A 131,626-nucleotide genomic window follows, 5' to 3' on the forward strand; every position below is an offset into this window, starting at 1 on the left:
TTCTAAAGTTGCTAGAAGAATATAAGGAGTTGATGGCTGAAGACTTGTCCAACCAGTTGCCGCCTCTGTCAACACCTGATACCGGGGGCAAGTTTGCCGAATCTTCCCCACGACAATACGAGTCATGTCTCCCTCCTAAACACGACGTTACCTCCTTCAAATAGACCTTTCTTTCCCTAAAATTTAGAGTCCTAACCAAATTAAAATTTTGTGAATGGAAACTAAAATAGACCCTGAAACAAACTAAGAAACGGAACAAAATAGGATGTTGTAACAAACAAAAACAACTACTATTCCAAAACAGAAATTATTCAGCCATCCTTTGACAGGATTCCTGGAAAGGATCTTTGGATCCTTCTGCTCGCTCGCACTGTACGTGTCTTCCCCTGCTTCTACATCACCTTCCTAACAGCTTCTGCATTAGAAGATCTAGGGTTCAAATTCTAAGTATTTCTTGAAAAGAAAAAAAAAGAGTCAAAGGTGCATATCAGACTCAGGCTGAAATTTGTGATCCAGTTTAGGGGGAAAAATATAATAACCTGGGTTTGGGTCTACAGTTAGCTATCAATACAAGGCATTAGATAAATTCTTTAAAAAAAAATAGAGCTGACACTTATGTTGATCAATGCCGCTCTTCTTTCACCGAATCACCATGCAGCAGTTTAAGAAAGAGGAAAAAAAAAACATTCACATATGATTTATCAATGGTGTTAATTTGCTCTTGGACAACCTATTATTAATTCCTTGTTTTTTTTTTTGAGCTGTTACCCGTTGATTTCATCACTCTCCTCATATTACTGTTGTATTTAGATCATTAGATAAGCTGTGACCAAGAAAGGAGAAAACTGCAGGTTAAACAATCCCTTAACTACATGTGAGTTACAGATAGCATGATATAGTGGTCTTCAAAATCTTCTCATGGCTGAAAGTGATCCTAATATTGTCTTTGTTAATAGTAGATCAAAATCTTCAAATCAACTTGCATTATGACTCTGGAAATTATTGTTGTGGACCGTGGATCATAAGTGATGATGAACTATTTGGTTTCCATAACTTTGGACACATGCTGAGAGTTACTGTGTCAGGATTCAAACAAGTTTGGCTTGTTATATTTTTTGTCTTCATTGCAGCCCATGCAGGTCCAGCTGTAAAACTAATAGGGGTTGAAGGGATTTGGTGAACCTTTTTCACCAAATGAAAAGGAATTCAGTGAGCTTCAAACTCTCCCTATTTGGTTTTGGAACAACATTTGCCATGACATGGAGTTATGGGTTTATTAAGTCTAGACCTGAAGTTTTGTAATCTCTCTCTCCCTCTCCCTCCTAACTCATTATTAATATACTGGATCTGTTGTGGGGGGCTGCCGAGTTTAGTTCCACATCGGCTAGTAGCGGAAAGGTTCTATGCCTTAATTGGGGGGCAAAGCCTTTTCCTCTCGAGGTGCCTTTTGAAAAGCAAAACCGTGAGGGGCAGAGGACCAAAAATGGCCCGTATCCTACGCGAGGCTCCGGCCAAAGCACCGTCCCGACCAATTAAAATACTAATCTATACTTGTTATTAACATAGCTGTAAGCTGTCAGCATTGCAATCATTAATATTTTGGGGCGCTGGTTATGTGCACATAAAAGGGTTATTTGTCTCACTTATGTGGGTATGGGGACTTTAGATGCATCAACTCCTTATACATTATGTTAATTTACAAAATTTACAACAGTCCCCCTTAGGCCATGTGGCATAAAAACTTACATCCACGTGTCTTATAGGAGATAACATCACATCTCATGTTATCTTTTCATGAATCCTTCTAGATTTGCTGACATGAGTGATCGTTATCCGAATGTGTAAGAACAAGATAATCTCTATCAAAAGTCTCCTAAGAAATTATTTTATAAAATTTTGTCAAAATATAAACGAGAAGCATACATGCCACCTTTTACAACAAGTGTAGTATAGCGAGACGATAATTATATAACTTTTAATCGGTTGATGAAAAAAATAAGTATTTGGCTGATATCATATATGCAATGATAGGATCAAGTTACTTGTATTAGTTTTAGTCCATTGGTAGCATGTCACATGAAAGGTTTTAATGAGGAATCACCAGACCTAACAACATAAACTATATTATTTGAATGGTGGAAGATATTATTACGTGGCTTCAAAGCCTAATATTTTTTGCACTGAAGTTAATTTTCTATGCACTTGATATATAAGAAAAGATCTTGGGACAAAAATTCCCTTCAATCAAGATAACTAAAACATCATGCTAAAAAAACGAAAAAAAAGAGAAAATTTTTGAAGAAAGAGATAACCATGCCTCAGTTTGAAAAGGTCAAAAAAAAAAAAAAGAGATAAACTTCAAGTGGGGCGGTCGAGCAAATGCACCTAACGGGGAACAAGTGTTGCATCCTGATTTTTATCCTTTTTTTTTATAAAAAAACCTCTTTTTCAAATAGATACAAAACCCCCAATCGTGGATTTAAAAGGCTAATAAATTACAAAAAGATCTTTTTTTTCTTTCCCCCTCTTATCTCTCTCTATCAGGCCGCTGCAAAGAACCCTAGAGGCAACTCTTTCCAAAGTATGTCCCCTCTCTCTGCTCCTTTTATCCCCTTCTTCTCCGCTCCTTCTTTTACCACTGAAAAATGATCGAAAACCCTTCCCAGTCGCCATTTTTTTTGCCTTTTTTCTGATTTTTCTGCTGCGTTTTCTCGCGATTTGTTGTCCTCCGACGCAAAGATCCCACGTTGAAACCCTAAAAGTCGCACTTGTTTACCTTTCATCCGAGAATGAGGACCTTTAGGGTTTCTTTCAGCGGGCATTGGATTCTTGTTCCGACCGTTTTCTCGTTTTTCTGATCGGTTTTTAGAATTAGGGTTTCTTCCAAGTTGGCTCCTTTTTGGGTTTTTTTTTTCATTTTTCATCGATTTTCTTCGTTTTCTCTGATCTTTGATCCGTTCTGCGTAATGGGTTTTCTAGTAACGGCGTGGAGAAGGCAATGTGGTAGATCGACTGATTGAAATCGGTAGAAAAATTTGATCTTTTTGGTGTTTTTTTATTGAATCTCCGGGTAGTTCTTTTGGCTCGGCCGGTATGGATGATGAAGGTGGGTTGGGCATTCGGAATTGGGGCTACTATGAGCAGCCCTCGAAGGGGAACCTAGGGCTGCAGCTCATGTCCTCGATGGTGGAGCGTGATACGACGAAGCCCTTGCTATCAAACGGGGGGTTCCTCCATCGGGAATGCAGCATGGTCGTCGAGCCGTCGGTCCCAATGGACTTCGTGAGGGATGGGTGGATCCACCACAATAGGGACAACAAGATCCTCCATGTGCTGCCGGCGAACCATCACCACCCCAATTATGGTATGCTCCCTGATCCCCCCGGCGCCCACACCTTCCATATGCTGCAGCCGCCTGAGCCACCCAAGGATGACAAGGTCCCAATGATGGAGGACCCTGGAAGCAGAAATGAGACTCCTTTGAAGAAGAGATCCCAGGGCCGCTCGCTCAAATCCCCGAAGCCTAAGAAACCAAAGAAAGTTGCTGCTCCGAGAGACGGAGCCACCAATGGTTCAGTTTCGCGTGGGAAGGCGGGGAAGAAGAGCACTGGGTTGGTTATTAATGGGATTGATCTGGACATCTCGGGAATTCCTACTCCAGTTTGCTCTTGCACAGGCAGACTGCAACAGTGCTATCGGTGGGGTGTGGGAGGGTGGCAGTCGGCATGCTGCACCACTAGCATCTCATGTCACCCCCTCCCAATGAGCACCAAAAGGCGGGGGGCACGCATTGCCGGCCGGAAGATGAGCCAGGGTGCGTTCAAGAAGGTGCTGGAGAAGCTTGCAGGAGAAGGGTATAATCTTTCTAATCCAATTGACTTGAGGACTTTCTGGGCCAAGCATGGGACCAATAAGTTTGTGACTATCAGGTAAAGATGTACACTGTCTGGCTTTGGTGAGGCTTCACCTCTGCATTTGGTCTGCTTCTCCTATGTATATATATCCGTGTCCTTTTGCAGAGGTACTCTGAATAGATTGTAGCCAGTTTTCTTTATCAGCCATATTTACATGCTTTTTGAGGTTCAGATGTTGGAGTTATATGGATATGTTGATGTCTTCCTTTCTATTTACAGCTTGTAGGTTTCAGAGAAACAGTGCTGTCTCATTTAGATGGCTTTTCAATTAATGGATAGAAATTTTTCTTCCCTTCTTTTCACTCCTTGCTTGAAGCTCTCACTCTTGATGAGAAGATTCTGATAAGGGGTTTATGGTCGGTATTTTAATTCTTTGTGGCTTCATGCTGGGAAGTGTTTTATTGTGTATATCTTAGTAAAGTTGCGATGATATGTTCATCTAGTTATGATGGTATAACCAGTTAGTTTCATGTTATTTTAGTGTTTATCTTATATTTTTGAATCTTGGATATGATTCTATCTTGAAATTTGTTTCCCTCCTCATATAGTCAGTGACAGATTGAGTAGTGTTTGTTGGTAGGATGTCGACTCCATTTCTGAACCATCATTGTTTTAAAACCCAATATGGTTTTGATAATTACCTGTTATGGGCACCATTTTCTGGTTTTGCCATTGATGTATGGTCAATCATGCTGATTACATCTGCTGCTTTTAATCAAGATCCAATGTCTTTTCATAGTATATGAATAATATAATTTAAAAAATTTCAATCATTCTTGAGTATTAACTGTCATCAAGAATATGAACTGCTGTACTCATCAGATTTAATTGACATTGTTGGTGGAAGTCTCTACAATCGTGTTGATGAGGTGAGTAGAAAAGTAGCTAAGTTTGAGAATACTATCCCTTTGTGATAGTCTTGCACTTAGTATCATATTTAGCTTCTGTTGTTTAATGAATACCCTTTCCTTATGAATAAGTCTATTCACTTTCCTCTTCCTTTTTTTCCTGATTTTGATGTTTTGCCTGAGTCACATCGGAGTCAAGAAGTTGTGGATGATGTCTTGATGGTATCTTAGAGCATCCCGTTAGGTAATAAAGGTCACTCAGGACTAGTACTTTATTGCAAGGTCTATCGGATCGGTACTAAGGTTCGTACTAGCTGGCGATCGGTTTGGTACGGTGCTGGCATATATCTTACCAAGTTAGGGTGTACTGGGAGAGAGGAGGAGAGGAAGGAAGAGAAAGAGAGGAGGAGGGAGGGAGACAGGGAGAGGGAGGTGTGTGTGTGTTGGGGGGGGGGAGGTAGAGGCTTACCTTGAGTGAGTGTCGGGTGGAGAGGGGAGAGGGGGGAGGTTTATCTCGAGTGAGTGTCCGGTGGGGAGAGAGAGAGAGAGAGAGAGAGAGAGAGAGAGAGAGGCTTACCTTGAGCAAGCGTCCGATGGAGAGAGAGTGAGTGAGAGAGCCCTTGAAGGCTCTTGAGCGCTCGATGGTTTGAACCTAGGGGGATTTATGACCAGAACCGATTTGCATTGCTGAACTGTCCCAACTTAGTGTTGGTTCGGTTTGGTAAGGGACGAATTGTTTGGTTCAGGTTGGTTCGATGATCATGGCTTTATTGTTTACTCAAATTAGACCAAGGTTGATATTTAATTCCAGCTTGTCTATTATGTAGTCAAAATGGTCTAAGTTGGATACGCTATGTGAGACTATAGTACAGTTGAGTCTCATCAAATTTGACTCAATATCGATGGATTATGATTATATATGTATTTATATATATAGATGGCCTATAGTTATGGGTTAAGTGATGAGGCCATTCTGTTAAAAAAAAAGGCAAAATTAGCAAAACCAAGAAGTGCACAAACTGTTTTGTTGCAATCTGTGATATGAGCTGGCAAGAAAATCTAAAGGATATGGAGATCTTGCTGGCCATCATGCTTGTTACCAAAACAACTGTTAGACATCTTGAGGAATATCACAGGATTTTATGATATGGATCCATAAGTGGAAGCCTTCGAGGATTTAATGATGGTTTATACTGGGAAATCATGCTGATTGAAATGAAATAATTCAAATAATTTTATATTTCAGAATTTTGATGCTTTTAGTGATATATATTTGTTTTCGATGTATCATGTTTAAGTGTTGCCTATGAGTATATATAGAAGTAATTTTTCCCCTCCCAATTGAGGCATCATTCTTCCTTCTTGGAACCAGCCCTTAGAGCATTGCTACGATTCAGTCATCTCACTGATTGATCATTTTTGAAGTTGTTTTGGACTTCAGCTTCAATCAGCCTAGAAAGCCTTTGTTCAGTTTCGTACAGGGAGTTCAGCTTTTGTGGCTGGTCGTTCATCGGGTGTTGAGATTCAATAAGTTTATTGAATGTTTCTGTTTTGGTTAGTTATTGGCCGAGAAATAGTCATGGTTTTATTAGGTCTCTCTAGGCTTTTCATGACCTTCTAGGCTATGTAATCATACACTTACTCCTTCATTCCTGTGCCTACCTGTATGTGTCCATGTGCTCATAATATTCTTCTCTTGCTTGTAAATATGATTAAGCCATCACAATCTGCATTCCGAAATTGCCCATATTTGAGTTCACTAACCCCTTTAAGATTCTACTTGAGTTCATAAGCCTTAAAGGAGAAGGTTTCCTGTTATATAGTGGCACGGATGAATGGTTCATTAATGGTTTGGGATGGTCATTCCAGTCAGGAGTATGAGAAAGTGAAACAATTGAGGCTGCTAACCTGGATGAAAATACAGCTTGTGTAGATTGGGCATTGAAAGAATGGAATTAAGATTCAGAGTAACAAGCCATTCAACCTGAAGCGCCACTCAACAGGCATATTAGTGGTATTCAACATGCTAGTGCTTTACCTGTTGCAGTCCTACTGTACCAATGCATGCCAAGCACTAGCATGGTCCATATCAAGTCATTGGTAGGCCAGCACGCTACTAGCATGCAATACTTCAATCCTTGATTGAAAATGGGAAGACTAATCATTCTTCAACAAAGAAGCTACCAAACACAAGAATTTCTTGTGAGGTAACCTTTTAAGTTTCTTAAACACAAGATTAAAATATTCTAGTTTCGTTTTTGGAGTTTTGGCTGAAACATAAATCATGTGATGGTTATCATTCTTCAAGTACTAGTGCAAACTAAGTTGAAATTCAAAGGTTGTTTTACTAGATGGAAAAGTATGACCAAATGCCAACTGTATAGCAACCCCTTTCTAAGTAGAAAGTATATCAAGCACCTACAATACCTGATTGATACGAAAGCCTTTATTCATGACTGCGAATATGACCTGCTCTATGGTGCCATAAATTATATACAGACAAAAAATGCAGCGGAAAACTAAAGAGGCACATTTAGATATCCTAGATGGTGAAGGTTGATGACCTTTAAATCTGTCCTAGTTATTTGAAATAACTAGGATTTTGATTGAGATAAGAGGAGGAGAATGAGATAGTGCGATAGCATAATCAGCTAGCTAACTTATATCAGATTGATATAAGAAACATATACAACATCCAGAATAATTAGCTAACCTTGTAAATTTGGTTTATTTAGTGATGTATCCAGATTTTGAGATGTTGAATGGAGACAGAGACCCATATGCAGTGTTGGATTCAAGAAATGCAGGGTTTGAAAGTGCATGTAATATACATTGAAGCATTGATGGATGCACTGAATGTCCCATAGTGTGTGGTCTAAAATGATTTTAAATCTATGATGATTGATCAGTATCAAGGGGTACAAATGTGTAATTTTTTCACCCCAAGTTGGCCCAAAATATAATCCTAGTTACTCATACATTATATGAACCTAAGTTGCTAGCAGTGTCAGAAATTTCATTTTAAAGATCTCTTCAAAAAATTGGTACTTGGTATTGATTTAGCAATTTTTCAATGGTTTAGAATGGATTTGCATGCTTGAAGTTGGACGATTTTCATTACCAATTAGCCATATACTGAGCCTTCTTCCTAAGTGTTATTTTAAAATGCTCTTCAGGTCTTATGTGTAGATAAGATGTAAAACTAAAATATCACCTTTTTGCCTTACAGATAGACTGGATATGTGCTTGTAGTTTAGAAGACTATAAAGAATACTAGTAAAAATAATATTGGTACCAGCATATCCTCGGGATTTTTTTTTTTTCCTTTTTCAATGGAAGCCAAGTTCCTTAGCATATATTATATGCATGTTTGGAGAATGTCCTTGCCATTTTGTATTTAGATGAATGAACCAAGTCTTTTTGCAAGTTTGTTTGATACTCTATGGGAATTGTGAGTTGCAGTATGTTTAAGGATGCCTATTGGCAGTTTGTCCTTAGGTTGAACCATTGGTTATTGATCATTGATGGAATATGATGTTTTTTCTCTCCAAAGAGTAGTCTTAATTTTATGAAAAATTTTATCAGGCCATTTCCTATAGTGAAGGTGATTCCGGGAACATTATTGGCATTAGTGGGTTGTAATATGCCCTGCATTGTCTCACAAGTTGATTGTATGAAGCTTACTAGTGTGGCGTAGTGCTAATAAAATGGTGGACCAACTTGCAGAAGATGGAGTTGAGAAGATGATGGATCTGTTACTTTTCTATTTATGCTCCTTTTCACTCCAAGTGAAATACAATCTTTATTTGTTCGAAATTGCTGAGAACTTGTCACATATAAGATTGATCTTATTTTACCAGTTTTCACAAGCGAACTGAGCAACAATCTATAGATATGTCTATCTCATTTCTTTATAGTGGGTTGAGCATTAATTCATATATTAATTTATTGATAGAGCAGTAATACCCTTGGAATTTAAATCCTGTTTTCCTTACTTCCTGCCATTCTAAGTAGTTGCTATCAATCACCATTCCTTCCGTTTTGTTGGGTCTGAGTCTTTCTGCTCAGCCTTTTGATACTAATCCCATGTGCCCCTATTAATATGATCTGCATATTCAACAAATTTAAATTATTGACCATCAGAGCGTTTCCTACGCTTCTGATGCCTAAACTCTGCTGCATTCTACTGACATTAGGCGATGTTGAAGTAGGATGGTAATTGCCCTGGTCTCCAATCTGTTTATACATGAGAGATTCATCTAGTGTATAAGGGAACTGGTTTATGTTGCCACCCCTGGTGAATACGGCAGGTGGAAGAACAGTGGATGGGGCACATGGGATAAGATCCGGTGGACCGCATGTATTGCACCATTCTGAATGCGATTCAGGGGAAGGTGCGATGCATGGAGGATAAGATCCCTTGTGCCCCATCACCATTCTCCCATCTATTGCAGTCGTCAGGTGTGGTGACCTAAACCTTTTCCGTATATTAAGCACCAAATGCTCACTTATGGGCCATTATGTCATGTTTTCTACTCGCTAGGATATCATGGTGAATTGATATTAGAAAGTTTACAGGTGTTATGTTTTAGGGGCAAGAATCGTCGATGGTAGTTCTAATTGATATAGTCGTTATTATATAACGTGAAATGTCATGATATGTTTCTGGGATAGGCTTGGTTATCATTATCTGAAGGGAAAAACAAATTTTATATTGGATAGCCACATGCGGAAAAGGAGTATAAATTTTTTAATTCAATTTGAAGAGAAGCAGTTTGCATTACCAATTAGCAACATTTGCATGATCAATTTCATGCTTAATTATGAGAGCATGTCTTGTCAACCTTACCAACAAAAACCAGGGATGGTTGATTGTTCATGTTTTGGGTTTAAACCAACAGTGAAAAAATGAGTACACTTGCAGATTGATGCAAGAGTCAACAAACCATTAGATCGCTTTTATGTACAACACTGTTATACATGTAAGCCATCTTCTAGTGATTAATGCAATATGTTGATATTGTAAAATCTGCATGATCTTTAGAAGAAAATGCAGGAACTGTGTTGTGATTTCAAAAACCAAAATAGAAAAAAGATTTCACATGTTCCAATGCTCATTATCCACATAAACATGGAGATATATTTGAAATGAGAAATGGAGTTCCAGATCTGTAAAATTTAAATGGAAGAGTGATAAAAACTCCTGGGATTTTTGTGATGCTTTCTGGTTTTCTTTGGAAGGTCAGGGTGATGCAAGTATAGAGAAGCAGGAGTGGATTTGTTAATCTGGTTTTATCAAGATACCAGGGAGATATATGAAAGTTATATTTCTTTAGATTCTATCAAGATAATGTGGAGCAAAAAAGATTAGAAAATTATTTGGCAATGATGTATAACTTTCTGTAATTTTGTGGAGATATATACCGATTGCTTGCTATGAACTAGATTGTTATTTTGAATGCAGAGTTTTTCTATTATGTATTGTTAAATATGCTGCATTATGTTGGTTTCACAGATTTCGCTTGCCATTTGAGGGAACTGTTTGATAAGCATGTTGAAGGATTTAAGAGTCTCACCAAATGAAATGGGGGTGATGCTGTAGGGGAAAGAACTATTAAATAAACTACGAGACAATGGTTGCTCTGAAAATACCAGCTGTCAGTCCTGCTTGTATGATGATAACTCTGTCCCTGTCACATCCATGTCTGGTTTTTGTGAAATATCCCTCGTCTATTCCTGCCCAAAATTTCCTGGCATTGAGCTTTGTTTTTTCAATCAGCCTGTCCCTACTTCAATTATTCACAAACTATAAGTCTATAACTTGCACACAAGTTGAAATTGAGGATTTTGGTAAATCCATCAGGTTACCCATTGATTATGGCTTACTTTGTGAATAATCCCCTGCTTGACAACACAGTCGATAAACTAAGAGATTCTGCTGTGAAAATTTTGCAGTACAGGATTCTAAGATATGATTGTTTTTGTCTATGATGATTGTGCTTGTATTTCAAGTCAATGCTAGTGTATGTATTGGAGACAGTTTGCAAGTCAATATTTTGATGATAGTTATGATGGATTATAAACAGATTTGTTAACTAGAATGATGGAGTGAGGTTCGAGTTTGGTTAATGATGTGGAGGGGTTTCCTTGGCATGTCTCTGCAAGTATCTGTACTGAAGCTTACAGTATAAAGTACTTTGTAGATACCTATATAACTGCATGTCATAAATTTTAGCAAAGCTTGAGTAGCCTGTTTCTGTGCTATTGTGCTTGATGTGTTTGCGCTTAGTTCAAACCCCCAACGTCCTTTTTTTTTTTCTTCCGGTTGACTGCAGCATCTGACCGTTAGTATGGATTACGAGTTCACGTAGCACAGCAAATTGGTTGCACGTTCTGGCCCTCTGCTTTGCAGTGTGTTTTTCGTTTCCACTCTCATGTGAAGCATCTGAGCGTTAAAACACTATTGAAAAGCCATTGAACTCTTCAATCATTAAATAACAAATGTTCCTTATAGTGATGCGTGATAACTAGAGTCTGATTCCCTCAACCAGTTGCCATCTCCAACCTATTGCCTTTTTGGCAGTGTGGTGTGTGCTTCCACCTACGTCAGAGTGGTCTTCTCAAGTTCTCTGAAGCCACCTCATAAGGAATCAAATCAAGCACGGAACCTTCACTTCAACCTGGAATTGATCTTTTCGAATATCTTGAACTCTTGGAAGCTGAAATTGTATGCATGGAGAGGCGGCAGTGCTGCTCTCTCATACCTCATGCCCATTCTATTGAGTTCTTGTTCTCCAATGGTGCAGCCCTCGGTTGGAACGGCAGCACCTCCCATGGGGAGAGGGTTCCCAAAGTACTCCTTCCCCACCCCTCCGTCATCCTCAAACACCTCCCATTTCTCTGTAACTATTGTCTCTGAACGCCCAAGCAAACCCCTCTTCTCTTCTTCTCTGACCCCTCCATTTCTTCTCCCACTCTTTGGAATGCTTCCCCTTGCCATCATTCCCATGGAATCCTCTCCACTGGCGGGAACTCGGTGGTATTCAAAATTCCCAACTCCCTGCACATCTCCAAGTATGCAGAGAGCAGGGAGCACAAGGAAACGAGCAATTCCACGGCAAATGCCACTGTAATCTTGTTTTGTTGTTGGGAAGGGAGATGGTTTCGAGGCTGCTGATGGTAGGGAGGGAAGGCCGGGTCAAGGTAGTTTTTCTTGGGCTCTCTAGCAGTACTTACCTCTTGTTTATAGTAAGGAAATGGAAGTCCAGTTAAACCATTTCTTTCTTCTTTTTTTTCCGGGTAAAGAGTTAAACCATTTATTCTAACCAAAAGTGAGTTAAGAGATACAATGCTGCTATAGCATTGCTAATTTATGTCTTGTACATTAATAACTAGGGTTCCGGGTTGTATCTTTCATGTGAAAGAACAATTGATCTTCTTTTGCGACGTTGACCGTTGAATCGCACCATGCATAGATGCACTTCGAGCTACTTCATCCATCCGCCTGCACAGCTCTAGAAGCTATCATTCCATAATCCAATGGTGGATTCACTAAAAGAAAGGTAAGTTCTTCTTTCGCTCAAAAGAAACAACTCTGTCCCTAATAACTAACAGTTTTCGTCTAGTCTTGTACATTATCAACTTAAGCAATATTGGTTTGTACATTATCAACTCAAATTTTGGTTGAAGTTTTGTTGATCCAGGCGAGCGCAATATGATCAAAAATCTACTTTGGCAAATCCAGACAGGCCAAATATCATACTAAAATCATGCTCTTGGTTCACAGCTCTGTGCCACAGGTGCCGAGCTATGACAATTATCACTAGCCATTCTTCACATCAAACTTCACATGACAGTACCTACTTTCGAGAAGAAAGCCAGACAAAACCTATAGAAATTTGATTGAGATCATGAAATATAGTGAAGGCGGGATTTGAACTCATGTCTCGTGTACGAACATTAGGAGATTTTATGTTATGTTTCATTCTCAAATCCTAAATTTTGGTATGTAAGGCATGAAAATAACCCCTATAACATCTGCTTGCCGCTGAAACAAAAACCTAGGTCCAATGATCAGAAACTAAGCAGGTTTTAAATGCTTTCAATCGATACAGGGGCAGCACCTGCTGCTGCCCCAAATGGTCGGAAAAAAAAAGGAGTATACATTGGTTCAAGGTTTCAAGCTCCAATTTGATAGCATTCATAAAGAACACCAACATTCCGGCATTTTAACCTTTTAATTTGAGTCCCAAGTCTCATATGAAATGTCTTGAATGACCTAGTAGATCTCTGACAATAGCTTGTTGGCAATTCAAACTATTGATCGTAGAAGTTAAAGATACTAGCGAGCTGGCCTGAACTAGGCCGTATGCAATTCTGGAGGCCCAAATGCAATTTGCAGGATATCATAAGCAGCTCTTCCAAGGAGAAACACACAACATGGATGCTGGTATCTAGCTTTGAACTTGGAACCTCTCCTACATGAACAGGGGTTGAACCATCTGAGTCAAGTCCTGTTGGCACCTTGTAGGTGAATTCGACTGCAAGAATGAATCCGACACGAAGTGGTTCGAGGTCTAGGATTTGAGCAAACTAGGCTGGTTGATGCAATGAAATTGGGTTCAGTTAGGTGTATATGTATTTGGTTAGGATCGAAAGTTTCACCTCTCTGATCGGGTTCGGGTTTGCTTAGGTCGGCTTGAGTCTAGTCTAAACCAACAAATTGCGACTGTAATATGCCTTCCAAGACCAGTTGGCAGAGAGGGCTGATGGAATGTGATCAAAGTAATAAGGTATGGACCCCAAGTCTAGCTAGCCATTGGATCTTGAATGGAGGTCCACATTAGCCTCTATTGTGGCTCTGTTTGGCTATATAATGTTCCCTCCATCCTCTTATATTGGATCTACTAATAGGTAAGACCTTGATTCTTGTACTCCAGTGACCTTCCCTTTCCCCAAGTGAGAAGCAAAAGCTCATATGGTTGCTGAATTTATAGAAGCTTGGTTGGTTTGCTTCAAATTTCAAATCAAAGGATATAGCACATAAAATAAGGGATGGAAATGGGTGAGGTGTACGTAGGCCAAGGATATCCAATTAATCTCCAACAAAATCTGCGTGCGCTTAGGTGCATGCGTATGTATGAGCAAAAAGGTGACAAGCCACCACAGGCTTCAATTTCATCAAGTAATTAAACAGGTAGTGAGTAGAAGATTCAGCCCAGAGACCAGCCTGTTGCATCCTCCTTAGAAAAAGTCAATACATCCCATCATTTTTTACAGGACTAGGAAGTAGGAATCATAGTCATTGTTCAGGTGAATAAATATCTAGCTATCCTACCGGGTAAGGCCAAGGCAGGAGGGACCAAAGATAACATAGACATCAAATATTAAGATTTTCAGCATGCTATTTGGGTGACCGATGCAGGTGGAGAGACCAAAATCCAAACATAATAATTAGGCATCCAAACACATCATTTCAGTTGAATATTTGGTTGACAAAACATTTATGCCATGAGCACTTATATATGTTGTGCCTCCAGGTATCACTTAGATGAAGCACGAATACCAAAAGATCATCACTATAGCAGCAGTATGCCTTCAACCCTCAAGGTAAGTCGCTGGTCCTTCATCATCATTTCAAGCGAGTTAGAAGTTAATGAGAGATTAGTGAGCTAACATGGGGCTCTTTTGAGAAGAAGAGGAGCTGATGCCAATGATTCCATTGCATTGACTTTTGCATATAATATGGAGGGCATCACATGGTGTGTTTGTGGTTCCTTTGTGCTCTCGCAAGGAACTTTGCCATAAAGCAGCAAAGCAGATCCCGTTTGCCATAAGCTTTATGCGGCCCAAATTGAAGGATCCCAACCTCCTTAATGATTTTGGCTTGGCTTTGCTAAAGGGAGAAAGGAGGGTGGGGGAGGGAAAGAGACCAGATAACTATGCAAACCAATGTACCACAAAAGCCTTCTTCTTTAGATCCTTCCCTTCTCTCCCTTTCTTTTTTCTCTCTTTCTCTATGGCACATTGCTTTGTCTTTGTCACGCTTGGACAAGCTTTTGTGTCGTTTGTGGAACCTTTCTTATCCAACTCCTTTCAAGTGTGCCATGCTGCCACTCCCTGCCTCCCTCAAATGCTTTTCACCATCACTTTTTGTTTCATTTTTTTTTGTCTTTCATGTGAAGTGATCCACCACCATGAGTGAGGGCGATGGGAGCACATGGAATGGGGGCCAATCTCGAAAGCCAAAAGAGGAGGGGAAGGCCAGTAAAGGAATGGCAAAGGGGGAAAGGAAGAGGAACCCTCCATCCACCAGCCTCAGCGAGCTGCTGTCTTTTATGATATGCATCCTTTTAGTGATGTCCACGTACGAGACATACACATGGCAGGGAATGAATCGAACTACGACCGGAATGTTTTAGTCTCAAGGTGGATGTCAACGGAACGGCGAGGAGGACAACGAGTTTTCCGTTGCATGGGACAAATATATTATATCAACTCCCTTGCTCATTTGCGTTCTCATGCAATTGGTACGTACTGCAAGTCCCACGGTGTGTACGTCTCCCGCTCGGCCCAGAGTTTTCTATTAGCATGTCAGCGAATTCCCAGTGGAGAGGAAATTGGCTGGAAATTTAAGGAATTGCTTCACGACAGGAGACGTTACGGAGAAGCTATTAAAAGTCCTGTTACATTTATTGCCATCACCTTTTACGTCCGTTTTCCATTGTGGGAGCTATGGTCCAATAATGATCGCGTGTTTGAATGGTGTACCATCAAGAGAGGCCGAAATGTATGCTATTATTAACTCAGATTCCTTTTATTCTTGCTCGTCGAAATAGAACTTAAATTCTTTATTTTTATTAAAAAATAGAGATACATTTTATTAAAACATTTTATCCACATGACTCCTGATTTGAAATATTCAAAACAGTGCTGTAACTTAGGTTGATTTCTTCTTGTTTAACTAAAATTTATCAAGACTTCTTGATCAACCAACACCGGGACTTGAATCCTAAAATCTGGCATGATTTAATTGATACCTTCTTATTCTAATATTTGCATTTTATAATGGAGTTTCTTACGGAAATTAAGCTATTACTTAAGAGAGCAACTAAATAGGAAAAAAAGAAGCAGTGAATATAATATTAGGGAGAGTTACATCTTACATGTAGGGATAGAGGACTAAAACAAGATGCTCTACTATCATCTTCACATGGAGAAAAAGGTTTCAGGAGGTATAGGGTTACCTTATATATCAGTTTAATACTAGGGAGGGGCAAAAGCTAAGAGACAAAGTACACTAGGATCATGAGGCGGAGGTTCATGGTGCTCCAATCTAAATTTGTTTTCCTTTGTTAAACAATGCTATCCAACTCGGTTCTTGGCTTTTATAATTGTCCCCAGCAAATGGGGCCCTTAGGAGAAGGCAACCTCAGAATATGTGTTTGGATATTTCCTACTTCAATTCCTTGTCAAACATCAAAGCATTATTCATGGTTTGCCTTCCATATGCTAATGCAGATCCCAACATAAACTAGCTGCATTATTTTTAAGAAGGAGAAGCTCTTGATTCATAAAATAAAATCTTCAATCCTGAAGTTTCACTGAAATCTTTTTATTACTATGTTTTTTTTTTTTGTTTTTAAGGAAGACATTTACTTATAATTATCTATCATTATACGAAATATGATAATTGTGGATTGGCCTAGACATTGTCTCCATCCTGCATGGAGGACACATCCATGTTAAATCTGGTTTTTGTCCGAATGTTTAGTGGTTGAAATATGGATCTGCGAGAAGAGATTGTGGTAGAGAACAAAGTGGCACATAAAATTAGATGCATGCTAATTAGTGGGATATATTGCAAGTATGTAAAGTGGCTTGCAGCACAAAGGTTAGGTTCAAGCACCCAAATGTTGCACCATTCTGAGCATCTCACGACCTTCAACTGTATCTCTCAATTGGTAATCGGTTCATGCTGGTTTCATTGGGTCAATCCGTTGGAAGCCATATTCTATCAAGGACATCTCTAGAATAGTGCACCATGAATTGTATACTAAATGCTTAGGACATAAGTATTGATATCAACTTTTAGTTCTCATCACAAACTAATTAAATGCTAATTAATTCTGCAACATATCTAATAAGGCTCTTTGTACTATATGTGTGAGTGAGTGTTTAGTCCCACATCAGTTATATGCCAGAAAGATCTTGGATATTTATACAGGATTAAGAAACCCAAAAAATATCTTCTGACTAGCCATTTTAGGTGAGGTTCTGAATTGTGACAATTAGTATTAGAGCAGACTTAGCTCATGGCCCATATGGACTAGAAGGCACTGCAGCATAGGCTCATTAAAACTGACCACGGACCGATTGTGATGATTGTAATTAGATTTGAATTAATTTGGACTCTTAGTTTGACGAGGACGTTAGAGCTTAAACAGGAGGAGTATGTGAGAATCCGTATGAGCATGTATTTAGTCCCACATTGGTTATTCGCCGGAGAGATCTTAGGTATTTATATAGAACTAAGAAACCAAAAAAATATTTTTCGACCAGCCATTTTGGATGAGGTCCTAGATTGTGACAACATATTTTGTTATTCATGATGGTGGGCAATCAACAATCAATCATTTTATAAAATTGATGTGATAATTATCTCGGTAGCACTTGGAGAAACACCCCTAAGGTTCAAAGCCATAGCCTCCTCCAAAGGAAAGAGGCATCGCAACCTAGGTGATATTTATCACCATGTGTATGTCAGTATGTGGTGACTAGTCGAAAGACTTGCCTTCTAGCTTTTGAATCTTTTTAAAATGATTTGAAGTTTACAATCTTTTTTTTCTGACAAAGGTTTTGTGCAAATATTGGGTTACAGTCTAATTTGTGAAGATGCATCTTTCCTAAAACAAATACATACTAGTAGGGGTGCAAATGGGTTGGGTCGGGTTGAGTTTTGAGTGACCCTAACCTAATTCGATTTTTTGTTTGGATCCTAATTTTGGATCCAGACCTGACCCAATTGAAGATTGGATCGGGTTGGGTTGGATCCACGACTATAATTTTTGATCCAACGGGTTATTCAGGTCGGGTTGGGTCCATATATAATCCGGACCCAATCCAAAATTTGGGTTCGGTTCAGGTCCAGGTCACTTGGTGATCATTGGGTTGGGTCACTTGGTGAAGCTATTCAGGATCATCTATGTGATGGAGACTTCTAAAAGAAGGGTAAAAACCTGGTACTTGGTGAGTTGGTGGCAAATGGCGCAAGTCTTTTTGGGGTAGAGATCGAGCGGTTGGTACTTCTTGTTCTTGTATGCCTCCCTCAGCACCTACTTCTGCTTCTGAGAGATCATCGTTAGCACCCACGTGATAGAGAGCCTCACCACCTTGCTGCCAAACTAGAAACAAACACCGTGAGCATCGTCCGATCGAGATCAAACACTTGGATGGAAAGAAATTGGAGACTTACATCTTGGAGAGCTTGTTGGGGGCGCCGCCGGTGACCTTGGCAATGTGGAGGAGGGCGAGCTCCACCTTGAGGTCCTTCAGCTGGTTCAACAACTCCGCCTTAGACTTCCCCCGGAGCTCGTGGACCTTAATCCTCGCTACCATGAGAAGAAGGAGGATGTGAGTGAGAAGGAGAGAGATGGGGTTGAAAGGAATCGGTAAAAGGGAATGGAGATCAAGTCCTTACCCATTGGAAGTGGCTAGAGATTTCTTCTTCTCTACTCTCGCTCGTCTTGGGTGAGACGAAATGGCCGCAGGGGGTCCAAAGCTAGAGAAGAGCTATTAAAAATCCTAGTCGTATAGAGGCAGTTGGGAAAACCCTAAATTGATGAGCTTTGGACATAACCCTAAATTGATGGATTTAACTTGATGGGCTTTGAGTTCCCCTGCTGCGGTTGCGGCTTATGGACCTGCGGGCCCAAATGGGTAATCCGAGTTCAAGTCGGGTTGGATCCGGTCATTGGATAAACCATCCAAAATTGACCCAAAAAACAACGGGTTAGGTCGGGTCCGGGATGGGTTAAGATTCAGTAAACCCAGATCCAACTTGAATAATGAAACGAGTCTAATTTTAGAATCCGACCTGGCGCATGGGTCTTCTAAAATGGGTTGGGTCGGGTCGGGTCACAGGTCAACCCGACCCATTTGCATCCATATATACTAGCACAAACACATAAATAGATATGCATAAATGTGTACCTTCTTGAAGGAAAAAAAGCATATTTTTGTTCAAGGCTAATTTTACAATAGTTAGTCCAACATGATGGACATGAAAGATTGAAAGGTATAAGTCAATGGTGGTAGTCACTTGATGCATGATTGATTACTCATCGAAGCTCGCTATGGTTTATGCAAATGTTACGATTCCATCTTTGGTGCATGCTAAGATTTTGTAACAGCATTTGTCAGTCATTGATTTTAGTAACGCACCTGTTAGATTTTTTATGACATGTCACGTTAGAGGCCAACCCAAACCAGATGATCCGAATTTATAGATATAGGAGAAAAATCTGTATTTCTTGTTTGCCCTTATCTATTATGGAAGACATGACCATGTGCTAATGGCCTAAGGACAAGCATAGAATCAGATACACCACCATACGGAAGCTTTTAGAGCGGTCCCAAACCCTAACCCTAAATAAAAACCTAATGTGTTGTTTGCACATGATTTCTAGAATATAATCCAATCAAAATTATATGGACACAAGCCACAATTATGTAGCCATTGGATGACTACGATCATCGGGCATGGTGGGCCATGATGCGGACAGTCATGATCAATTGATCGGATCCAGACACATCACAAGCATTCACGTGTAAAATGTAGAGGGTAGGGGCGGCAGAAGAGAAAGGGCTAAGGTTTGTGATGCTAGGAGATATCAAATGGGCCTAGGTGGTCCACAGAGTGGGACAGCCGTTGGAAGGAGAGGTCCCCAGGTCTAGGCCCAACTTAGATCAGGGACCACAAGGTGGGCCTAAAAGTAGGATCCAGAGACGGTGCGGGGCCCACGGCAGCATCCCACTAAGAAAAGCCGCCGACATTCGCCACGTGTCGTCAGGCATTTTTTGTTTGCACGCGGCCAGATAGGACAAACCCAGACGACGGCTGTGGAGTTGCAATCATTACATAGAAGGGAACGTTAGGGGGTTTTCAACAACGGCCTCATTATTTATAATTAGATGGTTGTAAATTTGCTATTATAGCGGCCGTTAGGTAAAGTGAAGCAATGGCATTAATTTGGCTTGCTAAACGACTTCGACTCCGACTGAAAAAACATTAGTTATAGAAAATAATCGTCATGCATCGATAAAGACTAACAACTTCAACAACTGACAGATCTAACAGTCCATAATCATAGTAGTTTCATATTGTACATCAGACCTGTACCACACTCTGCCTATACAGACAGATCCTCACACCACAGCCGTACTACTCGCCGCTGTCTGGCATTATTGTAGGTCACGTCGGCCTAAGTAACAAAAAGGTTGGCTCCCTTATATAAGGAAAACATCCTCAGAAGACTTGAGATACGCAATACGCTACCCTTCTCATAGAATCCTCACTCTGCTAAAATATTTTCTTTCCATGCTATTGTCTTATTGTTCTGGCTTAGGTATTGGAGGATCCTCAGCTGGAAATCCTCCGACAAGTGAACTTCTTGCAGGCCCAATGGAGGAGTTTAGTGCCCAATGCCTCAACCAGCCTGCCCATCTCATTTACAGCAGACCTCAGGGACGTCCGAGCTATGCTCCTACCTCGATTCGGATATGGCCACAATAGATTGGTACTAGAGGAAGAGCCCCAACCTCTGGCTACATCAACCTTAATTGAAGGGAGAGACGACCAGCATGAAGCCACAAGGAAGCCGTGGTGTATCATGTGTTTCGCAATGCCGCACTATGACTTCTTGTGGGTCGTTACGGAGTTTTGAACCTGCTTCACCGAAATAGGTGCCCCAACATGCTCCATTGGAGTAGCTCGTCAGGCTTGTGGACAAAGAGTAGTTCGACTTGATCACTCAACAGGTAGGGCATTGACCGCGGTTATTCATGGCCTACAGCAGGTAGTAGCACAGCCAGGGCTGGCTCTATCGGAATCCGGCCAGCCCAGCCCCCCACTCCAAATCACCAGCGTGCTACACGTGCCCGGTCAGCCTTTTCCCCCAAGATCGGGATTCTGAGCGGAAAAGTTGTGTAAACCATTTTACTATGTGCTAATGTAAGAAATTCATAAACTTTTTCTTCTTTTTTTTCTCTCTTCAACATATTGTTAAGAGTGAATTTTGCCTTTTAGCCTTGGCTTAAGACTGCAACAATTGGTGAATTACACCAAAAACCAGATTTATACTCTTTTTGAACTCTCTCGATTTGTGCATGTTATTCTTGCATAAGAGCTATACTAATTTTCTCTGCATCATTCCAATTTTATCGGATATCTCCTAATATATCGGTTTGCACTCTTTTTAGGGACGGTCAGCAATGGCGTCGTTGGACGGAGAGCAAGAGACTTGCGCGTCTTCGAGGGTCAAGTCCGTTGATGACTCAACGTTTTGTAACCGGCGGTTACGGCGATAATGATTCGTAACTCGGGCAGCATCGGTTGGAACGCTGCGAAGTGGAAGAAATCTACTTGACGGCGTCTGAGATGCCGTTTACAACCCGCACGTGTGAGGACAGGTGGCTCACATGTGTAGGCTAGTAGAATTTTTTTCTTTTTATTGTGCGCTGTGGGTGGGTGCCCACCCACTCACTAATGTCGGTCTCGGGCCGGCACGTGTGCCCAAGACTTCAGATGTGTTTGGTTTCTTTTCCCCCTTCCACTTTCCACTAACATAATTCATATTTCATTACTAGCCTTGTATTTCACAAGCATACAACTCTCATATTTTAAGTTTTTCATTTAACAAACACTAATAAAAAAGCAAACTGGAACTAAACATCACGTTCTAATACCTATTAATATCAATTTATCAAGCACAAAACAAGACACATGATGCAAACTTGTCATCTCGGTGTTCTACGAACATGAAGTTATTAGCTATTTTCAGACTTGCCTATTGAACAAACAATTAAATAAAATATTTTATGTACTATAATGTTCAACCTTGCTATCATACTAGCTCATTTGAGCTGCCTTTTCCTTTAGAATGGATGTAAATTAAGAAGCTATTTAATATTGATTTTGCTTTTTATTTTATTTTCAAAATTTTAAGAAAAGATCGAGCTGTCTCTTTCTTCTTTTTGATTGAGTCTCAACAAGAAATAATCTTAGAAAATGTGATCCATAGAATCGAGCTCCCTTATCCTTTTGCCAGGGATGGTACAATCCGAGCTAATGCTCGATAGTAAATCTATCTTTTATTAGTATTATTATTTTTTTGAGCTAGGTTATATATCTTCTTTTTTTGAAAGAAGCTTTACAGGAAAAAGAAAAAAAGAAAAGAAAAAACAAAGATGGGCCGAGGTATTTTTGGAAGTAAAGTAACTTTTTGTAAGGTAAGAGAAGTAAAGTAATTTCAAAGACACGTATCTTTTAATTAGTACATTTTTTTTCTAAAGGTTTCCTTGATAACTTCAAAATTTCTGCTTTCACTGCCTCAGGACGAGAGGGGCAGGCGGGGGTGAGTTGGTAAAGATGAAAAGTGAAAAGAAACAAAAAACACATACGCTTTCTTTTGTCTTCTGGCGGGGCGAAGACGAAGTCAAAACTGCGTCAAGGGGTGGTTTGACCTATACCCATACTTGAAGGAGTTGTATGTGATGATTAATGTGGGACTATACTTTAACCATTGCTCTTTTGCTTCTCCCCCCACCCTCTTTTAAGCAGCCTTTATATGTGTTACTGCACTTGTGCCTTTGTTAGTCTTCTCTCCTCTTTTTATATAAAGGCCAGGTCAAATAAAACCTGAGGTAAGCGACTGGAGTCCCATTGCCTTCAATCAAATGCTCAGGAGATGGGGCCAGTGCCAAAAGAAACTTAGCCCTGGCAGCAGAGCCTTTCGAAATCATGTTGCTTTTTTGGAGGAATGGGGATTGATCTTGCAAATATAGACAATACCTGAATAGAACTGACTTGACTCTTCTATGTCCAACCAAGATTTAGCTTGGAATGCTGGGCCTATCAAAATCAAATTCAAGGTGTCAGATTCTGTGTAGAGAAGCAGAGCTTGCATAGTTCAGCTGGTTGGCACCCCTCCATCAAAGAGTGGTTTAAATCTGAATGGTGGCAACCCTGTTGTTTCTCTTTGAGAAAAAAAAAGAGAGAAAAAAAAAGAAGTCAGTACAGAGACATCCTATTGAGTAAATGAATTGGATTTGAGCAAATTATAAACCCATCATAAATCTTGTCAGTTGAGGACTATGCTACATCAGGACAGACTGGAGCCACATTAACCCATAGGCCATTGTTTTCTCTCTCTCTCTCTCTCTCTTTTTACTTTCTTTATACCTCTTTCCACCCTGTGTCCTCAACTAAAGCAAAGGAAAAAAAAAATGGAAATATCACCTTAAATGAGTTTATTGTACCTTGAACTTTGTCATTATTATCAATAGGCCTTGGTTGGTACTGAGGCATGATGACACCACTGATGGGGCCAATGCTTCTTGAGATGGGCATATAGCATCTTCGTACCGTGAGATGATCTGCCCTCACCTTAATTTGGCACTAGCAGATTCCAGTTTTGATTCAAAAGGCAACAACCTTGCCCTATGAAAGCATATTGCTTTAGCAGCAAACTTTACTCCTCTCTATGCGACTCCATTCAGGACCAAGAGTATCAAGAAACATACCTACAGTGGCAAACTTTCTAATCTTTCTACATGCAGTGCAAATCTTCTTTGAAGAGCTTGAGCTAGCTGGTTGGTGGTCACTGGCCACTCACAAAAATAAGAACCAATTGCGTTCCCTTCTCTCTTTGATATATCTTCTACTCATGTATGTGTTTGTATAAATATTTGTGCAATGGTCCTCTTGGTTGCATGAGGAACCGAGGAAGCGAGATGTACTTGCTGTCGTAGGTCTTTGGAAACCAATGGCATCTCTCTAACCCCAATGTCTCCCTTCTACCTTTCCTTACCTCTTGCACTTTCCTATTTGCTTTCCTCTAATCTTTTCATTTGGGGACCCTCCGTGCCTCTCCTGGGAGGCAGAGACACCTGGAGAATGCTAAGCAACAGCGAAGGATGGTGTACGTGTCTCGGTGTCCCTGTGTGAAGAGAGGCACAAGTTAAAATGCTACCGCAACATATGCATTTGTTGAGGCAAAAGGGTAGTATATGGATGATTCCTCATTGTTTTTGCTTACCGTATACTGGCCTTGAGAATCACCAACATTACCTGTTAATTGCTCTCTATTTAAGGGAGAAAGCTTGTTGTATTCCAAGACATGGGATCATACGAATGTAGTTCCACCATGCATAGCTTCTTCACATGAACTACAAGAAATGTGTAGCTTAACAAGGAGAGATTCTCAGATATGAACAATACTTTAATTGCTATAGCCTGGACTATTTCATAAATTCTGCTATATCTAAAAATTAGCATCGAGATATCTCTCTCGATAAGTCTAAGCCACAACTTCTAATTACAAGGCTCTAGCTTCTTGCTTATAACTTAACTAGTGAGCTGATATATTAGGTTGCTGTTAACATGCATTGTGGAAGATGTGGGCCGATTCAAACGGCTTGAGAACCCCACTCAAAAGGCCAGTTGAGGCTGAAGTTCCAACTTGCCAATTCAAATTAAAGTCCTATCTTAATTATCCGAAAGTAAACATGCTTCAGTGCTACATATATAGATCATGCTCCAGCCCATGCTACTTAGGTTCAGCCACACATGCTGCTTACCAAGAAGAAAAATCACACACTACCACCCACTCTAAGACCAGAGCCATGGATTTTTTCCCTTGTTTGATTGCTTCCAATGTACTATTCCTTCAAGATGAATGATTTTGATAACTCAGAACTGACATGGAAGTAAGACTGCATGGAGATAGGCACAAAGTAAATGCATCTAGAAAGAAAAAACCGAATGCATCTCCTCTGTACTTTTCTCCTATACTCCAGTAGGACCCTCAATTACCAGTTGGGAGCTTCGGGCATGTTTAGCTACAAATAATTAAGTTAGGGGGTTTCATCCAAAACAAAAAAAGTCACTGGAATTGAGACTGTAGATTAATAGGATGGTGTAAAGAAAGGGGCACATGCAGAGGGAAATCTGTAGCCAATAGTTGCGAAAGAAATAAAAGGAAGATGGAGAAAGTTCTCGCTAGCTTCCTATCTAAAGCTGGCCCATCTTGCTGGTACTTTTGTCATCTGAAACTCTGTTTGCTTGAAAGCTTTGTGTTTTTCTAAGTTTAGTTCCACATATATACACCTCAATGCATATATGAAGATCACCAACCATTGCTGCTGGTAACTTTATGTAATTTGCAAGATAATTTAAACAGTCTGTCTGTGGTCCAGCTCTAAGCTCAAAATGCTTTATGTAACACTCCTGTTGGCCTCCACATTTTGAGCTTTCTCCACAGAAAGGCGTTGGCTATTTTTTAAGGCCATCAGGAGCTGTCGCATCTTCCTTACCAAAGTAACCAACATAAACTGCAGACTCAATATGAATCATTGCCGAGATTAATTAGATACATATCTATCTTAGTTTTTGCCATTGGTCGCACATACAGAGTTCCAAGTGAAGAGCCAAAAAGGAGAGAAAAAGGAACGAGAAATATATATGTGTGTGTGTGTGTGTGTATTGTGAAAAAGGAAGGAAGAAATATAATCTAGTGGGGTAGATAACAAATTAAATATCGAACTAAACTTAGTTTACTATATTATAATCAGAGTTAGGATTGAGGACACTTGGGATGGATGATTACCGGCGATTTTGTCTTTGTAGTCATGCATGTGTGAAGAATCTTCCTTCCATCATCCCACCATTTCTCTACTCCCCTAAAAAAGGAGAGCGCACACAAAAGGAGCAACTTTTCCTAGAATATTAAATCAAGGTAAATTAGGGTTTGCTTTTTTGAATTTTACTTGTTTAGGGGGACAAATAGCATGCCAAAGCTTAGCCTCCTAGCTAGGATCAGTGCACACAAACTAATGGAAAAATGTATACACTAATTATATATAAAGAACTTGCAAAATAATTAGTAGGTGTGGCACATGATTATCTATGTGAAAGCGAGTCTCATATATCTCAGGGGAAGGGAATATGGCTTAATGTTGGCTTGCAAACAAAGCTAAGGACAATGGTGTACCCTAAACTGAGGAAATTTCCTCTCTTTGGAGGTAAAGAGATTGTAGGTCCTTGAAAGAGCCCCCTACTTATCAGAACCCAAGATTTAAAATCAAGTTATGAAATCTTTTGAAGACCTCAAAAGCATTTTCCTTTCATATCGATAGTTACAAGAGAATCAATTATTTACTAGATTAATATATGTAATCCTAGCAATAAACATTTACCATAGATGTTTGGAGAGTTTGAACGCAAAAATTGTTACGTAAACTTTTTTAGCTATTAGTCTAACATCTTGTTAAATTCTGACGGTACACTTTTTTAGAAAATACATGTCTATCGCCTCCCAAATTCTGTCACATAGTTAATTTAGTTTCTCAGTGCTGTAGAAAGTTTATTCTGAAAATGTACGTTCATCAATATGAAAAATCTTTTTCTAGCAAATGACTATGTTCGACACCTCCATTAATCTAATTTTTCAAAGTACAAGCTCACAAGCTACAAGAGAAGATATAAATACTTATTTAGTTTTGATTGTTCCTACAACTAATCATGCCTTCATGGTCGACATGCACCACCGATTTCAACCACTGAGATCGAATTTTTAAGAACAATCGGTGCCGGCTAAAGGTTCCAATTTTGCTTATTATAATTATCTACGGAGCATGAGAGATTTTGCAGAAAGATATCTCCTTTTGGATTTAAGTTAATCGGCAAAAGTGGCATGGAAGTGGAGGAATCATGGCTTGAGCCTCCTCATGGGTCCAACCCACCCACCTTTTGAGTACACCAGCTACCACACACATTCCGGTTACGATCACCCCCGGTGATGGTGAGCCAACGGAATGCATCAATTCAACCCCATGTCATCAGTCAGCTAAAAGATGTGAGATTTAATGTACAAAACTTGACTTATACTCCATTGATTCAACTGGCCGACTTATTATATATATTATAGTGGCTCCGGCAATGGACATGGTTGACAAGGGTATATAAGTTGGCGAACGACCAGGAGATATTGGATACTACCTCCTTTGGAAGGTTACATCATCCATAAAGTAAACGTTCTTGTTCAATAATTAAACAGGGGATATGAGGGAGTACGTTAATCACTAGGCTTACGTATGGGTCTTTGCAAGGGCCGCTTTAGACTCAGTCCCTTGGAAGGACGAGCAACTTACACGTGTAAAGGGTTGGAAGAGTCCGTGAATACATACACATACGAGTATAAATGCTTCACACTTGAACATCAGCCATATGCCTGCCTCAGGACGCACGGCAAGCTTGCTACAGATATATATATATATATATATATATATATATATATATATATATATATATATATATATATATATATATATATATTTTGGAGCGAAAACCATCATGTAGATGCCACCTTTCAGTTGGGACAAAGAACTTATCAGAGGTGTGACAAGCAATTAATTCAATACTTGTTTGTTGGCTTACGAATTGGAAAGCGAGTTAAAGATTTAAATTGTGATGCATGTACCCTGTGCTTTGTAGAATAGTAATGGAATTTGAAAGAGAGAGTGAGATTAAAGAGAAGAGTAATATATACGAATATATGTATAAATGCAATGCGACACCACAGTGCAAGCGGCAGTAGTTCTGGAGATGGAAAAGAGAGTGAGAGAAAGAAAACAGTGCACCATGTGTAAATGTTCCATATTGTTGCATAGTACTAACCACGTAGCTGATGTTTGTATGTGGGAGTGTGTGTGTGACACTGAGACAGAGAGGAGGGCAACATTAATGCATGCAAAGTTACTGATGGGAGGAGTGATGATATTATGAGGGCTTTTGTTTCTCGGTGGGGATGTTCTTTCTCTAGCTAGCGCTACCCCAACCCCCGTTCTGTGGTGGGCTCAAGTTTCAAGTAATGTGATTGGGTCAGATCTCTCACCCTTTCTTGCAAGATTGGAGACGTTTTATTTATTAATAGAATTACAGGTTCATACATCCTTACAAAAGAGCACCCCCTCAACCCATCCTCCATCCATGAACACCCCAAGAAAGCTGTTAGACTTAAAGCTGTTAGAAAGCTGCCTTCCATTGAGTATGAGGCAGACTCACCTCCTCCTCCTCAAAAAAAAAAAAACAATAGTCCAATACAGTACAAGAGACAGTGAGACCTTTTCTTCTTCCTCCTCTAGCTCTATCTCCCCTATTTATCCAACCCCATCTCTTTCCAATCTCTTGACCTCCTGAACCATCTCCCTTACCCCATAACCCTCTCAAACCCTTCTATCTCGCACATATATAGCCTTTGTATCCTATGCTAAGAATATAAGCACCAAATTATAGCTTCAGAGATTAGCCACCACCAAATGTTGGGCTTCCCATCGCCGGCAGCCCCTGCCCTCCCCGGCAACAGTAACATCTGCTCCTCCTCCTCTTGCTTGGAGAATACCACCAACAGCAAGAGGAAGAGAAGGCCTGCAGGAACTCCAGGTACTACTGCTCCACATATCATCACATAACGAGAAAAAAAAAAAAAAGGCTTCATACGGCCAGTGACAACAGATGGAATCGCTTTGAATTGCTTGTTTGGGTGTGTTAACGATATCGATTCCAACGGCTAATTTCATTTTTGGCCAGACCCCGACGCGGAGGTGGTATCGCTGTCGCCGAGGACGCTGCTGGAGTCGGACCGGTACGTGTGCGAGATCTGCAACCAGGGGTTCCAGAGAGAGCAGAACCTGCAGATGCACCGGCGGCGCCACAAGGTGCCGTGGAAGCTGCTGAAGAGAGACGCGGCGGAGGTGCGGAAGCGGGTGTTCGTGTGCCCGGAGCCGAGCTGCCTGCACCACGACCCGTGCCACGCCCTGGGAGACCTCGTCGGCATCAAGAAGCACTTCCGGCGCAAGCACAGCAACCACAAGCAGTGGGTCTGCGCCCGCTGCTCCAAGGCCTACGCCGTCCAGTCCGACTACAAGGCCCACCTCAAGACCTGCGGCACCCGCGGCCACTCCTGCGACTGCGGCCGCGTCTTCTCCCGGTGAGTGCATCAGGTCTAGCTTCTCTGAGGTTTACTGGTTTAATTTCCTCCATAAAATTACAAAGATTTCGATTAACTTTTTTCCTCCCTTTTTTTCTCCCATGCTTTTTATGTACAAATTTGATTTCCAGACAAATCTTTGGAGCTAATTAAATAAGCAATATCCAAATCCCAAGAAGGATTTTGTGATTTCGCTTGCTAATTGTTGGTTGTGACCTGACATACTCAAGCTTGCTTTCATTTCTCTCTTTTGGTTTTCTTTTTTTCTCGGCGGTTAATTTGAAAGCACCAATGTAGATAAAATAAATACACAATTCCCAACACATACTAATTCCGTTGGTTTCATTATTTGCCAGTGTAAGCTCTCGCAAGCTTTTGCTGATTGCTGTTAATTCTATATATATATATATATATATATATAGAAAATTATATTGGGTTGGGGGATGAGGGGGGTGGGGGGTAAGGTTGTAGGTTCTCTTTATTGTTTACTTCTTGATGATTGTTCAGAGCTAAATATGAAAACGCAAAACCAAAGATTCGAGTTCGTTGAGGTGGTTTGCTAATTGCTAATAGTTATGATGAGTTGGAAATTAAAAAACTAGAACTTGGCAAAACCTCTCTACCTTGTGACTTGTGAGGTCTTTGATCAGGGCTGCAGGGCATCAATGTAGATCTTGAACCGATACAATAGGAGTGCTTATTTGTTGCTTTCTTCCTTGTTTTCAAGTCCGGAATCCAATTGAGTGCCTTTGCTCGGAAAAGAATTCCATTGAGCGCCTGTTTTTCACAGGTCAGGTCAAATTTTTAAAACCCTCCCTCCATGATCACCACCTTTTCTCCCCTTCTTTAGCCCTTCCTTCTTTTCTCAAAGACCTGCAGAGACCTTAATAGTATGTGATCATTAGCATCAAGCCAGAAACAGCTGGAGAAACTTGAACTCTGTTGTAATATTTTCACTATTTTGATCACTGCATGCAGGGTGGAGAGCTTCATAGAGCACCAAGATGCCTGCAATGCCGGCCGAGCTCGCGCCGACCAACAACAAACCCCAGCTCCCGCCTGCCTTTCCCGGACCGCGTCAAGCCCGAGCGCTTCCAGCGACACCAATTTCAGCAGTGGGGCGCCCACATGGCCCAGCCTGCGGACGCCGGCTTCCACCACCACCACCAATTTCCAACCTCCTCCACCATCCGATCACCGCCACCTCCACAACCTCGAGCTTCAACTCCTCCCCGCATCCAATGCCCACCCAACCACCACGACGACCGCCGCCATCTCCTCCACCCTCTCCCCCTACTCCGACGAGGCCCATGCCACCAAATTACGGCTGTCGATCGGACCTGCATCAAGGATCGGCGACGAGGCTCAGGAGCAGCTCAGGCTTGCAATGACCGAGAAGGCATCGGCCGATGAGGCAAGGCTGCAAGCCAAGAGGCAGGTGGAGTTGGCCGAGCAGGAATTCGCCAATGCTAAGAGGATTCGGCAGCAAGCATTGGCCGAGCTCGAGAATGCTTGCGTCGTGAGGGACCATGCCATGAAGCGAATCAACTCGATGCTTGTTCACATTACCTGCCATGCTTGCAGGCAGCATTTCCGGGCCAAATCCATTGTGCCCACCGACGAGAACTCACTCGCGGCGGTGAGCTTCGTGTCATCGGTTGTAACCGAGGGCGACGGGGATGGCAACGATAACCAGCGCCACGCCGTGAAGATCTTAGACACATAGCTCCCAATCCTCAATCTAGATTTCTTTTTATCCTTTTCTTGTTGTTTTCCATACTGAGAGCGACGTAATTAATTACCTTTTATGATGTTTCAAATGTTCAAAAGTTAAACATGAGAAGGGGAGGGGAGTCTTTAAGTAACGAGCAACCTTGCGCCTGTTTTGTTCCAATTTTTTTGTTAATTATTCGAAGAATATCTGAAGAAAGGGAGGAGGTGATGATAGTGATGATAATGTGTTTGATCTTTTCTTTGTTGGATATTGTGATGGGCCGTTCGGTTTTTAAGAAAAAAAATATTTAAAAGACGTCACATGCAAACCTCTCTCTTTCTGTCAAAAATTTTCCCCATGTTTGTGCATATCGAAATCGGCTTTTGTGTGCAAGTCTCCTAGTAGATGAGGCCATTCACGTCGTTATGAAATGATGATTATTTTTTACAGGGGAAGGACATTAAAATAATAAGGTTTACAGTTGGCTTATGTTCTCCATCCTCTTTATTAGAAGTCACCATCTTCCTACGTTCCGAAGTGTAGGATTTTCTCCTGGAGGCGCTCTCCCTTTTGAATGCTTCTCAATAGGACGGATGGGAGTGCAGGGATTCAGAGAACAGTGATATGAGCACTAAACCAAAAAAAATTGTGTTGCTACCCTAGTACAGTGATGGCATGATGGCACCAATGGTCCACACACAGACAGAGGGAGAAGAGGGGGGGGGGGGGGGGGGGTCAGAGCTCCTGTAGCTGTAGCTATAGAACTTTTCATTGCTGTAACTCCTTTCTCATCTATAAGGTAGGATGGATCTCCATCCATATGCAAGTGTATGAAATGCTCACAGATAACATGGACACTGCATCAAATGCCATGGTTTTCAGTGCTAACTTACATAAAAGACAAAGACATCTCTTTCCCACTCTCTCTCTCTGTTCCTGATGGACACTGATATGTATAAATCTGAGACATGAGCAGACAATGGTAAGGGTTGGGGGCAGTTTATTTGCCATACATAAACATGGGCGTCACCAGAGATTAAGCTGGGTTCTTTTTTCGTTTTTCGTTCTTGTTTTGGCTCTCTTTTTCCTCGGCTAGTGTGTTGTTGTCTTTTGGACGGCCTCCTGTTCTTTTTTTCACTGTAGTAAATGGGCTGCCTGTCTTTCTCTCGTGGAATGGCGTGAGTGCGTTTGGTTCAGAGGAACAGGACAAGTTTATGGCCACTTGGGTAGTGAACACAATAATTTCTACAGAGTTGTTAGCTTGCACCTTGGAGTCTTTTGGCCATCATCATCAGGAACTCCTTGGAGTCTTTTGGTGGCCATTTTGCCATGGATTGAAACATGAAATTTGATGTAGAAGGGGTTACGGATAACTGTTAGAAACAACTGGGTAGTAGTAGGTAGTACTATCACAGTGGATACGGCTCTAGAACTCTCAGACCATTTTTAATTCGTGAATTAACATGGAAGAAATCTGAACAAGTACTGTAGAGTAGAAATCTTCTCGTTATTTTTAGTTTCTGAATAAGATCGAACAATACCAAAGATGAAATTTCAAAACGGAGGTTGAACAATACCAACGATGAAATTTCAAAACTGCTTTTGTACTTTTATCTACTTAATGAAAGTGATGATTTTTTTGCCTTTCCTTTTTGTTAAATAAGTGCTATTCGTTCCTCCTAACTAAGATTAAGGTCATAAAATAATTCGACCAAAAATGACCAAATAAATTTCAAGAGACTGACCAGCCGGCCTCAATTATACTGCTTCAGGTGAGTTATTGGGCTAAGCCTAGTCAAAATCGTGCGTTTGTTCTTCCCCCATCTATATTACCAACATCTATAGCTTCAAAGCAAATGCTTCTACTACAAGAAAAAATGGCAGTTGGCGACCTTTACCTGCCGACACTACCAGAAAGCGCGAGCAAAGTTCAAAGTGTACAAAAAAAAAAATCATGATGCTTTTTGAAAATTCATTTTTGGGCCATGTTGACTTTTGGTTTGATGCATTCGGGGCATTTATCCCTTAGGGTTCGTTTGGTTCGCGGAAAAAGAAGGGGAGAAAGTATGGTCAATGAAAAAGTAATAAGATGCCTCTTGTTTGGTTGGAGTTTTCAAAGAAGAGAGATGGAAAAGTTGTATTTCAATGGAAATATGATTCCCATATTTCATGGAAAAGGAAACATGGGAAAATTACTTTCTCATGAAGTGGAAATTACTCCATTTTTATTTTTTTCCCAAAAAGACCTTTCAGCATTATAGAAGCATTAAAGATGTATTAAAGATCTAATTTTTATTAAGGGTATTATAGGAATTATATATAACTTTTTCAGGAAAGTGGATAGTCAACCAAACATAAGCACTTTGGAAATCTATCACTTTTTCATGGTCAACCAAATATGCCAAAAATACTTTCCTAGGTATTCTCTTCCTAGGAATCTACTTCCCGAGAATCATATTCCTAGGAGAGAAAATGCTTTAGGCGAATCAAACGAGCCCTTAGTTGTACTCAAGCCACACATTGTTATACTACAATTACTTTGATCCTTTTTCTTATATTAAAAAGGGGTGGAGGAGAGTTCTTTTTCTTTTTTCTTCGTGGGTCCACCAGATTTGCTAAGATAACAAATGTTAAAATGGTGTAGGGTTGACTCAAACCCAATTTACTATAACAAAATCAGCAATTGACCAACTGAACCAATTGCCACCCATCTTCAACTTATAAATTTTCCAGGTGAAGTCTTTACGTCAATAATTGGTTATCAAGGCCAGCTCCCTAAGTATAAGGCCGACGGGCATAAGGCAATGGCAATTAACCAAGAATAATATCTCATAGCGGTAGTAATTGTATTGCGAAAAACTAAAAAGCTGCATCACTATAGATTGAGAAATTGATCCGGATACTACTTCACCGAGGTTACTTTTTTTTTTTCTAGAAAAAAAAAGGGAGCTAAAAGCTTACATTAAAAGGCAAATAAGTACACTTCAGTTCAAACTGTCTTACAATCCCACAACCTATGGACTAGAGCCAACATATAGGTTGAACTAGAAGTACAAAACAGCTGCAACTTTACATATATAGTTAACACAGATGGAGAACCAGAGAGAGCATAGACACTTAAGTATGAAATATATGTAATAAGCACCCCATCATAATAAGTCACTGAGGTTTATTATGGATTAGATAAGAAATGATTTCCTCGCGAGAGCATGCATCGAAATGATAATCGTAGCTTCCATGCATATTGTAGCAATGAGAAGGAAGCCTGTAGAGAGATATACTAGGTCAAGGGACTTATCAATATCTTTTACATGTGGATCATCTTGCACACTATCATTTCTGGCTGATTTATCTATATAGCTCTTAAGATCGACTTTGATCCCGAATCCAGCTCCGACCCGTTGCAAATAGTAATGTCAACACCTGCTCATCCATTGCAGCAGCACTATGGGGGAAAAATCATGGTCATTTAGGTTTTTTCTGTATATGTAATTATTTCATCCAAAATCCTGATCCTAGGATGCATTTTAATATAGCCTTTCACATTAAGACGGGTCCATAAAGCTTAACCCGTTTGTAGTTTAAATATTATCTAATTTTAGCCCGGCCTGTCATGGGAAGTACAGCCTGGGTCCTCCACGGCCCATCTCTTCCTTTCTGGGCCTATTCGCCCGTCTTCAATCATAAAATTGGCTCGGCAAAAGTCGTATCTCATGACTTGTTTCCAACAAAAAAATGATCTTATTTAAGAAAACAATGCAACAGAGAGATATTTCTATTATTTCTCTCAAGTAATGGCCCGTCTTATTGCTGTCATTTAAATTTCCATTAAACTCTTTCCAGGGACATGGCGCGCTTGGCTCATATAACCAAAAACTGCTGCACGAATTGCATGGTATGGATAGCAAGAGTGCCATGGTGGGCTAGGCTGCCGCCAGGAAAGCTGTATAGATCTGTTGTCTCTTCATGTATGGCCTAGTTTTATCGTACCTCGACCTCCATGTCTTTGTAAATTGCGAGGGTCTATAGAGAGATGCATTTAGTCTCATATCGGTTATGTACCGTGTAGATTTTTAGAACTTACGCAACGATAAAAAACCTAAACAATATTTTCCAATTAGCTTTCTGAGTGAAATCTCAGAATTTTACAAATAGTTTCAAAGTTCCATACAGCCTATGCACTAGGTAGATCTTGGGTACTTAAGCTAAGACATTCCGTATAGGTTTTTAATGATTTTGCCTCTTTATTTGACAACCATTCAATCTTGTAAAGGTAGATTCTCATAGTTAAAATCCAATGTCAGAGGTCTTAAATTTTCTGGTAGAGGGCACGGATAAAAACTTGTAGTAATCATGGTAGAACTATTAATAATTAATGCAAGTCTGGAAGAAAATTTATCAAAAATATGTAAAGGTTGAATGATCGAAGGTAGGTTTTGACCAAATCAGCGAAGATGACTAACTGCGAAATCTGAGTGAGATTATTTCCCTTGCTGATGCTCAGAGCTGCAAACGGAATTTGCAGAAGTGTGCATGCATGCGCATCCAACCGCAGCCTAAGAAAGAAGATATGTGGAGTTCAGGCATATTGAGAAAAATTATAAAAAGAAGAAAACATAAGACCAAGCTAGAGTGTTATCATGTCTGAGAAGCTGTTCATCCATGGAGCTCAATAAAAACGGATCACCTAAAGCTAATCTTTTACTTCTCAACAATACGTAAGTAAAAGGCAATCGGGAACGTTACCTATAAGCATAAAAATTTTTGAAGGTAGATGTAGTCTTGCTGCCATCTTCGTGGGACAAGATCACCTTGTCAGTGGCAAGGACCATGAGGGAAGCAAAGAGCAAATGAACACAAAGAGCCTGTTGGTTAGCACTGTAATCGCTACAGCCATCTTCGAGGACGCCATTTTAGATAACTTGAGTACGATCGATCTCCATCTCGCTGTTGCTTTTATACTACGCCCATATAGGTGGATTGCTCAGAAAACTAATGACAGGCTGGTTATGAAAGTATTTTTAGTTTCTCAGGGCATCCAGCGGCGCATTCTCCAAAGTCCTATGAGCATGGGTCTTAACGTTATTTGATAATGTTTTTCTGCACGGTTACTTTGTTTTGGGCGTTTAGGTGGAATTTGGCATATCTTAACCGAAGTCTTTAGATTAACTTGTCATGCATTTCTATGGTTTGGAGAGGCATACTTAGTCTTATAGTTTAGGTGCTTTATCTGTCTTTGGCTTCATCGCTTGTGGTTTCATCTGATTCAAACACCAACTTAGTTCATCCGGCACTTCTCTCTCTCTCTCTCACGCTCTCTCTCTCTCTCTCTCTCTCGTTATATAAATAATAATAACAATAAAGAACAATAAAAAAGGAAAAAAAATAGTTGAAAACAAATAGATTTAGATGTTGGTGCAAGAGCTAGTAAAAAGGATTGGTAAAAGGAAGAGGTGAAGCTCCAGAAAGAGCCCGAGGTGCCGCGGTTTGTGGCTAAAATTTTCGGAGTGAATCAAAATTCAGATGAAAAGGAAATGGTAGACCTTATGCGTGCATGCGTTCCCCTTGAAAGATGCCAGTATTCCTGCAACTCCATAATTGCCTTACTCCACTGTCCTTTTGCGAAGGAGATGTTTTCGAACACTTCAAAAGGCGCAGCTTTAAAATCAAGGAACACCTGGCATGCTACTTTCTTTAGGGACAACATGGAGGGGAAAAAGAATTAAAGATACGTTAAAATATATAGATGAAATGTTCTAGTGTCAGCAGTTCGCTGGAGCCCTTGGAAGGAACGCAATCGCATGGGTGTTTGTGAGGAAATATTCTTCTTTCGATCTCGATGCTAAAGATGCATTGGACCTCTTCAAACATTGGTCAATTTTAAGCTACTCCAAGGCAAAGAGAAGCTTTGGGAGGACTTACAGAGTGCTGAAGGTGCGGAACCTTCTTTAGAACACCTGTCCTCTGTTTTGCTCTGCTTTCCTTTCTTGGTTTCCTCCCTTCTTCATCCTGACTATTGCTTTCTTTTTTGTTTCTTTTTTTTTCTTGTCTTCTTTTCTCCCCCCATAATTTTATTTGTATTCCTTGTTTTCTGAAGTTTAATAAATGAGCGGGATCATCCTCTCCTTCTATAAAATAATAATAAAAAAAGTCCAATGAGACTTTTTTTTTTTTTTTTTTTTGTCAAAACAGCATTTCATTTTCAATAAATCAAGATTGAGTACATCCTGCCAAGTCAAGAGAAAGTAAGGAATGCAACAAATGGGGAACGCCTGCTAAACTAGTCCAGATGACGTCCTCAGAATTACGAGCCACATATGAGGCTACCCAGTCTGCAGCTCTGTTCATCTCACGATACACATGACCAATCTGGACAGCTAACATCTCCTGAACCAGTCTGCGAGTATCCCGAATCAAAGGGTAGCTGTCACCGTATCTATCCACTCCCCGTATCCAGTCAATCACCATGGCAGAGTCTCCCTCAATGCACAATCTGTCGACCCCCAACATACATCTCGCATACCGGATGCCCTCACAGGCAGCTCGTAGCTCTGCCCCAATAACTGTCAATCCTGGTGTGCTCCAACCTCCAGCTGCAATCAATCTACCATGCTGGTCCCTAATAACAAAGTCCACTCCTCCAGAAGCTCTATGCATAGCCATACTACCATCAAAATTCATCTTAAGATAACCAGGAGGTGAGGGTACCCAAGAGAGAGAAGTATACCTAGGCGCTGCAACAGCAGAAGAGGTACCCTAGATATCCATAGCTAACACAGATGAAGCCGATGGAGTCACTGAAAAGACCTCCGCCGCCTGTGTCATGGCTTTGTCCATCACAAACCTTGGGGCCGACCCTCTCCCCTCAAATAGGCGTCCATTCCTATCCAACCATGTATGATAAGCCATATAGGCAACCACAACCCCCTGCCCAGCTGTGCTAGGCCTTCTGGGAGAGTCCCTCAAGAACTGTAACAAGTCCTCCACTGACTCCCACCTCGAAGGTAAAGGCACAGATAAACAACTCCAAATCTGTACAGCCTTAGGGCATAGAAGTAAGACATGAAATATGGTCTCCTCGAAATCCGGGCATACCTTACAGAACTGTGTCATCCTCAACCCATGCCTAACCAGCACACTCCTGGTTGGAAGGCAGCCCCAAGCTACCTTCCAAAGGAAGAGTGCTACACGAGGATGCAATCTCAACCTCCATATCCAACCCACATCAATCTGCCTATCTGGCATCCTGCTAATCCAAGCATGAAGATCCCTGGCACGAACTCCCGATCTGCCCGTCGGCTCCCAAATCAATCTGTCCAGCTGTGCTGTGCGGATACCTTAGACGGCCATGCAGATATATTTCACATGGTCTCCTGCGGACAACTGCATAAAATTTTTGTAGAAATGTAACTTTTTTTTTTTGATATAATAGCTGCTTATGCTACTCTGGCGTAAGTGCAGTCAATAGAATCAAAAGCAAGCAAACGACAAAGCATCGAAGTGGAACTCTCCGGAGTGCTGGGCCGCATAGGCGGTGATCTAGTCGGCAATCCTATTTGCTTTTCGGTACGCATGCATGGCCAAAAGATGCTGCAGTTCCTTACCATCTAGTGGAGATCGCGAAGCAGGTTTAGTCCCCCACCATCTTCTCGTTCTCCCACGTAGAAACTAGCAAAGCAGTCTGTACATTCGTCTACGGCGGGGTCGGGCGCATAGATCATCGATGCGGAATTAAATCCGCATAGAACCGTATATGCGGCGTCCGTAAAATCGTTATGCGCTGTTTCTTTTCCGCGGCGTTCTTCCTCCTCTTTCCTGCTCTCCTCCCCTACTCCTCTGCCTTCCCGACTCCCTCTGTTTCCCACTCGCTGCCTCGCCGGCGGCGGACGCCCCTACGGTCTTTCCAAGCTCGAGTCCAACGTCGAGCGCTCGCTCCATCGCCGTCCTCGACCGTGTCCAACGACTGATTGGATATAGGGGAAGGGAGCGAATGGGCGGAGCTATGAGAACTTGATGAGACAGATCCAGAAGCCTCCCTGGTGCTTGATTGAATGGTTAAAAGAAAGAAGGAAAGAAAGAGAGGAAGGGTTTTCTTGCTTTTTGAACTGAGGTCAGTCTTACAAATCCCTGCTTTTGCTTGCAACGTGAATCTTAAATGATGGGTCTTGAAGAGATTTCCTGAATCGGTATAGTCGCATAGAGATAGCCTTATCTTATCACCTGGTGGCAAATATTAAGCATCTATTTCTCTTTCAACACCCTCCGCATCCATAATCTTTCTGGGCTTCTTTAAAACCTCCTACCCTAAGTTGGACCTCTTTTGGAAATATTTGCCCAATAACGCAGAAAAGAACGCATGTCCTATCAAATCAAAAATATTGTTCCGCAATGGATGATTTTTTTTTTTTTTTGCTAAAGTGGATAATTAATATAGTACGGATACATCCAATAAGATCAAAAAATAACAAGTTACGGAGCGCTCTAGGTAACCCCCTCTTTCCAACCCACAGGATATCTCCAGAGTGACTGGCCATATATGAGGCCGCCTGGTCCATAGCCTTGTTAGTCTCTCTGAATATGTGCTTGGTTCGGAAAGCCACACTACCATTGATCATTAGAATGTTTCTTTTTAGCTAAAATCTTGCAGATAGCTTTTGGAAACTTGCAGAGAATGGCTTGTTTATGTTAAATTGAAAAATTGGCTCAACCAGAGTGCTGTATCGTGACTTGTTTGTGTCCTTCAACATATGTTGATTTTTCTTTTCATTTCTTCCGATATCCTCTTCTACCCATGAAGGTTCTTATCTGTTTTGATTTATATTCTGAAAACATTAAGGTTGCACGTCTTTGTTGTTTTGTTTATGTGTTTCTTGTCTCCTATAACTTAGTGAAATACCATATGGAGATTGATATTGAACGTAGTATTTGCATAAGCTTCTGCTATTCCTTATTTTTATTTTCATCGTGTTTTAGAAAGCAACAAATCTTTGCTTCCAAAAACTCTGGAGGTATTTTGCATGCAATTTTAGAGAATGAAAGGGTTTCAATATCATACATGTTGTTCAGCTTAGTTCAATTTTTTTTCTGATGTTTTTTAAAACAAAATATGAAAATAAATGCAGTACCAAATGGGTCCTCAGCTGATAACTCATAGTTTGTGGTTAGAGCTCTCAGTATGAAGGTGTTGCTGGAATTTGGACCCGGGGGCGGCCGCGAACCGAGGAGGAGGAGGAGCTCCGGCGAACACTGGCGGGCGGCGATCCGTCGGCGGGCGGTGTCCTCCGTGGGGGGAACCTGCAAAAAGCCGGTGGCCGGGCTTTCCGGCGCCGGCCCTCCGATGCCTAAGTCAGAGGGGGGCTTAATTTTGGAGAAGAGAGAGGGACTGTATTTCCAAGTCCGAAGCCTCCCTTGGGAGGAAGAAGCCTCCAGCCCCCCTTTTTAGAGGGAGAAGCTCCCCTTTTATAGGGAGAGTGGCAGGGTTACCTGTGATGTGACTGGGCGAATTAATGGGTTACCGTCACGATTGGACGTGGGCGTGGAAGTAATGAGTTGCCGTGGATGGCCCGTTCCCATCATGAGAGATGGCGTGCAGCCAGAGTTTGCTTGAGGCGCGCAGTGCAGTACATTGAGGCGTTGACAGTCGTAGCAGAGTATGGTTCCTAATTAATATGTCGTGGCGTGGCCGGCAAGTAAAACATGGTGCGGTAAGGCTGCTGCAGGGCATGGCCGCAACATATAGACGACAAGGTCGGCCTTCTGAGGTCAGCTCAGCCTTTTGGTCTCGGCCTGCTGTGCTCGGCCTTCTGTGCTCGGCCTGCTGTGCTCGGCCTTCTGAGCTCGGCAGCCTTCTGTGCTCGGCAGCCTTCTGGTTCGGCCTTCTGTGCTCGGCAACATGGATGAGCTCGGCAGCCTTCTGAGCTCGGCTTGCGTGAGCTCGGCAGCCTTCTGAGCTCGGCTTGCATGAGCTCGGCCTGCATGATGAGCTCAGGCTTGTTGTCAGATTTGGGTGCTTTAATTGTACATGTGGGGTGGTCTATTTTTCCCCCAACACTACCCCCCGACTTCCGAGTTCGAGCAGCTTTTTGGCTCGGGCGAAGGAAGTAGTCTAGTCGTCGATCATCCTGTAACATAGCCAAATATGTATAGAGATGTACGTGCCAAGTAGGGTGTACCTCTCATGCAGTTGGAGTTCAGTGCTCCAGGTTGACTCAGCGGCCTTCTTTGTGGCCTTGTCTGTTGGCGATCAAGCCGAAATCGAGCCGAGCTCGATAGTCGATGGAGATCGAGCCGAGCTCGATTAGTCGATGGAGATCGAGCCGAGCTCGATTGCCGATGGAGATCGAGCCGAGCTCGATAGCCGATGGAGATCGAGCCGAGCTCGATAGCCGTGGAGATCGAGCCGAGCTCGATAGCCGGTGGAGATCGAGCCGAGCTCGATTAGTCGATGGAGATCCTGAAAATAGATAAAATATTGAAATTATTTGAAGCCAAAGTGGCGTCCTGTACCTTTTGGAGATATTTTGATGGCTCCTGAGCTCCAAAGTCCCTCAGGACTTGGCTCAGCACCGGCCTTCTTTGGCTCGATTTTCTGGGAGGTGTTCTGCGCTCGGGCTTCTGAGCTCGCGCTTATGAGCTCAGCAGCCTTCTGGTCTCGGCCTTCTGAGCTCGGCCTGCATGAGCTCGGCCTGGATGAGACTGCTGCAGGTCGTGGCTGCAGCATGTGGATGACGAGCTCGGCCTTCTGAGCTCGGCTCGGCCTGCATGAGCTTGGCCTGGATGAGCTCGGCTTGCATGATGAGCTCGGCTCAGTCTTCTGAGCTCGGCTTGGCTCTCTGTGCACGGCCGGGGCTTCGGTGATGGCGACGCTCTGAAGGAGAGCAATGTCACGAGCGCCGTCATAAGGACTTACACCCATGAGGAGGGAGTACATAACTCTCCTTCTCTAGACCTCAGCTTTTATTTCTCTTTTCCTCCAACTCGTTGATGTGAGACTTGGGCTACTACTTCTCACTAGCTGCCCCCACGTACGTCGTTGTAGCGGGAGCCATGCCTGATTCGAGATGGCTCGGGAGAAAGTTTCTTCCTCTGCTTAACATGAACCCGTGGAGGCGGCACAGGAGGAGCCTCCACTTGTTGCAGGCTTTGGGCTGCAATGGCTAGCGCTTGGACTTGCTGCACTAGCGCGTCGAAGTGCTCGGTTTGGACTTGTGGAGCTTGATCTGCCGGAGGTCTTGGTGGTGGATTCTGGACTGAGCGCCCGGGGCTTGGAGCATGATGCCGGGAGGTATCAGAGACTCCTCTGCTCCTTAGTTTCATAGCCACAACTCGGGCCCTTCCTCTAGCGCCAACTGTTGCTGGAATTTGGACCCGGGCACCAGCCCGCACACCAGCCGAGCAGGGAAAGCATCCGCGTCCCTTCCAAAGGTATTGTCCGCTTTGGGGATCGGGGATCGTCGACCGCTCCCGGGGGTCCGCGCTGTTCCGGCGGCGCCCCGGGTGGAACCACCCTTCCCACCCCTCACGGTTTTATCCCACAAAAGGGCCCTCTGGAGGAAAGGTTTACACCTCCTCATTATAAGGCACAGACCTTTCCATTGATTAGAGCATGATGCCGGGAGGTATCAGAGACTCCTCTGCTCCTTAGTTTCATGGCCACAACTCGGGCCCTTCCTCTAGCGCCAACTGTTGCTGGAATTTGGACCCGGGGGCGGCCGCGAACCGAGGAGGAGGAGGAGCTCCGGCGAACACTGGCGGGCGGCGATCCGTCGGCGGGCGGCGTCCTCCGTGGGGGGAACCTGCAAAAATCCAGTGGCCGGGCTTTCCGGCGCCGGCCCTCCGATGCCTAAGTCAGAGGGGGGCTTAATTTTGGAGAAGAAAGAGGGACTGTATTTCCAAGTCCGAAGCCTCCCTTGGGAGGAAGAAGCCTCCAGCCCCCCTTTTTAGAGGGAGAAGCTCCCCTTTTATAGGGAGAGTGGCAGTGTTACCTGTGATGTGACTGGGCGAATTAATGGGTTACCATCACGATTGGACGTGGGCGTGGAAGTAATGAGTTGCCGTGGATGGCCCGTTCCCATCATGGGAGATGGCGTGCAGCCAGAGTTTGCTTGAGGCGCGCAGTGCAGTACATTGAGGCGTTGACAGTCGTAGCAGAGTATGGTTCCTAATTAATATGTCGTGGCGTGGCCGGCAAGTAAAACATGGTGCGGTAAGGCTGCTGCAGGGCATGGCCGCAACATATAGACGACAAGGTCGGCCTTCTGAGATCAGCTCAGCCTTTTGGTCTCGGCCTGCTGTGCTCGGCCTTCTGTGCTCGGCCTGCTGTGCTCGGCCTTCTGAGCTCGGCAGCCTTCTGTGCTCGGTAGCCTTCTGGTTCGGCCTTCTGTGCTTGGCAACATGGATGAGCTCGGCAGCCTTCTGAGCTCGGCTTGCGTGAGCTCGGCAGCCTTCTGAGCTCGGCTTGCATGAGCTCGGTCTGCATGATGAGCTCAGGCTTGTTGTCAGATTTGGGTGCTTTAATTGTACATGTGGGGTGGTCTATTTTTCCCCCAACAGAAGGTTTCAATAATGACATTATTTTGTAACAATAGGAACCCACCAAAACTGTTTTTGACTGTTATAACGGTTATAATAATTATTGTCTGAAGTGATTGGAAATTATTTGATATTAGAATTCTGCCTGTTGGCATGATGAACAATGGTTTTATTGTGGCAAATCATTATTTGCTTTTTTTTTTAAGAAAAAAAAAAGAGTGATACAAATGTTGAAAGAAACCTGCAAATAGTTGCATGTAAAAAAAAAAAGAAATACTGTTTTATTTATGGAAACAGTATGAACAGTAGTTATTTCCATCAATAATGGTCAAATAATGATTATTACTTAAATATTCTATTACTTATATGCATATGACAAATGCACTCCTCTAAAACCATTAAAATAACCGTTATAAAGTTAAAATAGTCATTATTTAAAACCATGCTAAGGATTAATTAAGCTATATAAGCTTGTATGGAGCAGAATTATGTATGAACAGCGTAGCATGGACGATGATAATGCCACATGCATGGATAAATCTTATGATGTTTCATTTTATGGACCATTACAATAACTTTTATAGAAAAAAACAAAATTTCGGATAAAATCTTCATCAGTAGTTGATTATGTGAAATCTGGGCATATATAAAATTTTGACCTAAGAATATGTTTGGGCCTGGGTGGTTTGATTCATTCTTGGGTCAGGTTGAGTTTCGGTTAGATACATTCGAGGCATTTATCCCTTAATGGTACTCAAGACACACATTGTTATACTACAATTGCTTCGATCCTTTTTCTTAAATTAGAAAGAGTGGAGGAGAGTTAATTTACTATATCAATATCAGCAATTTACCAACTGAACCAATTGACACCCATCTTCAGCTTATAGTTTTTCCAAGTGTAGCCTTTACATCAATAAAATGATTATCAAGTCCAGCTCCCTAAGAATAAGGTCAATGGGCAAAAAGCAATGGCAATATAGCAAGAAGAACATTGCATAATGGAAAAATCAATGGCTTCACTATAGATTGAGACATCGATCCAGATAATACTTCACCGATGTTTATTATGGATTAGATAAGAAAATAAGCCCCTTCATTTGAACATCATTTTCTTGCGAGAGCATGCATTGAAATCATAGTAATAACTATCATGCAAACGGTAGCCATGAGAGCGAAGCCCGTGGAGACATGTACTAGGTCAAAGAACTTATCCGTGGCTTTTACTTCGGGATCATCTTGCACACCAGAATCTCTGGCTGATTTATCGCTATAACTCTTAAGATCGACCGTGATCCCGAATCCGGCTCCGACTCCCGTAGCAAATAGTGATGTAAAAACCTGTTCATCATCCATGCAAAGATTTAATCAGTCACCCATTTTTAATAGAACCATCCACGCTGCAGTTCTATGGGGTGAAAATAATGGTTATTTAGTGTTTGTTGTATGTGTAATTTTTTCATCCAAAATCCTGATTCTAAGATGCATTTAAATATAGGCTTCCACATTAAGATGGGCCCATAAAGCTTAAGTTGGATGTTAAGATAGAAGGACGAATGCATTGGGCCAGGTTCTATTTTAAAAAAAAAGGGCAAGTGCCTCAATGACTGATTTTAGCAGGCCTGCCGTGGGAAGTAGAGACTGGGTCCACCACGGCCCATCTCTTCCTATCTGGGCCTGTTCAACTCGTCTTCAATTTAAAACTGACTCAGCCTATGTATCATGACTTGTTTGAGTCACTCTAACAAAGAAAATATCTTATTTAAGAAAACAATGCAAAAATACGAGATATTTTCTGAACCTAAATAACACTTTCTATCTAGCCTTTCACTGATCCTATCTTTTTGCTTAGCAACCAAAAATTTTGAGTTCAATCTTTTAAAGGTAGGTAGATTCTCATCGTTAAAATCCAATGTCAAAGGTCTTAAATTTTCTCATAGAGAGCATAGATAGAAACTTGTACTAATCATGGTAGAACTAATGATAATTAAGGCAAATCTGAAGAAAATTTATGGAAAATATGTAAAGACTAAATGAAGGTAGGTTATACCAGATCAGTGAAGATGACTAATGGATGGAGATTGTTATTTCCCTTGCTTACGCTCGAAGCTGCAAATGGAATTTGCACGAGTGTGTATGCGCATCCAATCGTAGCCACCGAAAGAAGATATCTGAAGTTTAGGATTGAGAAAAATTATAAAAAGAAGAGAACACAAGACCAAGGGTGTTATCATGGCTAAGAAGCTGTTCATCCATGGACCTCAATGAAAATGGATCACCTAAAAACAATCTCTTACTTGTCATCAATGAATTTATTTGCATTTCAAAATAATAGAGAAAATGGCAATCAGGCACATTACCTGTATGCGTAAAAATTTTTGAAGGTATATTTAGTTTTGCTGCCATCATCGTCCGACAAGGTCACCTTATTGGTGGCAAGGACGATGAGGGAAACAAAGAGAAAAATGAACACAAAGAGCCTGCTGATTAGCACTGAAATTGCTCCAGCGGTCTTTGAGGACGCCATTTTAGAAAACTTGGGTATGATCTCTTTCTCCCTGTTGCTTTTATACTACACCCATGCAGGTGGATTTCTCAGAAAACTAATGACAGGCTGGTTATGAAAGTATATTTAGTTTCTCGTGGCATATAGCATTTTCTAAAGTTCTATGAGCATGGGTCGTAACGCTATTTGATAATTTCTTTCTGCATGGTTACTTTGTCTTGGATGGTTGGAGGATATGTATGGTTAGGTTTCATTTATATACTTAATGAAATTTGGCATCTCTTAACCAAAATCTTTGTATGAGTTCGCCAAGCATTTGTATGGTCTAGAGAGGCTTGCCTTGCTTTATCTATTTTTGGTTTCATCGCTTGTTATTTTGTCACCTTAATTTGTCTAAAGCTTCTTGTTATCTACGATGATTTCATAGAGTTGAAAATTATTTCTCTCTCCCTCTCTCCCTCATTATATCAATAATAATAATAATAACAATAAAATTAAAACAATAGAAAAAGAAGTAATAGTTATAAGAAAAGAGATATAGATTATGCTGGAACGAGAGCTAGAAAACAAGATCGGTAAAGGATTAAAAATAAAAAGGTAGTTGAAAACAAAGAGAGGTGAACCTCGAGAAAGAGCTCCCGAGGTGCCGCGGTTTGTAGATAAAATTTTCCAAGCGAACCAAGATTCAGATGCAAAGGAAACGATGAACCTTATGCATGTGTTCCCCTTGAAAGATATCAGCACTTCTGCAACTCCATAATTGCCTTAGAAACTAAGCGAGCAAGGACTTGGGATGTAGACAAGTGACAGGTGCTAAGAGCAAGACAACTATAAGATCACTCAAATTGGCTTTGCTTGAGATATCAAAAGCTTTCAACGTATTTATTTGATTAGAAATTCTAAAGTAATTATTTCGTTATTATTGAATCCAACAGAATGATGAGACAATGAATGAAGGCTGGTGGATCATTCCACGTCTGCTCAAAAGAAAGAAAAAAAAAATGGATTTGACGAGTCATACGAATTGATTGTACGTTCTATTTTCCAAGACTTGTTGGACGATCATATGTAAAGTTTCAGTTAAATGATAAAGGCTGCATGATATATAATTTTTTTTTTTTCGGATTTAAACCATTTTTAAGCACCAAGCATCATAAAGAATTAGTTTTGTATGTATTAAAATAACTTTCTTGCCTAACTAGTCATTCTGCCATTTTTAATCCCTTCACAGAAGAAAAAAATGGAGCAAAAGGATCTCTCAATCAAATGAGATTTTTCGCAGAAGAAAGATTGGAATGTTAGTAGTGGTTGTGCGTTCTGTTCTTGACTGCATCTTGTATCTTCCTCTTCTTCCTTTTGTCAGGGAGATTTTGAACACTTTAAAAGTCATCTTTAAAATCAAGGGACGCACAGAATCTTGCTTTCTTTATGGATAAATTGGAGGGGAAAAAGAATCAGATACGTTAAAAATAGATGAAATGTTCTAGAGTTAGAAGTTTGCTGAGCCATTGGAATGAACAGAATGTATTTTTTGTTTCTTATTTTGCTCTATATAAGAATCTATGCGAGCATATATTTAGCCCCACATCGGTTATGCACTGGATAGATCTTGGATACATATATAGAATTAAGAAACTCAAGTAATACCTTATGCTAACTTTTTTAGATTAGGTACTATATCGTTACAATTAGAATTAAAGCAGATCCAGCTCATAGCCTATATGGACTAAGAGACACTATAGAATTCGATTGGAATAGATTTGAACTCTTAGCGTATTGAGGATGCTAGAATTTAAACTGAAAGATATTACTTGAATTTCTTGGCCCTGTATAAGTACTTAAAATCTACCCAATGCATAATCGAAATGAGACTAAACATAGATTTGCATGAGTCATGATATTTTGCTTTCATCTTGTCCGTATTACTTTCATTTTTTTCTTTTCTTCTTTTATCCTCCATAATTTTATTTGGATTTTGTGTTTTCTGAAGTTTAATAATCTATTAAAAAAAATCAATGAGATCTTTTCAAGCAAAAACACAAAGAAATGAGGTTTAGCTCAAAGTTACAAAGAAACGAAAGCTAAATTTTAAAACTAAATGCCAAGATGGGGTCAGGAGCTGCTAAAATAGTAGTATAAAAGAACGATGATAAAAGGAGATAGTTAAATCAAAAGTGAAGACTGAATCAAGTCGAGGACCAATTTGTGAGATCCATTTATATCAACACTCAGATTGCATGGTGGCCATATTGCAGAAGCATCATTTTGAATTTAAATTGAACGCATAGAATAATAATTAAATCGCATCATTTATGCATGTGGAAAATTCAGGGGTAATCCAACCAACTTACAGCCATAGCATAAATCCTCAAGTCTTTCTTTTAACTTCAATGAAGCCCAGCCAGCAGGAGAAACAGTCAGCTCTAGGCCCTAGATTTTCTCTCCTTTCTCCCTATTTTGCAGTTGAATCCATTGTAAGTGCAGCCTTGATTTTGTTACAAAAATTTGACATTTAATATATTTTTTTGGTACAACGGCAGCTCACGGATGTGAATACGGTCAACAAAATTCGAAAACAACAAAACAAATAAAGAATCCGATACTATGTCACGCTTTCTCCAAACAATATCTTTAGAACGGTGGGCCGCATAGGAAGCAACTCAGTCAATTATATAGTTTGCTTCTCTGTAGACGTGTGTGGCTTGATGGGTACTATACTTCTTCAGCAGTTCGTGGATGTCAAGTAACAGCAGCCTGTCCTCGCCTGCACGATCCCTCGGCTGCTTTGGATCCGATGACTTCCTCACACCTGAGCATGCTTGGACCAAACTAGTACTAGAATAGGCTCCGTCCTTCCCGGAGCTGGTTCTGTACGGAACATAATATATTATCAATGCCCTGACAAAGAAAAAATATGCGTACGTCCGTACTTGCGGTAGGCGTCCGTCCCTTCATTCTCTCTCGGGCGGCAACTAGCAGAGCCGTCTACGATCAAAAAATTGCAGATCAGTCCGTACATTTGCGTACAGTGGGGGCGGGCGCATAGATAGATTATGGATGCGGAAGTAAATCCAAATGTCATGTGTATCTGAGAATATTTTGTGGAATAATTGAGATCAAATGATCCAGTGGATACCATGTATTGCATGAGTAACATCTTGTTACCCTTCAACCAAATGATGATTCAGGTTGATTAACAACATGGTTAAATCCGATATCAAGTGCCTTAAAATTTTCTGAAATAAAGCAGAGGTAAGAACTTAAACTAATTGCGATAGAACTTGATAGTAATTAATAGAATCTGAAAAGATGCAAAGAAGTAAATGAAGGCCACACTGAGTCAGTGAAGATGACACTGCCCGGAAGATTATTTCCCTTGCATAAGTTATAAGCTGCAAATGCAATTTGCAGGATCGTGCATCACGACCGCCAAAGACATGCCCTCTGGCACGATGCCCTATGACACTACGATCTACGAACCGAAGTACGCAAAATTTTGTTCGACGTCCTTTTTCCCTGATGATTGGCCTCCTACATAATCAAATCAACATCAAAAATTATCCGAGGTATCCGACAACCCAAACCCCTCCTATCAGTCCACTAAAAGGTTCACCATCGTATAGTACTCTCCGACTACCCTCTAAGTCCCTTTAACCAAAAATTTCTCTAGATGAACTAGAGAGAGAAAATACTAAGAGAAAAAAATAGGAAAAGAAAGAAACTAGAGTATAAGATCTTGTTGGGCCTCTTTTTAGCCCCATATAAAATCAAGACTGACTATGAAAATAGGCTCATATAGGAAGATATATAAGACCAATTAGATGACAATGCCCAATTGTTTGAATCAATTAGTACAACGTAACTCAATTTATCTGATCACGAAACATAAATCCAATCAAGGTAATAGATCAGTGATTATTAATTATGGGTCCAATGGTCACTGACAACAGTCGGGTGCAGGACAGACAGAGTCGATAGGTAGTAACGTCCAACAATCCAGGTTAGTCTGCTCTAGCCAATCCAACCAGTCAAATCATGAAACAAAAATCAGATCACAGTACAAATAACACAATAGGGCTTTATGATGATAGAGTCAACGATACTCGGCGATGGTCGGGGTAAGATCGGCGCGATGGGTAGTCGCAGCAGCACTAGTCTAGGACCCTCTACTAGGGTCTATCCGAGTCTACAATGAGAACACTGGGACCCTCCTGCTGAGTCCATAGAACCAAACGAAGAGAGAGAAACAATGAAAGAGAAACCAAGATAGAGGGAGAGAAAGAAGAGAGAAGACTCTCTTCTTCTTCCTCCAAACAGCAGAGAGCCCAATCTCACCCTTTTTTTCTCGAATCAGGGGGGTGGCTGCCCAAGGTGATCGAGCTCCGACGATAGTGGCCTTCAGCCGCGGCACCACCGGCAACGATGATCGGCCAACACAAAGAAGGGAAGAAGCGGAAGAATATCATCAAATAACTGATCAAACTCGGCATAAATCATGGCTAACTCCCTAACTGGTAGCCACACGCTCTCATGGGTCATAGATGGCGGCGAAAACCGGCTGAATTCGGCGGCCAGTAGCGGCGGAACTCGGAAGAAAGTGTAGTCGAAACAGGGTACCATTGTTTTGGATGGATCTCGATGACTTGTCGGCTTAGTTCAACATGGCTATAACAACTTAAGACCTCACCCAAAATGGCTAACTAAAATGTATTATTTGGGTTCTTTGATCCTATATAAGTACTCATGATCTGCCCAGCGAATAACCGATGTGGGACTAAAGACACGCCCGTATAGGTCTTCACAATGGTAGCAGCTCTAAAACCAGAAAAAGAAGGAGAAGGGGGTAAAGAGCTCTCATCTCGGTCTGACGAAGATCCGACGAGGAATCAAGAAAGAGACTCGGAGAAAAAGACTTGGAATCGGCGGCCATTCTTGGGTTGTCATCGATGGAGCTAGGAGGAGGAGCCTTAAATAGAGAAAGTCTCTGAGGTTTTTGGCCGGTCTTTAGGTTGTTTTAGGACTCTCGGAGTCTACCGGAGTCGGGGGAGGAAGAAGACTGCCAATCGGAGTCTTCTCCTCCATCGCGTGCAATACGTACACTTTGGCTAATCAAGCCTGGCCTCTTCGCGCTGGCCCACAAGCCAACAAGTGAGGCTGGGTGCGCGAGATCGGGCTGGGCCTGGCCACTCGGGGCCGGCCCATGAGCCCTAGAAGTTTTTTTTTTTTTGGGTTGTTACACCTTCATACAAAATTGATTGGTTTGATGGCCACTACGTAATTGGTCAGCCATTCGGGATCCCAGCAGATATACAATCTGTCCAGGGTCTTGAAGATAATTTTTTCTTTAGCATAGTAAGCGAAGATGGCAGGCCCAGGCACCTCCCTGTTGCTTGATTGAATGCCTAAAATGCCAAAAAAGAAAGGATTTTCTTGCACTTCGAACCAAGATCAGTCTTAACGATCCCTGTTGCCTCTTTCTTTTTTATTTAATTATAGATTTGTAATGAAGAGTTATCCTTTCTCCAAATGCACCTGTCATTTTTTTTTTTCAAATTCTGGGATGTGTTTCCTCAAATATTCAACATGGGTGATCCTCCATGGACTTGCCAGACTATTGTAGAGGATTCTCTCCTTCCTCTTTTTCTTTTAGGGAAACAGGAGGTGTAACAAAACACCCTGGAGAGAGATTCTCTGCCTCTTCTTATCCGCAACAATGGCATTGAGCAAGAAATAAAGCTTATGATCGAAATTACACATTTCATAACACACCAACAGTCTTCATTTGAACATCATTTCTTGTGGAGGGTACATATTGACGTGATAGTAGTCATGGCTGCCATGCACACGTTAGTTATTAGAAGGAAGCCGGTGGAGACGTGTCCCAAATCAAAGGATTTATCAACATCCGATGCTATCGAGGTATCCTGTGATCTTTTTTTTTCCTCAGTTCTTTATCAAAGTCACTCTTATTATCGACTGTAAATCCAAATCCTGCCCCAACAGCAGTGGCAAATAGCAGAGAAAAGGCCTGCATAACTTACACTTGTTATGATAGAATTATCAAAAGATAGTACAAAAAATGCAAAGAAAATTTCATGAAGAGGAGTCAATAATTTATTGGAGGTTATACCAAATCATTATAGAGGAAGAACTGTGAAATATTATAGACGAAGAACTTGCAGGAGCGTGCACACGCATCCGATCACAGCGGCTGAAAGAACATATCTAAATTTCGAGGTAAAATAAAATAAAACAAGAGTGAGGCACAATGCTAAGATCATGTCATAACAAAGTGAATTTGTTAGATCCAATGACCATAATTTGATAGGGAAAAGATACATGCCAAAGCAATTTGTCTTTCAAGTTCCCATTAATGACTTCAATTATCTTTCGAAAGAAAAAAACGTAGAAAAGAAAAAAAAGGTGGTGGGACCAAGTGGATAACCTATAAGCATAGTAATTTTTGAACCGAATTTGGATCTTGTTCCTTGCGGCGTTTGGGGTGGATCGGGGATGGTCGTGCTGTCGGTGGCCAGGATAATGAGGGAAACTAGAAGGAAAATGAACACAAAGAGCCTCAGAATTAAGATTGTGATCGCTGCAGCCTTGTTAGACGCCATTTTCGATTGCCTGATGAATTATTTCCATCATTCTATAGGTTTTATGATGCATTGATGCAGCAATAGTATATTGTTTTGGAAGTTATTTTGGTTTTCTTGACTTGGTTTGGCTCAATATATTTGTTCAAGTCTATGTGGTCAGTGATTGCTTGAATTGGTTCGCACTGTTGATTAGCAAGGCTTGGTACAAGCGATGAATTCAAAGAGTTGACAACAATGTAAGGGATAACTTTTATGTTTTAGAAAAAATATATGTTTATATACACCATGGTATCTAACTTGTCTCTAAGATGATTCGATGGATTTTAGAGTTACTTGGGTCTTCTGAGAGAATTGTTTTTTTTCTTTTTTTTCCCTATAGTAAGCCAAAACAGTAACTATATCTCAGCTGCCACTGGCTTAGAAAATAATCTAAACACAACATTAGCAATGTTGATCGAAAAGCTGCTCTCTAAACAACCCATCCGCTACCTGATTTCTCTCCTATACAAATCAGAAGCAAAACAAGTTGAAGATGAAAGCATTTTGATAATGTCACCAAGTGAAATCTTTTTGGCTCGATATTGAGATTATTACTGCCTTTTTGATAGCCTCAACCACTAAAAACATGTCGCCTTCCAACTTATGCTGGTGGCCCGAAGCTTTTGCACACCTATTGTATTTGCTCAAGAAAAGTTCCAGAAGATGTTAATTGTAAAAAAGAAAATTATTTACGAAGAAAAACTAATACAATAGATGTTGAATGAATACCTTTAACCAGATGCAAGCAGTCTAACATTCAGCTCCATTGATGAGAAGATCACACCTACAAGTAATCTCTCCTAGCAAAAAAAAACCATGAAAATTAACCTTAACCATCAAGGCCTTTGAGAGAGCTCATTTGAAGAATTGGACTAAGCGAAAGACTTTAAATGCAGTAGTTGCATCTTCGGGCTAGCTTTTGCTCGAGGCATCAAAAGTTCTGTGTGAAACTCTAAGATGTCACCTATTTTACTCACGGTTGAATTCGGGTATCAGTCATGAAACTAAATTGCATGATGAGCTCGCTAAATCAAAATTCTCTTTTATTTCTCATAGTTTATATATCTTCACAGTCTACTACGGAAACTACTTAAACTTTTACAAATCATATTTAAAAAAATATTCTTTATGTTATTGAAAGATGCTCAATTTATGGAGAAATTATTAGGTGATGGTAGATCTAGAATGAAATCATCCTCACTTTAAGGTGTAATTGTTAGGTAGCTCTGAGCACATAAATATCCGAGTCGCATAAATATCCCTCAAAATAAATGAATTAAGTAAATATTAGCTCTGAGCAACTCCAGACCCTCTGGGACACGCCTCTGAAAAAGGAAGAAAAAGGACATTATGACAAGCAAGAAGAAGCAAGTCGACGACACAATAAGTACAAGTTAACAGGCTTCATAAAAAGACTCGAAACAAAAGCCGCTGAAGCTACAGCTAAACATTAAGAAATACTTCCATTCTTAAATCCAATGCCTCGAACGCGAAAAGAAAAAGAAAGATTAAAGATGAAAACTTTACTCAAATCAGAAGCCCCGAATCGAGAAATCAAGTTGTTTGGAGGGAGAAAACGGCGGCAACCTAAGCTTTGGCAAACCCTAAAATAAGAAGGTAGAGGAGGTATACGAGACTACGCTGTCGGTAGGAAAAAAAAAAAGAAGCTACGACTAAGCCCAAACACTGAAACGACGAGCTTTGTTTTGAGTTGATTTGAAGTTTTTTAACCAAACAGTGAAAGTGCACCACACATTCCATTAACGCGCGCGGGCACACACACTTGAAAGGAAACAAAATAAGCTACATCTCTAAAACCCCAGCCCCTACACAGCATTGCCAGATTTCCGCTTGTTATTTGTAACGAGACAATAAACCATGTCCTTGGATGGATGTTCGGCCCGACACCTATATCTACATACAAAGATCAATTTCCATTCATTGGATTGCGAAAAGATTGCAGTACCGGTAATTCACATCTACCCTCAATTTTCAAACCCTAATCAAGAAAAATTATAATGTACACTAGATACACTGCTAACATGAAAAATCCGTGATGAAATGAGGAAGGTGATAATTTGAGATGAGCCGCATGATAAATGGCAGAATAAGGCCCACAGAAATGAAAAATCTAATTGGCATGGTGCAATAGTGATGTGGTGCATCTTGTGTAGAATGTAATTTCTCACTAATTAGAGCTACATATTAGAACAACCTATAAATCATCAAGCATAGTTTTCCTAGGTTTCTAACTAAATTAAATATCCTCTCCCACAAAAAAAGAAGAGAGTATGACTTGTCCAAACCTAGCTTTGATCCCTGACAAGCCATCCCAAAACGGACCTCTCATTGCCACGAACCACTTGCCGTCAGTACCGGCTCGAGCCTTAGGCGACCGAGGCAGTCGCCTAAGGCCCCCGGCTCATGGAAGGCCCCCCGCCCGACTCGTGAAGAGTTTTTTTTTTTTTTTTGAGTCACATCCGAAAGCTGGCTGTAGGGTTGACGGGCGACGGCGGCCTGCTACAGTCCCCATCTTCCCGACGAAGCGACGGGCGCGGGCCGACGGCTATGCCTATGCTGCTGCCTCCTGAGAGCCTGAGACAGGCTACGAGCCTATGATCCGTTAGGGGCCTGAGACAGGCAGAGCGGGACGGGGCGCCGGGGCGTACGTCGTACCTTCCGTTCTCCTCTCAAAGCAGTCGGCAGAAGCCAGAAGCCGCAGAACCCTTCAAAGCAAAAAAAAAAACAGAGCGTACCTTCCGACTTCCGTTCTCCTCTCCGGCTCTCCCGATCTCCCCTCAGGCCTCAGTGCTTCTCCACTTCAGTTCTTCGGCAGTTCGGCCCTTCCCTAATCCCTAGTTTCCTTCTCTACCGGCAGCCGGGAGGCTCGACCGTCGACGGCTTGAGGCTCGACGCCTCGACCGCCCCTGCTTCGGACTCCGGAGTCCGGATCTCCTCTCCAGCTCTGCTCGCCGTCCTCGGCTCCTCCGGGCTCCGGGCTCCGGCTCCTCGGCTCCGGGCCTCCGGCCTCCGGCTCCTCGGCTCCATCCTCGACTCCGGCCTCCGGCTCCTCCGACCTCCGGCCCTCCGGGCTCCGCCGCTCTGCGGCTCCGGCCTCGTCGCCTCGTCGGCTCCTCCCGACTCCCGTCCTCCACTCGGAGTGGAGCATCATTCGGCAGCTCGGCTATTCCCATATCCCAAATCCCAAAGGGCAAAGGCAGCCAAAATCAAATCCCAGGCTTAGACTAAGGGTGAGTTTTAATATTTTATATTGACTAATCACTATTCACTATTCACTATTCACTAATTATTTCATGAAAGTATTTGTTGATTGTTGTTTTATTTTCTAATAGTTCTGTGAATCTGTGATTACCGAACAATTATATATAAATAGGGTTTCTTTCATATGTCATATTGTTGTTATTGGCTTATTGCGTTTAATGTTATACAATAATGAAAAAAGTCAAGAGAATATATGGCTAACTGATTAATTTTTGGATCCAATTAATTTTGATTTATTCAAGTTAGAGACACTACAATTATTTTTTTTTGTCTAATTGTAGGTTGGTTGTGATTTCGGCGGTTCAGCCTCTTCTCAGTTCTCTCCGTCAAGTTCGGCACTATTCGACCTCTTCTCTCCGTCAAGTTCGGCACTACTTGTCGGGACCTGAGTTTGTTTTTTTTGACACAATCAAATTTTATCATTTTCAACTTTTTTATATCTTAATTTGTTTGTGGTGTTTTTTTAATTGTTTTATTTGATAATATTCTTTTTAGATGAAAATATCTAATAAAAAATATGAATGTGGGTATGAAAAACTCAAAAAGAAAAGAAAAATTGATAAACTCATTCAATCTCAAAAAGGAGCTCTAGATAGATTTGTTGTCACAAACAAAGAAAAAACCACATCAAATTCAACTCAAGAATTAACAACAGAGCATGCACCCGAAATAGAGTTAGAAAATGACATACAAAGAACGAAACAAAATAAAATTGACAACCAAATTCATAGTAGTATTCAAACATCTACTGAAACAATATCTAGTGAAGAGCACAATGAAGAATCGGATGGAGATAGGATAAATAAAAAAAAAATTGTGAAACTAGTTCTATTCTTACAAATTTATATGATCCTGCTCAATGGAAAAATATTGATACAAAGTTGAGAGACTTAATAGTGGAAAAAGGTCCAATTAGAGATTATGATATTCATTTTCTTAAAGATGAAAACAATAGACACTTCTCTATAATACATTACATTCGTAAGTTATCTAATGGTGAAAAATATGATAGAAGGTGGTTAGTGTATTCGAAGGATTTGGATAGAGTATATTATTTTTGTTGTAAATTATTTTATTCAAAGCCTAGCACAAGTCAATTAGTCAATGAAGGAACTAAAGATTGGAAAAATTTAGGTATCAAGCTCAAAAGTCATGAAATAACTAATGAACATATTACTAGCATGAATATGTGGATTGATTTAGAAGTGAGATTGCTAAAAAATAAAACAATTGATAAAAGTCTCCAAGAACAAATAAACCAACAGAAAGATCATTGGAAAAAAGTTCTATTAAGAATTATTGCTGTCGTGAAAAATCTTTCAAAAAATAATTTAGCATTTCGAGGAAAGAACGAAAAGATCTATCAAAACAATAATGAAAATTTTTTAAGTCTTATTGAAATGATTGCAGAATTTGATCCAATAATGCAAGAACATGTTCGACGCATTCAACATAGTGAAATTCACAATCATTATTTAGGTCATAATATTCAAAATGAATTGATTCAAATATTAGCATCTGAAATTAAAGCTATAATAATTAAAAAAATTAAAGAAGTAAAATACTTTTCTGTAATACTTGATTGCACTCCTGATGCACTCCTTATTAAAAAATTTTCATTATTTAAAAAAAAGGCCTCTTTTTGTGAGTTCGCCTTAGGCCCCCAAATGTTTTGGGCCGCCCCTGCTTGCCGTGGAAGGAAGGTGCCAACCATTAGGCCAATGCCCTAACCTCACCCATTTGCAGCCATTTGGGGACAATTTGTCTCGCTTGCACATTGGTTAGTCTTTTACCATGCCCCTCATATGTTGTCCCCCTGGGTCTCCAGATCCCTACCCATGCCTTGATACCTTCACAGCGCTCCGCGGCGCCCTGCGACCATGGCCATGGACAGAAGGAATAGCAGAGCAACTTTAATGATCACGGAGGGACAGGGAAACAATCATAAAGATCTTTGGGATTGATGTGGGGGGGTTCCCGGTGCATGTGTAAGGGCATTATTTAGCTCCCTCTTGGCTTCTCTTTTGCTCCCCACTTTACGGTCGCACAAAGACCGAAGCCATATGCGATGACCCAAAAGATAATCCTGCCCTGGCTTCTAGGGATCTTACAAGAGGAACAACCTCGTCCATTTCTTTTCAATTTGGTAGCTTTTCCACCATACTACTATGGTTTGTTTGTGTATAACTACAAACATCAAATTTTCTCATAAAAAGATGCGTGCATTGCATGCGACGAATATGCTTCATCGCATATTTGGATGATATATGGCTGGTCATAGAGAGTATCTATTATCCACACATATAAATTTCAGTCCAATACATTGAAAAGTAGATCGAGGAGAGGTATTTTATATGAATGGCAAGAAGAAAGTTTAGTTGATATTAGTTATGTCTCTTCTTGTTCATCTATTTGCATATCGATATGGAATGGTAGATCATACGTTTGATTGTGGACAAAGGCAAACCAGTAGAGAGATGGAAGAGGTACATAGTGCATGCTTTTTACAATGAATATCTCTACATTAGGACTCTCTTATTGTCATGAAACCTTGATAATTCGGACATGCTAATTCCTACGCCCCCACAATAAATATACATACTTGTAACATTTTGTATCTTGCTACCTGAATGAAGAGGTCATTAGTTATTTTTTTTCTCTCTCTCTCTTTCTAGTGCCCCTCACTTAATCACTATGTGCACAGAGAGGCAGAGAGAGAGAGAGGGGTGGTGGGGGTTATTCATGACTAAACCCAATCATTGGACTCTAAAAATCCCACCAAGATTGGGCCGTTAATGTCGCGAGGAATAGTTGGCATGCTAACGAGGAGGACTTCACGTAGGGGTCCAGCCAGAGAGGGAGAAGTTGGTAGGCATGTGATGGTCATCCCCGTGCGGGTGCATGAAAAGTCACGCTCCATTACGTGGAATTATCATTACAAACACACCCCCGCATGTTCTCCTATGCACTTATTATATTTCAACAAGATAGCATAAGCTTTTTTGACCATCTTCTTCCCCCCGCCCCCGCCCTATGCAACCATCCATGCATGCATTCGAATTATAGCATGAAGAATGAATTGATTATAATTAAGCCTATAAGATTGCTGCAAAATAATTCTTCCTCTTCACCAATTTGTTTTCAATTCTGTATCTCATTTTAATTTTAGTGACGAGCTAATCTTCAATGTTCCTGCACATTGTACGAGTTTCTTATATTTGGGCTGTCCTATCTTGTTTCCTCTCATGCTAAAAAAAAAGCATATCCATCAAGGAAAACTGCAAAGTAGATAGTATTTTTTCTTAATATTTTTTAATTTTAGGTTTATCTTTTTTTTATAGAAAAAGAAGGAATATCCCATTGAAATTTCATTGCAAGAGTTGATGAAGTGAAATAAAACAACATGACAAATTTTAGCTTCATAAATTTGTTTTATAATAACATTCACAGGATGTCTAAGTTCATCAAGTGAATAGCAGAAACAACATCATCATTGCAAGCATCGCCACCTCTTGAGCATGACGTAAAAATCTGACTTGTCCCCAAGACAATAATTTACATCCTGAAAAGTTTCCAATATTTTATCAAAAGGTTATACTATGTTTTTATTGAAAATATAAGAAATGCCGTATGATTCTATAAGTGATGTAATGAAAAGTCATCACAGCACCAGTGGTCTAGTGGTAGAATAGTACCCTGCCACGGTACAGACCCGGGTTCGATTCCCGGCTGGTGCAAAGTTCAATCAATACCCCCACGATTTTGACCCTTTTTTTTTGTCACCTTCAACGAAGGTAGTGGAGTTTTGGTGCATTTCATTCTAAGAAAGCTGAGGCTTTGAATTCTGGTACCAAGTGGGAGGCATTCCTAAGACCTAGGATTCTACCAAAACACTTATGACACTTGATTCCTTGACCCCCCCCCATAGATCATCTGCCCTTGATAACTACTCCATATATGCATCACTCTTGATGGGAAGGGCCCAAGACCTTGAGAATGCCATAAGACCTCCCTCCCAACTCCTATGATTTAGATTTCACAGAAAAGATGTGTAATGGCCCTAGACTCAGATCATTTATTTGTTGCAATAAGAATTGCAATAGTCATCCTCGGAGTCGATAACGAACCATATTGTTATGATTATGTAACAATACAAATATATAGCATCGCTAAATATATAGTACATCATTAAGGAATGATATATTCATCATATTGCAGTCGAACATCATCCTTTTAGTTCTTATGAAATATTTCTTCAAATTTTAGCCTTCAAATTCCAAAAAATAGGAATCCTTATTTCCTCAGATAATGGTGATTTAAGTTTATTATTTATCAAAAAAATATTTTTGTTAAGATAATATTTCAATTTTTTAAGGACAAGATTCTTTTTTATTGTTCGGATAATTCATGAATTTTGAATTCCACTCGAAGCAATAATTCTATTCATGCTTTTAGGATTTTTATTCAATTCCTTTGAGTTGCCAATTCATAAAAGAATAGATTTCATTTCCAAAAGCCAAGCAAATTCTCAAAATAACAATAGTGATGCAATGCATCAAGAGCACATTTCTTCCCCAAGTTCTGTCAATGAAATGGAGAACCATCTTTCTTAAAAAAAGCAAAAAAGAGGGTTGGCATGCACAATATTATTAGCCTTCACATCCACGCCACAAATCTAAAGAAGATAGCCAACAGAAAGAAGTCCTCACCTTAATTATGATTTTGCAGACCCAGAATATTGCATCCATCAGATGAACCAAAACATATTAACAGCGGACTTTCTCGATGCCGGTCCCAAATCTTTCGAGAGGATTCATCATACATGACTGTCACCAATAAAGATCAGCAATTAAAATGAGAAGATCAATAGATTACTCTGTGATTAGCCTCTGAAGGACAAATCAAGCAACTGCAGAAACTAATGTAGTGAATGTTAAATCATAATTTACGTAAATATCAGTAAGATTTAGTGTAGCATAAGAAACACACTCCAGTCAAAATCGCAATAGAAGCTTGCTGCCCTTTCTATCCAAATAACTGGATTCCCTCTTTCTAGTGCTCTGTTATGTTGGCAGTCATTATGATGAAACGTGGACTCATTGTGATAATACTACTATAATGATCAATCCACTCATATCTAAGTGGGTTGTCACACCCACAACCAGTGCAAGGGATTCGAATCCCTTTAACGTCATTGCTCTATACATTACTAGCGAAAGTGCTGCCTTGTTGGTTAATTGTTGTGAGTGCAATAGGGGCCATTGTCAATTTGTGATGTAATAAAAATAGTTCTAAAAAGAAAGAATCTCTCTAAAAGAGTTGTTTCAGAGAAAGAAACTAATTTCACTTGATAGATTAACCTTAAGACATGCAAATTATAATATTATACGATCCACATGTTCTGTTCTTTCCTTCATAAGTGGAGGAGGATCTATTCCATGGATGCTGAAACTACTCGATGCGAATCTTCAGCATCACCAGTTTATTTTCGTTCTAAATTATAAAGCTCGATACTCAACTAGAACAAAAAAGTGAAAATCACATCATGGATATTTCTAAATTGTGCTCTATGAAGTTTTCCAAGTAAAGCAGGATAATGAAAATAATGTGTTTTAGCCTAAATTCTCTCATAGAAAACTTCAGTAGTTCAATATACTTTCATCACAAGTATTCTAGCAATGCTACTGAGGAGGTGGAGTGTTGCACCAGCCTATATGATGCATATATCACAGTATAACACAGAATACACCACTCAAGTTAAGAGTACCATTCTCTCACAAAGAAATATCAGAACAAGTACAACTAGAACGTAAATAACAACCTAAAAAGATAATACTGAATGCACAAAAAGGGGCATGGATAAATAAAAGTAGAGTGAAAAGCACAGAGGGGCTATCATCACCTCCAATGACCATAGGAGAGCAGTGAGAGAGGTCTTGATGTCTAATATTTGTGGTGGGTCGCCGATCTCTTTTTTCGAAGGACAGCATAAGGACCTTCGCTCGTGCTCCCGTGCTTTTGTATATTTAATGTGTATGAAAAGCAACCTAAATATATCTATAAGGTCCTTTACAATGTGTAACGATGGCCACTACTAGTTGATCCACCAACAAAGCACAAGACTTGGGTGATAAAGTTGGCAGACAAAAGTGGTGTAGGTCTTATTTATGGAGTTCTGCTACGAAAGCATGAGAGCTTGCTTTGCATTTATATGAATTATACTTTTTTAAAAGAAAAAAAACACTGGGTACATATGCAGGCATGGTATCATTACCTTAGGATTTTAGAGTCTAAAATGCCCATGAGAACCTAACAACAGATCCTTCAATAAGCTAAGATAAATCTTGTCAGATCCTGTTCTTTTGACCGAGGCCAAACATTCCCTACATCCTCTTTATTCGGCACTACATATACTAACCAACTCGCCAACCTCATAACCTCTGCGTCTCTAATTATTCTCATGTCCACCTTCTCTCAAACTGAGCATCTTTCTCTCTGTTCTGTAGCTTTTCTTCTCCACCAACTTTCTGAACCCCAAGACCAACATATTCCTCTTCTCCCTTCTCTCTCACTCCCTCCCTCTTTGCCATGACAATGAAGAATCCCCTGCAGCTTTTCTCTCCTGCCACTGTACTGTTGCTTCTATTTGTGTTTCCGCCTTCGTTGTCGTCGTCAACCTTTGATCGCAAACAGGATGTGTATCCAAGTACAAAGACCGATGGAGAAGCTCTGCTCCTTTTCAAGAACTCAATCCAGAAGGACCCAAATGGAGTCCTGTCAAGTTGGAAGCCCAATCGAAATCCATGCAGCTGGTATGGAGTCTCCTGCGATCTAGGAAGAGCTACTCAACTCAATCTGAGCGGCTGCAATCTCTCAGGGACTCTCTCATTCTACTCTCTCTCATCACTTGACATGTTATCAGTTCTCAATCTCTCTAACAATGTTTTTTATATAAATTCCAGTACTTCTTTGCTTCAACTCCCGCATGCATTGAAACAGCTTGATCTCTCTTCTGCTGGAGTTGTTGGTCTCATACCAGAAGATTTCCTCTCAGTTTATCCTAATCTCATGTATTTGAATCTTTCGCACAGCAATCTTACTGGTTCTCTGCCGGAGAATCTCTTATCCAAGTCAGAGAATTTGCAAGTTTTCGATCTCTCTTTTAACAACTTGTCGAGTAGCATTTCTGATCTTCAGTTTGGAAACTCCTGCAAGAGCCTGCTTTATATGGATCTCTCAGAAAACCATATTATAGATATCATTCCATCTTCCTTGTCCAATTGCACCAACCTGAAGACCCTAAATTTATCATTCAATGCACTTGTTGGAGAGATACCACAATCTTTCAGTGAACTGAGAAGCTTAGAGAAATTAGACCTCTCTAGTAACCACCTCACTGGTTCAATTCCGTATGGGTTAGCAAATGCTTGTGGATCCCTTCTGCAGCTAAAGCTCTCAAATAACAACATCTCCGGTCTAATCCCTGATTCCTTCTACTCATGCTATTCACTCCAATTGCTCGACTTGGCTAATAATAACATCTTGGGTCCTTTTCCAAATGATGTTCTCCAAAACCTCGTTTCCTTGGAAAGCCTTCTATTGAGCAATAACTTCATTTCTGGACCATTTCCAAGTTCCATCTCTGCATGCAAGCGACTAAGAATTGCAGACTTCAGTTCGAATAAGATTAGCAGTGTCATGCCTCCTGATATCTGCTCCGGGGAATCCTCACTTGAACAGCTACGAGTTCCTGATAATCTGATCAGGGGTCAGATTCCACCTCAACTGTCAAACTGTTCCCAGCTCAGGACAATTGATCTCAGCATCAACTACCTCCAAGGTATAATTCCACCAGAGTTTGGCCTGCTCAAAAACCTTGAGCATTTGATGCTCTGGTTCAATGGCTTGCATGGCCAAATCCCTGCTGAATTAGGCCAATGCTCGCAGCTAAGGAACCTCATCCTGAATAATAACTTCCTTGGTGGTGACATCCCAGTCGAGCTGTTCAACTGCAGCAATCTTGAATGGATCTCACTCACCAGCAATGGAATCACCGGAAGAATCTTACCAGAGTTTGGCTGGCTCTCCAGGCTGGCAGTCCTCCAGCTTGCAAACAATAGCCTCAGCGGAGAGATCCCAAAAGAGCTTGGGAACTGCAGGAGCTTGGTGTGGTTGGATTTGAACAGCAACCACCTGACAGGTGAGATCCCACCACGGCTTGGCCGACAACTCGGAGCAAAAGCTTTGAGTGGAATTCTATCAGGCAATACCTTGGCTTTTGTCCGAAACGTGGGGAATTCATGCAAAGGAGTGGGAGGGTTGCTGGAATTTGCTGGAATCCGGCCGGAGAGGCTACTGCAAGTGCCAACTCTGAAGACTTGCGACTTCACAAGATTGTACTCCGGCGCGGCTCTAAGCGATTGGACTCATTACCAAACACTGGAGTACCTCGATCTTTCATATAATAAGCTTCATGGCAATATCCCAGACGAATTCGGGGACATGGTGGTCCTACAAGTGCTGGACTTAGCCCACAACAAGTTGACAGGGGTGATCCCAGCATCCCTCGGCCGCCTTCGAAACCTTGGAGTCTTTGATGCCTCGCACAACAACTTGCAGGGTAGCATTCCAGAGTCCTTCTCTAATCTTTCCTTCTTGGTACAGATAGACCTATCAGAAAATAACTTGAGTGGACCGATCCCATCGAGGGGGCAGCTCAGCACACTTCCCGCAAGTCAGTATGCGAACAATCCTGGCCTCTGTGGTGTCCCCTTGCCTCCCTGCCAGGAGGCAAACGACCTTCCCACTGCAACTCCATCAGACTACGGGAGGGAAGGTGGAAGGAGCTCAGCTGCTGCTTGGGCCAACAGCATCGTGCTTGGAGTTCTCGTCTCGGTGGCCTCCATATGTGTTCTTATAGTGTGGGCAATCGCCATGCGAGCGAGGCGAAAGGAAGCGGAGGAAGCCAGGATGCTAAATAGCCTCCAAGCTACCCATGCAGCAACAACTTGGAAAATTGGGAAGGAGAAGGAGGCTCTGAGCATCAATGTCGCCACTTTCCAGAGGCAGCTCCGTAAGCTGACATTCTCACAGCTCATTGAGGCCACCAATGGCTTCTCTGCAGCAAGCCTCATCGGTTGTGGAGGCTTCGGGGAAGTGTTCAAGGCCACATTGAAGGATGGCTCGAGCGTCGCAATAAAGAAGCTAATACATTTAAGCTATCAGGGTGATCGGGAATTCATGGCGGAGATGGAGACCTTGGGCAAGATCAAGCATAAGAACCTCGTGCCTCTCCTGGGTTATTGCAAGATAGGCGAGGAGAGGCTTCTTGTCTATGAGTACATGAGGTTCGGGAGCCTGGAAGACATGCTGCATGGTAAAAGGGCCCGGGAAATGATGCTCGGCTGGGAGGAGAGGAAGAAGATTGCAAGGGGTGCAGCAAAGGGCTTATGCTTCCTCCACCACAACTGCATTCCTCACATCATACACCGAGACATGAAATCGAGCAACGTGTTGTTGGACAATGAGATGGAGGCAAGGGTGTCAGACTTTGGGATGGCAAGGCTTATAAGCGCGTTGGACACTCATCTTAGCGTAAGCACGCTCGCCGGGACTCCTGGCTACGTGCCACCGGAGTACTATCAGAGCTTCCGGTGCACCGCAAAAGGCGACGTGTACTCATTCGGGGTGGTGCTGCTTGAAATACTCACAGGGAAGAGGCCGACCGATAAAGAGGACTTCGGTGACTCCAACTTGGTGGGTTGGGTGAAGATGAAGGTAAGGGAAGGGAAAGGGAGGGAGGTGATTGACGGAGGACTCCTGCTCGCGAGCCAAGGTGACGAGGAGAAGGAGATGAAGAGGTTTATGGAGATCACACTGCAGTGTGTGGAGGACTTCCCGTCGAAGAGGCCCAACATGCTGCAGGTGGTGGCCATGATGAGGGAGCTAAAGACTGCTGCTGTGGATGGAAGCATTGCTTAATAGAAGTTTCTAGTTTGTTCTTTTGACTTGTTGTAGCATCAATGCGATGACATCGTGTTGTTATATTATCAGCGGATGATGCTTTGTTTTAGAGAATGCTACTATGTTTGCACTCAATAATTAATTGGAATGTCAAGTAAAAGTACAACTTGAACAAGTATTGAGCACTGGTTGGAGAGTAATGTTGATAGGTTTTGTTAAATTCTCTCTTTTTTTTTATTAAGGTAAATTAGGCCTGCTAACAAAGTGTTGATGCTTCCTTGCTTCCTAGAAAAGGGAGAATTCTGATAATTTTTGGTGAACTCGGCATGGAAGAGAAGTAATTTTCGATCGGAAGATATGAACTTTGAGGCAACATGCAGTGGATTTAAAGAGACTCTCAGGTGGTCCCAAGCATCGGTTCGGAAGGAATGTTAGGCCAAATATACCTACAGTAGTAGACAGTGATCAAGGAAAAAGAAACAGAGAAAATTTCTCGTAAACAAAAGCTAGTCATTCAATTGGCAATTAATCGAACATGTGATGCGCATTCTTATCAGGGGGCTGCTAAAGGGGACGCAGTCCAATTGTGCCGAGCATGCGGAAATGGAGCCACCAGCCCGCATCTATCGCTGATCAAATGTCTACTTCGACCGAGAAATAGATCTTGGGCTGATTCATGGGCAATCTTTGGAGCCATGCTATTCGTCTTTTTGAAGACAGACTAGCTAGATGAGTATTTTGCAAAAACACTCACCGCCTTTTTCATTTCTGCCATAACGGGCCCAAGTATTTTCGTTCGAATTCGCATACAAGACACTTGTATGCAATATTGACAGAATATACCGGGGTTCTTGTAATAATAATTTTCTAAAGTTTGGGCTAGTACCGGTAACCCGCTTGCCGAGTAGGTCGAGGCTTATGATACTTCTGTGTACTGCGGATAACATGAAAGGGGTTATGTGTAATACTTGTGTTAATTAGTCCACTCGAGACTTGGTCAAATTCCGAAAAATAAAAGGAAAGAGAGAGAAGAAAGCGACTTCTCGGATCTTTCCAAGTGCCGCTGGTGTAGCCGGCAGCCAAAATGGCCTCCTCCAATCTCAGAGTCTGGCCTTTTAATATTTTTTTATACATAATTTTTATTTGTATTTTGGTTGGCATCTCTTGCTTGTATAAGGATTCGTGCAAATGTGTGTTTAATCTTATATTGGTTATTTTATTTGGATTGATCATGAGCTGATTGTGGTGTTTGTAATTAAATTGGAATAAATTTGGACTCTTAATTTAGCATGGATACTAAAATTTAAATGAGAGAAGTATGTGAAGAACCCATGTAAACATATGTTTAGTCTTATATCAATTATTCACCAAAAATATATTAGGTACTTATACAGGACTAAGAAATCTCGATAATATCTTTAAGGTAGCCTTTTGAGGTTCTGGATTATTACCCAAAAAATAATTTATGGATGTTAGTTCGTTTTTAATTATTTTTCGATAAAAGATTGGGCCTTCAGTGCTTTTTACCTAAGATGCTGAGGGGTCGGCATACATCTGTGGTTCTTCTGTTCTAAGAAACTGCACTTAGTTTTATTTTGTTGTCATGAGATTTGCTCTGTCTTCCCCTACTTATCAAAGTGTTCTTTATCTATCATGACGCAATTATCTGTTTAAAAATTTAAAATTTAAGGTCATGAGTTACCGAAAATTTTGATGAATTGCCTATGTTTGAAATCAGGTAAGATTCAGCCTGTGCCCGATATCTGTCCTTACAATTCCAACAACAAAACAAAGGGAAAAAAATAAGTCTCATCCTAAAAAAAATCCAAGGGAATATCCTGGAGGTGTCCAAGCCTGGCGGCGCCGTCGGGCTACTTCCCTGCAGGTCAAGATGCCATGCCCCTGGGGAATCCAGTAGATAAAATCTCTCAAGTAGGCATTCAGGTCGCATATTGGGTAGCCCAGATAGTAATCATATATGGTAGAATGGAGTGAGCAAAGTCCTCAAGTCAACAAATTGGGCAAATTTGATATGATAGTTTATATTACTGAAATGTTGATAGATAAAGTTGACATAAACTTCCAGAATACAAAGGACTTTGCTTTTTTCAATTAGTAATACATGGAAAACAAGAGCATAAAAGTTGCTGACAACTCATCTCAACCCTTAGATCTCACCATCCCAAAGTTCTGTGAGGGATTTATAGGGCCCATCAACTGAAACAAACGCCATTCCTGAACATCCTTTGCACTGTGGAACCTGGCTGATCTTTAACCTCTCTTCTTCAGTCAACTCCCAATCCAGTATGTCCAGGTTCTCCTTCAACCTCTTCTCATCAAAGCTCTTGACCAGCACACAGTCTCCTTGCTCATATACCCACCTTAGGCAGATCTATGGAAATGGTAATGAATGTCATGAGTGCAGGTACAGTGGTGAAAATTAACAATGTTACAGCAAAATAGGTTGGTTATGCTTCCGAACTTACCTGAGCCAGAGTCTTCCCTTTAGCTTCAGCAATCTCTTTCAGAACATCACACTCCATAACCCGAGCTGTGCCCCACAGAGTTCCTTTTGCTCCTAAAGGTGAGTAAGCACACACTTGAATTCCCTTGGCTGCACAAAATTGTCTCAACTTCTTTTGCTGCCATAAAGGATTCACCTCAACCTAAACCAAAAGAATTTATCCAAATCCTCATAATCCATTTGTATTAAGTTCGAAAATGAGAGTCACCCCAGCCTCACTCACTTGATTGACAGCAGGAGGAATTCTCGCAGTAGAGAGTAATGTCTCCAGCTTCTTGCAGGAGAAATTGCTGACTCCAATGGACTTTGTCAGCCCATGTCTCTTGCACTCCTCCATCTCTTCCCACACTGATTTCATATCGAATGGCATAAGGTCCTCCTTTGGTGGTGGAAACTCGTACTTTCCTGGCTTCGTGCTCATGGGCCAATGTATGAGATAAAGATCAAGGTACTCCAATTGAAGATTCCTGAACAGCGAGCAATTCATTTCTGTAAGCCTTGTTCCATCAAAATTTGTTGAGTATATTTTGAGTTTACAAGTTCTAGAAGATCGAATCCACATCAGTTCTAGAAAGTTGATTTAGGATATCAATTCAAGTCCATATCAACTTAGGATATCAATTATATACTGATCTAAACTGCTTACTGTAGGAATACTAGTTCGATTCTAAATCAGGTTACTCTATTCTATGTCTCTTGTAACTTGAGTGTCCTAGAGATCGAATATATTAGGGGCTAGAGTTTGTGAGATAATTTTGTCCCATGTAATCTTTAATTTTTTTTTGTTTTATAATGAAGCTTTTGCATTGTCTCTGCCTGTTGTTGATATATATAGATCAGTAGTTCGAACCACATAAATATGATGCACTCCTGTTATTCTCTCTATCGCAACAAAATTGGGTAGGTTATAGACCATGGCTCCAGATTAAGTAGACTCAATGGAAGGATTAAGTATATTTCCGAGGCAAGCTATCCATCAAAGGGAAAACTAATTAGAAAGGAAGCACAAGAGATGGTGCATGCATGGCGTTGTGGTATTTTACCGAAGAGTTTTACGGAGTGCTGGGAGGACATGCCCACGGTGAGCATCACTGCACCATAGCTTGGAGGTGATGAAGAGCTCATCTCGGGATCTGATGAGGCCGGAGCTGAGTGCCTCAGCTATAGCCTCGCCCAGAGGCTGCTCAGATTGGTAAAGAGCGGCCGAGTCGAAGTGTCGATAGCCAAGCTCGATCGCCCGTAGAACGGCTGATCGCGTGGCATCAGATGGAGAAAAGGGGTAGACTGCAGTGCCCATGCCAATCAGAGGCATGGCTTTTGAGCCTGAGCTCAGGGCCACCTCTGGGATACCTCTCACGGCCATGCTTTCCATGGTGTTGTGAATTGTGATTGTTTTCTTAGCAGAGAATGTAATCTCCAAGCTTATATAGAGCGAGCTGCCGACATGACCTCCATGCAAGCAAATGTGTGTCACATGCAAGCTGTTCATGATCTGACCCTCGGACTGAAGGTTACTTTGAACATAAAATTTGTCAGAGATATACGCGGGGATTGTTTGTGGCCCTCTTTTATTTGAGGCAAGCTATGTCATTTGTAGAGATTATTTTTGTGGTAGGTGCTTTAGTAGTTAATTTCTCTTTATGGAGGTAGGGAAAGGAGACCACCCCATAAGGATTTTGTTCTTGTGATGGTTTTATATTCTCCTCTCTTTTGCCATGCAACTCACATGCCTTGCAGCTTTTTTATTTTTTTAAACGAAACAAACACCTAAATTACAGTTTTCTGATTTAATTAAGGAGTTAGAAAATAAGCTGTACACCTAAATTACAGTTTTCTGAGTTTGTAGAAAATAAGGATTTTGTTTAAAACGTTCCCTCGAAAGACATGCCTATAGGCTAACTTATTCAAATGCTTCTCCAAAGGTGGTTCACGTGCCTGCCGACCTTTTTATTGGGGCATGACTCCCATGCCAATCTTGCAAGAACAGCCAACGCGCAAACACAGCTAGATAAAAGATTCTACAAACTCGAGTGGGGCGCCGGGGGAGACAAAATAATAGTCTGGGAATAAGGACTTGACTAAAAAAACTGTAAATGTATTTTTCAGATAAGTGATTAGATGTGCTGAATTATTAAAATCCCGAGAAGAAAATAAAGTACAGTGGGTATTCTCCGCCGGCTATCATCAAGCTTCCTTCTCTCTCTTCTTTTCCTTCGAAAACACAGCACCCCGTCACCGTGCCCACCGAAAATCGAGGCCACAGTGCTCACTGGAGCCGATAAGAATTCGAATTCTTCTTCTCTTGCCTCTTTTTTCTTTATTGATTCATTGCCAGCCGGATTCTGCCAAGGAATCGATTGGAAATCACTATAAAATCTCTCCCCTGCTCCTCTTCTCTCTCTTTTTCCGGCAATACCCATCATCGGTGTTCATCGCCGAAGCCATCGGCCTCTTCCCTCCACTAGTCCCTGGCTAAAGCTGGACCCCCAACCACCAGCAAGCGGGCTAGGATCCGAGTACACTGAGCTAAGAAAATTTTTTTCTTGGCTCTATTTTTGGGCTGAATTAGGCTGGCTAGTTGCCGACTGCCACCTCGCCAGACCACCATATTAGCCGCCAGCACCCCCCTCCCCCCTTCCTTCCCTCGTTTACCAATAAGCAAAAAGAAAGAAAAGGAGGAGGAGAGAGAGAGCCATCCCTCTCTTCCTCTCTCTTGCTTTCTCCCTCTAGAAGACTTAGGAAACCTAGTATCGGGTCCTGCCGACTTGATTTATGAACCCGAGTTGACCCATAAAAAGAGGTTTACAATTGTCTTGGTGCCCAAGCCGCCTACTGGACCGATCACCCCGGTCCTATTGAATGTCCATGAAATCCCCATTGATGAAGCTTGTTGATTGATCTTAGTTTTGATTGAGTTCGATCCATTGAGCAAATCGTCTAGACTAACTTACCGGAAACCATCATATGCCCGATCAAGTCTTTTCGTATTATTTTATTACAATAATCAATTAGAGATTAATTTTGTTGTTAATATTTTAAATAGGTCTAGGAGGGTCGTCGAGCAAAATCTAACAATGTAAAACAAAAGAGGTAAGTAGATCTTATAGTCCTTATTTCTTAAATGATTATATTTTTCGTGCATAAAATTTGCTCGTAGAAATATCTTGCTTTTCTTAAATTATGGATCAGTATATATGTTATAAAATCATGTTTTATTATGAAAAATAGTTTCGTAAATATTTTTATGAAAATCGCTTTGTTTGTGAGATATGAATCTAGTCATGCCATTTAGTATTTTTCATTTATTTACGTGTATAATTTAAGAAAAAGATATAAGTTTTTCTAAAGGCTCTCAAATTGCTATGACTGCCCCTAGAAATGGGAGCCAATCGATATTCTAGAGCTAGCATCCAATAAAAGCGGCCCTCTGTCAATAGGTTAAAGCTGGTAACAAATACGAGCTATAATATCTTATCGGTTATAAAGATAGGCCTATCACGGGTTATAGTAACCATGGCACGAATATCTATAAGTAATATTTTGATCCATGATAAGATTAAATAACGTGAAGAATGATTTATGAATTTATTTGCAATATAAACTTAGAACTATGTTTATGAAAGATGGATGATTTGTTCATGCATGATTTACTTCATAACTTGTTTTAATATACTGTATTATGAAATGGTTATTTTGGAATATCAGATATTTTTCTTAAATGATGCATTAACATGGAAAAACTTATACTTGATCCAGTAAGGTAGTGAAATGTCTACTTACTGAGTTATGTAGCTCATATACCTCTATTTTTATTTTTCTCTCTCTAAATGAATAGGGTCGACAGAAACAAAGGATGGTACATACTTGAAGTTTGCACCAGTAAGCTCGGCGATTTTGTAGAAGAATTTTAGTATTTTAAATTGATTATGAATTTGTAGTCAATGATTTTCTAAATATTGAGGATATGGATTTTGTATTTATATTTGGATTTAGAGGTTCTGAACCAGTATTGGTTGCATTTAATAGATAATGAAATTGAATTCCTATTTATTCTATTATATTTGAGATGGATTTGAAAGCTAAATGTAATATTGGCTTCGTCTTATCGTGGGTTATACTCCTTGGTAGCACGGCCATATCATACTTTGGATCTGGAGTGTGACAAAGAGATTTGACCCAACCCAAGTCATTGCTCCCCTTAAATCTAGAACCGTTAAAGCAACTATTATATACAATTTATATGTGGCATGGTTCGTTCATTTATATCTAGTGAACATGCTCATGCCGTTAGGTCACCTGACTTCGGTTTTTCAAGCCTTGATAGGCACAAAGACCAAAATAATAATTAAAAAAAAGTAAAAAGGCATGCAAATATATAATTTTTAAATTATTTAATGGTATGCACCATGTGAAAACGCATTTATAATCAAAGTGCTTTTTTTCAATTATGTCCGCCGCGAGAATCCCATATTCTCAAGTCCGGCATGATAATAATTCTCTATACAATCGTCCCTTAAAAGATATCACGGATCACAATCGTAAGTACTCCAACCGAAGTTTTATACGACGATAAGAAAAGCATAGCTATGTAACACAAAATTAATGGCATAACTATGTATTTATGTATGTATTCATTCATTCATTCAAGACTAATATAGAGCACTTGAACGGGGCTTATATAAGCCTGAGGACCTCCATCCAATTAATGAGACTTTAAGGCCTGCTTAGACCATGAGATTGAGAGCTAGGTCTTTTCATCATAACTATGAATGTATATATGTATGTATTGCACAAGATTAATAGCACAACTATGCATGCATGCATGTATATATGTATGTATGTATTCAAGACTAATATAGAGCACTTGAACATAGCTTGAGCCTGAGGACCTCCATCCAATTCATGGGACTTTAATGCCTACTTAGACCATGAGCTTGAGAACTAGATATTTTTATCATAACTATGTATGTGTGCATGTATTTGGATCGCGGGGTAGGGAAGAAGAATCAACGAAGAATCCAGGAAAGAGCAGCGAAGGAACGTGACGAGCAAATTCTCGTCTCGAGATGTTAGAAGGTGCAAAATCAGTAGGTGTCGGAGCTACTACAATTACTTCAACTAGAGCTGCTGTCGTTATTGGAAACGTTCTCAGTTCTTCGATTCATTCCGTGGCACGAAATCCAGCTTTGATCATTCGCTTTCTCGGGTTCCTAGCCCAAAGGTTCTAGGGTCCGAGAGAGTTCCTACTTTTTTTGCATAGTTTGTTTTAAAATTCCTTTAGGTAACCAATTCTCTGTCTTCTGTTACTGCACCAGAATGGGTACTCTGGGGGGACACCTCACAGCGAGGGTTGTAACTTAGCAGTGTCCATGAGCAGACAAACCAGGCTTGGTTTCCAAAAAGATTGGCTGATCGCTCACATTCCTGCTGTTTTTATTTGCGGTATGGCTTCCCATGCCAATCTGGCTTCTGGCTCCCATAGCAGACAAATAATTAATGTACACATTGGTTGGTGTTCCATGGAAAGCATAAAGTTACTTTCCAAGAAACAATCTTTCAAGTACTTCGGCTTCCATTCAAGTCCATAGTGCACTAGATGACTTCAGCCTCTTTTATCTATATAAAAATCTAGAGCCAGTCGAGCAGATCCCCTCCGACCTGTAAGCGGTCGAGCAGACCTCCTCCGACCTGGAAAGCATCGAGCAGCTCTACCAACCCAAAGACGCCCGATTTGCGCGCTGTGGTCACATCCCCCGCAGCGCGACCGAAAAACTACGCTTTGCCTTCGTCAACATCAATGCGTATGACTCCTGCAGGCATCCGATTTACTCAACAATCAAAGCGCATGGCCCCTGCAGGCACTCAGCCTACTCAACAATTAAGGCGTATGGCTTCTGCTGTCTACGGACACCAAGCCCCTTACGGCAAACTTGCATGGCTACGAATGATGGCATGACTCCGCGATGACTTGAGAACTTCGGTCTAATCTCCTACAGTAACAGCATTGATTCACACGATCGAGCATTAAGTTCCACTACATGTCCAATCGTACGACAGACCGTTTGCTCCGTCACATCACAGGTAACCCAGCTCCCTCTATAAAAGGGGAACTTCTCCATTTTAAAGGGGGCTGGGAGATTGAAACTCTACAAATTGACTACTGCTGTTCATACACTTTCCCCCCTCTGACTTAAGCATCGGAGGGCCGGCGTCGGGAACCCCGGCCACCGGCTTCTTGTAGGTCTCCCGGAGGACGTCGCGCGTCCGTCGGACCGCCGCTCGCCGATTCCCACCGGAGCACCTCCTTCCTGGCCCAGTGGTCACCTCCGGGTCCAAATTCCAGCAACAGATGGCGCTAGAGGAAGGGCCCCGGCCATGCACAGACCTTCCCGCTTGGGGGGCTGTGTTGTGGGATGGGGTTCCGAACTTTAGTCCCATATCGGTTAATCAGCGGGAAATGTCTGTGCCTTAAATGGGGGGCTCAATAACCTCTTCTCACCGAGGCACCTTTTGGAGGCAAAACCGTGAGGGGTGGAAAGGGTGGTTCCACCCGGGCGCCACCAGAGGGTGGACCCCCGGGAGCGGTCAACGATCCCCGATCCCCAGAGCGGACAATACCTCGGTGAGGGTGCAGTCGCTTTCCCTGCTCGGCTGGTGTGCGGACTGTTGCCGGGGTGAAAACTCCGCAACAATAACTATCGAAGAAACAAGCACCTGTGTATATGTAGAATTTTTAAAATTATATGATCATATGCTCTTTTTTTCTTTTATACCTTTCTTGCTGATTTAAGTCTTGGAAATTGGATAGGATCTGTACAGTAAATTCCAGATTTTGAGGTCTATTATAGCTGCAAGTAACATGTATAAGTCTTTATTGTCATATTTTCTAAAGAAAGACGAAGATATCTGAATTGCAATTGTTAAGGTTCATACATTTAGAGACGTTTGGTGACAAAAGTCTCGAATTTTGAATCTCTAGTTGCTAGATAATAAGATTTGACTACTAAAATAACTTCTGATTCTTTTTTCTCAGCTTTTAAAGTAAAAGACAATTCTAGCCAATCCATTGCCACCCTTAAACTGCTTCAGTCCAGAGATTGCCTAAAGAAGATTAGGAGGAGGACAATGACTAGTTGGTTCAAGATTTGCAGCTGGGTACCGGTCGGGTATCCAAGTCCAAAAAGTCGAAAAAAAATAATTCGAGATATGTGAATTTATGAACAAAAATATTCTGCCTGGAGTCTGCACCATATGTAACGTAAACGTAATATAGTTTTTGTTTCTCTGTACAGCATGTTATGTCTCCTACGTCAATATACTTGCAGGTCACGAGGTAAATGTCCAGTTCAGAGCTGATAACCTTATCCTCGAACAATTATTCTTGAAAAGAGGGCATGGGTCAAGAACTGTATTTTACAGTCATCGAAATAGAACATAAATCAAATTTTTCGAATCCAAGGTTGAAAATGTTCGATCTGATGTGGTTCGAACCGATTTGAACAAGGCCCACGCTAGGACATCGACAAACATTGTTTTTACTTATGTGCTCTGATTTAGATTCTGTGTTTAAGAACAAGATCTTTACATCAGGATTTGAATAAAATTGTTATGGTTAGGGATAAATTCTTTTTCTTATCATAACGGAATAGGAGACAGTGCCCATATTGATAGGCGAGGCGTTGTTGAACTTTGGAACATTTATTTCAGTTTGTTTCTTATGAATGGGCTGATAAGTAAATAGAACAGTAAACATGCAGGTTGCCATCCCTTCATCCATTAAACCTCACCATCCCATAGCTCTGCAGGGGACTTATATGGTCCATCGATTGACACAAACTCCAGGCCTCGGAAATCCTTTTTGCTGTGGAATTTTGGCTAATCTTGTGCCTCTCTTCTTCATTGAACTCCCAATCCAGTGTCTAGGTTCTCTTTCATCCTCTTCTCATCAAGCTCTTCACCAGCAGCGCAGTCATCAAATCTCACATCGGTTATTTCATTTGGATTGATCATGAGCTGATTGTGGTATTTGTAATTGAATTTGAATAAATTTGGACTCTTAACTTAGCACAAAAACACATGCAGACACATGTTGAAGGGCAGATATATGGACCATATAAAACTCTTTTGAGAGTTGATTCTGTCCCTTTCCAGCATACCAAGTGGACCTTTAGGATACCATGTCCTATTGGTGTGCAAGTGGTCGTCCTCTCTAACTTTGCTGAGAAAGCTCTAGGCATATATCATTCTCCTCTTTTACCTTCAGCAAGGAGCATTAAAATCCATCCAATGCATCTAAAGTCCACATCAATGATACCCGCGCCATTGACGGGTCCGCACATGAAATGGGCCGCAAGCCCATGTGAGCAAGGGCTCACACGGCCCGTGCGTGGGAGAGGGAGAAGTCGGACTCCGAAGTCCGACCAGGAGTTCCTCCTCTTCCCCGATCCCGTCGGAGGAGGAGACGGAAGGAGTCCTATCTTCCACGATTGAGCAGAGATCCCTCTATTAAAGTAGCCCCCACCCTCATCGAGTGCCACCGCTCCTCTTTCCTCCTCTTTTCTCCCTTCAATGTCCCAGCATCCCATCACTGGTGCTCGGCCGAAAACGGGGCATCGTCGGAGTCGAGGTAATGCTCTGGAATCCTTCTCCTTTCCTTCATATTCTTTCCCATCGACTAGGAATTACGGCCGCAGGCCGAGAAATTGGCCGGAAATTGGCCGGAAAAAAGGATCCCATGTTTTGCTCTGTTCCGCCTTCTTCTCCTTTTTCCGACCCACCGCCTCCACCGGCATTCGTCGCCGAGGGCTCCGGCCCTTCCTTGTATCGTCCCCAAGCCGGATCCAGGCCCCCAGCCGCCGGAGAGGGAGCTGGGAATCCGAGGACAACCAAGCCAAAACTCCCCTGCTCGGCTCTGTTTTGAGTTGAATCCGGCAGGCCCGGCCATCGCCGTCGGCTGCCCTCTGCTTCCCGCCGCCACCGCCGCCTCACCGGACCAACCTAGCCAACCACCAGCCACCCCCTTTCTCTTTGGTTTAGCCAAGAAAGAAAAAAAAAGAAAAAAAGCAGAAAGAAGAAAAGAGAAAAGAAGAAGAAGAGGAGAGAGAGCCGAACCATCCCTCTCTTTCTCTCTCGCTTTATTTCTCTCTCCTCTCTCTACTTTTTCTCAACTCTGTCTTTCTAGAATATCCAAGAAATCTAATATTAGGTCATGTTGATCTTATCTACGAATCCGAGTTGACTCTTGCAAAGGATCTAATTTCACTTGTGCCCAGACTGTCTATTAGACCGACCATCACAACCCTGTTGAATGTCCCTAAAATACATATTAATGAACCCATATTGAATTAACCTCGGCTCCGATTGAGTCCATACTTTATAATTTATTGATCAAATCGCTCAGGCTTGACCCATCCGGAACCGCTGAACGCTGACACTTGACCAACCGTATCTTTTTTTATTATTTTAATTCAAATAGAAATTAATCTCATTTTAATGTTTTTAATAGAGTTAATTGAATGGCCTAGTGAAGTTTGACGGTCTAAGATAAAAGAGATAAGTAAGCGTTGTACTCCCTTACTAGTTTTCGAACTTGTAAGTATATTTTGAACTCTTTATTATTTTTCAAATGATCATGTTTTCCATGCATAATATTTGCTTGTAGAAATGTCATGATTTTCTTAAAATATGGATCAGCTCATGTGTTATAAAAATCATGATTATTATGAAAAATAATTTCATGAATAATTTGATGAAAATAACTTTGTTATAAAATATGAATCTAATCATGTCATTTAACATTTTTCATCTATTTCTATGTATATTTTACAAAAAGATATAAGCTTTCAAAACACTCTCAGATAGCTATGTATAATCTCTTGCATTAAAAAAATCGATCCTCGGAGCTAGATCCATACGAACACTGGCCCTGCAATGGGTATAAAGTTGACATACGAACATAAATCTATGTCAATTACGAATACTGGCCCTGTCACGGGTATAAAGTGACCATAGAATGAATATCTATGAGCAATATTTTGAACTATGATATGGCTAAATGGCAAAAGAACGATTTATATATTATTTGCAAAATGAACTTGGAGCTATGTTTATAAAATATGAATGATTTACGTATGCAATGAATGGCTTTATGACATGTTTTTAATACACCATATTATGAAATGCTTATTGTGGAATATCTGATATTTTTCTTAAATGATGAATTAACATGAAAAAACTTATGTTTGATCCGGAAAGGTAGTGAAAGTTTACTTATTGAGGTATGTCACTCCATATACCTCTATTTTATTTTTCTCTCTCCAGACGAATAGAATCGATAGAAACAAAGGATGGTCACGCTTGTAATTCGCGCTAGCAAGCTTGGTGATCTATATAACAGAGCAGAACCTTAGTTCTTCAGTTGATTATGAAATTGTAGTGAGTGATTTTTTGAGTAGTAAGGATTATGAGTTTGATATTTATATTTAGATTTAAACGTTCTGAGTTAATATTAGTTTTTATCTAATGAATAATGAAATTGGATTCTTAATGATTTTATTATATTTGAGATGGATCTGAAAGTTAAATATATGTTGGCTTCGTGTTATCGTGAGCTGTGCCCCTCGGTAGCATAGGCTATGTCATGCTCCGGATCTAGGGCGCGACAAATTATGCTCCGAATCTGGCTCGTGACATCACTAGTCTACTTTTGGATTGTTCTTGCTTTCCTTGTTATTCTACTTGAGCATTAGTTCCTTCTCTATGCTCATCATTGGCTATTTGATGCAAGGATCATAAAATACTACACCAGTTTTTCATCAAAATTATTAATCTTCTGAGGATCTTTTCTATGCAAAAGGTCAGGTTCAGTGCTATGAATCTCATTTCTAAAGAGTGATGATTAGCATGAAGCTGGCTTCACTTGGTTTCTCCATCCTTCTACTCTTAAATATATGCATCTCATTTCTAAAGAGTGATGATTATCATGAAGCTGGCTTCACTTAATTTCTCCATCCTTCTGCACTTCTAGCTAAAAAAGGGGTAGAAATCCACTCTTTTGGTTTAAGAAAACCAAATAAGAAACAAAGAGATCCCTCCGCCCCTGCTGTGAAGGAAAGACCTTATCATTAAATCATGTATAGAAAATGTGAGCTCAAAAAACTTCAAAAGTCCACAAAAAACAGTGCAAGAAGCTTGAGCAAGCTAACAGCTATCCATCTGGTCAAGGAGAACGGTTCAATGCAGCAAAAGTCAGGCAATCTTCAGGTGAACAAATCAGCCAAGCTAATTTGGGGATGATTTTTACCTTCTTCCTACTGATACAAGATTAAACCTTATACCAAGACAAAAAGAAGGCCTTGTTGGATTTTGAACATTTAGTTCAGTTTCTTTCTTATGCATGGGATGATAATTAAATAGAACAGGTAAACATGCAGATTGCCATCCTTTCATCCATTAAACTTCACCATCCATAGCTCTGCAGGGGATTTATATGGTCCATCGATTGATACAAACTCCAGCCTGGAAATCCTTTTTGCTGTGGAATTGGCTAATCTTGTGCCTCTCTTCTTCATTCAACTCCCAATCCAGTATGTCTAGGTTCTCTTTCATCCTCTTCTCATCAAAGCTCTTACCAGCACGCAATCACCTTGCTCATACACCCACCTTAGGCAGACCTATGCGGATGCATGGTACTAGATGTCACTCTATCTAGCATAAAATTGTAATTACTGGATCATACAACTCCTACAGAATTCTTAAACTTGCTTAAAGGAACATTTTAGACTTCCATGGGAATCACTCCACTTCTTCAAATTTCCAATAAATTCAACAACTTACCTGGGCCAGAGTCTTTCCCTTAGCTGCAGCTATCTCTTTCAGAACATCGCATTCCATGACGCAATCAGTGCCCCCATAGAGTCCTCTGCTCCTAAAGGCGAGTACGCGCAAATTTGAATTCCCTGGCAGCACAAAATCCCTCAGCTTCTTTTGCTGCCAAAGAGGATTCACTTCGACCTTACCAACGAGGATGGCTCCCATGGTCAGAGTCCACTCGATTTCGGAGTTTGGACACAAATGCTAAGCAAAGCCAAATTCACCTGATTAACAGCAGGAGGAATCCTCGCGGTGGCAAGCAATGCTTCCAGCTTCTTGCAAGAGAAGTTGCTGACACCGATGAACTTTGTTAGCCCGAGCTTCCGACACTCCTCCATGGCCTCCCACACTGAATTCATGTCGAATGGCAGAAGCTCCTCCTTTGGAAATGGCAGCTCGTACCTTCCTGGCTTTGTGCTTGCGGGCCAATGTATGAGATAGAGATCGAGGTACTCCAACTGAAGGTGCCTGAAAAATTAGAGAATCATCCGTCAAGCCTTGCCCTGTCAAATCAGAGATCGAGTAGATTTTTACGACAAGAAAAGCATCAATGCTGATATCGAAGTAGAAAGGAAGCAGACAGAAATGGTTTTCATGTCAACATGGTATTATTGAAGAGTTGCATGCAAAGCAGGGAGGACGCGGTCATGGTGAGCGTCACTGCACCATAGCTTGGATGTGATGAAGAGCTCATCCGGGATTTTATCACCCCGGAGCGAAGGGCCTCAGCTATGGCCTCACCAAGAGCCTGCTCGATTGGTAGAGGGCGGCAGTATCGAAGTGTCGTAACCAAGCTCGATCGCCCGCAACATGGCTGATCGCATGTATCGGATGGGGCGAAGGGGTAGACTGCAGTGCCCATGCCAAATGAGGGGCATGGCTTTTGAGCCTGAGCCCAGTGACACTTCTGGGATATCGGACATATTTCGGATCGACTGGTAAGCAGATCACATCCTCAAAGATTAAAGGGTGGGAGGAGCTTTAGATTTTCGGAATCTAACCAAAAGATCGCACTCCTCAGTCTCACATCAAAAGCTCCTGGCCATAAGCTTATGATAGACATGGGCTGGAAAATCAATGATACGATGGGAGTTTCTGTGGTTCCACATTCTAGCTCAGCATGCCAAAGCATGCGTGTCAATCCTCTACAAGCTAAATCCTATCAAAATCCTACAATTCGGTACGTGACGGATTTTTAATGGTTATGCAACTTAGAGGTTCATCCAATCCACATGGGAAGTTAATTTCCTCTGATTTACAGATATCCAAGCGTTGTTTTACATAGTTCAAGATATTGTTCACTATTGGCTCTGGAGCAACATTGCTGAAATACTAAGTGGGGGGTTCAAGCCATTGGCACTCTCATTAATGCATGATATTCTATTCTTACTCAGAAGAAAAGAAAAAAAAAAAAAAATATATATATAATATATATATATATATAATATATATAATAATATATTATCTGCATGTTTTAAAAACAAATAGGGGATTGTTGATATATTTTATAAAAATAAAAAAAAATAAATGAGTTTTTTGGAAGTCGTTTAGTATCAATATTAACATTGAAGTTGGCTGATTTTAGTTTAAAAATGAATTTAAAAAATTCAACCATTAAAGTAGAAAATATTTCAATTTTATATATCTCATCAAACGGACGGTTACAAATTTAATTTTAAAATTCGATCATTAAACTAGAATGCTTTTGGCTTTATATTTTAAAATCCTAGGCCAGTTGCAAATTTGAAAATTAAAAGAAGACATTTACATAATAAAAGTTGTTCAATTGAGATGCTCTCATTGGCTAGCGCCAGACAATTTCGTATATATACGTATTATCTTAAGAGAGCAACCTGATCCATGTCTCAAGTCTACTACATTTTTAGGTAAAATTATTTTGAGACAATTTCTGTAAAATTTCAGATAATAAATCTCCATTTTTTCCAATAGGTTTTTGGTTCAATTCACATGGCAAGGGTGATTTTACATGAGAAGATAATTTCATCTGACTTACAAATGGCGAGTAGTCTTATAACCAATCTTTAGAAATTTCGTATAACTTGGGTGTCGACGACTGTAATGATGTTGATATCATTCTTCCAAATTGCTTATGAAAGTCTGTTGATGTCTAGCACGTGCCCAAGTTGTGTTTTCTACAACCTTTTCTAGACGCAAAATTCCTACAACTTGAGTTGTAGAGAATTTGTTGCCATACATCTAGGGCATTTGGGTATTCTTCCGTGTTATTAAGAAACTTACAGGATATTCTTGTGTTATGTTTCACAAAAAATACATGTAACACATCTAAACCTCTCATCAATAAATCATTTATCTTTTGCTTATCTATTTTTTCGTGTCTCAAGTCTACTACCTTTTTTAGGTAAAATTATTTTGAGACAATTTCTGTAAAATTTCAGGTAATAAATCTCCATTTTTCTACAATAGGTTTTTCGCTCAATTCACATGGCAAGGGTGATTTTACATGAGAAGATAATTTCATCTGACTTACAGATGCCGAGTGTTTTATAACCAATCTTTAGAATTTCGTACAACTTGGGTGGTCGACGGCTGTAATAATATTGATATATCATTCTTCCAAATTTGCTAATGAAGTCTGTTTCATGTCTAGCACGTCCCAGTTGTGGAAATTTTTTTACAACCTTTTCTAGACGCAAAATTCCTACACTTAAGTTGTAGAGAATTTGTTGCCATACACCTAATGCATTTGGTAATTCTTCCATGTTATTAAGAAACTTACAGGAATTCTTGTGTTATGTTTCACAAGGGATACATGTAACACATCTAAACCTCTCATCAATAAATCATTTTTCCTTTGCTTATCTATTGCTCTGCACCCCAACTCGATAAGAAGCTTCAAGAGTGATGAATTTTGCCCATTTCTTTCTGATGTTGTATTTGAGTCAGTTACTTCTTTTGTTATCTTCTTTAGATCTATTGTGAAAAGGATTTCAAAGTATATCTTAGTTGATAGCTAAATTTATGTATCAAGGATCCAGTCCATATAAAATGGCCCATTCCCCACAAATTTCTCATTTATAAATTATTAAACAATAGAAGTTCTCAAATATGTGAACAAGATTCTATCTCATTAATTGCAGATAGGTTTTCCACAAGGTCAAAAATGTTATCCACACATAGGCAATGCTTTGTCCTCTCACCACCATTGTTTGATCTACTTATTTTTCTTTCAGTCATTATCCTTATGGTAACTTTTCTGTCACATAGGAATGTGAGGGCCGTGCGGGCGTGTGTTTAGTCCTACATTAGTTATTCGCTAGGTAGATCTTGGGTACTTATATATGATCAAAGAACCCAAATAATACCTTCCGGCTAGCCATTTTGGGTGAGGTCCTGGATTGTTACAATTGTATCAGAGTGGGACCGCCGGCTCATAACTTATGTAAAACTATAGGACACTGCAGCATTGATCTATTAGGGCTGACAAAGGACTGATCGTGGTGCTTGTAATTAGATTTGAATGGATTTGAACCTTTTAGCTTAATGAGGACGTCGAGGCTTAAGGACCCGTGCGGGCGAGTGTTTAGTCCCACATCGGTTATTCAGTAAATCTTGGATATTTATATAGAATCAAGGAACCCAAATAATACCTTCCGGCTTCCGGCTAGCCATTTTGAGTGAGGTCCTAAGTTGTTACGAGGAATAAGTTTTTCTTCATTCATTCTTTCTTTCTTTCTTCCTTCCTTCCTTTTTCATTTTGAGCAATATAACATATTTTTCTTAAGGCCCATAATAAATCTTGTAGGCGATATTAAGTAATCAATGGAGTCAAATATCTCCTTTGGATTCTCAAATAAGTGAGCAGTTTGAATCCTGAATTTATACAAAACATAATAATATGTCCTTTTTTCAGTGGTCCAACTCAGAGAAGTCACAGTCCATCATTGATGCAAAGTATTTCCCACCTCTCCATCCCAGAAATCAGCATGAGACTTACAGAAACCATTTGATCAACTAATGCATGAACAAGAATAAGCCTTTCTTGTGACATAAGGCTCAATTTCTCCTTGTCCTCTACAGACAACACCAATCAAAGATTTCCATGTTTTCTTTCAACCTTCCTTTGTTAAATTCTTCGGCAAAATGCTAACCCCTTGCTCGAAAGCCCACCTTAAACAGACCTGTCCATGCAAGAAATGTATCCCGAGTACTGTTTAATGATGTGTTACAAAGAACTGAAACATCCTTAAAGCACTAATCCTATGGTTTTTGAGAAGAAAGCACTGATCCATTGTTACCACCTATTGTAGAATTAACAAATCAGGAGTAGAATCTTGAATCAAATGAAGAACTACGTAACAGTTAACAGTATATAATTTTCAAAATATAAAGTGTGAATAATCAAACGCAACTAAATTCCCGACAGACAAACAAGAAATGCGAAGCTTTGAATGGATACATGTAGTTACCTGAGCTCTGCTTTTTCGCATAGAATGAGCAATTCTTTTAATCTCTTCTGCTTCAAGCACTTTCTCAGCACCCCAAAAGACTCCAAACCCGCCTAGGGGAGAATAAGCACTTATGTGGAATTGTGGATACCTTTTTCTTAGCAAAATTCTTGTAATTTCAGCTGCCAAAGAGGATGCATTTCCACCTAATACAAAGAGATAGGACAAGAAAATAATCATACCCACATTTGATTTTTTTCTACAAGAGGCCATTTTTGGTGGTATATTTAGATATTAGTCATGAAGCATTAGCCAATATATTAATTTATATTTCTGATGGCACTCACCTCCTATTACGAAAAACAAATAAGCTTATACCTTCTTTTGAAAGAAAAGGAACATTATTTTCTTTCCCTTTCTTGTTTTCCTAGGAGTGCTCATGTTGTCATTCTTTAGTTATCAAAACCTGGGTTACCTGGGTATGCTCAAAAAATGAAAAATGAAATTATAATTACAATTGTTAAGAGATATATTTAACTCTTATCGCATGCATTACGCCAAGCAATGCTTTCTACATTTACCAACCAATTGTCACTTGTTAAGATTAAAAAATTGATCCAGTTTCAAATTTCAACTTCACTCCCTAGTTTGCATGCTACTTTGCGATTACCTCGTAATTATAGCAGGAGCAGAAAAGAACACTAAGTTCGAAAATAATTTTGACATTGTGAGAGCTCGGTCCATTGACTGGCCCACACATGATTTGGATCAGTGGACTGGCCCTAAGAAGCCAGGCTGATTTCTCATGTGAGTTGCACGTGAGGGAAAGGGGGAGGAGAACTCCGGCTAGGAGTCTCCTTCCTCATCCGAATGCAATCCTTCTGATCGCAGATGCCTATCGTGCCGGAAAAATTGGCGATTCGAGGCTAATCGAATAGGAACTCTTGCCTACTTCAAATCACTCATCCTTCTCTTTAAGATCCATCGAAGAATAGGCTAGAAATCTTCTGATTCAAGCTTTTCTTTAACCGAGCTTATTCCTTTGATTTTCACTGAAAATAGTCGCCAGGAAGCCTCGTTGGACTGAGGTACGAGCCCTCCATCTTCTCCTCTTCCTTCCTTTGTATTTTGGGCTTTCAATCCCATAGATTTGAGTCGACAATCGCCTAAGTCATTTCGAAACAAGGCACCTCTATTTCAGTCTTCTTCCATCGAACTCAGCTGACTGGTCGCCGCCGCCGACTGACCTCTACTACTTGCCACCTTGTTAGACCACTATGATCACAACCACCAGTTGTCCCATCTCTCTTCTATTTTACAAAGAAAAAAGAAAGAAAACAAAGAGAGAAGAAAATAAGAAGAAAGAAGAAAAGAAGAAGAGGAGGAGAGAGAGAGCCATATCTCTCTTTCTCTCTCTTATTTCCTCTCTTCTCTCTCTAATTTCTCTCTCTAGATAATCTATGGAACCTAGAATCAGATCCTGTCGACCTAATAAATGAACCTGAGTTGACCCTTTGTAAAGGGCCCTATCTGCCCTAGTGCCCGAGTCGCCTACTAGACCAATCATCTGATCTTATCAAGTGTCCATGGAACCCACTGATGATAAATTATGTTAAACGACCTTGGTCCAGATTGAGTCTATGTCATATGATTTATTGATCAAATCGTTCAAGCCTGACCTACCCGGAATTGTCGAACACTATCATCCGGCGAATCATCCCTATTTATTTATTCGATTAAAATCATCAAATAAAATTAATTTCGCTTTTAATGTTTTTAATAAGGTTCGTTGAATTGCCCGATGAAGTTTGACTGTCTAAGACAAAAGAAGTAGACCTTGCACTCCTTATTATTTTTCAAATGATCGTGTTTTCCGTGCTATAATTTGCTTGTAAAAATATCATATTTTTCTTAGAATTATAGATCAACATATATGTTATGAAAATCATGCTCTATTATGAAAAATAGTTTTATAAAAGTTTTAATAAAAATAGCTTTGTTATAAAATATAAATCTGATCATGTTATTTAGTATTTTTCATCTTTTTATATGTACATTTTACGAAAAAGATATAAACTTTCCAATGGCTCTAGATAGGTATGTATGATCCCTAGAATTGAAAAAAATCGACACTCGGAGCTAGCATCCATACAAACACTAGCCCGCCAATGGATATAAAGTTAATATATGAAACATGAATCTATGTCGATTACGAATAAGGGCTCTATCACGGGTATAAAGTGACTATAGTATGAATATCTGTGAGCAATGTTTGAACTACGAAATGGCTAAATAGCAGAAGAATGATTTATGTATTTATTAGCAAAATAAACTTGGAGCTATGTTTATGAATAATGAATGATTTATGCATGCATGATGACTGATTTTATTATAACGTATTATGAAATGCTTATTTTAAATATCTGTTATTTTCTTTAAATGATGCATTGACATGAAAAAAATTACGCTTGATTCGATAAAATAGTGAAAGCTTTACTTATTGAGTTGTGTCGCTCATATACCTCTATTTTTTTCTCTCTAGAGACGAATAGGATCGATAGAAATAAAGAATGGTTCATGCTTGGAGTTCGTGCAGCATGCTTCACGATCTATATAGCAAAGTAGAACTTTATTCCTTCAATTGATTATGAATTTGTAGTTAGTGATTTTCTGAATAATAAGGATTATAAGTTTATTATTTATGTTTGGATTTAGATGCTCTTAACCAATATTAGTTTTATTTACTGGATATTGAAATTAAGACTTTAATTCTTACATTTTGTTTGTGATGGATTTGAAAGGTAAATGTAATGTTGACTTCGTGTTATTGTGAGTTGTACCCTTCGTAGCACAGCCATATCATGCTCCGGATCTGAGACGTGATAGACACATAGGTCAAAATACTAATGGCCATACCTACTTATTAATTTATGATTGTATTAGACCTTTATAATTCCAATTCGAGGATTTGAGTATCAAATTTGATGTTAGATCATAACTAAATATTATACATTGAGTCAAGAAAACTTAATTATGTCATGACATGGTAGGTTAAAAATAATTTTAGATGTATCCTGAGTGACTTTTAAAAATGTACTGAACAACAATTACATCTGATTAATGAAAAGCACTGCAATGTTTCGTAATTTTTCTTTCATCATAGAGACATTGCAGTTATTAAATATTTTCATCAACTTATACCACATTTTTAATAATATCGAAATCTGTTAGTATATTTTTTGAAACTGTAAATCATTTGGTAAAGACTTAACTGCTAATCTATAGCTTGACTAGTACACAAACTTCCATCATCGGACCAGGGTTACCAACTTACCATCATGCTGCTTGGTATTTAGGTGTTCCCATCTTAATTATGTGCAATTAAGAAAAGTATTAGTTGGGCGATCAAAGGTGCACTGGGATTTTTTAAGAATAAAGGAATGGCTGTTTTAAGGGATTCACGTGCTCGCATTATAAATCAAATTCCAAATACAATGGAAGACAGTAGACCACTAAAGTCCACCACTGCCGCAAGATCCGCCGCCACAATATTCTAAGGTGGATACTTAGTCAATATTAGCATTATAAAAGAAATATGCCATTACCCTATATACGGGCTCTAGAATTGGAATCCCTTGTTGAAGACCAAGGAGATGATGAAACCTGCTAATTTGTTAATCCTATGGATCTCTACGTTTATATATAAAATGAAAGCGAAAAATATCAAATTACCAGACAGACTGTTTTTTTTTAATGGGGGAAAGGATAGATTTAGCATTTTATGTTCATGAATGAAATACTTCAATTTAGAGGGCATAAACAGTGAAAAACAACCTCTAGGCACAAACAAATGCGGATTTCCCCGCCCTGGAGTCAACACTTCATCTTTAAGACCCACGAAATTCTTCAAACTTACCACAGATGTCAATCAGATCTTAGAGCAGTGAGAAACAAACTTTTACTGGCATAATGCATCCTTCGGAGATCAGAGAGTATTCAATTCCATTTGATCTCATTTTCATCATTTTGGCAATCCTGTTTTTACTTAAAGCAGAAAAAAATATATCCTTATTTAACTCAGACTGGTGTCTAAATTGACAGACCCATCTATAAGATTCTCATCGAATAGCTTTGAAATGTAACTAGTAGCTAGTATATCAAACAGAACAAACCATGCAAATATAAGTTCATCACTATGTATAGAAAACCACGACTTCTATGGGGAAATGTGCAGGTACTTGTATGGATACAAACTTTCTAGCAAGATACTAGAGAGATAAGGAAGCAGGACAAAGAACTGACCAAAGGGCTATCCCACCAAAAAAAAATGATTCATAGCCTCAAGTACCTATCCCTAGAAATAATGATCCTACTTAAACTGTTGCTGCTGCTGCTGCTTCCAATCTGCATGTAAATTCAGCCTTTCACACATCAAATATGCCTTTCTTTCTCCATAAGCAAAGCTTACACGACCAAAAAGAGGCATATGTATCTGATCTCAATCTGGAATTGGCTACTCGCACTTGATGGACCGGTATATGTGACGGACAAACAGCAAGGCAGCACGGAAGCCCACCATCCCAAGCATTAAGAAGAAACCATAGCAGATGCACGCCATATACCCAAAGAAGAAAGAAGTTTGCAGGAAACCTGACATATCTGAGCGAGCATGGTAGTAGTACAAGCAGTATCCGTAAATAAATAACCCAGTTGATCCTCCACAAAGGAATGACCTGCATCAGAACATGCAGAAACACATCATCATTATCGACGGAGCATCATGTACAAAAGTAAGTATAGCAGGTATATTTCTTCATATTTAAAAAGAGATGTTTTTGTACCCCAAAACAAACAAAAAAAAGGTGTTTTAGGATAAGTCATTCAGAAAAAGAACAGCCCTATGGTAAAAGCCGGTATTTAATTCCAAAATAAATTATTAGTGTCTACTTAGTGCCACCTGCTTTAGCTTGACACCCTTCTGAATCATGTTTTTGACCAAAATTTTATGATATAAAGTAGATCGTGGATATGGAACAAGCTCAGTCCATCTGTAAATAACATGCAGCACTGAATCTAAAATCCTATGTTCACACATACATGAGGGGGACAAATGGATAAAATTAAAAACAATGAAATTAGCAAAGTATTTAAGACTTTTTCTGCCAGGATGTAACTGTTGGTCTAATCACTAGGTTACGTGCTTTCTTTGGACAAACAAGCAAGCACTTAAAAAACATGAGCCTCAAGTTATACGTCTTGACAAAAGAGGACACTGATATAAAAGACCAGTTGCTAACCCAGACAACTGTCTGTGGGCTGCATCTTAAGAAATGCAATCAAATGCTTCTGGTGAAAGACCACTTGCAGATGTTTGCAGAGATGTTATGATTCAAATATTAATCATAAAAATGTATTATATGCATATGAAACACCAAAATTAAAATGAAAAAATATAGCATGCTAACGCAAAAACCCATATCAAATAGAACTTTACTAATTAAGAATTACAATCACTTCAGATGGCTGAAGCAAAAAGAATTACAATCACTTCAGATGCAACATTAAGAACTGAACTGGGTACTAAGCATAAACTGGCAAAGCTAATGAATATCATCAAGCAACAACAAAATTTTCAGAGTGAAAAATCTAATGTCTGTAAAGCTTAGGAAGTCCAATAATGGGTTAAGCAAGCAAAATATCAATATAATTTACATATTTTTAGTAAGAAATGTACGCCCTTTTGTGTACGAAGTTTTAGCAGGCAAAACAAAATAAATGAGAAAGGTCTAATTGTATATAGTCAGATGCAACCCAATAAAAAAAAATTGAAGGAATTACAACCATAAATGATATGACATCAAATAGACAAGTCAATAAATGCTGTATGCCTGCAATAACGAAGATATAGGATAAGAGTGATAAAGGATAAAAGCCGACAATTAGGACCCGTTGCTAATATCAAACTGTTCCATTAACAACAGAATGAGAGGAATAACTGACATGAAGCCAAGCATCTGAAGCCATTGGAATACATGAATGCCTCGTTTCTTGCCTTGCTTTCAACATGAGTATCCACAATTCCACATTTATCTCCAGCAAGTCAATATTGAATTATCTATAGAAGTAAATAAATCTTTTTTTTTAGGGTTATATATGAACAAAAGTAAGACCAAGTGGTGGCATTTCTAAACTTAACAGAGAAAGTAAACCCTTTTAAAAGTTGGGCAGTACAATACACATGCATAGGCATACAGCCCATGAGTTATAGTTTGGGGCATTTGAATTTGCATATTCCAACTGATATGACAAACAATAGTTAAACTGGCGATACCAATTCTAATACCCTATCTTAAGTTAGCACTCAGAAGCAACGTTCACCGTCTCGATACCGGACCCCGTACCGGCGTCACGCTGACAAAGTGTCGATACGGTACGGAATTTTTTTGGCGAGTATAGATACACCACCCATACCAGATACCGGTACCGAGATGGTACGGTACAGTATGCTCCGTACCGGCCAGTTCAGGCAGGTACGACATACCATCCTCAGAAGTCGGAACTTACATCTATTGCTGTGCATGAAATAAAATTTCAATGTTCCATGGCCAGCAGTGAAAACTATGTGCAACAAACAAGAATGTAAAGCCTGCATATGGTTTGAACACTTTCTTGGGTGGTGGTTCCATAACCTGATGAGCCCAAATGAACACTAATATTGCACCTTACTGTTTGAATATAGGATGAAGCAGAATAACAAATTCATAATAGACTAAATAATGCTGTAAATGTTGAGCTTTTATTCCTCAAAAAAGAATGAAAACGAAAGAGAATTTAAAACACCATGAAAGCATCATAGAGCAAAACATACACGAGTGTGATGCTTACATTCATGAAAAAGAAAGAATAAGAGTGAAAGTTAGACATAAGGATGAGAATAAAATCTATAAATTAGCCAAAATAAGGGAGAGGAAATCTTGAGATATTGACCAACTTACATGGGTTAGAGTGAAGAAAATAGATTTTTGTGAAAGATGGGTAAAAATAAAGAAAGGTGTAAATGTTATTTTCAGAAATTGTTTACTACTGAGGACCCTACTTGTGAAACTCGTAAAGAAGAGGCAGAAATAATTGAGAAATTTGACAGGAACCAGCAGCATATGGGATCCATAAAGCTGGCACCAAAAGCTCAATGATTATGGTTATGGTTATATGCTTTAACAATCACTGCACTATCAAACAAGTAGTAAATGAGGATTTCTATTAAGACAAATTAGTATACTAAATGTCGTCAGAAAAGTAGCATAAAGGTAGCATAGCAGTTGTGGATATGCATTCAACAGCAAACTGAGGGATAGAAATCATACACTAGCCTACAGTAAATTACATATACCACAAAACTTTCCAAAAGGCAGCTAAAATATATTAGAATTAAAAACAAAGTCAAGTTCCAAATTAATTTTTGACTGTGTAAAAAATAAACATAACTGCAGTTTTACATAACTAATTAGAATGCAAGGAAGATCAGCAGAAATAAAAAAACACATCATCTGCAGCAGGCATCAGAGGATCCTCAATTGCAAAACCCTTGCTAATCCCCTCCAAAACTCACAGAGAAAAAAGCCCGGGGGAAAGCAAAGAGGCAGGTTATAGGTGATTTTGTTAATAAAGCAGGGATGAAACATTAGGCTTACCTCCACCACCATTCATGATCTTCAGCAGCCAACTGAAAGTAGGTCAATGCTATGGTAATGAAAGCAGTGACAATGAGGAGAATGAGGAAAACTATAAAGAGAATGCTATATATGGTGTAAATCCTGTGGCCCCACACACTGGCAAATATGTAGTAAAGTTCGATGTAGATGGCACTGAAAGGCAGAAACCCAGCCATTGCCATCTGTGGGATAGTTCCTCGATACCATGGCAAGGGTGGAATCTCTCTAGGATACTTGGTGGTACGACAAGGAGCTTGGAACTCTGTCCTGCTGTTTTTACCAGCAATTCCACCCAAAACAAGCAAAGGAGCAGTTACCAGTGTCCATATGAGAGCAATAACAACAATAGTGCCGAATGGTAATGCTGCAGTAGCACTATAAACAATGGCAACAGTATTCAGGAAGCAAAACATCAGGAAGAGAGGCCCACAGAACAGGCATCCTGTCAAAAGCAAATTCCTCACCTGCCAAACGAAAAATAAAAAAAATTTAAAAAACATGGAGTAGCTTAAATATCATAAATGCACCTATTTATACAGGTTTTGTGTTTGTGAATGGATCTGCATGCATGTAACAATGTCATATTTTTATACATAAGCACATGTATGAAATTCTGCAAATGTACATGAAGAAAAAGATTTATATTAGGGAAAAAGAGATATAGGCACACCCAGTTTGTCCCTTCAAGCTGACAATAGAAAGAGGTAGCAGTGTAACCAGCAACGCCTGAAGTAAGTGCGTAGATGACCACCAGAGCAGTAAAAAGAGCTCCACGATTGTAGGGGTAGAATACCCCAACCAGTGCAAGAATAAAAATAAAAACCGTGCTGCAATGAAGATCAAGAAAGTAGGTGTAAGATGAATAAAAGTACGCATTTTATGACCTTAGTAAGGTTTCAACATCTTAAAATGCTGGTTAACCCACAACACTTAATATTAGTACTCAAAAATATAGAAGCCAAAAAAGCAAAAGGTTTATAATCACAATTATGCTTATCGAGCAATCAAAATTTGAACTTACAGAGCAAATAACTGAGTGCCAGCACCAAGACAAGCAGCAAAAAGTGAATTGTTCTTTGGAAACCTAAAGACATCCCCATGGATATATTTCCACCCAGTCTCTTCTTGGTCATCAGCTGACTCCTCGTCATGAGCATACCTTCAAAACAGAATACAAAGAAAGCATAACTTGTCAGTCCAGGAAGTGTAAACATAGTCTTTGTGTACATCAAACATAATAACAGAGCAAAGTCAATCTACCAATACAGAAAAGCCCCTATACTAAATGTTATACCACGTGCTGTACCATTTCCTGCATGCTCAAGTGTTCTAACATACTAACTTAGAAGTAGCTCTTGAGAATCCAAACCCAAGTGCCTTACCCATACCCATATTTAAGTGTCATGGAACAGACCAGGTAAATTCCGTTAGCAGCATGCCGTAAGTGTCAGAATAAAATTGTTCAAATATTGTTCTCTGCTTTGACAAATCAACTGAAAATCTGTATCTCAAAGTCAAGAATGAGAAATATGAGAGTTTCAGTATACCAATTTGTCTGCTGACGTATGCAAGTATCTGCCCTATCCACTGCTTAAAATAAGGTCACTGGCCTACGTTCCTGCCAATCCCTCACCACCCATATTCACATGTGCCATATCTAATCCAGGATATTACAATATACAGACCACCAGATCCAGATAAATCCATGAATTAGTACATGCAAATAGAAATCGGCATATCTAAATCTCTGTATCTATAGTAGTTGAACTACACAGCTGACAAAAGCGGCTGCGGAAGTTTTGGGTGCGATTTGTAGGCAAATTATGGGTCACACTTCTAGTTTCAAAAAAAAATTCAAGTAGATGAGAATGAAGCTGACACAAGTTGTTTCACTCCATAATGATCATAATGATCAATAATAGAGATATGTGGGAAATATCAGAATTAGACGATCGGCATAGAAAGAATATTTGACTGTCCATAAAACATCGGAGGGTTGAAATTTATAGCTTTATGAATGTCACGCCGACACCATGCTTAAAAAGTTGTTTTATCTTGGGAATTTGATGAACCAGAAGGTTCATGATCCTCATCATCTGCTACTCGGTGTCTATTAATCGAACATGCCCATACATTCAAGCTCGAACATACATTTAATAATTTACTATTTCCATTGCACACTATCCTAATAGTGAGGCTTGAAAAGGTAGCAGTTATTGCACTCTAAAGAGTAGTATATGCAGTGGTAAGTCTGCCACTAATTAATTGGAAAAATAGCAATTTACTATACATAGTTACACACTTTACATTGTAAAATATGATTTGGACTTGCCAATTGTCTATACACATTTTATTCAATAACCTTAACACGTGATTGCTACAATTTTCCTATAGGCAATTAAATCTGGTGCATAATAAAATATAGTTTAGCATATCCTATTTTCTCTTTTGACTTAGATGTTTACATATCACTTCATGACCATATTTATCAAGCAAAATTGGTGTCCTTCCCAGCAATATGAGACTTAATCATCAGTAAAAATTATGAAACATGTTTTTGACCAAATTCACTGCATTAACCCCCTCTGCAAAGGCAGATAAAAATGCAACCGAATGAGCAAGGATTTAAAAGACTTCTTACTTGACGAAATCATTCTTCAAAACTCGCATGAGAATTGTGGCAAGAAAGCCGGTCAAGAGAAGAACTGTGACGCATGAATTTATTATTGAGAACCAATGTATCTCCAAGTGGTGTGGCTGCGAAGAGGACTGCGAGTACTTATCCATTCTCTTGCTAAAGGGTGTGGTTGTCTCTTTTCCACTTCACAGAATATAGAAACTCTACATCAATGTCCCTGTCCTCCGTAACATCCACCAGTGCATTGGGATCCGTATGGACATTAATCTCGATCACACGGTCATTGTTGTAGAGAATGTCAAAGTGGATATGCTTGTAAAGGAAGTACTTGTACTCACTTGGGTCCTTTCCTTCCTTGTCAACCTTCCCAATGAATCCCCAAATAGGGAGGTCATCATAATACATCTGAAAATAGTAATCCTTCATGACTGCATTCCTGAACTTGGCTGCATCTTCCTTTGTGAGATGTTTCTTGCAGACCACTTGGGAATCTTGATCCACACGAAAATCAAGTTTGTATGGGGCAACAACAAGGCGGTCCCCATTCAAAACTTCACCAAGGTCTTCTTTTTTCTCAGTTAGATGCTCTGTTCTCAATGTTTATGTACGAATCAAGAGAAAGATATATACATAAAAGAACATGATCGAAAAGGTGTCGGAGACCTTGAACCAGAAACTAACCTGGGGTGCAGAAGGGGAGATCAAAGTACCGATAGGTCTCGCTGGAAAACATAAACAAATGTTATCAGGGCATTGTAAGCAAAAATACTGAAAAATGAACAACATATGATCCAACGATTGAGCTTTATTAATAAAAGAAACGCAAATTTCCAGAACTTTTAAATCCTGAATCAGCTCAAAAAAATAAAATCTTCAATTTATGACAAAAGACCATTCCATCATTTTTAAATCTATTAAAATTTTGAGTAGTTTGTTAGTTTGTTTAATTCTTGCAAGATTCTGGTCTTCTCCATTTCTATCAATTATGGAATTCGATTTGATAACATAGTATCACAATTAGCGTTCCTTCATCAAATTTCTCACTTCAAATTAAAATGGAAACAAGAAAAAATGAAATACAGCAATGTAGTAGCGACGAAATTAGTTTTATCAAAACCATCCAAGACATCAGATCAGGCCAAGAAGAATATAAACCTACAATTAGGGCCCAAGACATCCACTTAAAGCCCGGTCATGACCACAGCACCAAGAAATCAAAAATGAAACCCCCAAAAGCTTCACATTTTTTTCGCAGATCTGGTACAAAGAACGCTTGATTTGAAATAATATAATCACTACACCGCAAACTTCACAAGCATTTCTAGATCTCTGATCTCCAATAAAGAAAAAGAACACTTCGACTTAAAAACGAAAAAGATTTCAAGAAATACCACTCTCTCTACTCCATAGAATCCAAAACAGCACCAAATCTTGGAGAACGGCGGCATCTAAACCCTCGAAATCGCTCAAATCGGAAGGAAAAAGGAATAGATCTGAGGCCTTGATGGCCGAAGATGACTGAAGAAAAGAGACCAGCGGCTCACCTAGGGTTGTGGAAGGGGCCAACCTTGTTGGCGTAGAGAGGGACCGGATCGTCAGGCTTGTAGCGGTGGTCGGAGGCGTCCGATACGACTCCGGCGATCCCGAAACACAGCAGCAGCGCCGCCACCGCCGCCGGAGCCATGGCCTTCTTTCCCATCTCTCCCTCTCTCCGCTCCTTTGACGTGCAGATGTACCGCTTCTCCGCACTATAATAACGCGAGCCCATCGGTAGGAAGACCGACTCCACACGTGTGCATTTTATATTACCCAGTACTTCATGATTTATTGTGCGTGTGGTCATCTAAACGGAATCACCAAGGTAATTTTAATTACCGGTCATTCATCTTTATCTCGAAATAATCTATTCCTAATGATTTAAGTTTATCATAGTATGTTGTATTAATTAAAAATTTCTATATATCCATAAGTAACTTATTTAGTATTCCATAAAAATCTAACATCATTCATCATATAGTACTGAAATTACTCCTAATATATTTCATAAAATATATTTATTAATCCTATAAATTATTAATCATATAAAATATATTAATTATTATTATAGAATTAATACTTTTATTGGCACTTATAATATATTATGTTTTAATCCTAATGATTATTTGATTACGAAAATAAGATAAATAGAAGTAATATATTATATATTTTCATTATATAAATATAAAATACGATAATATCTTTCTACTATAATTTAAAATTATCATTGAATAATAATATGACTAATAATATATTATAATATAATATATATAAATATAACATATATAATATCAATATAATATAATATCATATATAATATTAATATATATATTAATAGTATATTGGTATACCAATTTTTTGGTTGGACTGAGAGATATTTTTGTCCTTAGCTTTCAGCCCAAAATCGCTGTCTTGGGGTGATTTTGAATTTTCGACCTGAGAGATGGACATCCCATCACTAGGTTAGGCGATGATTTGAGAGATAGAAGTGAATTAAGATTACTCTAATATAACCAAATGCGGCGATCTCATCATCTCCACCCATATCACCTTGGATTTTGGAATGATCACCCTATACCAAAAGCCTCTTATATGTGCTCTCGGGTTTGATAAATAAACTACTTTTAAAAAAGAAATTAATATATTCAATACTTAATATAAGAGCATATTTATCAAACTATATAATGATTGTAAAAATATTAAATTAGATGGGAGAGCAACATTCCATTCTTCTAATCCTGTGCATAACACGTGGTAGCAAATGGAGAAAGCATGATGCATGCAAAGATCACATACAGTTGTCGTAGCTTGCCAAAAAAAAAAAACAGCATTTGTAGCAATATTTTTCTTGGAAATTTGTTTTGTACTTATAGTCATTAATATTTGGAGCTTATTGTTCTTAACTTGTATAGAGATGGCCACGAATTTTGTGTCTTTGTTTGAGTTGTTAAATACTTACAACTTGAATTTTGTATCTTTATGTAAGTTGTTAAATACTTACAACTTGCACCCACGCAATCTGCTACTTGGTTTAAATGGCTGATCTGTGGTTTCTCATATTTCTATGCATCTTTCTTCTACTTGATTTTCTCATCCTGCCATTTTACGAGACTACATTGACCAAATCAACATGGCACAACAATACAAAGCCATGCTTTAGTGTTTCTTTGCCAAACCATCAATCCAACACCCTTTGCAGCCCTTAAAAGCTATGGTTGATCGTGCATGTCCAAGTCCTCCCAGGTTCCACTAAGATTTATGGCCATGCCACCCAACATCATTTGTCCATGGCTTGGTCGCCTATCACTGGGCATTATCGTGGTATTGGCATCCAAATCTACGCATCAACAAAATATTATAAATATTATTGACCATTGCATCATCATGGTACTGGCATCCAAATCGACACATCAATAAAATATTATAAATATTATGACCATCAAATCCTTATGTCACACTATCTTTTCCTCTGCATGACCATTTTTGTTCTTTGGCCCAGCTCCAAGACAAATGTGCTTCTTGGTTGATCGACTCCTATGATTCTCGCGAGACATCATACTAAAATACTCATGAGACTTGCCTATTAGAGTAGGCCAAAACTTTGGCCAATTAGTTCCTTCTCGCTTTTATGCTCTACTGCATAAATCAAGCAGGTCCATGGCCCCGGCAACTCTCCAAAGGTAAAAAGTTATTGGAAATCCCCACCTTCAACTAATCTTTGAGCATGGCGCAGCCTTGCCCCATAGTCACGCCATGGCGGGCTTGTACCAAAGGGCCTAGGGGACTGTTTGCACCCCTCCTCGATCCATGGGAATCCTTGAGCACCCATGTATGTCCTCGTGACTGTTGCCATATCCAAAATTAATCCCCTCGAGACCTCCAAGGCTCCAACTCCATGCCATGACCCTGCTGCACTATGACTAACCATTGCCTCCTCGACCAACTAGGCATTCAGCTCTCTGTACACTGATGCATGAGATTAAATTTCAGAGGGAGAAGCATGTTATATTCTGTACCTAAGTGTATGTGTTTTCCTCTTTAGAACTTTATTCTCCTGATTGATGTACTGGGTCCGGTCCACTTGACCGGCCTAGTCATTTTTGGCCCAAATAAAAAAGAAAAAAAAATTCAACACGTGTCGTGTGCCTGGAGGGAAGAGACTCCCAATCGGATTCTGGTCCCGCCAAGCCTTTTTAGAGGCCCTCTTCCACTCTTCTCTCACCCTCACCATAATCGGTCTCGATCGAAGCTCATTGTTGGCATTTTTCTTGATTCTTCTTTTTGAGTGTTATATGCCTTCTCACCATTGCCCGCGGCCAATCCTTGCCGGAAATCAGGTAGGAACCTGGCCTCCCTTGAGCTACTCTTTTTTACCTTCTTTCACGGTCATCAGGAGCTCTGATTAGGCTAGTGATCGCCGAATTTTTGGTGGAAAAGGGTGATACCTTATTTCGCTTGTTTCGGTAAGTTGACCCCTGCTTCTTTTTGTTTCTGGCAGGTTCCACCACCGATACTTGTCGCCGAGGCCTCCCTCTATTTCTCCACGATGGCTTATGGCCTTGGCCGGAGTTCCGGCCATGGGGACACCTTAGTTTCATGATTTAAGAGGTCAGATCCCCTATTTTTGATCAGTTGCAGCATCGCCGCAGCCTGTTGCCGCCGACAGCCTATTGGCCAGGCGTGGGTCTTATGACTCCAAGCATCACCTGCAACCACCATTTTTCTTCCTCTTCCTTGGTTAGAGAGAGAAACTTGCTTTCTCTCTCTTTCCTCTCTCTTCCCCATTCTTTTTCTCTTATTTTTTTCTCTACTGAACTTTCTCTCTTTACTCTCCCTCTAGAGATGTTGGATCTAGCATGGTACCTCTCTTCGTAATTCTAGAACAACCTTAGTGAAGGGTCCTGATCTATATTCGGTGGGTGGCATGTCAGCCCACTTTGGCCCTTCCCGAACATTGTTAGAACTGGTCACCCTGAATCTCTATCGAAACTTCTGTATCTTAGTGCAATCATGATCGAATAAATTTCACTTTGATCGGACCAGCCGGGGGGTCGGGCGCTTTCATTAGGTCGGTCCTACAAAGGTGTTAGAATTAAGATTTCTATTTTCGAAATAATCATGATAAAGTTTGATATAAATATAATTTTTAAATAGGGGCTAATATATGAGCACGTGATTCGTCCTGGAGGTTATGTTGCAAGATGATGCGTGACATATTGCAAGTAGATACGCGGTCCCAAAGGACTTTGTTGTAAGATGATGTGCAGCTTACTGCAAGAAAATGCACGGTGTTATGGCTCTGCCATAAAAAATATGTGGTCATAGCTCAAGATTAACAAGATGAATTGAATAATTGAAAAAATTAGAATTCATGAATAGAAATTTAAATTTTGTCTGAAAGATTTAATTCGCAAGATAGAATTGTATATTTGTTTATTTTTTATAAATTATTAACTAATTTATTTAGCTAAAGTAATTATTGTTTACTGAATTGCCTAGCTCATTATATAAATTTTTATTTCATAGATTGAAAGAACTAATCTTATCAGGGTTCAATATGTAAGAGCGACTAGCAGAACTTTGGCACATATTATCTTAAATTAGAGTTTATTTAAATTGATGTATTATCTTAAAATAATATTAAAATTATGAGATATTTAAAGTTTGAGTTAGTTAATAAAATAAAATTTTTATATTATTACTTAATTTGTTTTGAGTATGTTTATGATATCATATTGAGATCCATTGCATGCTTGTAAAAATTATATTTTATAAACATATGGTGGTTGCACCACCCGATTCGCAAGCTCGAGCCGCGGCGTGACATTCACCTTGTTCTCTACCCCTGAGATTCTAGTGTATTTATGAGCATTGAAACATTCAGGCAGACCGATTAGACCCCGGTATCCATTTAGATTATCATGTGCTTGTACTACTATAATTAGACCACATCAACACTTGTGCATGGAGGAGATGGACTGTACTTTTCCATGCACTTAAACCAAGAAACTTATGGTGTTGCTATATAATCTTACTGGGTCCTGACCGTAGTTGCAGATCGTCCTGATCAGTTTTGTTCATTTCATGTGCTCTGTTTGATTCCACTTTTTGAGCTGAAGCAATCGCTTAAAACTTGCGATGTTTTATTCTCTTTGATCAGGCTCTGTGGTCGAAGCCGGATGACCAGTTTTGTACGGAAATGCTAACATTGGCCCGGGAGGATGAATGCCGAGGCACCGACCAGAGAAGATGAATACTTTATGGTATATGTTACTACAGCCTAAGTGGATTCTCTGCTGTCGCTGTATGTATAATTGTATATGTAACAAATAAAGAAAAAAAAACATTCTGTACAATAGGCAGCAATGATCCTGTCATTATTCGTAGCTCTAATTAATCTGTAAAATTATCATTTTTTTTTGTTCATATTTAAGTGAATTCACAATTTTCAAAAAGCTCCAAATTCTGTTATTGAGCTATTTCACGTAAGCAAAGGCTTAAAATGATTCCTATTAAGGAGCAATCTTAGCGACGCTAATGCGTATGATTTGAGTAGCGATTGATGGAACATGGCGTCACTTGACTTTCGAACAAGGTGCTCTTTTAGATCATATATTCCAAGCGCAATCTATTTCTTATCAAATTTATCTTAAAATCAGTGGTTTTCCGAAGAAAGGGTACCATTTTGCATGGAGGTTTTTTTTTTTTTTTTTTTGGGACCTTTCGCGTAACCTCCACGACTCCAATGTTTTGCTGCTGTGATGAAAAAAAATCTTATTTTAAGCAACTCGGGCTCCCATGGGTGGCTACCGAAATGAACACACGCAGTCCGCGAACTCCGTCGAGCCACTCCGCCTTCGCCCCGGATCGGCGATTGTGGGGTTGATGCCTGTGCTCAGCGTCCTCGGCCTGGCGATGCGTGAAACACGGGGCCTCCCGAACCTGCCCTTCCTGCGCCGCTACCTTGCGGATCAGGCGTACGCGGCACCGGCTGCATCTGGTACACTGCATGATTAAATTCCTATGATTGACGACAAAGCCTACAAGTCTTTGGCCACGACTATTCTTGCTCTCAATCCTCTCCTTTTCTATTATTTCGCTGTGCAGGCAACATCACGGTCCAAACCATCAAATAATAGTTCCCAAGCTCTGCCCCCCCTCGGTCTGAGATCCGGATAAGACCGGCTTGTACGGGTGTTTATGAGCCCCATCTTTTGCTTCTGCAAATGATCCTTTCTTCTTGGCCAACAAAGTAACCGCACATACACAGCTCCAAAGCGACCTCAAGGAATTCCACTAGATGGAGACTCTGGAAGCCCGTGGTATCTGCTTTCTGAAAAGCAAGTTTTCCATCACATATGATATGCACCTACACCATATGATTCAAGACTTTAGGACCCTAAAATGACTTAACCCACAGCATATTTTTTTTCAAAAAAAAAAGAATACAAAATTACTGAATTAATTGGGATGGAGAAAACTCACTTTAGACGTCTTAACGCTCACCGCTCATTCCATGATGGTTGCAGTTATGATGTTCCACAAAAACAAATAATACCCATGATACACTTTGGGCCAATGTTCCAAAAAAAAAGGAAAAAAGAAAAAGAAAGAAAGAAAGAAACCATTAACATGACCTATATCGGTGATCTAAAGAAACAGGTCGGAACCAGGGCACAACCAACATTGCAAACGCCTCAAATAATAATCACATCATATACAACAGGGCAGTCCTATTCCAGGTGAAGGCACTGATTCCCAATTACATTCTGGCTTACAACAAACAAAACAAGTTAGCTTACAACACAGCTCCACAGCACCAAGGGGACTGTTGGCACCTACCGCCTTCTAAGCAGCGAATCCACGAGAAGATACGGCCCCAAGCTTTTTCAGAGGCTGATGCTTCTTTGATATGATTATCCAGCTCGGTAGAATCCAACGGCTCTGCAATCTTCATATGTCGCGGTTCAGCACGTGCTAATGAGGCAGGAAAAATATTCTCCAGCAGAATAAGACATTCACCAGGCACAGTTCATGACGATATTGGTTCGTAAGGATAGGAGAGCCATGGATGCTTCAATGCTTCAGATGCTGATGGACGCTTTTTTGGATTTATTTCAAGCAGATGAGCAACAAAATCAATGAAACCTTGATCACCCATAGGAAGCCGATGGCGCAGGGATGTCTTCTTTGGAATCAAATACTCTAGCCTATTGGTTTCCTGAAACGAAGGGAGGTGAAACAACTCGAAAATTAGATAATATCATAACACAGAAGGAAAGAATTTTATTCATAAAGTAAGATTCCCGATGTGACTGATATGCATACTGACAAGTGATACAGACGTCAAAACTTCTATAAAATGACAGCTACTTCCAAAAAAAAAATACACAGATGCACTACATCTCACTCAAGATGCAAATAACTTCATCAAGGATACTAGTCCATTTTAAGAACAAACTAAACAATTCCAATTTCCAGAGCCCCTAGACATACAATGTCAAGTCATAACAATTAACAGAAAAATAATAGGGAGATTGGAAGCATGGTATGCCATATTGGTCCGAACCGGACGATATGGAGCATACCGTTCCATACCAATTCGGTACCAGTATCCGGTATGGATGGCGTACCGATACTGCCAAAAAAATTACAAACCATACCGTACCGACATTGTGCTAGTGTGACACCGGTACAGGGTTTGGTACCGAGATGGCAAACCTTGGTTGGAAGAGATGCTCCTAGTATTTTGTCTCCAGAAACTACATATACACCAATGCAATAGGCTGCTTTGAAGTTTAACAATAACATATTCAGCTATTAAAACTATTAGTTTTAATGCACTCCTGCTGCAGAAATGAGATGACACTTGAAGAAAATAATTTGCAGCAGTTCACTCTTAGCACACAAACAGGTCATCTAAAAGAAAGAATTCAAACCTGATTCTTTTCATATAACATGTGGTTCTTTGTGAAATATTTGTATGTATCCCGGCCCTTCGCAAGCATTTCCTGGTCGATAGGGCCTATAATTCCTAACACACGTGCAAGTAGTGTTGCTGGAGAATCATTTTGAAAGAGAACCTGTCAAAAAATGAACAATTTCCCTTTACCTGCTGTCATAACTCATAACTAATATATAAATAGGCCTCCCAAGGGATCAAACTTAAATTGTTCTTATATGATCAATATTTCTTTTAAATAATTCTTTTGGTTGACAAATTGAGAGCATCTTCCTCGCTATAAAAGTCATTTTGCGCCTAGGAATTTCTATTCAGCTTTCAAAGAGAAATTTGAAGTGGGGATTTCTATGAAAGGTATATGATGAACAAAAGCACGCAAACAAAAGCACGCAATGAGGGAGCTGGATTGAGAAGAAGAGGGTTTTAGATGAGGTTAGTTGAAAGGACGTTCCTTTTGGACCTCCTCTTTAACAAGCAAAACTGTCAAAGTCGCCAGCATTATAACAAACATCAGAAAAAGAGGCACTCCCTCCTGAAAAGAAATGCCAGAATTTTGCATAGGCAATAGCTTCCAAGGAACACATATATACAGTATGATATGCAAATAATGATATGGTAATAGTACATGGTAAGCCACTTATAAATTCCCAGCATGAAGCACAGAGTTAGTTGTTTCAGGAGATATGCAGCAAAATTCAACTAAGTGAACCCCTGCAGAAAGTAGCGATAATATAAGACCGGCTAAAATTCCATGCATGCTGAAAAGAACGTTTTCTTCCATAGCGGGCTACATTAGAGTATGTTAAGACGTGTAAACTTTTACTCAAAGCCAATGTCTTCTTCTTAATGTCCTAGGAAAAGTTAAAGAGAGGCAACATTCATGTAATGCCTAAAATTATGAAGAAGTGATGGGACAGAACATGAAAATGGTGCATTTAAACTTACATATATTTTTTGACCTAAACAGGGCACAACCAAATAAAGTACCTGATATAGAAGAAATTTAAACTAGACAGCTCTAAAAACTTACATTTCCTGTGCAAAGTTCAGCCAGGATGCATCCAAGTGACCATATATCTATCTTTTTATCATAAGGGAGGCCTAGAATAACCTCAGGTGCACGATAGGATCGTGACTGTACATAAGAACATAAATGATCTGTTTCGAAGCAACTACTACCAAGGTCGATGACCTTTACTTCACACCTACTGTAGCTCTTTACCAATATATTCTCAGGCTTCAAGTCACAATGAATAAGACCAAGACCATGCACAAACTGAAGTGCCTCCAAGCATTGGATAGTTATTGACTGCACATGAAATATTTTCAAGATTTAAGAAAGTGTTAAGTACATATTGAGTAAAAACTGTAAATAGTGAATCTCAAGGTTGGGGCAGTAAACTTGTGGCATACAACCTGCAATCTTGGCATTGTAAAATAAACCTCCCCTCCAGATTCTCTGTTGAACTTGTGAAACTCATATAAATTTGCCTTGAGAAGTTCACAAACTATCAGTAAGTGTTCCTGCAAAAGTCAAGAGAATCAGCTAAAAAACAAAACCAAGAAAGAAATAAAACAAATAGCACGCTGAAGTTTGATAACTTGAAGCAAAATATTGACCATTAAACTAGGATTACTTTATAGGGTTTTTAATGGAAAAGTGGAGATGGAGGCAAACACTGACCAGATAGATTGGGGGGGGGGGAGGGGGGGGAGGAGATGGAGAGGGAGAGAATGACAAGAAGGGCTATGAGATCAAACATGTTAGACATCAAAGATATTCTAGACTGAATAATATGCGAAATGAAAGCACAATATTAAACAGACTTCAACAAAAAGAGTCAACAGCAAAGTAAAAGAAATATGCAACTTCACAGCTTAAAATCACCTGCTCATTCATAAAATCAGCTAATCAGACGTCAGTGTAGTGAAGCAACAGTTCAGATCAGAAAGAATGAATATCAATTTTCACAGGGTGATCATCACAGACTAGGTAGACGTGGAGTATTTAACTAGTGATGCTTACCCCGTTTGCCTAAGAACTGATTACAGAAACATCAGCAGTTAATCAAGAACCAAAATATGAAGTTTATCATAGAGTATCAAAGATGAGAAGAGTCCATTGGATCAGAAAAAAATTCCAAAGATTATTTGCATTTAGAGACAAATTTCAGAAAGACAAAAACAAGCAACCCCTTGCCGATTTCACTTATTTTTTCAAAATAAAAAGACCTCCCTCCGGGACCCCTATTTCGGACGAAACTGAGGAACCGAAGTGCGGAGCCCTTCCTCCGCCCCTCCCCGGCCATCCGCCATCATTCTCCCTCTCTCTCCCTGCTTTCCACCCTCTCTCTCTCCATCCGTCCCCCCCCCCAACCCTTCTCTCTTTTCTTCTCCTTCCTTCACCGGTTTCTCGATTTGAAGGCTTCTCCCTCTCCCTCCGCCATCATTCCCCCCCCTCTCTCCCTGCTTTCCACCCTCTCCCTCTCCATCCCTCAGCTCCCCCCACCCTTCTCTCTTTTCCTCTCCTTCTCCCTCTTCCCCTCCTTCACCGGTTTCTCGATTTGAAAGCAGGAATTGTCCTGGTTCGCCTTCAGTACGGCTCAGTACATCCCAAACTGGGCAGTTTGGAATGATACCGCCGACCTTGGGTCTATATGATTAAAGATGTTTACCTACCACTTTCAAACAACTTTTAATAAACCAGACTAGTATATAAAGTATCTCATCCATATGTTTTACCAGTTTGTGACAAAGGCAATGACATGACATGGTACACCTTATCATGATGCTTAGACCAATATTTACACAATCCACATATTCTAAACCTTGGCATGATTGAGGCTTTGGAGGCTGAAAATACTTCAGTCGATAATTAGATATTGTTAAGGAAATTAATATGATTTTCTTCAACTCAGAAAGCATTGCTTTTGTAAATATGAGCACCGAATAAGGCCTAGTACCCTCTTTGGTTGAACTGTCTATCTCAAAGTTATTGATCTTTGCTGGGTATTTTCATACTTGATTCTTATTCTCTCCACTAACTACAATGATAAATTATGGTAAGTACAATGTAATGAATATAACAAAAGTAAAAGCACGATATGGCAAAAAATAATGCAAGATGGTTAAATTATTTAGGGCCTGTGGGTTTGTGACACTATTGAATAAATGTCGTAATGAATTATTTCGCGATGCATTCATGTGAAAGATCATGTCTCAAGACATGATATAGAAAGGTAACATAAATAATGTAAAACTGCTGACAGTACAACAAAAGCTGATAAGCAAGGAAAATGATTATTCAGACTCAGCATAGAGGCAAATAATAATGTAGCTAAAATAAAGTTAAACTGAAGATGTGGATCACTTAAGATTCATTAACAGCAAGGATATTGCAATAATTCTAAAAACATGCATTGAACTATAAAATCAATTGACCATATCTTGCTGAATAATGCATATAATAAGCATAAGCTTGATATCTCTTGCTATCTCCCTTTAATATTGTACCAATTGATTGATTTAGACACAGTCATATATATGAAGAAATTAATCTATTTCTTTCTACCCACTTTTCATGTATTCAATAATAGATCATACCACTAAAGGTTTTAATAAAGCAAGGCACGCCTAGATGACCTCCATAAACCTAAACCTGACAGGCACCCATTAAAATGGGTTCAGCTCTAGAAATCAAAGCATGACCTATCTAATTCTCAGAGCTTTCATGATCACTTGTAGGATGATGTTAACCCTCTATGGTTGGTTGCTGAGAATTAACAGCCATGGAAACTTTAGGCAAGAGATGGATTTCCTGTGAAACATAAGACCAAATGTCCACAGCAAGATAGAAGGGAGACATGGCATTATATCAAAAGAAAATGAGTGGCCTAGAAGACCCAGGCATGGCCAGAGCCCACCATTGCCTGGTTACAGTATAAATGCACCAAGCGAGTCAGAATGACATCATTGTCCAAGAAATATAGCCTAAATTTGACAAAACGTAGAAAGAATGAAGTTATTCAAATTAACAAAAGAACATACCATGAATATTCTGAAGCATAACTAAGTATTGCATAACGAATGTAATATTGACACTGAATGACAGATAGAACTGTAGTTTTATTTGGTAAATGAGACTCATTAAGACAAAAAATTCAGTGAGAAACTGATTGAAATCTATCATTCAACTTGAACTGGAACACCATTAATAAGCACCAGAACAAATAAAAAAACACTCACCCGGTAATAGAAGTAATCATATAAGCGCAAGATATGATACTTGTCAGCAGGATCATTCTTGTTAACAAATTTCAGAAGCTTGATTTCATCAAGGCTCTGATCGAAAAAATCTTTGTTATTCTTTATAATTTTCATGCAAACATCCATGCCTGTGTGCAAGTCATGCGCCTGAATAGCTTTGCTGAATGCTGCTGATCCTAAGAATTCAGTAACATGATAACGTCCAGCAATTACTGAATTTAAAACGACATGGAAATTTTTATCCTCTTCAAAGCCAGTTCTGGTAAATTGTAGACAAGCAGGAGGAAAACAACATTAGACCAAAAAAAAAAAAAATGCAAACTAAATAACAGTAAGCTATTTTTTGAATATAAGAGGAAAAAGTGAAGATAATAGGTTGTTCTCTGAACAACTTCAAGATATGTTAGCATCAGAGGCCTGTTTGGATGGCTAACCAGCTTGTGATATCTTGGGAGGTCCAAAGAAAGGCAGGAGAATGATTTTCTTTTTTATTTTCTTTATTTTCTTGGGGTGGGTATGGGGTTCGTAGAAGCCCACTGATCCAGTAATCCTGAGTATTATGGGATACCAAAATCATCTTCTTAGATGGATTCCAGTATCCCGAGAAACTCAGGATTGTGGGAGCAACTGCCTACTCTTCCTGCAGCTCTCTTCTTTTCTTCTATCTACTTTGGCAATTTTCACTTATACAAAATATATCCCGTAGAGAGAATGGTAAGGCATCCAAAACAGGCCATGAAGCAAACTAACATACATGAAAACAACAAATACATAAATCTTTAATCAAGTCAGAGTATGGTGTCTAGTCAGAATATGAAGTTAAACATGCCTGTTTTTCCTGTGCACGATCTTAAGATTGAAAGTCTCAAATTCCTCCTCCTGAGCTTGTATCTGTCTTACTTGCTCCTGCAATGCAGCTGCTTCTTCATCCTCGAGTGTTGTCCCAGGGTCTTCTTCTCTTGCATCATTTGCTTTGTACTCTCGTCCTTTCTCGAGGTCCTCTCTTTCAGCATAAGCATAGTTTGAGGTAGATGATGCAGTTGAATTTCTTGATGATCTAACAGCATCAGAAGTTTTCTCATCTCTAAGGCTCCTAACAGGAGAAGAGTCGCTACTTTTTCGCCTCCAAGTGGCACAAATATCCTCCGTAACCATGCCATTTGCACATTCATTAGCATCATCACCAACAATCGCATTACCCCTGCTTGACCATAAAGACTTACCAGAATCAGCCTTCAACATATCTCCAGTTCTTGCTGGGGGTGGAAAAGAAAATCCACCATCAATATAACTCATATCTGGTGGACAACTACCATTTTCAGAAGCCAAAATAAAGTTATCTGGATCCTGCTCGGTTCCCCTTATTTTATCCTTCTTTGAACTATTCAACCGGCTCTGGTTTGTATCATGTTGAGAATGCCGTCCGCTACTTATACGAATATCATGATCATGAAAGTATTCTATGTCCCCCTCACTGCTCCCTCCAACCAAGCTTTCACGGACTTCACTCCCAATGTCAGCAGCATCACTGTTTACACCCACGCCAATTGACCTGACTGAACCATGCTGATCATTTTCTGCGAAAGGATCAACAGGTTGACCTTGTTCACACTCATGGAGGATTTTCTCGTTCCCTAACCTAACTAGTTTATTGCCCTGGGTAACGAAGCCCCGCCAAACAGGTTCTGCCCGCATCAAATTTAGCTCTTCAATATCCATCAATTGTTCATCATACTGAGCCATCAAATCATTTTCATCCGCTCTATACTTTTCAGACATTCTAAGTTCCATCAGCCCCTCCGAACCAGCAACTTGTTTAATGTTTTTTGAATGAAAATACTGCTCGCCTGACAAGTACAAGTCCTCTTCAGCAAAAGAATGTTCGTCATCTTCATCCTTTCTTGGAACCCGCTCCTCGTGATCAGGAACACTCCCATGACCTGTTCCCTTTTCATTGTCACTTGGATAGTCAATCTCATGCGCTAGAAACCAGGTTTCATCTTCGATAGGCTGTCGCATGTACCCAACATCATCATCGTCATCATATTCATCAGAATCCCAGTACTCATTTGGGTAATCAATTGAGTCATCACCAACAGTAGCAAAACCAGATACCAAATCAGAAGTATCCTCAGCAATTCCTTGACTTACAGATAGCCAGCTGCTTCCAATTGTTCGTTTCCCACCTGTTGTCACACTATGATTTTGTGAGCATGAAGCAAAAAAACAAATAAATGCTTAAACAGATGATTTGCCAGAAAGAAATGTGACAATAACAGACATAGAACCACTCATGCTTTCACTAAAGATCAACACAAAAAAGTTTTTTCTTTAGGAAAGATCAACAAAGAAAAGCTTGAAAATATTCTAGAGTCTAGACAGTGTAGAATGGGCATATATTCTAGTTGAGCACACAATAATACAGGCTCAAACACCAAATTAAATGGAATATCTAATCATAAGCAAAGGAGACATAAAGAAGCAAACCCTACCAGACTTCTTGAGAAATCAACACCAAGAGAAGGTCAAAAAAAAGGCAGGATCATCTATCAGGATTTGGAGTCAAAAATATGAAGGGGAAAAAAGAAGAGAGGAGAGTGGGTCTTCCTTTGGAGGGTGAAAAAAGAGAACCAGTGAAAAGTTAAAAAAAAAAAAAAAAAAACGGACTAAAAACCTTGATATGGCTAACTCAAACAAGGATGGCTACTGCCTCAAAATACAAAATAAAGGGTTCGCTTCTGGCATAAATCCATCCAGTTCATAGGAGAAATCGGCCATTTCTTAATTATCCAATGAACAATAGAACAACTAAAATTCACAACATCTCTGAAAATGTCTATCAGAAGTCAAATGACCTAAATAACTCAAAAGATAACCTGAGTTCCAAAACTAAAAATGGTATAAGAATATGTAAGAACATGCAGCATGGATATCCAGAATAGCCTTCTAAATGGCTAGTTGCACCGATAAAAGAGATGTGGATAGAAGATTAATGGTCTTTCCATGATCAAAATTATCAGGGAAAAAAAAGATTATCATCGCTGGATATATCCATAGAACAATGCAAATCAATCCGCTGCAAATGTGAGGCTAGGGGTACAAATCAGTGGAGCCAACTGAGTACCAGGCTGCTTGGGCTCAACTCAGCTTCTTAACAAGCTGCACAAGCTTGGCTCCAACTCAAGTTGAGCTCAACAAAACTTGCTCAACCTTAGCTCAGCTAAGCTTTGAGTCGAGCTTTAGACAAGCCAAGCGAAGCTTTTCCACTATATAAGAATTGGACAGCTATTCAGGCTCAGCTTATTTATGAGCAGAATGTTTGAGCTCAGCTCGTTTCCTAGTCGAGCCAAGCTCAAGTAAGCTCTTAGCGAGCCGAGCTCAAGCTGCTCATGAGAAACTCGATTTGTTTGCACCCCTACCTTAGGCCAATACTTTATTTATCCAATCTGATTTGCTAATCCTCTACTTTAAAGGGCTATAGAGGCTTGCTTCATCTCGCACTGAAAGAAAATACCATCACTCTCAACCCTAATTCTCGTACTGAGAGAGCATTAACACCAATTTAGGATGAGCTTTCTTCAAAGGAATAGGGTTGTAAGCAGGTTGGAATTGGCCAGATTCATGTTGCATCCGCATCCGAACTTGATAAGGAAAATCAAGTTTGGATTTGGATTCTGCTGCATCAAAATGAATAAGCTCCAAACCCGCATCCAAACTCGATTGATAATCAGATCTGAGTTCAGGTTTGATTTTTTTTTTTTTTTTGAGATTCAATTTAGCACATGATTTTAGTGAGCCAACTAGACAAGGATTAACAATTTCCAAAATTAAAAAAACTCTTATCACTATTGTTTGTGGGAGAATGCAATATGAAAACAGCATGATATGGAAAGTGAATGATTGGTTTTGAAAGTGAACTAATTACTTTTGAAACAAATTTAAATTTCTATTTATATTTAGTTTAATTGAAACATAATCAAAATATAAAAGTCAGTTGGAATTTTGGAACTCAAATGAAGAACATGCATGAGAAAAAGGTGTAAACCCAAATATGAAGAAAAGGAATTAACACAAATGATGTAGCCAATTCTCTTCATATTCCTATATTTACATATACCGCATATATAATTTGTTTTTCAGTATTTGGGTTATTGGCTTTTCAGATTTGAACATAACTAAATCCAAGTTCGAGACAATAAGAAATCATATCCTATATATAGAATCCAATTCAATCCAATAAGGTTATCGAAAACTTAATTTCGATATATTCACAATTTTTATAAAATAGTCTGGTCAGGTTATCGAGTTTTCAGGGATCCTTTACACCCGAGAAAGCAACAACTTTTACAAACAGTTGGGGTGCTTAATTAATAAGCAAAGGTGTATAAAACTTCCTTTCCACTTCTCTCTATACCATAAAAATGAGGAGGGAGAATAAATGGTCTAATTTTTAATAAAAAATTACAACGATTGGGGGCTATAGAATTCTCCAAATGGGAGATACTACCACATCAAAACCATGACTCAACACACTTAATTATAAACACCTGTTTGTCTCTCTTTCCTGTGACTATTTGAATGCATTGAAGGTTTCAAGAAAAAGGATTCCCATAGGTTTCGAGGCCTAATTGGATGCATTATAGGTCCATAGACTAATAGATGATTTGATCGTGCAATGAGTCGTCATCCTACTTTCTAAAGAATAAACTAGAAAAAATAAGACAATTCCTTTTCCTCTATTTTGTACATTCCTTCTGGGGGAAAAGGGGGAAGGGAAGAATGATTCTAGATGACTTGTATTATATTTCTGTTATAACATAACATAAGGAGAGATCTACATTATTAATGAAAGCCAACATGAAAACAATAATGACATAATAAGCCAATAGTCACCTTAAGAAGCCATATGGGAACTCATATGACTCACTGTCAAGCTGCTTCTAAACATGATTTGTACAATTACAATCCGATAAAAAGTACCTAGACAAGGCTTGGAGTCCTAGACTTTTAAGCAATCTGGCTGAACCAAGTTTCCATATGTTCAATCACATTTATAGGTACACAACTTAAAAGGTTACTGTGAGTCAAATGCCATACCATCCCTTTCTCTTTTTTAGATCCCAGAAATCATTCTAGAACGCAAAAATTCTCCTAATTGACTTGGCTTTGATCCTGGCTCCCTTTTGACCATTAGTTACATCCAAAAAACATTTTATTTTGCTTTTTGCTGTAGCTATGCTGATCATACCATGATCCAAAGCCAGAGGAAAAAAATATTATCTGCCATCAGTAGATATTAATAAGCCATTCCCCAAATTTGTGAGCATTGAAGAATGCAAATTGATTAGATTCTTCCTGATTTGGATCTAGGACTCACCAGCTAATTTAGAATCTTTTCTAATGTGATAAATTGGTCCTTTAATTTGATCAGGTGATCAACTGTTGCACCTAAGGGGAATGTTGTACTCATATGACAATTAAAAATTTGCAAATCAAATAACAAGGTTTTTAAGAATACTTCCATGGTGATTATGATGCAGCTTGGTTCTTCATGCAAAGACTGAGGTCTATATATCTGTTTAATATGAGAAACAACAATTCAATAGCAAAATCCAAGAAACAATAGCAAAGTGTCTGCCCATGCATCTATAGTGAAGCATGTAAGAGACGGCGATCATGCGGAACTCCTTATCTATGAAAAATAAAAAAAGAGAAACAACATAATTTTTTAGAGATGCTAAGCATGAAAATCCAAAGATTAAAAATAAGGGGATGGGAAGAGAAAAATGAAAGACCTCTGACATGAGAAGAAAAGCACCCAAAAAATCTTCTAAAGTTATAGCACTTTCGGTGAGATTTAGCTACATGTAGAGTATACTAAAAAAGAGATTCAACAATTCAACTATCTAGTGATATCCGGTTGCTCTTGGAGGATCCAATTCTTCCAAGGAGGAAAACTCGTATTTCTGAGATGGACATCTATCATAGATGTGTTTTGTTTTAGAACATAATATGCTTAACATGTAATTCATCTACTTCATGATTATGGACTTAAAACTTCCCATTTAAATTTTTAGTAACTAAAAATCCACCAGATTACCTACTCCACCAGTCGTTTCAACATGAGTCCACATTGACCCTCGCCCTAACTTGATGAACCTTGCATTGGCTGGCTGGTCTAATTCATTAACTTTTGTAGGTTCAATTAGAGCAGATATTGGATTTTAAGTGCTTCAGACTTCTGGTAGGAATTTAAGAAGCTTTTAGCTATGACTTAAAAGGGGTCACTTTTCCTTGTTTTCTTAGTGACATCAAAACCTAGATCTAGCATCATCTTCAATTTCTAGAATAGGAAGAGGAGAAGAATAGTGTTAAATATGTCAATAGTATATCTAGGAGTGCAATCGAGCCAAGCCTAGTCAAGTAGCTAAAGGTTCGAACTCGACTCGATTCAACATACTCAGCCTAGAAACTCGACTCGAGATCGATCGAGCCTCAATATCCAAGTTCGAACTCGACTCAACAAAAAAAAATAATACTCGAGATCGGCTTGACTCGACTCGACTTAGATATCAATTGAGCCATACTCGAGCTTGAATTCGAACCTTGGTCATAATTAAAAATATGATGAAAATAAAATATAACATAATATTAAATTTTAAAATAATTAATTAATAATATATTATAAATAAAATATGATATCAATAAAAATATATATACTTGACTAAGCTCGGAGCCCAGTATATTGCTGCTTGAGTTTGACTCGAAAAACCATTCAAGCTAGTCGAGCTTCGAACCGAGTCGAGCTTGAGCAGTTTGCGAGCTGCTTAGCTCATTTGCACCCCTAAATATATCAAACATGAGACTATTAAAGATTTTTGTCTCCTTTCTATCTGAATATACAACTGTCCTTAATTGCCGACCTAACTTTTGAGCTATAACACCTTCTCCAAGTCAAAGAAATGCTAAAAATTCTGATCAGATTCAATCAACAACTTAACTATTGCCCAGAAAATTAACCATCATGAGATCATTCCTTGATTCACTAACCTGATCCTAAACCTCCACTATGCTCTTGTTCCTAGAGCATGAACCCAAAATAGCCTCTTTTGTCGTTATATTGCCATATTTAAAAGGAGGGCATCTAACATGAGTCATTAGCAAGTAATTTTAATCCAATATTCTAAATCAATACTTAATGAAATGCTTTGCAATGTAATAATCCATCCGGTGGGTCCTCATATGACACAGCTTGTGTTTGATATGCTGGGGATAGAGAAAAGCATCAAATAAGAAGCACCAAAGTTCTTGGGGAAGTTGGAATTGGGGGACTTTCTATATAGGTTCTGAAGCGTGGAATACATTTTTTTGCTTGGAATCAACTATTGAAAGAGCAGAAGATCAAGTTTTCCCACACAAAGTTAAGGGAAGCTGCAAATATGTGATGGAGCTGAACCCAAGATTCACCTCATTATGCTTCTACCAAATTAGATACAAGCTCCAACAAATCATCTTCCATAGAGAAATTAAATGTGGTCTAAAATGCATGATGTGTTCATGAATGTTGCATTCATTGCTGAAATATACAGCATCTATAGTTTGAGAGTACAAAGTGGCATAAGTGCAAGGCGGTGTACATAACAATAAAATTAGTTTTATTGTTGCATAGAGAAAAGAATAACTGAGAAAAGAGGGAGTCACGAGAATCAAGTGGATAGTCATTATACCCTTTTAAGTGCCACAATAAAATAAGATAGATCATGATATATATAGAGAGAGAGCTGAACTTGGCTACACTTGAGTAGATTTCCACTTAGATCCAATCAAGTTTAGATTGGACGATGGAGGTCCCATATTGTTGATCCGAGCTATTGGATGTGATCTACTACCTCTAAATTACTTACATGCCCAAAATTATGTGATATGGGAACCTCTAGCCTATGTATCATATATATATATATATATATATATATATATATATATATATATATATATATATATATATATATATATATATAAAATTTAATGGTAGTTAGATTGTCCAATTTTTTGACCATTTGATGCATAGCCTAGGAGTCTCTAAATCACATGATTTTCGTATGCAAGCAATCTAGAAGTAATAGATCACATCTAACGACTCGAATCATCAATGTAGAATTCTTATCGTTCAATCTAGACATCACCAAATCTAAGTGGAGATCCACTCAAGTATAGCAAAGTCTCTCTCCCTCCCTCTCTATATATATGTATACATGTATGTACATAATGAATCAACTTTAGCTGCTTGATGGCTTAACTACTACTTACCTGAAGAATTGATATCTTGTCCAATAGGAACATCAAGAAAAGACCCAATCATAAAGATGTTGTCGTGACCTGAAAGCTTCATTCCAGATGCCTGGCGATCAACCTTTTCCTCCCAATGAAGATTGACTAGCTTGTCTTCCGACTTAAGCCTTACAGGGGGCAACCTTGGTAACTCTTCCCTGTTGTTCTCACAAATATGTGGCAAATCAAAGCTTGTGGTGTTTCTTTGCTCTATACTTTCTGGAGACTTCCCTGAGAAGCAAGGCCTGCCCACATCATCAAGCTGTTCCTTTGTGACTTCTCTATTATCGTTGGTTTCGCCTTTCTTGTTAGGCTCTTTCCTACCATCACCAAGACCTGAAGCACCATCATAACTAGATGAGGCATTGTCCACAGGAAGTGGAAAAACTGCCGTCATGGAGCACCCCTTGGACGGCTCCTCACTTTTCAACCACAGGCTCTCCAGCAAATGGGCTTTGGCATAAGCATTGTCAGCCATAGAACCACTAATCTGATTGACATCGGGCTTCACTTCAATCTCAGTTTTACTTTTGCTGCTGATAGAAGAAATCTTTTGCTCTGCAGATGGGTCAGAATCAGTTTCAACAGCAGAATCCCTCCTCTCTAATGCCGACAAACAACAGCGATGCATTGGTTCCTTGGATATCGAGAGCTCAGCAAAGTTGCTGGCAATGGCACCAGTTTCCGTTAAATTTGAATTGACAGCACTATTAACCGGACCAAAATTCCAAGGGCACAGATCCGTCCAGCCACTCTCTTGGCCCTGTTTAGAACCAAAACCCTTCTTGCTTTCAGACCCATTACCACTGCCACCTACTTCAATCTCCTTGACAATAAACTCCTTGGACATCTCTCTGCTCCATGTGCCCGCACCTTGCTGTCTCGAATTAGTAGCTCCTCCAAATCCAATATCTTCTCTCACTTTTTCTCTCTCATCGGAAAGGTGTCTCTGGAGGGACCCATTCAAATCAGGCCGGCAATTAAGCTCCCCTAGCAGAGCAGCCTCAGCCTTCGTAAACTGGTTCTTCCTCAAGAACTCCAACACCACATCCACCGAGTCCGCCATATCCCAAGAATCCACCCAAGTGCTAGAAAAAGAAGGCAGAATCACCTGCAAATCAAGCAAAAAACGATCTTTTTCTTGCTCTCCAATTCTTTCTTCTTGGATCAACTTAAAACCTTAAAAAAAGGGGAAAAGAATTCGGGGAATCGAAGGAACAGGCCTAATCCGAGCATCAAAAACCGGACTTCCCTCGGAAAGAAACCCTAGAACCGGTGATTCTGGAACCCGAGGGCAGCAAATCGAGCTCCCATTCCGCCTCGAGATCGTGGCCTCGAGCAAGCCCTAGGAGCCTGTCCTAAACCCTAGCGAAGGGGATCGAGATCGAGAAAGAAACGCAAACGAAAAGAGAGGGCGTGGAACGGAGAGAATGAGGAGGAGATGGAGGTGCTTACGGATCGAAGGAGGTGGGTTTCCTTCAGGGCGGAGACGGGGGGAGGCTCGGCGACCTTCGGGCGCGGCGGCGGAGCTGATCACGCGGCCGTGGGCGGCGGAGGCCGGCGCCATTAGCGACGGAGGCGGGGGAGGGGAGGGGCGGTGCGGCGAGAGCAGGATGTCATTTTCCCTTTTCTATTTTTTCCCCCTCTTGCAGAATTTAGGAATTATTTAGGACCAGCGCTTTTCGGACCCAAGCACCGCAGCGCGACGTTAGTATTCGAGAGAGCGCCCAAGTTATTGAATTGGGGAATTTTAAATTACACGCGTAATTTTTTTTTTTTGCGTTTGCGCATACATTTGGGAAAAAACAAGAATTTTTTTTTTATCATCATTTTTTTTACATCGGCGGCCCGCCCATAGGTATGGATAGTGCCTAAAGAGTCAAAAAGTAAAAGAGACTACAGAAGAGACAGATAGAAATATGGTCCACCTAAACAAAAACAATTAAATGATAAGCTACATAGTAGGTCACGTTATCTATTGCACTGTTGACCTTTCTATAAACATGAGCAGCCCTATGAAAAGCATATTCGCCTAACAGACGGTGAATGTCATGTTGCAATCGCATCCCTCTACTAGCACTTCTAGACCTTTGGATCTTCTCAATCATAGTGGTGAAGTCCTCCTCTGAAATGATACGACCTGCTCCCAGTATCCGTCTCATATAGGACCACAGCAAGAACACGATGCACGGGAGACCCCAGCAAAACCCTCTCGCCAGTAGGCGTATGGGGATTTTAGAGTGGGACAGGATGGGAACCGTCCATGGTCCGATATATGACGATTCTTAATACATCTCGGACTTCATGTGTCCATAAGATACTTATAGCCACGGTGTTGCCGATAGGTTTGAGGCCATCTCGGACATGCATCAATTTGCGGATCAAGTACTTTTGGCCCATGCTCACAGAAATATAGAAATCTCAAAACACTTGGGAAGAAGAAAGAATACTGTAAAAGAGAGGACCAACAAGAAAGAAACACATCTACTATGAACTTTACATAGATTTGTGTTACCAAAGCATTTCTCAAATGCTTCTCCATTATCTATGTAGAATGATGTCACCTATATAAGACAAGATAAAACTTTTATCCAACAGTATGAAAACATAAAAGAAAAGTTTTTGAAGTTTAGCTTTCGAAGGGTTGTGGTTTGGTGAAACTTGCAAGGCAGAATATTCTTTTGTATGACTTCAACTGCAGGCAATTAAATTTAAAAAATAAAGTACTTTGAGGCTGCAATCTTAAAATATGGTAGGACTGTAGTTAAGTTATGTATGTATAAATACATGTATACATGTCTCTCTTTGCCTCTCTTTCTTTCTCTTTCTTCTCCCCCCTTTCAACCTCCGGCCACTCTTTAGCCTTTAACATGTTAGAAACATACAATAGTAAACTGTTTCTCTAATTTGTAAGAATGTTGATGGCCAGACAGAGTGTGATATGATTCATCAAGCTGAAGTTAAATTAGCATAATATGAATGATTTATTTCCTGATATATGAAGGATCTGTTTGGATGTTTGCATCCAATATGCATAGATAAGTTAACATCCGACTAAGTAGGATATTACCTAATTTGAAAAGATAAAGCTTATCTAGTCCCTAAAATTTTAGGGATTAGGTAGCTCACCTATGAGGAGAAGTACAATATTCTTAATGATTAGATTTGTTCATGGGCCAAGCCAAGTAGTTCTCAGCTAAGTTTTGTCCAAAGGTCCACAAAACTTTCTTAGATTGGAGCCTGGCTCTTGCTCGAGGCCAAGCCTCATACTTCATAATCATTTTTATTTTTAAAAAAAATACTTAAAAATATTTTACAAAATGCTAAATATAAATACTTACATTAATATGTCTATTGTCCTACTAAGTTCATTTATCAACATAATTATCAATTAAGTCTACAAACACATCAAACATAAATAAATAATATGAGCAAATTAAGAAAATCGAGCCATGCCACATTTGGACTGAGCTTTAATCCTCAACCCGAGCCCAGCCCATTTATTAAACGAGCCTACTTTCCAAGCCAGGTCCAGCTAGATGAGCCTACTTTCTCAGCGGATGCAAGGGATCCATGAAGAGTGGATGCAAAGTATCCAATTCAGCCCCTCAGATTAAGATTGCTTTTATTACAGGGTAGTGATTCTTATTATGTGGCTGGATTCGTTGAATAGAATCCAACTTGGCACACTCCTCCAAGCTAGTTTGGGGAAGCAAATACTCTGTTCAAACTTCTCCTAAGGATACTCATTCAAGACCAGTCATTATATTATAGCTTAAGTACTGAGATCAGAATTCGTTGTCTTAGAGCAAAGAGAAGAGGGGATAAGCGGTCGCCTAGAAGGATGCCTGTAATCATGACCACAAAGATATTTGGTTAAGATTGATTTGGAAATGGACAGAGTATGCTCTGATAACCTATTGTATCCATCTACCTGACAGTTCATTGTTTGAAGCATTGCATATCTAAACTCAGCTGTGTTTGGAATGGGGAGTAAGTGTGGGATTATGCCTTCTTTCTTTCCTTATCTTGCGAAATGGCATTTTGGATGAATGGAACAGGCTTATTCTTTCTATATGATGCCTTCGGGGATATCTCTCCTGCTTTCATCATAAACCAATTCCATGAGGAACGGTAGAATAAACTTATTCCCTCCCATGATGTAGCCCAATTACCATATCCTATCCATTTTCTCAAAGGCACAAAAAGGTGAGAGAGTTAACTTCTCTTATGATAAAATTCAAATCATTACAAAATTCAATGCATATCAAATACACTCTATTCCCTCTCCTTATCCCCTCCTATTTATTCCTCCAAACATATATCAAAAGATGCTTATCTCGTGGAATAAGCTCATCCCTTCTATAGTATCCAGACAACTTTTTCCTATAATTCTGTATCATGAAACATTCTTGAATTTGATAGAGCTGCCAAGAACAAGAGATGCTGGTTCCCATTCAACTACTCAAATATTACATCTGAATTAGACTGATCTAGAAAAATAATTTTTTTGTGCTTTCTGTCATTAGTTGGAGACAACTTAGCAGGAGGAAATCCACTTTCTTGCTATTCCCATTGCCTCATACCAGGGCTGTACATGGGCCGGGCTCACACCAAGCAGATCAAAAATTGTGGACCAAAGTAAATTATGTCCAGATGAAGAGAAACGAACCCTGGCCCAATTCTTGGTCAGTTATTGTTAGCTTCTAATAACCTGGCAAATAGCTAGCTACTAATATAAAAGCTATGCTAAAAAGCTTAGGAGGAGGAATAATCTCATGTTAGTGATTTCTTTTTGTTTTTTTTTTTTTGTTAAAGGTCTCATGTTGCTGGTTGGTGGCACTGTAAGCTCATGTTTCTTGTAATAATTCAGGCGGCAAGACCTGAGCTTTCCAGTAAATGCCAAGCTTTCCAGCTGTGATGATTCAACTCAGTATTAAACAATTATATATGCTAGTGAATATATTTAGATCCCCTAGATGGTGGTTCATGACATTTCTAAAATGCATAGAAGTTAATTCACAATCAATTGGGTTTACAGGGCTATTATATTATCAATTTGATTGATAAGAAGTGGTTGCTTCTTGGAATTTTCTAAGTTGACAATGATCTATGCTAGAGGTTTTAAAGTGTTGCCAAGGCTGAAATTATGGGAGAGTATCTTCTATATAATGCAGAGCAGCATTTCTTATAAAATTCTCGATCGAGTTTCTTTGACTGCTTCCGCTTTCTCCTCTCCTCTCCCTTTCACTTCTTAATTGAACCACAAGATTTGTTATATTTCTTTCTCCTCATGTACAGAGATACTAGTTATATAACTGCAGTGATCGAGCATAAAAGCCTCAAGCTTTCCCCCCAATAGTTTTGAACAAATCAGTACATATTAAAAATGGCATTTGTTATTTGCCACGTATAAATATAATAAGTATCATTTGAGCTCTTACTTTTCGTAGTAGTAGTTGGTCTAATCCATTGGCAAAAGGAAGGAACCCGACACCGCTGCTTCAGTGTATAGAATTTTATCCTTTGAATTCTTGACTTTCTTATTTAAAGTGCAGTATTGTTTAACAGGACAGGTTGATTAATAGCTAAAATGTAAAAGTCAAAATTTGTAAAAATGAGTTGAAGTGATATCACACATAGAAAATGTTAGGAGGACTTGATATATATATATATATGTTAGAAGCAAGTTGATCCAGAAACTTAAGCTTATCAGTTTCATGATCATTTTCAATCTCTTCATTTTCACTTTCTATCCATTGTGGAACTATTTGAAAAACACAGGTTCCCAACCATCTCCCTCCCATGTTCAACTACAAATCTCTACTCTAAGATATTTGTCATGCATCCTTCCAAGTTCCCATTGTGTACATCGCATGCTTCGATTTTACCATTTTTGGAGCCATGAAAACCATTGAATACTTAAGATTGTTATCACTGGCTCTGATAGCACTACGAGGGCGACGTGAAGTCGAAATCAACGAGACTTTGACATACATGCTGAAATCCAATTTGATCGAAAAATTCAAGCTATTGAATTCTAAGCCCGGCAACTATATCAACCTCTTCATCTTTCTTTCATTATCTACTGCGAGACCCGTTCATAGGTGGATTCCCAGTAGGCTGTGACATAACTATAATCTATCAGGTGCAACTTAAACTTGATGTAGTCTCTAGGCCATTTCTTGTTGTAAGGGATTCTCTTCATTTCAGTCTAACAGACCTTGATTACACCTTAAAACCAAAGTTTTGCATGCTGATCTGGAAAGCAAGGTAGGATATGTGGTTATATGTTGTGTAAGGTCAGATTATAGTGCCTCGGATGAAGAACATATGTACTAGCCGGAAGTTAAGAAAATTGACATATTTGCTGACATAAAACTAGTTTGTGCATCTGCATAAAATTATTATTTTTCCGCATATGTTGAAGGCAAGGTACACTATCTCGATACCGATCAAACTCTAAACATGTGTCACATGAGCACAGTGTTGGTACGATACAGTATAATAGTAGGGTTTTTTTTGTCAACTACTCCTATGGAAGAAGCTACCTTGATTTCCTATGGAATATGCACATTGCTCTGGATATTTACTCATAGCTCCACCCTTTTTGAGATTGGGAGGTGAGACTCATCCTAAACATAAAATAGTCATTAATAATTAGTGTGGAAAACATTTATTCTTGTGCTGCGGCTGCGGTGTTCTTTCTAAACATAAGATATGAGTTATAATTCTGTAAAAATGAATCGAGCACTATCATCCATCTTTGTACGTGATGCCATCCATAAGAGGTGCTAGAGATAAGAAATCAACAATGACCTCAGATGCGACGAACTTAGTTTCCAATCATATAATTGAAAAATAATTTGAATTATTTAATTTGTTAAGCTTACTTGTTTGGGTGCATACACGCATGCTGATGGAAACAAGATAATGATGGATACCCTCTTGTAATTTTATCCTGTTGATTGTTTTTTTATAAATAGTTCAACTTAGGGGATATCTTTTCGAGAGGGCTAACGGCGGTGGCATACATTATCCTATAAATAAATACAACTTAGCCTTGCTTGTTGAAATGCTTATGTGTTCAGCATTGAAAAGGTTCGAAGAATAAATAAGTTTTAGCCTTCACCATCTCATTCTCATCCAACTATTAGATTATGCGAGATAGCCGTATATATGAAAAAATGACGTGATTACACTTTGATCAACTTTGTAAATAGATTGTATAACTTTGTAGATACAATCTTTAGTGTCTTTACCAGCTAAAGCAATTGGCAACCATGACACAGGTTGCACTTTAGCTACACTTCTGATCAAATTGCGAAGTATCCTTATTCAGGAATTACATAGCTAATATTTTCGAAATTGCAAATCATTTAGTTAAAAGGTGTGTGGGGAGGAGATAGACATCAGACATTAGATGAACTCAAATAAAAAGCAATTTAGATTCTCAGTGTGGACTTCTCTTAGATAATTCGATTTTTTGCCGATATGACAAGACGAACATACTTATAGTTAAAAGAAGGGGACAATGCATGGGACATGAAAACTGATCTGATCTTTGGAGGAAAAGCATTGGGTTGCCATGATACAAGGTCCATATATCGTTACGTATGACAAAAGGCGATTGAAGCAAATAACATCATTATTTATTGGTATTGGTTATTTTCAAACGTAATTACGAATAGCAACCATAGAATATTTATTATTTCATTTTTTTAGCATTTTCAATTCAACAGATTTTGATAAATATCATGTCACCTTTTCCATTCAAATGTGATGCATACAAATAGAGATATGAAAGTGGTGATGGATGTACTTTCCTATGGCAAATGCACTCATCTTTATTTGCTCCATAACTGTTATCTCCCTTTGCTAAACCAGAGTTGAATTAAGAAGTTGTTTAACTACCTCGAAATGAATAATTTTAGATTACAAGCAAAAACCAGCAGTAGACATATGAGAACCATGAGTAGCTGTTCTTACATTGTCCAATCATGGTTTTAAATAATGATAATAATGGCTATTATAATTATCTAGACCACCTCTCATTATATTATTGAAATAAATAACATGAAAATAACCATCATTATTTTCTGTATCTTCCATAATTTTCTGTTATAATGGACTATTTATAATATAAATAATGGCAGTTATTTTCATTTATACTTCCTTTTGAATAAAATAGTATTTTTTAAAATAAAAAATCTTTACCCACCAAAGCTATTTTCCATGGAGTAGAGGATCGATCGATCAATTTTCTTAGCCAAGAAAGCAACCACTTGTGCGAACTTTTGCTCCAAGGCAGCCATTTCCTTGTCGACGGCTCGAGAGGTCTCCCATCGGAAACAATGAGGTCCTTGCACCATCTAGGACCACCACTTGGCCATCTTAGAGGTACTACTACCAGCTAAGAGGGAAGAACCCAAAACACACGGAATAGTCGCCCATTGCACCTTCATATCTTGCCCTAGAGATGGACCTAGTGAGGAAGCCATCTCCAAATCCGACCGATCGAGGTCCATATCAGCCGGTTTGTCCTTCAAAAAGGGGGTAGTCGAAACCCTAGCCGTCGCTTTATCCTTGTCGGAAATCGAGAAACTCTATTGCCAACACAAAACCCTTATTATTATTATTTTTATTTGGTCCATAACCCTTATCTCTCTTCACTAAACAAGAGTTGAATGGGACGCCGTTTAATTAGCTTAAAATGAATAATTTTAGATGACAAGCGAAAACCAGTGGTACACACACGAGAACCATGAGATGGTTTTTCTTAACATCGTCCAATCACGTTTTTTAATAATGATAATATTATAACGGTTTAGACCACCTCTCATTATATTATTGAAATAAATAACATGAAAATAAATGTCATTATATTATTATAAGATGCACCACTCTCCTCTCTTCCGAGCACCAACCTCATGCGGCAGTTGAAGAACAGTGCTATATGCGCTAAATGCACTGCTCAAGGGATGGGAAGGTGCAATGAGACTATTTCTATAACATTTAGGTGTAAAATGAGCAAGTACGTATGCATCCGCTTGAAGCCTTCACCTAACGCATCCTAATAAAAAGGCATAACCTAACCTTATCAAGTCAAGAAGCATTGGCTGATCAAAACATAAACAAACTTTAAAGATGTACATGTCCAATTGGCTGCAGCAAGCGATAAAGCAGGTGATCCGGAAACTACTTTACCAACTTTCCCCATGAGATCGTGTGATCTCATTTAATAGTCCTACTTTAGTTGTCTCTTTTATTATTGTGTATCTTTCACCCGCCGCGGCACATTTTTGAACCTTGTAAACTACTTGCGGTGTCCTAGGAAAGCTCCTCAGTGCGCAAAATAAAAAGGGCAGCTAATCTGAGGCGAGTTTCCACCGTCCCATTGGTCAAAGATTGCATACGATTCCACTCCAAAAAGGTCTTAACTCTTTAGCACCCATGGCCTTTTTTTTTTTTTTTTTTTGTACACCAGCAGCTCATACTAATCTCGTGTGAACATTGCCTACTGAGTCAAAGAATAAAATACTCTATAGTGGTGGAGAGATAGGTACACACCATCAAAATAAGGACCTTTTTGCTCTTGCCATCCATATTATTTAAGACCAATATCAAAATCAAAATAATTATATTTTTCAGCTTATTTTGTTCATAACTAAAATCAAAATCGGAATCACAATATGATTTGAATATTATGTGAAAGTTCGAATTAAATTTTGGAAGATCGGAGAATTCTTAATTTTTTTAAAAAATTGGAAGGAGAATAAAACACTTTCCAGCCAAACCAGACAGATGGAACGTGAATTAGTCATTTCTAATTTTATTTCAGAGTTCAACATCTTCCAACCAAACATGCCTTTAGATCGATGGGAATATTCTATCGAGGATTTTGATAGAGACTTCTAAGATTTTGCAGTTGCCTAACGTCACCGCACTCGTGCTACTCCAAAAAGGAGGAGGACGAGGGGTTCCTACCACCAACGAATGAAAGCTGCTCTAGTACTTGGCTGCTGTAGATGGATGAGAACGCAAATAGCAATAGATTTAAGTCCACTCAAAGCCAAGGAAAGTTTACCGGCGAATAGTAGATAAAGCTGCAGATGCTATCTTCCACTTACGTGCGTACAGATTTCTAAGTGGACTTTGCACCTATCATTGTTATTGCACTCATTATATATATATATATATATATATATATATATATATATATATATATATATATATATATATATATAACTTTGTATGATGTAATAAGATTATTTTTTGTATTGCTCTTTATTTTTTTGATTTATATGCAAAAAGAAATTGCAACTTTACTCAGCCCGACCCATCCAAGGCAACTTTACTTGACCCATTCCCATCTCTAACAAAAAAATTATTTTTTTGTATATTAGAAATATTATTTTGGAAAAACTAATTTTCATCAATAATTTTATTTATTTGTTCCAGTGGAGAATTGAAAAATCACCAAACCTTGTCAACACGTTTATGAATGGCTTTTCCTTCACATGTAAAATTTTATTTTCCTTTTTCAATACATTTTTTGCAATTTAACAGATCATTGATTCACTGTATAAAGAAAATATCAATCTTATTCATCTAAATAGAATAATGTTTTAAATTCAAAGCTCCATCACTCTAACACCATAGAGGTGATTTAAGCATACAAGATAGAAGTTTGTATAATTATCATATGTTATCTTTTATTCTAGTGACAAATAATGACGTTAATAAGAGTAGTACTTCATATGTCCTCTTAGCATACACGAAGTGAGCACCAAATTGGTTTTTTGTTCACCATACGCAAAGTAAGTGGTTCATGAAGGGTTTTATTATCTATTTTACCCCATGTAGATGGCAAAAAATGGATTGCATAATGCCAAAAGGTGCCTAAGGCATTTTCCCCTTAATAATGACTATAAGTTTATTTACTAAATATTTCTTTTTCGGATGGAGGTGACTAAATGACCATAGTTATTTGGGATGATAGCCATGATTTCATGATTATCAAGGAGGTTTGGAGGTTTGTTATTGTTGGTGTGGTCCCTCCTCATGTGAGACCTACGTCATTTGATTTTTTTTTAAACAAAATGGCAGTGTTTTTGTTTCCAAATACAACTTGGCCTGGTAGGATGGTAACCCTGGGAAACAGGGTAATGGTGACCGTGGAAACAGAAAAGAAAACAAGAAGAAAATGGAGAAGAAGAAGAGAAAAAAAAAGTATTATTTTGTCAGATGATCATATAGTTGATCTTATCTAGATTTAACTGAAATTTTAGTATATTATTCTCGGCATCAAAAGCTATAGGTTGAATGGTTTGGATATTTGAAAAGCATTCTCCATTAATGATTTCAAGTATCAACACTTTGTGAGATTTATCCTCTATTTTATTGTTTATTGTTGAAATCTGCCTTATTGACGATGAATGTTCTTCTTACGAAAGTTAAGAATCAATCTTGACGATGTTTATATAGCCTCTAGTTAAACTAAACAAACCTTCTATAATCCTATTATTTTAAATATTGAAAGATTTTGTTTGGACAAGGTCCCGTTGTTTTTCTCTTCGTGTCGAAGGATTATTTTTCATGTTAAAAAATTATATTGCCTCTTGTTCATGGATTACTTGATTATTTTGCTTAATAATTGCTTGTGTAGAAATTATTGTTGCGGTGAGTGATATTCAATTTAATTATTAAAAAAATGTGGTACTATTATTTTTTGATTGTATTTTTCCAACAGTTATTTGAGATCAAGTGATCCACATGGAGATCATTAAGACTTTCTTTTGATTTGGTGCATGCCATAATTTTTGTGGAGCGGAGAAGCATATGCCCCAGTGGCTATGTTACCTCGCCGGGCGCGGGAATCTTGGCGTGGTTCCGACCGCGCGACCTTTGTTTGGCCGGCCGGCTGTAGCTTTTGGGGTTTATAACGTCTACGTAATAACTGATGATTGGTTCTCTTTTTTCTAGTTAGAAGAAGAATCCGGCTTCGAGAGGACCTCATTAGTATAAATAGAGGGTATATATGATGGTTTTGAAAAAGAAATATAAGGAGCGAAAACAAAGAGCAGGAACTTTACTTTCCATATGTAATCCGTACCATAATTTGTGGGCTATGAAAATTAATGAAAGTAAATGGCTTTCTAAAATTTTTACTATTTATTATTTTATTTGATAGATTTGAGTTGAATAGATTGAAGAAAATCCTTTCTTTTCTTTGATCGAATCACTGGTTGGTCGGATCCCTAGTTTAGAGGCTCGAATCCCTACTTTGGCAAGGCTTGCCTGGAGGCCTCAAGCCACCATTGAGGAGCTTATTGTCACAGACGGAAACATGGAATTGCGGGATGGAATTTCATTCATCTTCTCGATCTGGATGAGCTTCAAAGCTGGAGCAAGATAGATCAAAATGCAGAGTTTTGAGGTTTGATACGAAAGGTACCTTCTTAGAGTTTCTACGAGTCATTGAATTGTAAAGGGATCTCATTCCCTTATGCTAAGCATCCTGGGGTGAATTGTAAAGGGATCCCATTCCCTTATGCCAAGCATCAGGGATCTCATTCCCTTATGCCAAGCATCCAGGGGAGGAGGGATGCTTGGGAAGAGGGATCTCATTCCCTTATGCCAAGCATTTCTCTTTGAGGAAGATCAGAGATTGTAACAACCCAGGACCTCACCCAAAATGGCTAGCCGGAAGTTATTATTTGGGTTTCTTGATCCTGTATAAGTACACAAGATCTACCCAGCGAATAACCGATGTGAGACTAAACACACGCCCGCACGGATCCTTGCTCCCTCTGTTCAAGCCCTGGCGTTTTCATCAGGCTAAGAGTTCAAATCTATTCAAATCTAATCACAAACACTACGATCGGCTCGCGGTCAGCCCCAATGGATTCGTGCTGCTGTGTCCCTTTGTCCACATAGATTATGAACCGGGTCCGCTTTGATACTATTTGTAACAACCCAGGATCTCACCCAAAATGGCTAGCCGAAAGTTATTATTTGGGTTCCTTGATCCTGTATAAGTACCCAAGATCTACCCAGCGAATAACCGATGTGGGACTAAACATACGCCCGCACGAGTCCTCACAGAGATGTTTCAAAAAGACTAGCTGGAAGATATTTTTTTGAATTTTTTGATCTTATATAAGTACTCAAGATCTCTTCAGTGAATAACCGATGTTGAACTAAATACACACTCGCACGAGTCCTTATATACTTCACTCGTTCAAGTTCTGATGTCCTCGTTAGGCTAAGGGTTCGAATCTATTCAAATCTAATTACAAGCATCACGATCGGTCTGTGGTCAGCCTTCATGAACCCATACTGCAGTGTTCCCTAGTCCACATAAGTTATGGGCCGAATTTGCTCTGTTACCATTGGTAACAACTTATGACCTCATCCAAAAAGGCTAGTCGAAAGGTATTTTTTGGATTCCTTGGTCCTGTATAAATATTCAAAAACTTTTCGATGAATAACTGATGTGAGACTAAACACACACCTGCATGGATCCTCTCATATGATTTTTAACAGTATGTGGTTGGCACTGCAAGGAACCTAGGTCATTTAGGCTGAAGATCTGAAATTTTTAATTTTTACCTAGTCATATGCTTCGCATAGTTTGTGAAAATTTCTTGTACACATAATTGATGTTAATAAAGTGATATATTGAGTTAAATGTTCCACCACACGCTCGAATATTTTGTGGTACGGTCCAATACCAAGGAGTTTATCGAACTTTGTGGTTCAAATATGATGCGTTCTCGTCATCCAAGTTCGAATTTATCTTGGTACATAGTTAAATAAGGTTTGAACACAATTAATATAGCCTGGCAGACAGTTAAATACCCTGACACACATTTTGGTCATACTGGCACATAATTAAGTAAGCTTGAAATATAGTTAATATAACCTGGCATACAGTGAAGTCACCCTGGTACACAGATTAGTATGTCTGGCATACAGTTAAACAAGGTTTGAACACAGTTAAAATCCCCATTCACTCGCCAATCATCTCTATATTTTGAAGTCCATGGTATCCTGCTTATGTTTCTATGCACCCTGTCAATTTCTATTTATCTCTCTCTGATCCTATCTTCTATGGATGTATTGTTTTTGTGCAATAAGATGAATACTTGTGTTCTCTCTCTTGTTGTTGATGCAGGCAGCAAGCCACGACCATCCATACCTTCACAGGATCATAATTCTGTTTGATGTGGATTTCTGTCTGCAAATGTTCTTGTCTATACCTTTGGACCACACTTAAGAAGATTGCATTGACTTTCTAATAAATTCTCTAGATAGGTAATAAAATTGGTTAAATAATTTCTAAATTTCTAAATGATAATCTGTTTAGCATTAACTATATATACATAGTTAAATAAGATTTGAACTCAGTTAATATAGCTTGGCACATAGTTATGGCTTCCTGGCACATGGTTAAGTAAGCTTGATACACAGTTATATAAGGTTCGAACATAGTTAATTTGGACTGGTACATACTTATCTTGTCACACAGTTAATATCCCTAGTCACTTTGCCAATCATCTCTAAAAGCTGAAGTCCATGACATGCTGGCTGCTGCTTATGATTCCATACACCCTCTCAATTTTCATTTATCTCTCTAACAAATTTTCTAGTTAGTTAATAAAATTAGTTAATAAATTTATAGATGAAAATCACACAAATAAGAAACTGTTTAGCATATACTATGTATACATAGTTAAATAAGATTTGGAATATACTTCATATAGCATGGCACATAATTAAGTCTTCCTAGCACACAGTTAAGTAAGCTTGGAACATAGTTAATATAGCCTGGCCCCTGGCACATAGTTAAATCTTCCTGACACACAATTAAGTCTTTCTATCACACATTTAAGTAAGTTTGGAACACAGTTATATAAGGTATTTTTTATTAAGGGCATAATAGGTATTTTATATAACTTTTTCAGAAAACTAGATGTTCATCCAAATATAAATAATTTTAAAATGTGCTTTTTTTTTTTTAGTCAACTAAATATGTAAAAAATCATTTTTTCAGGCATCATATAATTTTTTTTAAAATATTTTAGTGAATAATTTTTTTTTTTGTGAGCTAAATGGGTCAAGACAAAAATTCTCAATAAACTAGCTTCCATAACGGTATCATGAACCAAAAAAAAAAAAGAAGAAAAAAATAG

The 131,626-nt window shown here is 39.5% G+C and overlaps 5 protein-coding genes, 2 non-coding genes and 2 pseudogenes across 10 annotated transcripts; 4 read left to right on the forward strand and 5 right to left on the reverse strand.

The window, feature by feature from the left end:
- Positions 1 to 2,470: 2,470 nt before the first annotated feature.
- On the forward strand, positions 2,471 to 4,216 carry LOC103713137 (protein Barley B recombinant). Of its 2 annotated transcripts, none has more exons than XM_008799962.4 (2): positions 2,471 to 2,581; positions 2,980 to 4,216. In XM_008799962.4, the coding sequence occupies exon 2, from the start codon at positions 3,094 to 3,096 to the stop codon at positions 3,931 to 3,933; it is 840 nt and encodes a 279-aa protein (XP_008798184.1). In that variant the 5' UTR covers positions 2,471 to 2,581; positions 2,980 to 3,093; the 3' UTR covers positions 3,934 to 4,216. The 2 variants fall into 2 exon arrangements, with proteins under 2 accessions (XP_008798184.1, XP_008798191.1); XM_008799969.3 differs by having other exon boundaries at positions 2,474 to 2,581; positions 3,075 to 4,216.
- A 16,903-nt stretch (positions 4,217 to 21,119) lies between these two features.
- Positions 21,120 to 21,222, reverse strand: LOC113463178. Its single transcript, XR_003386934.1, has one exon. It is a non-coding gene; the product is annotated as a U6 spliceosomal RNA (small nuclear RNA).
- A 6,532-nt stretch (positions 21,223 to 27,754) lies between these two features.
- Positions 27,755 to 30,979, forward strand: LOC103713128 (zinc finger protein SHOOT GRAVITROPISM 5-like). The gene is made up of 3 exons (XM_008799948.4): positions 27,755 to 28,481; positions 28,629 to 29,028; positions 30,007 to 30,979. Exons 1-3 carry the CDS (start codon positions 28,358 to 28,360, stop codon positions 30,752 to 30,754), a joined length of 1,272 nt encoding a protein of 423 aa, XP_008798170.1. The 5' UTR covers positions 27,755 to 28,357; the 3' UTR covers positions 30,755 to 30,979.
- Positions 30,980 to 59,368: 28,389 nt separating this feature from the next.
- Positions 59,369 to 59,439, forward strand: TRNAG-GCC. Its single transcript has one exon. It is a non-coding gene; the product is annotated as a tRNA-Gly (tRNA).
- A 2,495-nt stretch (positions 59,440 to 61,934) lies between these two features.
- LOC103713759 (serine/threonine-protein kinase BRI1-like 2) lies at positions 61,935 to 65,885 on the forward strand. Its single transcript, XM_008800779.4, has one exon. It carries the CDS (start codon positions 62,291 to 62,293, stop codon positions 65,681 to 65,683), a length of 3,393 nt encoding a protein of 1,130 aa, XP_008799001.2. The 5' UTR covers positions 61,935 to 62,290; the 3' UTR covers positions 65,684 to 65,885.
- A 1,797-nt stretch (positions 65,886 to 67,682) lies between these two features.
- Positions 67,683 to 69,568, reverse strand: LOC103713121 (deoxymugineic acid synthase 1-D-like). Its single transcript, XM_008799936.4, has 4 exons — positions 69,233 to 69,568; positions 68,413 to 68,656; positions 68,152 to 68,331; positions 67,683 to 68,057 (listed from the first exon to the last, which is right to left on the reverse strand). Exons 1-4 carry the CDS (start codon positions 69,559 to 69,561, stop codon positions 67,833 to 67,835), a joined length of 978 nt encoding a protein of 325 aa, XP_008798158.2. The 5' UTR covers positions 69,562 to 69,568; the 3' UTR covers positions 67,683 to 67,832.
- Positions 69,569 to 79,347: 9,779 nt separating this feature from the next.
- Positions 79,348 to 81,022, reverse strand: LOC103713115 (annotated as a pseudogene).
- A 7,553-nt stretch (positions 81,023 to 88,575) lies between these two features.
- On the reverse strand, positions 88,576 to 96,615 carry LOC103713108 (annotated as a pseudogene). The gene is made up of 7 exons (XR_005512107.1): positions 96,382 to 96,615; positions 95,519 to 95,559; positions 94,841 to 95,424; positions 93,221 to 93,358; positions 92,870 to 93,026; positions 92,179 to 92,663; positions 88,576 to 89,220 (listed from the first exon to the last, which is right to left on the reverse strand). The product of XR_005512107.1 is annotated as a transmembrane 9 superfamily member 3-like (transcript).
- Positions 96,616 to 102,524: 5,909 nt separating this feature from the next.
- Positions 102,525 to 118,124, reverse strand: LOC103713099 (serine/threonine-protein kinase ppk5-like). Of its 2 annotated transcripts, XM_008799900.3 has the most exons (8): positions 117,885 to 118,124; positions 116,409 to 117,540; positions 108,931 to 110,287; positions 108,081 to 108,360; positions 105,252 to 105,359; positions 104,866 to 105,144; positions 103,813 to 103,956; positions 102,525 to 103,094 (listed from the first exon to the last, which is right to left on the reverse strand). In XM_008799900.3, exons 2-8 carry the CDS (start codon positions 117,493 to 117,495, stop codon positions 102,906 to 102,908), a joined length of 3,444 nt encoding a protein of 1,147 aa, XP_008798122.2. In that variant the 5' UTR covers positions 117,496 to 117,540; positions 117,885 to 118,124; the 3' UTR covers positions 102,525 to 102,905. The 2 variants fall into 2 exon arrangements, 1 of the variants encoding a protein (XP_008798122.2); XR_005512108.1 differs by lacking the exon at positions 102,525 to 103,094 and having other exon boundaries at positions 105,252 to 105,343.
- Between the last annotated feature and the right edge of the window lie 13,502 nt (positions 118,125 to 131,626).

Source organism: Phoenix dactylifera, chromosome 6, assembly GCF_009389715.1.
Source record: "Phoenix dactylifera cultivar Barhee BC4 chromosome 6, palm_55x_up_171113_PBpolish2nd_filt_p, whole genome shotgun sequence".
In the NCBI taxonomy this organism is placed as follows: Eukaryota; Viridiplantae; Streptophyta; class Magnoliopsida; order Arecales; family Arecaceae; genus Phoenix; species Phoenix dactylifera.

Coding starts and splice junctions, on each gene's coding strand:
- LOC103713121 (XM_008799936.4), bottom strand. CDS start 69,561: ATGGAAAGCATGGCCGTGAGAGGTATCCCAGAGGTGGCCCTGAGCTCA. Junction 68,332..68,412: donor TTCCTCCTGCTGTCAATCAA/GTGAGTGAGGCT, acceptor CTTTTGGTTTAG/GTTGAGGTGAATCCTTTATG. Junction 68,058..68,151: donor AAGGGAAGACTCTGGCTCAG/GTAAGTTCGGAA, acceptor CCATTTCCATAG/ATCTGCCTAAGGTGGGTATA.
- LOC103713137 (XM_008799962.4), top strand. CDS start 3,094: ATGGATGATGAAGGTGGGTTGGGCATTCGGAATTGGGGCTACTATGAG.
- LOC103713128 (XM_008799948.4), top strand. CDS start 28,358: ATGTTGGGCTTCCCATCGCCGGCAGCCCCTGCCCTCCCCGGCAACAGT. Junction 28,482..28,628: donor AAGGCCTGCAGGAACTCCAG/GTACTACTGCTC, acceptor ATTTTTGGCCAG/ACCCCGACGCGGAGGTGGTA. Junction 29,029..30,006: donor TGCGGCCGCGTCTTCTCCCG/GTGAGTGCATCA, acceptor CACTGCATGCAG/GGTGGAGAGCTTCATAGAGC.
- LOC103713759 (XM_008800779.4), top strand. CDS start 62,291: ATGACAATGAAGAATCCCCTGCAGCTTTTCTCTCCTGCCACTGTACTG.
- LOC103713099 (XM_008799900.3), bottom strand. CDS start 117,495: ATGGCGGACTCGGTGGATGTGGTGTTGGAGTTCTTGAGGAAGAACCAG. Junction 108,361..108,930: donor ATCGTGCACAGGAAAAACAG/GCATGTTTAACT, acceptor ACAATTTACCAG/AACTGGCTTTGAAGAGGATA. Junction 105,360..108,080: donor ATGATTACTTCTATTACCGG/GTGAGTGTTTTT, acceptor TGACTTTTGCAG/GAACACTTACTGATAGTTTG.